Source organism: Salmo trutta, unplaced genomic scaffold, assembly GCF_901001165.1.
Source record: "Salmo trutta unplaced genomic scaffold, fSalTru1.1, whole genome shotgun sequence".
NCBI lineage: Eukaryota > Metazoa > Chordata > Actinopteri > Salmoniformes > Salmonidae > Salmo > Salmo trutta.
This window is the reverse complement of record NW_021822962.1, coordinates 3,760,457-3,903,836: the sequence shown is the minus strand read 5'-3', so window position 1 is coordinate 3,903,836 and position 143,380 is coordinate 3,760,457. Positions and strand designations below refer to the sequence as shown.

The window sequence follows — 143,380 nt, the reverse complement described above, 5'->3', positions numbered from 1 at the left end:
TTACATCCACTCAATTAGTATTTGGTAGCATTGCCTTTAAATTGTTTAACTTGGGTCAAACGTTTCAGGTAGCCTTCCACAAGCTTCCCACAATAAGTTGGGTGATTTTTGGCCCATTCCTCCTGACAGAGCTGGTGTAACTGAGTCAGGTTTGTAAGCCTCCTTGCTCACACACACTTTTTCTGTTCTGCCCACAAAATTTTCTACAGGATTGAGGTCAGGGCTTTGTGATGGCCACTCCAATTGCTTGACTTTGTTGTCCTTAAAGCCATTTTGCCACTACTTTGGAAGTATGCTTGGGGTCATTGTCGATTCTAAAGACCCATTTGCAACCAAGCTTTAACTTCCTGACTGATGTCTTGAGATGTTGCTTCAATATATCCACACAATTTTCCTGCCTCATGATGCCATCTATCCTGCAGCAAAGCACACCCACAACATGATGCTGCCACCCCCGTGCTTCACGGTTGGGATGGTATTCTTCGGTTTGCAAGCCTCCCCCTTTTTCCTCCAAACATAATGATAGTCATTATGGCCAAACAGTTCTATTTTTCTTTCATCAGATCAGAGGACATTTCTCCAAAAAAGTATAATCTTTGTCCCCATGTGCAGTTGCAAACCGTAGTCTGGATTTTTTTATGGTGGTTTTGGAGCAGTGGCTTCTTCCTTGCTGAGCGGCCTTTCAGGTTATGTCGATATAGGACTCGTTTTACTGTGGATACAGATACTTTTGTACCTGTTTCCTCCAGCATCTTCACAAGGTCCTTTGCTGTTGTTCTGGGATTGATTTGCACTTTTCGCACCAAGGTACGTTAATCTCTAGGAGACCGAACATGTCTCCTTCCTGAGCGGTATGAAGGATGCGTGGTCCCATGGTGTTTATACTTGCTTACTATTGTTTGTACAGATGAACTTGGTACCTTCAGGCGTTTGGAAATTTCTCCCAAGGATCAACCAGACTTGTGGAGGTCTACAACTATTTTTTTTCTGAGGTCTTGGCTGATTTCTTTTGATTTTCCCATGATGTCAAGCAATGAGGCACTGAGTTTGAAGGTAGGCCTTGAAATACATCCACAGGTACACCTCCAATTGACTCAAATTATGTAATTTAGCATATCAGAAGCTTCTAAAACCATGACATAATTTTCTGGAATTTTCCAAGCTATTTAAAGGCACAGTCAACTTAGTGTATGTAAACTTCTGACCCACTGGAATTGTGATACAGTGAATTATAAGTGAAATAATCTGTCTGTAAACAATTGTTGGAAAAATGACTTGTCATGCACAAAGTAGATGTCCTAAACGACTTGTCAAAACTATAGTTTGTTAACAAGAAATTTGTGGAGTGGTTGAAAAACGAGTTTTAATGACCCCAACCTAAGTGTATGTAAACTTCCGACTTCAACTGTAGATCAGCGACACAATCTAAATTGAATCCATTTTAAATTCCGGCTATAGCACAGTTTCTGAAGTATTCAGTACATGCTATCTGGATTCAGACTTGAATCTGGGTACATCCATATTCCAGAGAGCCTTTCAATGGAAGCTCATTATTGAGACATGGACTTCCACTGGCATTGCTTATCATAACATAAATTGCAGTTGTCAGAGGTCGATGGCATGGTTGAGCAAAGTTTTTAGTGACTCATTGCAAATATTTAGTTTCCTATGGATGTGATGCTCTTAACAAGTTTACGTCTCTTCAAAGAGGATTCTACTCAGCCTACAGTTGACAAATGATTGATTTGGTATGCGACATTATTCAGATGTCCGTCCAGACATTTGATTACATACCCAAATAAAAGCTGTCGATGACAATAACACATTTCCTTACTTTAAATCTCAACATGAAATCAGTATTTTCATGTCAAACACTGATGACTAGTTAAGTAGGCATATATATATATATATATCCTGGTTTAACGTTTGTCAGAGTGCTATTACCCATCCCTGAATTATTTTCCTTGCAGTCTGAGGTGAACATTACTTATGTGTTCTTTTGGGCACCCTCCCCTCTCCTCCTCCAAATGCGCTCCATGCCACAGATATAAAACTCCCAGGATGCTTGCTGCCAAAGACAGTTGTGAGCACAGAACAGTCATTCAACGAAACCATCTCCAGTCTTCACAAAATAAAGTGAGTAAAAAGCACTTTTCTGTCGCTGACTATTTGCCTTTGTATCGACTTCCAGGGTTTTGTAAAGTTGTTCTTGATTCAATTACTAAAGAAAATATTTGTTCTCATGGAAAACCTTGTTTTCTGCACATTTATATTTTCAGAGTTGGTTCATATTTTTTCAGTTGGTTATTAAAGATGATGGAATATTGTTTTGGATAACAAGGTGTCGTTGGCTTTATGGTTTTACAAGTTATTACGCACAGTAGCAAATAAAAATGATTGCATTTTATTGGCTACATTATGAACTAAGGACAGGAGCACAGTCACAGTGCATTTTATTGGCTACATTATGAACTAAGGACAGGAGCACAGTCACAGTGCATTTTATTGGCTACATTATGAACTAAGGACAGGAGCACAGTCACAGTGCATTTGTTTTCTAGTTTGATTCTCTGCGCTTTTGTGTGGTTTAGATGCGCCCTAACGCAGCGATGTCTCTGGGATTGCTGGCGGTGTACTCGCTGGTATGCATGTCCACTCTGATGGACGCGTATCCATCCAAACCTGTCATTCCCGCAGAAGATGCACCTGTCGAGGACTTCGCCAAGTACTTCTCTGCACTCAGACACTACATCAACCAAATCACTCGACAGCGGTGAGTTCTTCATCTGGTGATGGGAAGATACAGCATATGATGAAGATTATTATTATTCTTTTGGGTAAACCATTAAATGCATACATTAAACAAGATGTGCATTTGATCCCAGAAGATAACACTTGAAAAACACTTATTTCCAAAGTGGTTCTGATGATGATGCTTCTGTTTTGTTACCTTTCACAAAATATCTGTATTTCATATAAGGTTTAACTTTGAAGGAAATAAAGGGTTGCAATAAAACATGTTTTCCTGTTTTCTTTGACTTTTTCTTTACCTCTCTCAGGTATGGGAAAAGATCTAGCCCTGATACAGTGTTCTCTGACCTGCTACAGAGGGAGAGCACAGAGAGCGTCCCACTAGCAAGCTATGGAAGGTGGGTGTAAAAACATACCAAGGATACCGATATACCTGTCCTCAGAATGATCAGCTTTAGCCATCATCTTTTTGGGGGTGGGGATTAGTAGCCTACATCTAATCCATTATTTTTGTTTTAAGTAGTTTTATACCGTCAGAGATGCGTTTCCTCATTGTTTATTGATCCACTATAACCTATAGGCTATAGTATATTGTGCATTTGAGAGTAACAGACACAGCAGTAGTCAATTAGTTATTAGTCAATGCCAACATAATAATGGCCCAACATAAATGAACACTTTGCTTGTTTCTCCTGACAGATATGAAGACGTACCGTTGTGGTGGTGAAGCCAGTGTATTACGGACTTCCATACCAGTCCCTTTCAACAAACCCACTGCCTGTTTGTCACAACACCACAACAACACCACACTGCCTGTTGGTCACCGACTCGACCTGGACTTTAATAGATATCTGCAGCCTGCATGCAACCACCTCTCTCTCTGTCTGTCTGTCATAGTAGAAGTGTCCTGTACATATATTACTTTCTTCTTTTGTGCATCACACTGTGTACTGTAAACCAAAATAAACATTTACTGGTTGGATTAAATACATCATATAAAGTACCTTGGAATTTGGTTTATAATGTGACTCTGTTTTTAAGAATATAAACAAGAAAATCCTAGGACTCCAGAATCAGAAAGTAAGCAACGTGGTCTTAAAGAAAAACATTTCTAGTGTGGTTTTTACACTTATTGGATACTAGTTGTTCCTGCCACAACCAGGACCAGGATCTACACCTAGAACCACTGCTGCACAGGGTTCTCTTTGTTCCCACTGGTTTTACTAAGATATACTGCCCTCTTCTGGACTGGCCTTAGTACTCTGATACCGTTATACTCCTGCTTGGAATGTAGCCTTCAAACAGCTGTCTGGGGTGAGAGGCGAGAATAACAATCTATTCATTCTGTCCATTATTTCAATGTGTAACATTGTTAACCTTTCACTGGTCTGAGTAGATTTTGATTGTCTACAATCGTTCTATATAACAGCACCTTGCCTAACGTGAAAACAAATGTAAGGTGTAGAATCATATTAAATGGCCTGGGATCCCTGGTCAAAAGTAGTTCACTATGGAATAGGGTACGATTTGGGACACTAACCTAGTTACCTCCAAAGGGACATGTAATAATGAGATCTGGTGCATGAACCCAGTTACCTAATTTGTGTCCCAAATGGCACCCTCTGTAGTGCACTATTTATTGCCTGGTGGTGTGCCACTTGGGACTAAGTCCCGTTTTAGACAGAAGATAGAACAGTCCCTGCATACTAATGGGGTCATTGTTCTAGAATGCTCAAATGTAAAACAAGATTCTGTCCCAAATTGGCACCCCATTCTCTATATTGTGGACTACTTTTGACCAGGGCTCTGGTCTAAAGTAGTGCACTATGTAGGGAATAGGGTGCCAATTTGAGATTAGACATACAGTAGGATTCTTTATGTTGACAGCCAGAGAATCATGTCAGGTCTATATGTAATGTCTTTGGCGGTACTGAACACATAGGCTACTGCTGTCTGGTGTTTAATGCTTGTTATTTATTTCACAAGGAGTATGAATGTGTAACAGTGCCTAGTTGTGTAACTAACATAGGGCATTCCGTCCCAAATGGCACCCTATTCCCTATATAGTGCTCTACTTATAGTGGGCTTTACTATATAGGGTGCCATTTGAGGTGTTTATGTGTGGGTTAAAACGGTTTGTGGAGCTCAGGAGACCCAGATGGTCATAGTCGATGTCAAATACAGAATCTATAATTTATGAAATAATTACTGCTATTAAACTATATGAACAGAAAAGAGCATGTCTGAAGTTTTCACACACTATCTGTAGTACGTTAAGGAGTGGGTGGGAACTACATTAGCTAGCTGCTCGTCTCTAAAGGGGACTTCGAGATCAAACGTCACCCGGCGGCATGTCTCGGTGACAGGAGAGCTGCGTGCTAGACAAACTAGCCTCGTCTGGGGTGCAACGAGTCTATGGAGACTTGAAATTCTGACACGGAGAACGTCAGGTAAAGTCATACATTTTTTTATGACCATCTTCTTCGTAGCGCATTGGACTTCGAAACAGCGTGAGGGGCTCAGCGCCACGAAAATGGGTTCAAATAGCGAAACGCAAGTCAGGTTAGGCTAGTAATCCACTCACCATTCTTTCAACACTCGCTAGCCAACTACGTTAGCTAGCTGACACTAGCTGGATCCAGTCAGGCTGGGACTCAGTTGATTGCTAGCAAGCTAATAATAACATGCTAGCTACCATTGCTAACCTAACATCGAGCTTGTTAGCTGTATTTCTAGACTAGGTTTTAACTAGTTTGCTTGTTGGCTAGCTAAGCCATATATCCAGTTAGATTGTTTGCCACAAGTTATGACGTGGAATTGGACCAATGCTCCGCTGTCATTTTGATTAGCGTCAAATTGTGCTCTAAATAGCTCAAATACCAATTAGTTAATTGACCAGAAAAGTGGTATTTGCTTTATCTAACGGGACAGTTTACTAATAAAGTTAGTAAACCACTAGGAATGGGTTCAATGCGACCTCTCATCTGCTCGGTCTCAGCGGAATGGGAAACCAAAAATGTCTACACGTGTTCCGCACTCCGCACAGGAAGCTAGCTAATAATGTGTGTGCCTTTAACAAGTTGTGAGTCCCAAATGTGTTATGTGGAGTGTAACTAGGGTGTTTGTGAGATTTGTGTTGGCTTTCTGGAAGGTTCCACGTGTTGAGCTGTAAGAGTCAGACATAGCTATGTTAGACACGTTGAGAAAGAACACTTTAGTGTCAACAATGGAGAAGGTAGACACATGTTTTACTTTGCATGGATCGGCCCTTTTTTTGTTGTTGGCTATGTGTAGTTAGTTACCCTATACATTATTCTGTCAGTGCCGGCTTGCTCACATAATGAGCCCATCGTTTCACCATGACTTTGACGTGTCCATTGCCACAATGAATGATAAAACAGATTGTCCCATCTAACCAGTGTCCCAAATGATACCCAATTCACTACATAGTACACTAGGTGGCCTGGTCAAACGTGGCGTCACTATACAGAGAAAGGGTCCGAGGTGGGACGGAAGTCTTTTTAATGCCTTTATTTGGGAGACGTGATCTGTTTTGGATCAACAGTAAAACACAGACCAGAAATTAACGTCGTGCCAAATTTGGACTTGTTCCTGTAATTAGTGTATTTTTTGTTCATTCCTGTGGTAGTGTTCAAATCCTTGTTTGCGTCTGAGATTGAGCTTTAAACATCTTTCATCTTTAAAAAGCCGTTAATGAAATAAAAGCAAAGCTCAGGGGACAGACAGGTAGGTGTCTTATTCAATGGAGTACAGTAGTACGATGCTTCAGATAGGAAAGTATACTTTTCTATTTAAATGGTCTGTAACATTACACTGAAGCACTCTCCTGAATAAGCCTCTGGTCTGACAGTGAAACCCATTCATCCCTGTAGCCTGCTGCTTATTATATACCCTGGCCCCTTCCCCATGGTCCCTTGTTGGGTCCCTTCCCAGCTCCTTTCCCCCTGGTCTCTTGTCTCTGGCTGGGTCCCTTGTCCCTCCCCCATGGTTCCTGGCTGGCTTCCTTCACCCGAGTACTTAGCTTGGTCCCTTTCCCCCTGGTCCTTAGTTGGGTCCCTGGTCTGGTCCCTTTCTCCCTGGTCCCTGGCTGGGACTCTGGCTGGCATCAGGGTTTAATTGAGGTGTTGGAGAATCCAGAGAATTTCAGCCTCTGTGGGAATGCTGCTGGCAAGAGCAGCAGTGGGGAACATACCCTGGTTGTCTCCAAAATGGCACCCTATTCCCTTTTATAGTGCACTGCTTTTGACCATGGCCCATAGGGTAGTGTACTGTATAGAGAAAGGGTGCTATTTGGGAGAGAACCAGGGTGTGAATTCTGATTCCCTCTGAAGTGTGCAGTCAGTGTGTACTGCACTCATTCACTCCCCCTCACATACAGTATTTGTAAAGGAATGGACTGGTGTGAACCTCAGTTGAAACAATAACAAAGTGACCCACCCCGTTTCAGGTTTGTTTAGAAGCTGAGGGAAGAGCCTGGAGAAATGTAACCACTCTCAAATGCATAGACAGAGCTATGGATGCAAGGACTGACCATCCATGATATCAGAATTATAGGTTTAACCATGTTTTGAGGCTATACAGTGTTTGTTTACATTTACATTGTTTCCAAACATTGGAGTTTATATTTTGTGTTCTGATGGGGTACAACAGTTGAACTAAGCTCATGAGACATAAGTTAGCCTATATTCTTCAACAATCAATGGGTATATAGCATTCATATTGAAGTCCAAAAATGAATGTAGCAACTAAGGATTGTAGCTTTAAGGAATATGGTGGATATAATCCCCTCTCAAATTCATGCTTAAACCGATCTAGTGCTCTAATTTAAACCCACATAATAAAAATACTACAGTTTACTATAGTACTTACAGTTTACTACAGAATTCTATAGTATAATACTATACTACACTGTAGTATCCCTCGATCATGTGTAGTACTTAGTATAGAATTGTGTAGTATAGTGTACAATGCTATAATAAATATTGTTATTATCCACACACAAAACACTAGTAAATACTTCTATTTAATTTGCATATACCCTGCCCATTCCCCCTCCCCCATATCCCAATTTGTGCCACCTGTAAGTGAGAAACCTACATGACAAGTACAGACCATATAATGTGTTACCTATTGTTATAGAAAAGAGTAGAAGCTCTGAACTCCCCGTTCAGAACCCAGTCCTACCTATCTACAGGTTATCTGATCTTTTAGTCTTTCTCAGAACCCAGTCCTACCTATCTACAGGTTATCTGATCTTTTAGTCTTTCTCAGAACCCAGTCCTACCTATCTACAGGTTATCTGATCTTTTAGTATTTCTCCAGTAGGTTTCCTCAAGGAGAAAGCTCCCCGCTTCTATCTCAAAGATAAACAAAAACACTTCAGTAAATACTACATACAGTAATGTCCCCAAAAACACTTCAGTAAATACTACAGTCTGCAAAACACTACAGTAATTACTGTTTCTATATAAAAAAATACTACAGTATTTGTACTATAGTAAACTGTAAATACTACAGTCTGCAAAAACACTACAGTAATTACTTTTTCTCTACATAAAAATGTACTACAGTATTTATACTATAGTAAACTGTAAGCACTACAGTATATATTAGTGTTGGGCGATACCCTGATTTTCATACCGTCATATTGATTCTGTACCGTACTGTTTACTATAGTAAACAGGGATTTATTTGACACACAGATTTCTTGTAGTTAGTTATAAGCAGTGGCGTAGGCACTCACCCTCAGTCCAGCGTGCAGGGGTGCCCCCAACCCCAAAATAAGTCATATGTTTTTTTAAACGGTATTGAAAATCATACTGTCGGTATTTCGAAATACCCCGGTATATCGCCCAAGCCTAGTATTGTAGTGTTTTTGCAACAATACAGTGAACACTACAGTATTCCTACCATAGTATACACTATAACACTATAGTATTTCTTTCATGTGGGAACCCACAAGGTGTAGTGAGTTAAGTACACACACCTCAGGGAGAAGGCCTGGGTAGAGAATCTGGACGGTTTGAATGTTGAACACTTTAAATGCTACTGATCCCTGTGGTGATGCAAACCAACCTGACAGATATAGGCCTTTTAATGATACCCGGGACTTGGCAGCTCTGGAGTTGACTACTTGCACTCTTGACCTCTAGGGTAATCAACATAATGCCATTAATGCTTTTCAGTCTCCCCCCCAGACCGGTATGACCACATGACTTTCTTTGTCCAATCACAAAGCACACACTAAGAGTGAGGAATGAAAGCCCTCTGGAGTGGCAGTGATCTGACCAAATAGAAACTGTTGAACATTACAGCATGTTGTCAACAGCAAGACTAAAATGGTTGGACTATTGTCCTTTAAAGGTCGACGTGGCTATTTCAGATGAGTCACTCTGAAGGTATTTAAGTTGGAAAGCAAGCATTTCAGGTTAGCTAGCAATCCCTTATTATTGGGCATTGGGTAATAACAAGGTGTTGTCTCCCTGTGTTCCCTTCAGGTTCTTCTGTGTTGCCACAGGCAGGCAGGGCACCAGATGACTGGTGTGTACTGGGAGTAGGGCTTTGAGCCGCTGCGCTGCATTGGAGCACAATTCATAGGTGGGTGTCAGAGATTCACTTCCTACTTTACTACTACCATTCTTCTGTCACGTACGGCCCCCATTTTTTTAACACTGATTGGTTAAGCATGAATCTCTATTTGAAACAATGCTCCATTCATGATGATGTCTGAGTAACTAAGGTGTGAAGAGGGACAACAATGTGTCTTGTGGAAATGTCTTTTCTGGTGTGTGTGTGTGTGTGTGTGCGTCCGTCCGTCCGGATGACACAGCCACAGCGTGTTTGGTTAGGGCAGTATGTACTCTCCTCTGTCTGGACGGCGGGGTTGGTTAGGGCAGTATGTACTCTTTTCCCTTCATAAGGAACTACTTCTGACCAGGGCCCATAGGGTGCTATTTGGGGCACAACCTTTATCCAGGAGGAGTGGGGAAAAAAACCCATCCTCTCCACCAAGGCTTTGAAACTTTGTGAAAGAGAGTGATCAATGTTGTTGTTAACATCCTGGTTGGTAGCTGATGAAGTGGAAACCTTTTGATGTGGGTCCCTACCCTCTCCAGCCTTCCAGGTGCTGTGTTGTCTGCCTGAGGTAGGGCCGACAGACTGGTTTTGATGTAGGGTGAAGTTGCCCTTAGACACTGATCTTGGAACAGCTTTTAGCATTTTCCCCCACTAATGGTTAGGATTGGAGGCGCAGAAGCCTATCCTAGATCTGTACCTAGGGGTAAGTTCATCCTGTAGTGTTATTGTTCCATTCAAATGTCTCTCAAAAACACATTATTTACAAGGTGTTATAATTTGGACGCTGTTGTTTGCATTGTGGCTACATGGGGTTTGTTTACAGGTTGTATTGTTGTATAATACACCTGAGTATACCACACCTTAGGAACACCTGCCCTAATAGTGAGTCTCAAAGGATCATAGGGGTTTAAAGGGTGTGTCTGTCACCAGATCTCAACCCAATTTCAACACTTATGGGAGATTCTGGAGCGGCGCCTGAGACTGTGTTTTCTATCAACAAAACACCAAAAGATGGAATTTCTCATGGAAGAATAGTGTCACATCCCTCCAATAGAGTTCCACACACTTGTAGAATCTTTGCCAAGGTGCATTGAAGCGGTTCTGTTGGTTCCTGGTGCCCAATGCCCTATGTTGGGGTTTCCTTTATATTGTTACCTGTATGTTAGTGTGTGGCTAGCCTAGGGTTGGTTAGCCTAGGGTTGGTTAGCCTAGGGTTGGTTAGCCTAGGGTTGGTTAGCCTAGGGTTGGTTAGCCTAGGGTTGGTTAGTGCATTGAAGCGGTTCTGTTGGTTCCTGGTGCCCAATACCCTATGTTGGGGTTTCCTTTATATTGTTACCTGTATGTTAGTGTGTGGCTAGCCTAGGGTTGGTTAGCCTAGGGTTGGTTAGCCTAGGGTTGGTTAGCCTAGGGTTGGTTAGTGCATTGAAGCGGTTCTGTTGGTTCCTGGTGCCCAACACCCTATGTTGGGGTTTCCTTTATATTGTTACATGTATGTTAGTGTGTGGCTAGCCTAGGGTTGGTTAGCCTAGGGTTGGTTAGCCTAGGGTTGGTTAGCCTAGGGTTGGTTAGCCTAGGGTTGGTTAGCCTAGGGTTGGTTAGCCTAGGGTTGGTTAGTGCATTGAAGCGGTTCTGTTGGTTCGTGGTGCCCAACACCCTATGTTGGGGTTTCCTTTATATTGTTACCTGTATGTTAGTGTGTGGTTAGCCTAGGGTTGGTTAGCCTAGGGTTGGTTAGCCTAGGGTTGGTTAGCCTAGGGTTGGTTAGCCTAGGGTTGGTTAGTGCATTGAAGCGGTTCTGTTGGTTCCTGGTGGCCCAACACCCTATGTTGGGGTTTCCTTTATATTGTTACCTGTATGTTAGTGTGTGGCTAGCCTAGGGTTGGTTAGCCTAGGGTTGGTTAGCCTAGGGTTGGTTAGCCTAGGGTTGGTTAGCCTAGGGTTGGTTAGCCTAGGGTTGGTTAGTGCATTGAAGCGGTTCTGTTGGTTCCTGGTGGCCAACACCCTATGTTGGGGTTTCCTTTATATTGTTACCTGTATGTTAGTGTGTGGCTAGCCTAGGGTTGGTTAGCCTAGGGTTGGTTAGCCTAGGGTTGGTTAGCCTAGGGTTGGTTAGTGCATTGAAGCGGTTCTGTTGGTTCCTGGTGGCCCAACACCCTATGTTGGGGTTTCCTTTATATTGTTACCTGTATGTTAGTGTGTGGCTAGCCTAGGGTTGGTTAGCCTAGGGTTGGTTAGCCTAGGGTTGGTTAGCCTAGGGTTGGTTAGCCTAGGGTTGGTTAGCCTAGGGTTGGTTAGCCTAGGGTTGGTTAGTGCATTGAAGCGGTTCTGTTGGTTCCTGGTGCCCAACACCCTATGTTGGGGATTCCTTTATATTGTTACCTGTATGTTAGTGTGTGCAAGTCAACGTCCTTTATGCTTTTCTCCTGTTTTATTTATTTTCTTCTGAAGATTAGAACTTAGACCAGAGAAAGCTGTAAGTAGGCTGTGTCAAGCCTTGGTTTGAGAGTTTCACCAGTAACCACTTACAGGTTTGAATTGGGAAACGGTTCTGTTCCCTTATATAGTTAATGTTGGAGACATCTACCAGTGGGACCCATCCATGTCTGTCCCAAATGGCACCCTATTCCCTATATAGTGCACTATGATGGGCCCTGGTCAAAAGTAGTGCACTATAAAGGGAATAGGATGCCATTTGGAACTTCTCCATTGTTTTAGCGAGTTGCTTGTTATGGAAATGAAGGCTTTTCATACTGAATCACTCCATTGATGGTAGCTTACTGCTCCAGTTGTTTCACGCCTTGTTATGCCGGGTATTTTACATCAAGGCCCTACATTTGTGTTTGATCTTGATTTTTGGAATTTGTCACTGTGCACTCATTAATATCCAAATCAAATGTCGTTACCATAGAAGTTAAAATAGACAGTTTAAAGGGGCGTGACGTGTTTCATCAACATCCATCTTGAATTATACAAAGGGTGGGTCTAATCCTGAATGCTGGTTGGTTAAAACTGCATTCCACCCGGTGTCTATTCCATAAGTTACAACCGGCTAAATCTATGACTTTTTAAATGTAATCTGTTCTTTCTGACTGCGCAATCCACTGTCTCATCAGCCCAGCCAGGCAATTTATAAAGTTGATCTCCACTATAAAAAGTATCTAGACATTACCTCACGTTTCTTTTAGGCTAACATTTACAGCAGTGGGGATATGTATAAACCTTTCACTCCGACATTTGCAACATTTGAATATTGAAACAGTGTAATATCCAGCTGTCCCATGGTAATGAAGGATTCAGGACGAGACAGGAGACAGCTTTTCTCAGCATTCCATATCAGGAATCAGCTGGCATCATTTTTCTGGTTTGTTTGTTCTAAATGTTCTATTGCCATACTGGCTGGTAACGTTCTTATCCCTTGCTTGCTAGCTAGCCAACTACAGATAACTTACAGTCACATCAAACAGCAAAGGAGCTGCATTTTCATTTGTTTAACCTGTTTTCTAGTGACATTTATTTGGATACATCCAATGCGCTAATGAGGCGTGATTTCACCTGGCATAGAAAATGTGTTCTCTCGTCAGGACTCTGTTGTTCATAGGAGCTAGCCAACAACACAGCCAACACAATCACATCAAACTGAAGCTGGAAAGACTGGAAACTAGCTGCACTTCGTTTGACCTTTTTTCAATTGACATTTCTTTGTGTATGTGTGTATATATGTAAAAATGATGCCAGCTGATTCATGATTAAACTGGCTGAGAAACGCTGCCTGCCTGCCTCCCTGTCTGTGGCTGAGAAACGCTGCCTGCCTGCCTGCCTCCCTGTCTGTGGCTGAGAAACGCTGCCTGCCTGCCTGCCTCTCTGTCTGTGGCTGAGAAACGCTGCCTGCCTGCCTGCCTCTCTGTCTGTGGCTGAGAAACGCTGCCTGCCTGCCTGCCTCTCTGTCTGTGGCTGAGAAACGCTGCCTGCCTGCCTCCCTGTCTGTGGCTGAGAAACGCTGCCTGCCTGCCTCCCTGTCTGTGGCTGAGAAACGCTGTCTGTCTGTCTGTGGCTGAGAAACGCTGCCTGCCTGCCTGCCTCCCTGTCTGTGGCTGAGAAACGCTGTCTGTCTGTCTGTCTCGTCCCGACTCGTTTATTACTATGGGACAGCTGGAGATCGAATTTGAATATTGAAAACATTTTGCAAATGTCAGAGACAGACAGCAAGGTTTATACAAATCTCCGCTGTTGAAAATGAAATGTTAGTCTAAAAGAAATGGTAGATAATGTCTACATACTTTTTATAGTGGAGATGAAGTTCATAAATGACCTGGCAGGGTAGATGAGACAGTGGATTGCGCAGTCAGATGGAACAGAGTAAATAGGCATTTTAACTTAATAAATTTAGCTGCTGGTAACTTGTGGAATAGACACAGGCTGGAATGCGGTTCAGGATTAGACCGACCCGTTGTATAAAACTAGACCTGACCGCCTGGTCTTCCCGATATTTACTGAGGTGTGAGACATGCCGTTCATACAAGGACCTGTACATGCAGTGTAGAGGTCGACCGATTAATCGGAATGGCCGATTTTAATTAGGGCCGATTTCAAGTTTTCAGAACAATCGGTATTTTTGGCCACCGATTTGCCAGATTTTTTTTGATAGGCTTGAAGTCATAAACAGCGCAATGCTTGAAGAATTGCGAAGAGCTGCTGGCAAAACGCACGAAGGTGCTGTTTGAATGAATGCTTACGAGCCTGCTGCTGTCTACCATCGCTCAGTCAAACTGCTCTATCAAATCAGACTTAATTATAACATAATAACACACAGAAATACGATCCTTTGGTCATTAATATGGTCGAATCCGGAAACTATCATTTCGAAAACGAAACGTTTATTATTTCAGTGAAATACGGAACCGTATTTATCTAAGTCTAAATATTCCTGTTACATTGCACAACCTTCAATGTTATGTCATAATTATGAACAATTCTGGTAAATTAATTATGGCCTTTATTAGGAATAAATGGACTCCACACAGTTCGCAATGAGCCAGGCGGCCCAAACTGCTTTATATACCCTGACTGCTTGCACGGAACGCAAGAGAAGTGACACAAATTCATGTTAGCAGGCAATATTAACAAAATATGCAGGTTTAAAAATATTTTAAAGAAAGGCATTGATGTTTATGGTTAGGTACATTGGTGCAACGACAGTGCTTTTTTCGCAAATGCGCTTGTTAAATCATCACCCGTTTGTCGAAGTAGGCTGTGATTCGATGAGAAATTAAACAGGCACCGCATCGATTATATGCAACGCAGGACATGTTAGATGAGAAATTAACAGGCACCGCATCGATTATATGCAACGCAGGACAAGTTAGATAAACTAGTAATATCATCAACCATGTGTAGTTAACTAGTGATTGTTAAGATTGATAGTTTATAAGATAAGTTTAATACTAGCTAGCAACTTACCTTGGCTTCCTGCTGCCCTCGCGTAACAGGTAGTCAGCCTGCCATGCAGGCTCCTTGTGGAGTGCAATGTAAGGCAGGTGGTTAGAGCGTTGGACTAGTAACCGGAAGGTTGCAGAAATGAATCCCGCCTGAACAGGGCAGTTAACCCCTGTTCCGAGGCCGTCATTGAAAATAAGAATGTTCTTAAATCTGACTTGCCTAGTTAAATAAAGCTTCAAATAAATAATGAAACATGTTCAATTTGGTTTAAATAATGCAAAAACAAAGTGTTGGAGAAGAAAGTAAAAGTGCAATATGTGCCATGTAAAAAAGCTAACGTTTAAGTTCCTTGCTCAGAACATGAGAACATATGAAAGCTGGTGGTTCCTTTTAACATGAGTCTTCAATATTCCCAGGTAAGATGTTTTAGGTTGTAGATATTATAGGACTATTTCTCTCTAAACGATTTGTATTTCATATACCTTTGACTATTGGATGTTCTTATAGGCACTTTAGTATTGCCAGTGTAACAGTATAGCTTCTGTCCCTCTCCTCGCTCAAACCAGGAACACATCGACAACAGCCACCCTCGAAGCAGCGTTACCCATGCAGAGCAAGGGGAACAACTACTCCAAGTCTCAGAGCGAGTGACGTTTGAAACGCTATTAGTGCGCACTAGCTAGCCATTTCACATCGGTTACACCAGCCTAATCTCGGGAGTTGACAGGCTTGAAGTCATAAACATCACAATGCTTGAAGCATTGCTTAGAGCTGCTGGCAAAACGCACGAAAGTGCTATTTTGAATGAATGCTTACGAGCCTGCTGCTGCCTACCACCGCTCAGTCAGACTGCTCTATCAAATCATAGACTTAATTATAACATAATAACACACAGAAATACAAGCCTTAGGTCATTAATATGGTCGAATCTGGAAACTATCATCTCGAAAACAAAACGTTATTCCTGTTACATTGCACAATCTTCAATGTTATGTCATAATTACGTAAAATTCTGGCAAATTAGTTCGTAACGAGCCAGGCGGCCCAAACTGTTGCATATACACTGACTCTGCGTGCAATGAACGCAAAATGACACAATTTCACCTGGTTAATATTGCCTGCTAACCTGGATTTCTTTTAGCTAAATATGCAGGTTTAAAAATATATACTTGTGTATTGATTTTAAGAAAGGCATTGATGTTTATGGTTGGAGCAACGTGTACCTAAGCGATTATATGCAACGCAGGACAGGCTAGATAAACTAGTAATATCATCAACCATGTGTAGTTAACTAGTGATTATGATTGATTGTTTTTTATAAGATAAGCTTAATGCTAGCTAGCAACTTACCTTAGCTTCTTACTGCATTCGCGTAACCTCGTGGAGTGCAATGTAAAGCAGGTGGTTAGAGCGTTGGACTAGTTAACCGTAAGGTTGCAAGATTGAATCCCTGAGCTGACAAGGTAAAAATCTGTCATTCTGCCCCTGAACAAGGCAGTTTACCCACCGTTCCTAGGCCGTCATTGAAAATCGGCCAAATCGGCGGCCAAAAATACAGACTTACGATTGTTATGAAAACTTGAAATCGGCCCTAATTAATCGGCCATTCCGATTAATCGGTCGACCTCTAGTATTCACCCCTTTGCTATGAAGCCCCTAAATAAGATCTGGTGAAACCAATTACTTTCAGAAGTCACATAATTAGTTAAAGTCCACCTGTGTGCAATCTGTGTCACATGATCTCAGTGGCCTGGTCAAAGTCCAGACCTCAATCCAATTTAGAATCTGTGGTATGACTTAAAGATTGCTGTACACCAGTGTAACCCATCCAACTTGAAGGAGCTGGAGCAGTTTTGCCTTGAAGAATGAGCCAAAATCCCAGTGGCTAGATGTGTCTAGCAAGTTGAGACATACCCCAAGAGACTTGCAGCTGTAATTGCTGCAAAAGGTGGCTCTACAAAGTATTGACTTTGGGGGGGTGAATAGTTATGCACGCTCAAGTTTTAGTTGTTTTTCGTCTTAATTCTTCTTTGTTTCATGATAAAAAATATTTTGCATCTTCAAAGTGGTAGGCATGTTGTGTAAATCAAGTGATAACCACCCCCCCCCAAAAAAAAAAAATGTAATTGAAATTACCACTGGTAGAATCCAATGAAGTTTGTAGAAACCATCTCAAGGATGATCAATGGAAACAGGATGTACCTGAGCTCAATTTCGACTCTCCTAGCAAAGGGTTTGAATACTTATGTAAAGAAGGTATTTCTATTTTTTTATTTGTAATAAATTGGCAAACATTTCTCAGCCTGTTTATGGGGCATTGTGTGTAGATTGATGAGGAAAGAAAATAAATATAATATAATCAATTTTAGAATAAGTCTGTAACGTAACAATGTGGAAAAAGTCAAGGGTTCTGAATACTTTCTGAATGCACTGTAGCTGGGCATGAGTCCCACCATCAGTACACATTTACAAATATTCTCTTGTCAGAACATCCTGGTTTGATGTTGATGATGTGTGTTCTTATGTACCGAATATGCCAGGTGTTGTTGTGGGGGAAGACCAGAGGGAGGTGTTCATTTTGGGAGTGTTTTTCTTTTTTTTATCCCTACATGGAGCAGACCTTTGCTACCAAGTTTCTGAAATACCAGGCCGTTTTGTGTTTGTCCTCCAGCCATGCAGCAGGTGCTGGATAACCTGAGAGACCTGCCTCCCACCACGGGGGCCAAAGACATCGACCTCCTCTTCCTCAGGGGAATCATAGAGAGCCCTATAGTCCGCTCCCTCGCCAAGGTAACATACACACTCCATCATATCATCAGTTAAGAGAGTAGAGAAGGAGGGGAGAGGAAGAGGCACTCAGTGCCACCATATAAATGTCTCCTCCATCTTGTCAGAATGGACTGTGCCAATAACGGCCATAAGTCAAACAGCAGCAGTCTGGAACGTTTTGGCCACGAGTGTTTGAATGTAGGGTATGGCCCATTAGCCAGCCAGTCTGCCAGGACAAGGCACAACTTGCCAGCAATTTTAGTTGCTTGCAACCGAGTTGTTTATTGATTGCTTGGGGAAACACCCCCCTGCAACCAATAAGCATCTCATCTTCAACTTGGTTGAATCCAGTTGAAACTTTGCAACTAGTTGCAAGCAACAGCCAATCAAAACAAACACTTTTGTCACATGATCCATTTGAAGGTTCGGAATTCCGACCCAACTGTCATGTCAACACACCGCGCTGCGCAGAACAACACAGCTATCATGTCAACACAGCTATCCGCGCTGCGCAGAACAACACAGCTATCATGTCAACACAGCTATCCGCGCTGCGCAGAACAACACAGCTATCCGCGCTGCGCAGAACAACACAGCTATCCGCGCTGCGCAGAACAACACAGCTATCCGCGCTGCGCAGAACAACACAGCTATCCGCGCTGCGCAGAACAACCCGCGTTCAGGGTTGACAGAACAGAGACTAACACAACAGGAATTGTATACTCATTATTTGTACATGGTTTAGCAGTCAATAAATGTAATTTCGAAGAGAAGCCAAACCTCTCTTTGACCAGTTTCAACTGAAATTGTCCACCATGAACTGTGCTAACTTGGTTAGCTCGTTGTTAACTAGCTAGGTGTTGGTGTTTGCAATGTCCTTTAGGCTAACTAGCTAAATTGTACAGGCTGCGTTTCTACTGTGTCCTTGCTGTTACAATAACCAAACAGTTGGGTCAACACATTAGTGAAACCACAACGTAATGCAGCAGATCACATGGGTTGAGTTTAGAATTCTCAAACCATCAGCTTCAATTTGATTGGCTGTTGCATGCAATTTTAATCACATTTGAGTTGCTTCATGTAACAGCAAAGTTGCTTGAGATTACGTCTCGGTAGTTACTGCCGGGTGCATGGGGTTAACAGCTGCACATCTATGTTTAACACTGCAGTGAAATGTCATCTACAACGTGTTTCAGAGGGCCAGCCATGTCACAGAGTCTGTAGAGGCCAGGGGCCTGACTAATTTATAAACTGCAGTGGTGTAAAGTACTTAAGTAAAAATACTTTAAAGTACTACTTAAGCAGTTTTTGGGGGTATCTGTACTTTACTTTAAAACTTGTTTCTGCATCTGGGCTGTATGGGTGAGAGGGAGTGTGTACAGTACACTGTGCAGTTGTCCCTTGGTCGTATTTGATTAAATCTTTTTTCCTTTTGCAGTGGTGTAAAGTACTTTACTACTTTTAAAGTATTTTTACTAAAGTATTTTTTGGGGTGAATCTGTACTATAGTAATCATATTTTTGACTACTTTTACTTCACTACATTCCTAAAGAAAATGTACTTATTACTCCATACATTTTCCATGACACCCAAAAGTACTCGTTATGTTTTGAATGCTTAGCAGGACAGGAAAATTGTCTAATTGACACACTAAACAGAGAACATTCCTGGTCATCCCTACTGCCTCTGATCTGGCGGACTCACTAAACAGAGAACATTCCTGGTCATCCCTACTGCCTCTGATCTGGCGGACTCACTAAACACAAAGAAAAAAAAAAATTGTTTAATGTTTAGTATTTTTTTTGTACCATCTTTGAAATGCAAGAGAAAGGCCATAAGGAGTAGTGTTTGTTTGCTTGTTGTGACATGCTGACATCTGGTGGACATTTACACTTTTCACAGGAAGAAAACTGACCAGGGCACGCATAAATCAAATCAGGCTTTATTTCTACAGCATGGAATGCAACACAATGTGCTTCATAGGAAAAAACAAATAAAAACTGAAATATTTCATATTTACTACACAACAAATGAAAGAATAAGAATAAAAACTGAACGACTAAAAAGCACCCAAAGGAAAAGCTCAACTTAAAAGATGTTTTAAGATCTCTTTTAAATATGTCCACAGTTTCAGCCCTCCTCAGGTTGTCTGGCAGGCTGTTCCAGAGGCTGGGGGCAGAATTAAACGTTGTCTCTCCATGCCTCTTGGTCCTAGGCGTTGGGATAGTTAAAAGGCCAGTACCAGTGTATTAATGTGTGTCTCTGCAGGCCCATGAGAGGCTGGCGGATGTGAAGCTGGAGGCTGTGAGAGACAACAACCAGCAGCTGGTCTCAGAGATCCTAGACTCCCTCACAGGACTGAGTAGTAGAGACGCCTCCGCTGAGGAACTAGCCAACATCCTCCAGGAACCACACTTCAAGGTACACACACACACCCATGTATACACCCACACCCCTATGTGTACACACTCACACACCCATGTATACACCCACACCCCTATGTGTACACACTCACACACCCATGTATACACCCACACCCCTATGTGTACACACTCACACACCCATGTATACACCCACACCCCTATGTGTACACACTCACACACCCATGTATACACCCACACCCCTATGTGTACACACTCACACACCATGTATACACCCACACCCCTATGTGTACACACTCACACACCCATGTATACACCCACACCCCTATGTGTACACACTCACACACCCATGTATACACCCACACCCCTATGTGTACACACTCACACACCCATGTATACACCCACACCCCTATGTGTACACACTCACACACCCATGTATACACCCACACCCCTATGTGTACACACTCACACACCCATGTATACACCCACACCCCTATGTGTACACACTCACACACCCATGTATACACCCACACCCCTATGTGTACACACTCACACACCCATGTATACACCCACACCCCTATGTGTACACACTCGCACACCCATGTATACACCCACACCCCTATGTGTACACACTCGCACACCCATGTATACACCCACACCCCTATGTGTAACAACTCACACCCCTATGTGTACACACACACACACCCATGTATACACTCACACCCCTATGTGTACACACTCACACACCCATGTATACACCCACACCCCTATGTGTACACACACACACCCATGTATACACCCACACCCCTATGTGTACACACTCACACACCCATGTATACACCCACACCCCTATGTGTACACACTCACACACCCATGTATACACCCACACCCCTATGTGTACACACTCACACACCCATGTATACACCCACACCCCTATGTGTACACACTCACACACCCATGTATACACCCACACCCCTATGTGTACACACACACACACACCCATGTATACACTCACACCCCTATGTGTACACACTCACACACCCATGTATACACCCACACCCCTATGTGTACACACTCACACACCCATGTATACACCCACACCCCTATGTGTACACACTCACACACCCATGTATACACCCACACCCCTATGTGTACACACTCACACACCCATGTATACACCCACACCCCTATGTGTACACACTCACACACCCATGTATACACCCACACCCCTATGTGTACACACACACACCCATGTATACACCCACACCCCTATGTGTACACACTCACACACCCATGTATACACCCACACCCCTATGTGTACACACACACACAAGTACCGTTGAGTTGTTAGAGCTAGTCTGAGAGTAGACTAGAGAATGACTCTCCTGTCAGAGCTGTTTACAGCAACAATCACCATATTACTCCTGAAGTCTCTGCCTCTCTGCCTCACTGTCTCTGCCTCTCGCTCTCTCTCATTTCAATTTGCTTTATTAGCATGATGTAACAATGTACATGTTGCCAAAGTTTACTTTGGAGATGAACATTATTAAAATAAAAATCATAATCTCTTTCTCTCTGCCTCTCTCTCGCTCTCTTTCTCTCTGGTTGGAACTACACTACATGGTCAAAAGTATGTGGACACCTGCTCGTCGAACATCTCATTCCAAAATCACAGGCATTAATATGGAGTTGGTCCCTCTTTGCTGCTATATCAGCCTTCACTGTTCTGGGAAGGATTTCCACTAAATGTTGGAACATTACTGCAGGGACTTGCTTCTATTCAGCCACAAGACCATTAGTGAGGTCAGCACTGATGTTGGGTGTTTAGGCCTGGCTCGCAGTCGCGGTTCCAATTCAACCCAAAGGTGTTCTATGGGGTTGAGGTCAGGGCTCTGTGCAGGCCAGTCAAGTTCTTCCACACCGATCTTGACAAACGATTTCTGTATGGACCTCGCTTTGTGCACTGGGGCATTGTCATGCTGAAATAGGAAAGGGCCTTCCCCAAACTGTTGCCACAAAGTTGGAAGCACAGAATCATCTAGAATGTAATTTTATGCTGTAGCGTTAAGATTTCCCTTCATTGGAACTCAGGAGCCTGAACCATGAAAAACAGCCCCAGACCATTATTCCTCCTCCACCAAACTTTACAGTTGGCACTATGTAGTGTTCTCCTGGCATCTGCCAAATCCAGATTCGTCTGTCAGACTGCTAGATGGTGAAGTGTAATTCATCTTTCAAGAGTGATTTTCCACTGCTCCAGAGTCTAATGGCGGTGAGCTTTACACCACTCCAGCCGACGCTTGGCATTGCGCATGGTGATCTTAGGCTTGTGTGCGGCTGCTCGGCCATGGAAACCCATTTCCTGAAGCTCCCGATGAACAGTTCTTGTGCTGACGTTGTTTCCAGAGGTAGTTTGGAACTCGGTAGTGAGTGTTTCAACCGAGGACAGACGATTTTTACAGCCTTCAGCACTCGGCGGTCTCGTTCTGTGAGCTTGTGGCCTACCACTTCACGGCTGAGACGTTGTTGCTCCTAGACGTTTCCACTTCACAATAACAGCACTTAAAGTTGACCGGGGCAGGTCTAGCAGGGCAGACATTTGACGAACTGACTTCCTATGACAGTGCCACGTTTAAAGTCAGTGAGCTTTTCAGTGAGGCCATTCTACTGCCAATGTTTGTCTATGGAGTTTGCATGGCTGTGTGCTCGATTTTTATAGACCTGTCAGCAACGGGTGTGGCTGAAATAGCCGAATCCACTAATTTGAAGGGGTGTCCACATACTTTTGTGTACAGTATCCATCAGACAGGACACAATGTGTGCTTTCTGATGGTGTCAAGTTACCTCAATATTACTAAAGGTGGCCTGTAGTGGTCGATTTTGGGGACCTGTCCTCTTTACTATTTATATACGGTCTATCTGCAAAAACCTGTAACTTTCATCTGTATGCAGATGACACTGTTATGTACGCTATTGCCCCTACGGCTGACCAGGCTGTTGGAGCTGCAGTCTGATTTTGTCACCTAGCAGAAAGTCCTTGCTGACTTAAAATTGGTTCTTCATGCGGTAAAAACTAAATATATGATGTTTTCTAATTCTCGTAGAAATACTTCAGATGGCTTACACATTTATGCAGTGGATGGTTCTTTCATCGAGCAGGTTCCTGCCTATAAATATCTGGGCTTTTGGATGAACAATAATTTGACCTAGATGAGCTAGTTTAAAGGAAAAATTCCACCACAAAACTATATTTTAGTATTTGTTTCATTAGTCCATTGTTGACATAGTCCCAAAAGGTTTTCAAGATATGTAACTTTGAAAATACATAAACCATCCCTGTATGATGCATTTGACATGATATGGGGATGAATTCTGTATGTCAACACTGGACTAATGAAACAAATACCAAAAGAGTTTTCCTTTAAGAAGCGGATATTTGAATGTAGGCTTCTTTTTATGTAAATAGATGATGCCTCTCCCTAAACAGCAGGAAGGAGATTTATACAGTCAACTCCTCCTGCCACTTCTTGACTATGGTGACACCATCCATGGGAGTGTAGCAGCCACTAATCTTAAACCATTGGATGCCGTCTGTCTACCGTAGCTTCCTTCACTTTATCACAGGTGACCGTTTTAATACGCATCACTGCATCCTGTATCAAAAGGTTGGCTGGTCCTAATTAAAGTCCTGTATATCACTTCATTACTATCTTTCTGTTGGCAAAGCTTTACTGTACAAGCTTCTGATCTACCTCACTTCACTGTTAAAACCCATTCACAGGGATGGTGAACTGTCCAGGTTCCACTAGTACGTACCGATGTAGGTGACCTCCATTTTTGTAAAAGCCTGCAGAATGTCAGACATATTGACTCTCTGATGCCTCTACGGCAATTAGAGCTGTAATACTGAATGTGTTTAAGGAGAACTGCAACTGTTTGAATTGAATAATTGTTTTTGTGGTGTTGGAAGCCGTTGTGTTAAGTTTGTCATTTATAATATGATTATTATTATTAATAAATTGTTGTCCTCAGGGCACCATTGTAAAGGAGACCCTGGTCTCAATTGGTTATTAATAATCTGTCTTTGACTCTCACTCTCTCTGCCTCTGCTACTTGCCCCTCCTAGAGAGAAAAAAAATAGCCTTTTCTGTCTAGACCAATGAGAAACTGCGGCCTGAGGGGGGCTATGTCCCTGGTCCAATGGGAGTGGAGGGGTCTAGTGGGGAGGTAGACACAGATTTCTGGGTTAGGGAGTTCTATCATGTGTGAACCAGATCTGTACCGATGCATGTTGCTGCTCTCTCTCATTGTCTTTCTGTGTTTCTCTCTCTCTCTGTCTTTCTGTCTCTGTGTCTTTCTGTGTTTTTCTCTCTCTCTCTCTCTGTCTCTCTCTCTGCGTCTTTCTCTCTTTCTGTTTTTCTCTCTGTGTCTCTGTGTGTGTGAGTCAGTCAGACATCCTGTGATATGGCTGCTCTGCAGGTGAGAACTTAACAGTCTTGTTCCTCCTTTCCTTCCTTTGGGACTGATTCATGATTGTATTTCCTGCATGCTGCTTTTGGTCTTAAACATGCACTGGTTGTGTTGGAAGAAGTCTAGTCTATTTGTGAAGAAGAGCTGTGATTGGTTCATATACCTGGAGGAGCAGTTACCCAGTAGGCTGTGTGTTTCTCTTGTCAGTTGGTAGTAAATAAGTGAGTGCTGCTTGACTATGACATGATAAATAGTGTTGTTGAGGAGGAGGGTGTGGATACAGGTCTGTGTGATATGTTGGTGTGTCTTGGGATGTTGTAACAGGTGTGTACTTGATTAACAGTGTCACGTCCTTCCTTGTCCCTTACTGGGCTGCAACCAGGGATCCTCTGCCTCACAAACAAACATGACTACACACTAGACAACGTCTTAGCAGAACTGCTCTATAGAAATGTGAGCCATTGTTTTCATTTTTTTTCTAGTGTGAGTGGAGACATGTTCAGCTGAGGAGTGAGGTTACGAATCCAACTCTTTACTCTGTTTCCTTTCTGTGTGGTGATGTTTTTAGTTCCCCTGTTGGCTTAGTGTTCTACTGGAATAATACAGTCACTCTTTAATAATCATTTCTCTGTCTCTCTCCTCCAGTCTCTGTCTCTCTCCTCCAGTCTCTGTCTCTCTCCTCCAGTCTCTGTCTCTCTCCTCCAGTCTCTGTCTCTCTCCTCCAGTCTCTGTCTCTCTCCTCCAGTCTCTGTCTCTCTCCTCCAGTCTCTGTCTCTCTCTCCTCCAGTCTCTGTCTCTCTCTCCTCCAGTCTCTGTCTCTCTCTCCTCCAGTCTCTGTCTCTCTCTCCTCCAGTCTCTGTCTCTCTCTCCTCCAGTCTCTGTCTCTCTCCTCCAGTCTCTGTCTTTCTCCTCCAGTCTCTGTCTCTCTCTCCTCCAGTCTCTGTCTCTCTCTCCTCCAGTCTCTGTCTCTCTCTCCTCCAGTCTCTCTCTCCTCCAGTCTCTGTCTCTCTCCTCCAGTCTCTGTCTCTCTCCTCCACTCTCTCTCTCCTCCACTCTCTCTCTCTCCTCCAGTCTCTGTCTTTCTCCTCCAGTCTCTGTCTCTCTCTCCTCCAGTCTCTGTCCCTCTCCTCCAGTCTCGGTCTCTCTCCTCCACTCTCTGTCCCTCTCCTCCAGTCTGTCCCTCTCCTCCAGTCTCTCTCTCTCCTCCAGTCTCTCTCTCTCTCCTCCAGTCTCTGTCTCTCTCCTCCAGTCTCTGTCTCTCTCCTCCAGTCTCTCTCTCTCTCCTCCAGTCTCTCTCTCTCTCCTCCAGTCTCTCTCTCTCTCCTCCAGTCTCTGTCTTTCTCCTCCAGTCTCTGTCTCTCTCCTCCAGTCTCTGTCCCTCTCCTCCAGTCTCTGTCTCTCTCCTCCAGTCTCTGTCTCTCTCCTCCAGTCTCTGTCTCTCTCCTCCAGTCTCTGTCTCTCTCCTCCACTCTCTCTCTCTCCTCCAGTCTCTGTCTCTCTCCTCCAGTCTCTGTCTCTCTCCTCCAGTCTGTCTCTCTCCTCCAGTCTCTGTCCCCTCTCCTCCAGTCTCTGTCCCTCTCCTCCAATCTCTGTCTCTCTCTCCTCCAGTCTCTGTCTCTCTCTCCTCCAGTCTGTCTCTCTCCTCCAGTCTCTGTCCCTCTCCTCCAGTCTCTGTCTCTCTCCTCCAGTCTCTGTCTCTCTCCTCCAGTCTGTGTCTTTCTCCTCCAGTCTGTGTCTCTCTCCTCCAGTCTGTGTCTCTCTCCTCCAGTCTCTGTCTCTCTCCTCCAGTCTCTGTCTCTCTCCTCCAGTCTCTGTCTCTCTCCTCCAGTCTCTGTCTCTCTCCTCCAGTCTCTGTCTCTCTCCTCCAGTCTCTGTCCCTCTCCTCCAGTCTCTGTCCCTCTCCTCCAGTCTCTGTCCCTCTCCTCCAGTCTCTGTCCCTCTCCTCCAGTCTCTGTCCCTCTCCTCCAGTCTCTGTCCCTCTCCTCCAGTCTCTGTCCCTCTCCTCCAGTCTCTGTCTCTCTCCTCCAGTCTCTGTCCCTCTCCTCCAGTCTCTGTCTCTCTCCTCCAGTCTGTCCCTCTCCTCCAGTCTCTGTCCCTCTCCTCCAGTCTCTGTCCCTCTCCTCCAGTCTCTGTCTCTCTCTCCTCCAGTCTCTGTCTCTCTCTCCTCCAGTCTCTGTCTCTCTCTCCTCAAGTCTCTGTCTCTCTCTCCTCCAGTCTCTGTCTCTCTCCTCCAGTCTCTGTCCCTCTCCTCCAGTCTCTGTCTCTCTCTCCTCCAGTCTCTGTCTCTCTCTCCTCCAGTCTCTCTCTCTCCTCCAATCTCTCTCTCTCCTCCAGTCTCTGTCCCTCTCGTCCAGTCTCTGTCCCTCTCCTCCAGTCTCTGTCTCTCTCCTCCAGTCTCTGTCTCTCTCCTCCAGTCTCTGTCTCTCTCCTCCAGTCTCTGTCTCTCTCCTCCAGTCTCTGTCTCTCCTCCAGTCTCTGTCTCTCTCTCCTCCAGTCTCTGTCTCTCTCTCCTCCAGTCTCTGTCTCTCTCTCCTCCAGTCTCTGTCTCTCTCTCCTCCAGTCTCTGTCTCTCTCTCCTCCAGTCTCTGTCTCTCTCCTCCACTCTCTGTCTCTCTCTCCTCCACTCTCTGTCTCTCTCTCCTCCAGTCTCTGTCTCTCTCTCCTCCAGTCTCTGTCTCTCTCTCCTCCAGTCTCTGTCTCTCTCTCCTCCAGTCTCTGTCTCTCTCTCCTCCAGTCTCTGTCTCTCTCTCCTCCAGTCTCTGTCTCTCTCTCCTCCAGTCTCTGTCTCTCTCTCCTCCAGTCTCTGTCTCTCTCTCCTCCAGTCTCTGTCTCTCTCCTCCAGTCTCTGTCTCTCTCCTCCAGTCTCTGTCTCTCTCCTCCAGTCTCTGTCTCTCTCCTCCAGTCTCTGTCCCTCTCCTCCACTCTCTGTCCCTCTCCTCCACTCTCTGTCCCTCTCCTCCACTCTCTGTCTTTCTCCTCCACTCTCTGTCTTTCTCCTCCACTCTCTGTCTCTCTCCTCCACTCTCTGTCTTTCTCCTCCACTCTCTGTCTCTCTCCTCCAGTCTCTCTCTCTCTCTCCAGTCTCTTCCTCCTCCAGTCTCTGTCCCTCTCCTCCAGTCTCTGTCCCTCTCCTCCAGTCTCTGTCCCTCTCCTCCAGTCTCTGTCCCCTCTCCTCCACTCTCTGTCCCTCTCCTCCACTCTCTGTCCCTCTCCTCCACTCTCTGTCCCTCTCCTCCACTCTCTGTCCCTCTCCTCCACTCTCTGTCCCTCTCCTCCACTCTCTGTCTCTCTCCTCCAGTCTCTCTCTCCTCCAGTCTCTCTCTCTCTCTCCTCCAGTCTCTCTCTCTCTCTCCTCCAGTCTCTGTCTCTCTCCTCCAGTCTCTCTCTCTCCTCCAGTCTCTGTCTCTCTCCTCCAGTCTCTGTCTCTCTCCTCCAGTCTCTGTCTCTCTCCTCCAGTCTCTGTCTCTCTCCTCCAGTCTCTGTCTCTCTCTCCTCCAGTCTCTCTCTCCTCCAGTCTCTGTCTCTCTCCTCCAGTCTCTGTCTCTCTCTCCTCCAGTCTCTGTCTCTCTCTCCTCCAGTCTGTCTCTCTCTCCTCCAGTCTGTCTCTCTCCTCCAGTCTGTCTCTCTCCTCCAGTCTCTGTCTCTCTCCTCCAGTTTCTCTCTCCTCCAGTCTCTGTCTCTCTCCTCCAGTCTCTGTCTCTCTCCTCCAGTCTCTGTCTCTCCTCCAGTTTCTCTCTCTCCTCCAGTTTCTCTCTCTCCTCCAGTCTCTGTCGCTCTCCCTCCAGTCTCTGTCTCTCTCCTCCAGTCTCTGTCTCTCTCCTCCAGTCTACCTCTCCTCTCCTCCAGTCTACCTCTCTCCCTCCAGTCTCTCTCTCTCCTCCAGCTCTCTCTCTCCTCCAGTCTCTGTCTCTCTCCTCCAGTCTCTCTCTCTCCTCCAGTCTCTCTCTCTCCTCCAGTCTCTGTCCCTCTCCTCCAGTCTCTGTCCCTCTCCTCCACTCTCTGTCTCTCTCCTCCACTCTCTGTCTCTCTCCTCCACTCTCTGTCTCTCTCCTCCACTCTGTGTCTCTCTCTCCTCCAGTCTCTGTCTCTCTCCTCCTCCCAAGTCTCTGTCTCTCTGGTCTCCTCTCTGTCTCTCTCTCCTCCAGTCTCTGTCTCTCTCTCCTCCAGTCTCTGTCTCTCTCCTCCTCCAGTCTCTGTCTCTCTCTCCTCCAGTCTCTGTCTCTCTCTCCTCCAGTCTCTGTCTCTCTCTCCTCCAGTCTCTGTCTCTCTCTCCTCCAGTCTCTGTCTCTCTCTCCTCCAGTCTCTGTCTCTCTCTCCTCCAGTCTCTGTCTCTCTCTCCTCCAGTCTCCGTCTCTCTCTCCTCCAGTCTCCGTCTCTCTCTCCTCCAGTCTCCGTCTCTCTCTCCTCCAGTCTCCGTCTCTCTCTCCTCCAGTCTCTGTCCCTCTCCTCCACTCTCTGTCCCTCTCCTCCACTCTCTGTCCCTCTCCTCCACTCTCTGTCCTTCTCCTCCACTCTCTGTCCCTCTCCTCCACTCTCTGTCCCTCTCCTTCACTCTCTGTCTCTCTCCTCCACTCTCTGTCCCTCTCCTCCAGTCTCTGTCTCTCTCCTCCAGTCTCTGTCTCTCTCCTCCAGTCTCTGTCTCTCTCCTCCACTCTCTGTCTCTCTCCTCCACTCTCTGTCTCTCTCCTCCACTCTCTGTCTCTCTCCTCCACTCTCTGTCTCTCTCCTCCACTCTCTGTCTCTCTCCCTCCACTCTCTGTCTCTCTCCTCCACTCTCTGTCTCTCTCTCCTCCACTCTCTGTCTCTCTCTCCTCCACTCTCTGTCTCTCTCTCCTCCACTCTCTGTCTCTCTCTCCTCCACTCTCTGTCTCTCTCTCCTCCACTCTCTGTCCCTCTCCTCCACTCTCTGTCTCTCTCTCCACTCCTGTCTCTCTCCTCCACTCTCTGTCTCTCTCTCTCCTCCACGCTCTGTCTCTCTCTCCTCCACTCTCTGTCTCTCTCTCCTCCACTCTCTGTCTCTCTCTCCTCCACTCTCTGTCTCTCTCTCCTCCACTCTCTGTCTCTCTCTCCTCCACTCTCTGTCTCTCTCTCCTCCACTCTCTGTCTCTCTCTCCTCCACTCTCTGTCTCTCTCTCCTCCACTCTCTGTCTCTCCTCCTCACTCTCTGTCTCTCTCTCCTCCACTCTCTGTCTCTCTCTCCTCCACTCTCTGTCTCTCTCTCCTCCACTCTCTGTCTCTCTCTCCTCCACTCTCTGTCTCTCTCTCCCTCCACTCTCTGTCTCTCTCTCCTCCACTCTCTGTCTCTCTCTCCTCCACTCTCTGTCTCTCTCTCCTCCACTCTCTGTCTCTCTCTCCTCCACTCTCTGTCTCTCTCTCCTCCACTCTCTGTCCTCTCTCTCCTCCACTCTCTGTCCCTCTCCTCCACTCTCTGTCTCTCTCCTCTACTCTCTGTCTCTCTCCTCCACTCTCTGTCCCTCTCCTCCAGTCTCTGTCCCTCTCCTCCAGTCTCTGTCCCTCTCCTCCAGTCTCTGTCCCTCTCCTCCAGTCTCTGTCCCTCTCCTCCATCTCTCTCTCTCTCCTCCAGTCTCTCTCTCTCCTCCAGTCTCTGTCTCTCTCCTCCAGTCTCTGTCCCTCTCCTCCAGTCTCTGTCTCTCTCCTCCAGTCTGTCCCTCTCCTCCAGTCTCTGTCCCTCTCCTCCAGTCTCTGTCTCTCTCTCCTCCAGTCTCTGTCTCTCTCTCCTCCAGTCTCTGTCTCTCTCTCCTCAAGTCTCTGTCTCTCTCTCCTCCAGTCTCTGTCTCTCTCTTCCAGTCTCTGTCCCTCTCCTCCAGTCTCTGTCTCTCTCTCCTCCAGTCTCTCTCTCCTCCAGTCTCTGTCTCTCTCCTCCAGTCTCTGTCTCTCTCCTCCAGTCTCTGTCTCTCTCCTCCAGTCTCTGTCTCTCTCCTCCAGTCTCTGTCTCTCCTCCAGTCTCTCTCTCTCCTCCAGTTTCTCTCTCTCTCCCAGTTCTCTCTCTCTCCAGTTCTTCTCTCTCCTCCAGTCTCTGTCTCTCGTCCTCCAGTCTCTTCTCATCCTCCAGTCTCTCTCTCTCTCCTCCAGTCTCTCTCTCTCCTCCAGTCTCTTCTCTCTCCTCCAGTCTCTGTCTCTCTTCCTCCAGTCTCTGTCCTCTCTCCTCCAGTCTCTGTCTCTCTCCTCCAGTCTCTGTCTCTCTCCTCCAGTCTCTTGTCCTCTCCTCAGTCTCTGTCTCTCTCTCCAGTCTCTGTCTCTCTCTCCTCCAGTCTCTCTCTCCTCCAGTCTCTCTCTCTCCTCCAGTCTCTGTCTCTCTCCTCCAGTCTCTGTCTCTCTCTCCTCCAGTCTGTCTCTCTCCTCCAGTCTGTCTCTCTCCTCCAGTCTCTCTCTCCTCCAGTCTCTCTCTCCTCCAGTCTCTGTCTCTCTCCTCCAGTCTCTGTCTCTCTCCTCCAGTCTCTGTCTCTCTCCTCCAGTCTGTCTCTCTCCTCCAGTTTCTCTCTCTCCTCCAGTCTCTGTCTCTCTCCTCCAGTCTCTGTCTCTCTCCTCCAGTCTCTGTCTCTCTCTCCTCCAGTCTCTGTCTCTCTCCTCCAGTCTCTGTCTCTCCTCCAGTCTCTCTCTCTCCTCCAGTCTCTCTCTCTCCTCCTCCAGGTCTCTCTCTCCTCTCCTCCAGTCCTCTGTCTCTCTCCTCCAGTCCTCTGTCTCTCCCTCCAGTCTCTGTCTCTCTCCTCCAGTCTCTGTCTCTCTCCTCCAGTCTCTGTCTCTCTCCTCCAGTCTCTGTCTCTCTCTCCTCCAGTCTCTCTCTCTCTCCTCCACTCTCTGTCCCTCTCCTCCACTCTCTGTCCCTCTCCTCCACTCTCTGTCTCTCTCCTCCACTCTCTGTCTCTCTCCTCCACTCTCTGTCTCTCTCCTCCACTCTCTGTCTCTCTCCTCCACCTCTCTGTCTCTCTCCTCCACTCTCTGTCTCTCTCCTCCACTCTCTGTCTCTCTCCCTCTCTCTGTCTCTCCTCCACTCTCTGTCTCTCCTCCCTCTCCTCCACCACCTCCTCTCTGTCTCTCTCTCTCCTCCACTCTCTGTCTCTCTCCTCCTCCACTCTCTGTCTCTCTCTCTCCTCCACTCTCTGTCTCTCTCTCTCCTCCACTCTCTCTCTCTCTCTCCTCCACTCTCTGTCTCTCTCTCTCCTCCACTCTGTCTCTCTCTCCTCCACTCTCTGGCTCTCTCTCCTCCACTCTCGTCTCTCTCTCTCTCGCCTCCACTCTCTGTCTCTCTCTCCTCCACTCTCTGTCTCTCTCTCCTCCACTCTCTGTCTCTCTCTCCTCCACTCTCTGTCTCTCTCTCCTCCACTCTCTGTCTCTCTCTCCTCCACTCTCTGTCTCTCTCTCCTCCACTCTCTGTCTCTCTCTCCTCCACTCTCTGTCTCTCTCTCCTCCACTCTCTGTCTCTCTCTCCTCCACTCTCTGTCTCTCTCTCCTCCACTCGCTGTCTCTCTCTCCTCCACTCTCTGTCTCTCTCTCCTCCACTCTCTGTCTCTCTCTCCTCCACTCTCTCTCTCTCTCTCCTCCACTCTCTGTCTCTCTCTCCTCCACTCTCTGTCTCTCTCTCCTCCACTCTCTGTCTCTCTCTCCTCCACTCTCTGTCTCTCTCTCCTCCAGTCTCTGTCTCTCTCTCCTCCAGTCTCTCTCTCTCTCCTCCAGTCTCTCTCTCTCCCTCCATCTCTCTCTCTCCTCCAGTCTCTGTCTCTCTCCTCCAGTCTCTGTCTCTCTCCTCCAGTCTCTGTCTCTCTCCTCCAGTCTCTGTCTCTCTCTCTCCTCCACTCTCTGTCTCTCTCTCTCTCCACTCTCTGTCTCTCTCTCCTCCAGTCCTGTCTCTCTCTCCTCCAGTCTCTCTCTCCTCTCCGTCTCTCCCTCTCTCTCTCTCCAGCTCTCTCTCCTCCAGTCTCTCTCTCCTCCAGTCTCTGTCTCTCTCCTCCAGTCTCTGTCTCTCTCTCCAGTCTCTGTCTCTCCTCCAGTCTCTCTCTCTCCTCCAGTTTCTCTCTCTCCTCCAGTTTCTCTCTCTCCTCCAGTCTCTGTCTCTCTCTCCTCCAGTCTCTGTCTCTCTCTCCTCCAGTCTCTGTCTCTCTCCTCCAGTCTCTGTCTCTCCTCCAGTCTCTCTCTCTCCTCCAGTCTCTCTCTCTCCTCCAGTCTCTCTCTCTCCTCCAGTCTCTGTCTCTCTCCTCCAGTCTCTCTCTCTCCTCCAGTCTCCGTCTCTCTCTCCTCCAGTCTCTGTCTCTCTCTCCTCCAGTCTCTGTCTCTCTCTCCTCTAGTCTCTGTCTCTCTCTCCTCCAGTCTCTGTCCCTCTCCTCCACTCTCTGTCCCTCTCCTCCACTCTCTGTCCCTCTCCTCCACTCTCTGTCCCTCTCCTCCACTCTGTCTCTCTCTCCTCCACTCTCTGTCTCTCTCCTCCACTCTCTGTCTCTCTCCTCCAGTCTCTCTCTCTCTCTCCTCCAGTCTCTCTCTCTCTCTCCTCCAGTCTCTCTCTCTCTCTCCTCCAGTCTCTGTCCCTCTCCTCCAGTCTCTGTCCCTCTCCTCCACTCTCTGTCCCTCTCCTCCACTCTCTGTCCCTCTCCTCCACTCTCTGTCCCTCTCCTCCACTCTCTGTCCCTCTCCTCCACTCTCTGTCCCTCTCCTCCAGTCTCTCTCTCTCCTCCAGTCTCTCTCTCTCCTCCAGTCTCTCTCTCTCTCCTCCAGTCTCTGTCTCTCTCCTCCAGTCTCTGTCTCTCTCCTCCTTTCTCTCTCTCTCCTCCAGTCTCTGTCTCTCTCCTCCAGTCTCTGTCTCTCTCCTCCAGTCTCTGTCTCTCTCCTCCAGTCTCTGTCTCTCTCCTCCAGTCTCTGTCTCTCTCCTCCAGTCTCTGTCTCTCTCCTCCAGTCTCTGTCTCTCTCCTCCAGTCTCTGTCTCTCTCCTCCAGTCTCTGTCTCTCTCCTCCAGTCTCTGTCTCTCTCTCCTCCAGTCTCTCTCTCCTCCAGTCTCTGTCTCTCTCCTCCAGTCTCTGTCTCTCTCTCCTCCAGTCTGTCTCTCTCCTCCAGTCTCTGTCTCTCTCCTCCAGTCTCTGTTTATTTCCCTCCTCCTCCAGTCTCTGTCTCTCTCCTCCAGTCTCTGTCTCCTCCAGTCTCTCTCTCCTCCAGTCTCTGTCTCTCTCCTCCAGTCTCTGTCTCTCTCCTCCAGTCTCTGTCTCTCCTCCAGTCTCTCTCTCTCCTCCAGTTTCTCTCTCTCCTCCAGTTTCTCTCTCTCCTCCAGTCTCTGTCTCTCTCCTCCAGTCTCTGTCTCTCTCCTCCAGTCTCTGTCTCTCTCCTCCAGTCTCTGTCTCTCTCCTCCAGTCTCTCTCTCTCCTCCAGTCTCTCTCTCTCCTCCAGTCTCTCTCTCTCCTCCAGTCTCTCTCTCTCCTCCAGTCTCTGTCTCTCTCCTCCAGTCTCTCTCTCTCCTCCAGTCTCTGTCTCTCTCCTCCAGTCTCTGTCTCTCTCCTCCAGTCTCTGTCCCTCTCCTCCACTCTCTGTCCCTCTCCTCCACTCTCTGTCTCTCTCCTCCACTCTCTGTCTCTCTCCTCCACTCTCTGTCTCTCTCCTCCACTCTCTGTCTCTCTCCTCCACTCTCTGTCTCTCTCCTCCACTCTCTGTCTCTCTCCTCCACTCTCTGTCTCTCTCCTCCACTCTCTGTCTCTCTCCTCCACTCTCTGTCTCTCTCTCCTCCACTCTCTGTCTCTCTCTCCTCCACTCTCTGTCTCTCTCTCCTCCACTCTCTGTCTCTCTCTCCTCCACTCTCTGTCTCTCTCTCCTCCACTCTCTGTCTCTCTCTCCTCCACTCTCTGTCTCTCTCTCTTCCACTCTCTGTCTCTCTCTCTCCTCCACTCTCTGTCTCTCTCTCTCCTCCACTCTCTGTCTCTCTCTCTCCTCCACTCTCTGTCTCTCTCTCCTCCACTCTCTGTCTCTCTCTCCTCCACTCTCTGTCTCTCTCTCCTCCACTCTCTGTCTCTCTCTCCTCCACTCTCTGTCTCTCTCTCCTCCACTCTCTGTCTCTCTCTCCTCCACTCTCTGTCTCTCTCTCTCCTCCAGTCTCTGTCTCTCTCTCCTCCAGTCTCTGTCTCTCTCTCCTCCAGTCTCTGTCTCTCTCTCCTCCAGTCTCTGTCTCTCTCTCCTCCAGTCTCTGTCTCTCTCTCCTCCAGTCTCTGTCTCTCTCTCCTCCAGTCTGTCTCTCTCCTCCTCCAGTCTCTGTCTCTCTCTCCTCCAGTCTCTGTCTCTCTCTCCTCCAGTCTCTGTCCCTCTCCTCCACTCTCTGTCCCTCTCCTCCACTCTCTGTCCCTCTCCTCCACTCTCTGTCCCTCTCCTCCACTCTCTGTCCCTCTCCTCCACTCTGTCTCTCTCCTCCACTCTCTGTCTCTCTCCTCCACTCTCTGTCTCTCTCCTCCAGTCTCTCTCTCCTCTCTCCTCCCAGTCTCTCTCTCTCTCTCCTCCAGTCTCTCTCTCTCTCCTCCAGTCTCTGTCCCTCTCCTCCAGTCTCTGTCCCTCTCCTCCACTCTCTGTCCCTCTCCTCCACTCTCTGTCCCTCTCCTCCACTCTCTGTCCCTCTCCTCCACTCTCTGTCCCTCTCCTCCAGTCTCTCTCTCTCCTCCAGTCTCTCTCTCTCTCCTCCAGTCTCTCTCTCTCTCCTCCCAGTCCTCTCTCTCTCTCCTCCAGTTCTCTCTCTCTCCTCCTGTCTCTCTCTCTCCTCCAGTCTCTGTCTCTCTCCTCCAGTCTCTGTCTCTCTCCTCCAGTCTCTGTCTCTCTCCTCCAGTCTCTGTCTCTCTCCTCCAGTCTCTGTCTCTCTCCTCCAGTCTCTGTCTCTCTCCTCCAGTCTCTGTCTCTCTCCTCCAGTCTCTGTCTCTCTCCTCCAGTCTCTGTCTCTCTCTCCTCCAGTCTCTCTCTCCTCCAGTCTCTGTCTCTCTCCTCCAGTCTCTGTCTCTCTCCTCCAGTCTCTGTCTCTCTCCTCCAGTCTCTGTCTCTCTCCTCCAGTCTCTGTCTCTCTCCTCCAGTCTCTGTCTCCTCCAGTCTCTCTCTCCTCCAGTCTCTGTCTCTCTCCTCCAGTCTCTGTCTCTCTCCTCCAGTCTCTGTCTCTCCTCCAGTCTCTCTCTCTCCTCCAGTTTCTCTCTCTCCTCCAGTTTCTCTCTCTCCTCCAGTCTCTGTCTCTCTCCTCCAGTCTCTGTCTCTCTCCTCCAGTCTCTGTCTCTCTCCTCCAGTCTCTCTCTCTCCTCCAGTCTCTGTCTCTCTCCTCCAGTCTCTCTCTCTCCTCCAGTCTCTCTCTCTCTCCTCCAGTCTCTCTCTCTCCTCCAGTCTCTCTCTCTCTCCTCCAGTCTCTGTCTCTCTCCTCCAGTCTCTGTCTCTCTCCTCCAGTCTCTGTCTCTCTCCGCCACTCTCTGTCCCTCTCCTCCACTCTCTGTCCCTCTCCTCCACTCTCTGTCTCTCTCCTCCACTCTCTGTCTCTCTCTCCTCCACTCTCTGTCTCTCTCCTCCACTCTCTGTCTCTCTCCTCCACTCTCTGTCTCTCTCCTCCACTCTCTGTCTCTCTCCTCCACTCTCTGTCTCTCTCCTCCACTCTCTGTCTCTCTCTCCTCCACTCTCTGTCTCTCTCTCCTCCACTCTCTGTCTCTCTCTCCTCCACTCTCTGTCTCTCTCTCCCCACTCTCTGTCTCTCTCTCCTCCACTCTCTGTCTCTCTCTCCTCCACTCTCTGTCTCTCTCTCTCCTCCACTCTCTGTCTCTCTCTCCTCCACTCTCTGTCTCTCTCTCCTCCACTCTCTGTCTCTCTCTCTCCTCCACTCTCTGTCTCTCTCTCTCTCCACTCTCTGTCTCTCTCTCCTCCACTCTCTGTCTCTCTCCTCACTCTGTCCTCTCTCCACTCTCTGTCTCTCTCTCCTCCACTCTCTGTCTCTCTCCTCCACTCTCTGTCTCTCTCCTCCAGTCTCTGTCTCTCTCTCCTCCAGTCTCTGTCTCTCTCTCCTCCAGTCTCTGTCTCTCTCTCCTCCAGTCTCTGTCTCTCTCTCCTCCAGTCTCTGTCTCTCTCTCCTCCAGTCTCTGTCTCTCTCTCCTCCAGTCTCTGTCTCTCTCTCTCCTCCAGTCTCCGTCTCTCTCTCTCCTCCAGTCTCCGTCTCTCTCTCTCCTCCAGTCTCCGTCTCTCTCTCTCCTCCAGTCTCCGTCTCTCTCTCTCCTCCAGTCTCCGTCTCTCTCTCCTCCAGTCTCCGTCTCTCTCTCCTCCAGCTCTCCGTCTCTCTCTCCTCCACTCTCTGTCCCTCTCCTCCACTCTCTGTCCCTCTCCTCCACTCTCTGTCCCTCTCCTCCACTCTCTGTCCCTCTCCTCCACTCTCTGTCTCTCTCCTCCACTCTCTGTCTCTCTCCTCCACTCTCTGTCTCTCTCTCCTCCACTCTCTGTCTCTCTCTCCTCCACTCTCTGTCTCTCTCTCCTCCACTCTCTGTCTCTCTCTCCTCCACTCTCTGTCTCTCTCCTCCACTCTCTGTCCTCTCTCTCCTCCACTCTCTGTCTCTCTCTCCTCCACTCTCTGTCTCTCTCTCCTCCACTCTCTGTCTCTCTCTCCTCCACTCTCTGTCTCTCTCTCCTCCACTCTCTGTCTCTCTCTCCTCCACTCTCTGTCTCTCTCTCCTCCACTCTCTGTCTCTCTCTCCTCCACTCTCTGTCTCTCTCTCCTCCACTCTCTGTCTCTCTCTCCTCCACTCTCTGTCTCTCTCTCCTCCACTCTCTGTCTCTCTCTCCTCCACTCTCTGTCTCTCTCTCCTCCACTCTCTGTCTCTCTCTCCTCCACTCTCTGTCTCTCTCCTCCACTCTCTGTCTCTCTCTCCTCCAGTCTCTGTCTCTCTCGCCTCCAGTCTCTGTCTCTCTCGCCTCCAGTCTCTGTCTCTCTCGCCTCCAGTCTCTGTCTCTCTCGCCTCCAGTCTCTGTCTCTCTCGCCTCCAGTCTCTGTCTCTCTCCTCCACTCTCTGTCTCTCTCCTCCACTCTCTGTCTCTCTCCTCCAGTCTCTCTCTGTCTCGTCTCTGATCGAGGCCCATGACAAAATGGCAGCTAACTATCTCGATCTCTCTTTCTCGCTCTCTCTCTCTCCAGTCTCTGATTGAGGCCCATGACAAGGTGGCAGCTAAATGTTATGAGATGCTGCCGTCGGAGGTGAACAGTAATGCCATGGCGACCGGCCAGCTTGTGCCCGCTGACGCTGTCAGGATGATTGGCATTCAGAAGAAGGCTGGCGAACCACTGGTGAGTTAATGACTGAGTCCCAAATGGCACCCTATTCCTTATATAGTGCACTACTTCTGACCAGGGACCAATAGCCGGGCTCTGGTCAATAGTGGTGCACTATGTAGGGAACAGGGTACCATTTAGGACGTTGTCTCAGACATTACCAATCAATCTGCAAGATCTGGATGACTGTTCATAGTTTGTAGTTAGCAGGTTAGTTACATGGAATATTTAGATCCCTTATCTGATGCATTAACCACTCTCTCTCTCTCTCTCTCTCTCTCTCTCTGTCTCTCTGTCTCTCTCTCTGTCTCTCTCTCTCTCTCCATTTTCTCAACCCCCTCTTTCTCTCTCTCTCTCAATCCCCCTCTGTCTTTCTCTCCTCTCTTTTCCTCAGGGCGTGACGTTCAGGGTGGCACGTGGGGAGCTGGTGATCGCCAGGATCCTGCACGGCAGTATGATTGACCGGCAGGGCATGCTGCACGCGGGAGACGTCATCAGGGAGGTGAACGGGCGTGAGGTGGGCAGCGATCCCAAGGAGCTGTTGGAGCTGCTGAGGGACTGCCAGGGGGGCATCACCCTCAAGATCCTGCCCAGCTACCGCGACACTCCAGCACCCCCACAGGTGAGAACAGGGTCCTATTTATTAGCGAACCGTAGCAAAATGTTTTGCAACAGAAAACAAAATTAACAGTTTGTTATTGACCATATTTCAGGTAGGTCCCTCAGTTTCAGTTAGCTTCCATTCACATCCTAATGACTCCAACACGGGTGGCTAACCATCCTCCTCTTGGAGTGACATTGGGAATGTAGACTTTTTACACCAACACACCTGATTCACTTCATTGAGGTGATTAGTAGAGTCAGATGTGTTAAAGCAGGGCTGGAACAAGAAAATGTTGCCGTCTGGTTTTCTACAGTAAAAAAATATTTGAAATTATTTATACTTTTACCTTTTGATACTTAAGTATATTTTAGCAATTACATTTACTTTTGATACACATTTAAAACCAAACACTTTGACTCAAGTAGTATTTTACTGGGTGACTTTAACTTCATAGAAAATGACTCAAGTAATCTTTGCCTTTTAACATCCCTCTGTTTTTGTACCTGTCAGGGTGGTTGAGGGGGAGACAGTTGACCTGGTCCTAACCCAGAATGACAGGGCATGGGGCTGGAACTGTTACCCTGCCTGGGACACACTGGTCCTATTAATACACTTCATGGGATAACTGGGGCACTGAGGAGGAGGGAGGGAAGAGGAGGGAGGGAAGAGGAGGGAGGGAAGAGGAAGGAGGGAAGAGGAAGGAAGGAAGGAGGGAAGAGGAAGGAAGGAGGGAGGGAAGAGGAAGGAAGGAGGGAGGGAAGAGGAAGGAAGGAGGGAGGGAGGGAGGGAAGAGGAAGGAAGGAGGGAGGGAAGAGGAAGGAAGGAGGGAGGGAAGAGGAAGGAAGGAAGGAGGGAGGGAGGGAAGAGGAAGGAGGGAGGGAGGGAGGGAGGGAGGGAGGGAGAAAGGAAGGGAGGGAGGGAGGGAGGGAGGGAGGGAGAAAGGAAGGAAGGAAGGAGGGAGGGAGGGAGGGAAGAGGAAGGAGAGAGGGAGGGGAGGGAGGGCTGAAGATCGAGGAGGAGGGAGAGAGTGTATGAAAGAGAAGGAAAGCCTATCTGGGGCATGGGGAGGAGTAAAGGAAAGGACAGCTGATCTGGGGCATGGGGAGGAGTAAAGGAAAGGACAGCTGATCTGGGGCATGGGGAGGAGTAAAGGAAAGGACAGCTGATCTGGGGCATGGGGAGGAGGAAAGGAAAGGACAGCTGATCTGGGGCATGGGGAGGAGGAAAGGAAAGGAAAGGACAGCTGATCTGGGGCATGGGGAGGAGTAAAGGAAAGGACAGCTGATCTGGGGCATGGGGAGGAGGAAAGGAAAGGACAGCTGATCTGGGGCATGGGGAGGAGGAAAGGAAAGGACAGCTGATCTGGGGCATGGGGAGGAGTAAAGGAAAGGACAGCTGATCTGGGGCATGGAGAGGAGTAAAGGAAAGGACAGCTGATCTGGGGCATGGGGAGGAGTAAAGGAAAGGACAGCTGATCTGGGGCATGGGGAGGAGTAAAGGAAAGGACAGCTGATCTGGGGCATGGGGAGGAGGAAAGGAAAGGACAGCTGATCTGGGGCATGGGGAGGAGTAAAGGAAAGGACAGCTGATCTGGGGCATGGGGAGGAGTAAAGGAAAGGAAAGGACAGCTGATCTGGGGCATGGGGAGGAGGAAAGGAAAGGACAGGACAGCTGATCTGGGGCATGGGGAGGAGTAAAGGAAAGGACAGCTGATCTGGGGCATGGGGAGGAGGAAAGGAAAGGACAGCTGATCTGGGGCATGGGGAGGAGGAAAGGAAAGGACAGCTGATCTGGGGCATGGGGAGGAGTAGGGAACTGTATACATATACACACCAACCAGAGCACATTCTGCTGTGAGGCCTTATGTAGGGCAGGGCTCTCTAACCCTGTTCCTGGAGAGATACAGTCCTGTAGGACAGGGCTCTCCAACCCTGTTCCTGGAGAGATACAGTCCTGTAGGACAGGGCTCTCCAACCCTGTTCCTGGAGAGATACAGTCCTGTAGGACAGGGCTCTCCAACCCTGTTCCTGGAGAGATACAGTCCTGTAGGACAGGGCTCTCCAACCCTGTTCCTGGAGAGATACAGTCCTGTAGGACAGGGCTCTCCAACCCTGTTCCTGGAGAGATACAGTCCTGTAGGACAGGGCTCTCCAACCCTGTTCCTGGAGAGATACAGTCCTGTAGGACAGGGCTCTCCAACCCTGTTCCTGGAGAGATACAGTCCTGTAGGACAGGGCTCTCCAACCCTGTTCCTGGAGAGATACAGTCCTGTAGGACAGGGCTCTCCAACCCTGTTCCTGGAGAGATACAGTCCTGTAGGACAGGGCTCTCTAACCCTGTTCCTGGAGAGATACAGTCCTGTAGGACAGGGCTCTCCAACCCTGTTCCTGGAGAGATGCAGTCCTGTAGATTGTTTCTCTCTGTAGATTCTCACAGTACAGACTGTAGAGCATTGGGCTGTTGGTGATTTACAATCTGAAGAGGATGTCATTGTTGTTAAACACCCCTCCTATTTCCTTTTTCTACCTGAAGCCGTATCTATGGTAACACAGACCTTGTTTTCCAGGTGCATCTGAAAACCCACTTTAATTACAGCCCAGCCACAGACAACTTGATCCCCTGTAAGGAGGCTGGCCTGGCCTTCTCTAAAGGAGATGTATTGCACATTGTCAACAGAGAGGACCCTAACTGGTGGCAGGTAGGTACTGCTGACCCCAGAACAGCCCTTAGCTGTGTGTTATTCATCTGTAATCCACAGGTCCTCATGCCTTATTGATCAAATATATGGCTCTGCTACTACTTTCAGAGGAACGTTCTCTTAGACTCAGGGTTGAATGACTTTCCCACATCCACCCTTAGGATGGACAACAACTGGATGGATAGATGCAGTGTAAGCAATATGGTAATAGCTCCATGCTCCATCTTGTCTTCTGATTGGCTAGGTGGAACTTTTAATTAGGGATGCACGATATATCGGAATCGAACGATATTAGCTAAAAATGTTGAACATCGGCCCAATGTCTAGTTTAACGCCGATGTTAAAAACAGATGTCAAAGCTGACGTGCATACCTATATGACGTAATGACGCCACGTAAAATGTGGTGCTACACGTGCATTCCTAACCTAGCCCACAATGTCTGCTGTGTGGATCGAGCAGTCATTTGAAAGAGTAAGAACATTTCAGCGAGACAACTCAAAGGCGAAATCCATTAACGCCAAGATAATGGAATTCATTGCTCTTGACAATCAACCGTTCTCTGTCGTGGGTGATGTTGGCTTTCGCAACTGGTCGAGCACCGGCACACTAACGCCACCAAGTGCGCTATTGTTCAGATGTTGCCCTACCGGAGTTACACAGTATTAGCTTCACGACATACTATGGAACGCCGTTTGGGTCTTTGCGTGTCAAAAAAGATACACGTCAAATAACACTATTTCACAATAACACTATTTGATGCGTTAAATAAGCTTTTAATTTGACACGTAAAATAACACAGTTCTGTTGTAGAAAGTTGTGTGTTGTGAATTTGCACGTGCAAGCCAAGCACCACCTCTACTATCAGTAGCACTGTCAAAATTGTACAAAAAAGTCTGCAAACACCGGCCACGAACGATGTGTTTACAATACCGCGTTGGTAATAAAGCATTATTTGTTCAACTGCAACTTCTGGGGTAGCTAGCTTTAGCTTGGTACCTAGCTAGCACCAATACAACCAGCCTGAAAATAATGACCAGTAGAAACTGCAGTCATTTTCACTATTCTTAGCAATGATTTAGGAATCCTTGTGAGTGAGTAAGTATTAGCTAGGTAGCCACTTGTTGTTTGCCTATTGAAATTGAAATTGAACTTCAGTTCATGAAGATAAATAGCTAGCCAGCTAATTAACCTTGTTGCCCAAAGCTAATGTTATAAGCAGCCAGCTAGCTTCATCTGGCTAGTGAGTCTCAATGGGACTGGGTTATGTGTTGTGAAGCTAGCCGCAAAAAGGATTAAGCACAATAGAGGAATTTGCGGTTTGCCTTCAAAATAAAAGTACCCGTTTGAAAGTGATGCAGAAGGTTACAATTGGTGGAATCATGCCATATTTAGACTAGATAAAGTTAAACAAGGTTGGAATGTGAAGCAATGAAATGGGGTATCAGTCTACTCGGTGACACCCACAGAACACAACTGAAGAGTTTACGCAAATATTAGCGTTGTAGCTCTTATCGCGGGACTGTGACTGTGTGAAATCACCTCCACAGTCAGCCTATTGTGCGTGTTGACATTCATATTGCACTGTACAGTTTTACATAAGGATTGGAGATCAATGAAATGGGGTATCAGTCTACTCAATACCCAATATATTTTTTCCCAACGTCCTCCTCAGTTATCAGACTCCAAAACATCCACGTAGTATAGGTTGACAATAAATGTGGCTCAATTCACAGTTGTTTCAGAGTCCTGCAATAAGAACTATAATGCTAATGTTCTCTGGGTGTCACTGAGTAGACTGATACCCCATGTCATTGATCCACAATCCATAGGTAAGGCTGTACAGTGAAATAAGTATGCCCACAATGCAATTCTAAAGTATAATACACTGCTCAAAAAAATAAAGGGAACACTTAAACAACACAATGTAACTCCAATTCAATCACACTTATGTGAAATCAAACTGTCCACTTAGGAAGCAACACTGATTGACAATAAATTTCACATGCTGTTGTGCAAATGGAATAGACAACAGGTGGAAATTATAGGCAATTAGCAAGACACCCCCAATAAAGGAGTGGTTCTGCAGGTGGGGACCAGACCACTTCTCAGTTCCTATGCTTCCTGGCTGATGTTTTGGTCACGTTTGAATGCTGGCGGTGCTTTCACTCTAGTGGTAGCATGAGACGGAGTCTACAACCCACACAAGTGGCTCAGGTAGTGCAGCTCATCCAGGATGGCACATCAATGCGAGCTGTGGCAAGAAGGTTTGCTGTGTCTGTCAGCGTAGTGTCCAGAGCATGGAGGCGCTACCAGGAGACAGGCCAGTACATCAGGGGACGTGGAGGAGGCCGTAGGAGGGCAACAACCCAGCAGCAGGACCGCTACCTCCGCCTTTGTGCAAGGAAGAGCAGGAGAAGCACTGCCAGAGCCCTGCAAAATGACCTCCAGCAGGCCACAAATGTGCATGTGTCTGCTCAAACGGTCAGAAACAGACTCCATGAGGGTGGTATGAGGGCCCGACGTCCACAGGTGGGGGTTGTGCTTACAGCCCAACACCGTGCAGGACGTTTGGCATTTGCCAGAGAACACCAAGATTGGCAAATTCGCCACTGGCGCCCTGTGCTCTTCACAGATGAAAGCAGGTGACAGACGTGACAGAGTCTGGAGACGCCGTGGAGAACGTTCTGCTGCCTGCAACATCCTCCAGCATGACCGGTTTGGCGGTGGGTCAGTCATGGTGTGGGGTGGCATTTCTTTGGGGGGCCGCACAGCCCTCCATGTGCTCGCCAGAGGTAGCCTGACTGCCATTAGGTACCGAGATGAGATCCTCAGACCCCTTGTGAGACCATATGCTGGTGCGGTTGGCCCTGGGTTCCTCCTAATGCAAGACAATGCTAGACCTTATGTGGCTGGAGTGTGTCAGCAGTTCCTGCAAGAGGAAGGCATTGATGCTATGGACTGGCCCGCCCGTTCCCCAGACCTGAATCCAATTAAGCACATCTGGGACATCATGTCTCGCTCCATCCACCAACGCCACGTTGCACCACAGACTGTCCAGGAGTTGGCGGATGCTTTAGTCCAGGTCTGGGAGGAGATCCCTCAGGAGATCATCCGCCACCTCATCAGGAGCATGCCCAGGCGTTGTAGGGAGGTCATACAGGCACGTGGAGGCCACACACACTACTGAGCCTCATTTTGACTTGTTTTAAGGACATTACATCAAAGTTGGATCAGCCTGTAGTGTGGTTTTCCACTTTAATTTTGAGTGTGACTCCAAATCCAGACCTCCATGGGTTGATAAATTGGATTTCCATTGATTTATTTTTGTGTGATTTTGTTGTCAGCACATTCAACTATGTAAAAAAAGTATTTAATAAGATTATTTATTTCATTCAGATCTAGGATGTGTTGTTTAAGTGTTCCCTTTATTTTTTTGAGCAGTATACATCCAGTGTGTTTTCAAAAGCTTTTGTCAAATTAACAAATTGTCTTTTGTTGATTTTATATAACATTCCAACCTCGTTTAGCATGATCAATTAAACTATGCCATAATTATACTATTTGTATTCATTTGCATCACTGTCAATGGCATACCTTTTATTTTGAAGGCTAACCGCAAAGTCCACTATTTTGGCTAATCCTTATTGTGGCTATCTTCACATGTGTCCGACCACCATTAATCAAATAAGAACTGTCTTATAAATGAGGGTTATTTTAGATGAGACACCTAGCTATAGCTACTGAAACAGATGATGTCGTTTTGCTATGTTTTTGGGGGAGAACATTGTTTGCATCTATGAGCTAGCTAGCTTTTTTTTTATGACCAGCACTGTAGGTACACGAGACGACTTTATCAGCATCATAGCATACGTATCGATGAATCGTTGTGACATGAAATACGAGTGCTAGTGTAATAACTACGTAAAAAAAACTTGTTAAATTATTATGTGACGTGCAGTCATATCCTGATTGGTCAACAAGCTTATTTGACACATTTGAGGTGTAACTTTTTTGACACGCAAAGACCCAAACGGCGTTCCATGGAAATCCTGGTTGAGAATGAAACGACTGAACAAATGAACAACGAAACAGCACAGCAAGTAAGTGAAATAAATATGTTTTGATTATGTTTTACTGGTAATGGGGACATGCGTAAATGCCAACAAAAGAACTTGTTGGTGTGTGTAACCTTTATTTAACTGGGGAAGTCAGTTAAGAACAAATTGTTATTTACAATGACGGCCTACCCCGGCCAAACCCGGACAACGCTGGGACAATTGTGCGCCGCCCTATGGGACTCCCAATCATGGCCGAATGTGATACAGCCTGGATTCACGCCTCTTGCACTGAGATGCAGTACCTTAGACCGCTGCGTCCATGTGTGTGTGTTAACTATTTAACTGTACTAGAATGCTTAAAAGGCCCATTTTTTTTTCTGGGGGGGATATCGGTATTTTTTTTGGGGGCAAGGAAGATATCGGTATCGGCCAAAAATGTAATATCGGTGCGTCACTACTTTAAATCGTATTGCTTCCAACTGTCCTACCCGGCCCTGAGCGCCCCTAATGGGATAGGGACTAGTATTCCATTTGTGACTTTTAATTTACACAAAATGAACTGATCCTTAAGAGTAGAGCAAGAGAAGCAGGAAGTAGCACGTCTCTGACCTCACATCCTGTCCCTCAGGCAGTCAACATTGTGGGAGGAGCCACAGGACTGATCCCCAGTCAGTTCTTAGAGGAAAAGAGGAAGGCCTTTGTGAGGAGAGAATGGAATGGATCAGGTACATTTCTGACTATGTAAAGTGACTTTGGGTGTTTGAAAAGTGCTTAAAATGTCATTATTATTAGGTAGTTAGACTTTTTTACACCCGCCTATATAACTCAGTTGAACCAGGCAGTATTCTAAGGTGAAATGGAATTGTAACACACATCTCTATACTCAACAAAGTACTGACATCTACCCCAAAGTCGTATCTTCTTCCCACCTGTTTGTGTCCTCGGTTGTGTCCCAAATGGATCCCTTTACCCTATATAGTGAAAGTAGTGTACTATATACACACAGCCTCTATACATGACAGTTTATTTCTCAAATGATCACATTTGGCAGCAAACTGCCATGAAAGTATAGGCTGAATCCACACTCTAATGAATAACCCCCCCTCTACTTCCCCTCTACTTGTGTCCACAACTCAGACGTACTTAGGAAATATGTTTACTCTGGTGTCCTCTTGTGGTTCAGTGAACTTTTAATGTGTTTTGTTCCTCCTAGGTGTTCTCTGTGGAACACTAACAGGAAAGAAGAAGAAGAAGAAGATGATGTACCTGATGTCCAAGAATGCAGGTGAGTTCAGCACCGTTAGACCTCTCTGATCCTGCTCTAAAGGGCTTCAGTTCACCATGTGGGTGTTGTTATACTGATAACAGTAGCTCCAGCCGTTAGACCTCTCTGATCCTGCTCTAAAGGGCTTCAGTTCACCATGTGGGTGGTGTTATACTGATAACAGTAGCTCCAGCCGTTAGACCTCTCTGATCCTGCTCTAAAGGGCTTCAGTTCACCATGTGGGTGTTGTTATACTGATAACAGTAGCTCCAGCCGTTAGACCTCTCTGATCCTGCTCTAAAGGGCTTCAGTTCACCATGTGGGTGGTGTTATACTGATAACAGTAGCTCCAGCCGTTAGACCTCTCTGATCCTGCTCTAAAGGGCTTCAGTTCACCATGTGGGTGTTGTTATACTGATAACAGTAGCTCCAGCCGTTAGACCTCTCTGATCCTGCTCTAAAGGGCTTCAGTTCACAATGTGGGTGTTGTTATACTGATAACAGTAGCTCCAGCCGTTAGACCTCTCTGATCCTGCTCTAAAGGGCTTCAGTTCACCATGTGGGTGTTGTTATACTGATAACAGTAGCTCCAGCCGTTAGACCTCTCTGATCCTGCTCTAAAGGGCTTCAGTTCACCATGTGGGTGTTGTTATACTGATAACAGTAGCTCCAGCCGTTAGACCTCTCTGATCCTGCTCTAAAGGGCTTCAGTTCACCATGTGGGTGTTGTTATCAGTAACATGTTGTTGGCCAGAGCCATCTCCTAATGCATATCAAAGCAAAAAACAGCTGGATTATACCTCTATCTCTCGTTATTGGCAGCCATTCATTTAATATTTCAGTGATATAAAAGTGTACTACAGTATAGCCTAACTAATACGTATGTGTGGAGTAGGTTCATTTTCCATCTATTGTGGGCTCTACACTGAGTGTACAAAACATTAGGAACACCTGCTCTTTCCATGACAGACTGACCAGGTGTCACTTGTTAAATCCATTTTAATCAGTATAGATGAAGGGAAAGCAACTCAACAGTAGGAAGGTGTTCTTAATGTTTTGTACACCCAGTGTATATATCTAGTATAAATGACTGTATATTATACTGAACAAAAATATAAACGCAACATGTAAAGTGTTGGTTTCATGAGCTGAAAGAAAATATCTCAAATGTTCCATACGCACAAAAAGCTTATTTCTCTCAAATGTTATGCAGAAATTAGTTTACATCCCTGTTAGTGAGCATACCTCCCTTGCCAAGATAATCCATCCACCTGACAGTTGTGGCATATCAAGAAGCTGATTAAACAGCATGATCATTACACAGGTGCACCTTGTGCTGGGGACAAAAGACCACTCTAAAATATGCGGTTTTGTCACACAACACAATGCCACAGATGTCTCCAGTTTTGAGGGAGTGTGCATTTGGTATGCTGACTGCAGGACTGTCCACCAGAGAATTGAATGTACATTTTTCTACCATACGCCGCCTTCAATGTCGTTTTAGAGAATTTGTCAGTACGTTGAACTGGCCTAACAAACGCGGACCACGTGACACCACGCCATCCTAAGACCTCCACATCCGGCTTCTTGACCTGCAGGATCGTCTGAGACCAGCTACCAGGACAGCTGATGAAACTGAGGATTATTTATGTCAGTAATAAAGCCCTTTTTGTGGGGAAAAATTCTGATTGGCTGGGCCTGGCTCCCAGTGGGTGGACCTATGCCGAACCATGGCTATGCCCCTGCACAGTCATGTGAAATCCATAAATTAGGGTCTAATGAATTTATTTCAATTGACATATTTTCTTTTGTTAACTAACTCAGTAAAATCGTTAATTGTTGTATGTTGTGTTTTTATATTTTTGTTCAGTAGTTATGTGTTAGTATTGTTACTGAGCAAACTAAGCTGATGGTGGTAGTGTGTCTGTTGTCGTGACGACCAGAATTTGACCGCCACGAGCTGCAGATCTACGAAGAGGTGGCCAAGATGCCTCCGTTCCAGAGGAAGACCCTGGTTCTGATTGGTGCTCAGGGAGTGGGCCGGCGCAGCCTGAAGAACAGACTGATCATCATCAACCCCCTGCTCTATGGAACCACCGTCCCCTGTGAGTCCCAGTCCTCCCCCCCGTGTGTGTGTATATCAACCCCCTGCTCTATGGAACCACCGTCCCCTGTGAGTCCCAGTCCTCCCCCCCGTGTGTGTGTATATCAACCCCCTGCTCTATGGAACCACCGTCCCCTGTGAGTCCCAGTCCTCCCCCCGTGTGTGTTTATATCAACCCCCTGCTCTATGGAACCACCGTCCCCTGTGAGTCCCAGTCCTCCCCCCGTGTGTGTGTATATCAACCCCCTGCTCTATGGAACCACCGTCCCCTGTGAGTCCCAGTCCCCCCCCCCCGTGTGTGTGTATATCAACCCCCTGCTCTATGGAACCACCGTCCCCTGTGAGTCCCAGTCCTCCCCCCGTGTGTGTGTGTATATCAACCCCCTGCTCTATGGAACCACCGTCCCCTGTGAGTCCCAGTCCACCCCCCCCGTGTGTGTGTATATCAACCCCCTGCTCTATGGAACCACCGTCCCCTGTGAGTCCCAGTCCACCCCCCCCCCCCCCCGTGTGTGTGTATATCAACCCCCTGCTCTATGGAACCACTGTCCCCTGTGAGTCCCAGTCCACCCCCCCGTGTGTGTATATCAACCCCCTGCTCTATGGAACCACCGTCCCCTGTGAGTCCCAGTCCTCCCCCCCGTGTGTGTGTATATCAACCCCCTGCTCTATGGAACCACCGTCCCTTGTGAGTCTCAGTCCACCCCCCCGTGTGTGTGTATATCAACCCCCTGCTCTATGGAACCACCGTCCCCTGTGAGTCCCAGTCCTCCCCCCGTGTGTGTGTGTATATCAACCCCCTGCTCTATGGAACCACCGTCCCCTGTGAGTCCCAGTCCTCCCCCCCGTGTGTGTGTGTATATCAACCCCCTGCTCTATGGAACCACCGTCCCCTGTGAGTCCCAGTCCTCCCCCCGTGTGTGTGTGTATATCAACCCCCTGCTCTATGGAACCACCGTCCCTTGTGAGTCTCAGTCCACCCCCCCGTGTGTGTGTATATCAACCCCCTGCTCTATGGAACCACCGTCCCCTGTGAGTCCCAGTCCACCCCCCCCCGTGTGTGTGTGTATATCAACCCCCTGCTCTATGGAACCACCGTCCCCTGTGAGTCTCAGTCCTCCCCCCCGTGTGTGTGTATATCAACCCCCTGCTCTATGGAACCACCGTTGTGTGTGTGTGTGTGTGTGTGTGTGTGTGTATCAGGGGTACAGCAGAAGACAAACTTCAGTCTCCTATGGATTAATTAGATTTTTCCTCACCCCCCCTCTTTCTCTCCTCACCCCCCCTCTTTCTCTCACTCTCTCCTCCTTACCTCCCACCATTTCCTCACCTCCCTCCCTCCAGTCACGTCTCGGCCTGCTCGGGAGGAGGAGAGAGACGGCCAGTCATACTGCTTTGTGTCTCGGTCCCAGATGGAGGCAGACATCAAGGCCAGTCGCTACCTGGAGCATGGAGAGTACGATGGAAACCTCTACGGAACCAAGATGAACTCCATCCACGAGGTGGTGGCTGCAGGACGTACCTGCATCCTGGATGTTAACCCACAGGTAGGGCTGACACACATTTCACAAGGCCCAGTGCTGTCAAAAATGGGATTCTCCTGGGTCTTTATATATATTTCCGTACTCAGGTTGGAATAATACTGTAATGTGAACATTATGATCATGCCTTTCAGTGTAAGAGCTGATTGAAAAGACCGCCTGAAATTTCAGATTGTTTTTGTGGGATGGAGTTTTGGGTCTGCCTGGTGACATCACCATGTGGAAAATGAGTTAATAGACCAATAAGAAACAGAGTTCCAAACCTCTCTACCAATAACAGCTAGTTTTTAGTTTTCCCCTCCCCATTCAGACCACTCCCAGACAGTCTTGGCTAAATTCTTTCTTGAGAAATTGCTTTTGCTAAGAAGCAATTTTTGTTTCTTTTTGACTATTTTGATTGAAAATAATGACAGTAAGGGACCTAATTTGTTACCCAGAAATGATTTGATATTGAGATAAATACAGATGCATGGGTCTTAAGCAAAACCTGAATAAGCATAATTACGTGATGAGTCGTGTGTGTTGATGGGTTGTGTGTGTGTGTGTGTGTGTGTGTGTGTATGTGTGTGTCGTCAGGCGCTGAAGCAGCTGAAGACGGCAGAGTTCATGCCGTTTGTAGTGTTTGTTGCTGCTCCAGAACTGGACACACTAAGAGCTATGCACAAAGCCGTGGTGGACGCTGGACTCACCACCAAACTGCTCACGGTCAGTCTCTGGATGTTGGTGGATCTGTGCACAATTCTGAGTGTTGTACTTATTCAGAAGATAATCACTGATGGAAACCTCTCTCTCCCCTGCTCCCTCTCTCTCCCCCCCTCTCTCTCCCCCCTTCTCTTCTGCTCCCTCTCTCTCTCTCTCCCCCCTTCTCTTCTGCTCTTTCTCTCCCTCTCTCTCTCCCCCCTTCTCTTCTGCTCCCTCTCTCTCTCCCCCTTCTCTTCTGCTCTTTCTCTCCCTCTCTCTCTCCCCCCTTCTCTTCTGCTCCCTCTCTCTCTCCCCCCTTCTCTTCTGCTCCCTCTCTCTCCCCCCTTCTCTTCTGCTCCCTCTCTCTCCCCCCTTCTCCCCTGCTCCCTCTCTCTCCCCCCCTTCTCCCCTGCTCCCTCTCTCTCCCCTGCTCCCTCTTTCTCCCCCCTTCTCTTCTGCTCTCTCTCTCTCTCTCTCTCTCTCTCCCCCCCCCCCCCCAGGAGACAGATCTGAAGAAGACTGTGGATGAGAGCGCCAGGATTCGCCGGGCCTACAGCCACTACTTTGACCTGACCATCGTTAACGACAACCTGGACAAGGCCTTTGAGCAGCTGCAGGCGGCCGTGGAGCAGCTGTGTTCTGAGCCCCAGTGGGTCCCCGTCAGCTGGGTGTACTGAGAGACACCGGTCCTCTCCTGCTGCCCTGCCTGGTTAGGCTGCTCCCTACTGGGCTGGAGGACACGCCGCCTGCTGCTGGGCCCAGGTTGTCCCTAACCACCACGGTTGGGGTCAATTCCATTTCAATTCAGTTCATTCAGGAAGTAGACTGAAACTACAATTCCACATTTTTCCCATTGAGGAAAAGTGGAATATCAGTGAACTTCCTAAATTGACAGAATTTAAATGGAATTGACCCCTACAGGGATGTGAGAGCTGAGGACCCATTGAGACTTATGTATGTATGGGACTTTACCATGCAGCCCCACCCCACCTAGCCTAGCCCCACCCCACCAGGCTGTCTGCTCTGCACCACAGGCCCCATCTGTACACTATGCAACACCCTGGATATGTCCCAAATAGCACCCTATTCCCTATGTAGTGCACTACTTCTGACCAGCACTACATGGGGAGTAGGGAGCTATTCGGAATAGAACCAATGTTCACAATATACAAGAAGTACTTTATTTATTGAACATAGTTTTCTAACTTTAACTTAACTACCTTTCTGTCCATATGGAACGAGAAACAAAATCATGGAGTTGAGGATATTTAAAAAATATTTAATGTTTTATTTTATCACTGTTGGTTGCTCACAACTACTACAATATTTATCATAAGGTTAAGAACAATAATACGAGTATTTATTCTGAAAGAAGATGTGAGGAGGGCTTGCTTTGTGACGATACCTCAGTGTGTTAAACCTCTTCTCAGTTTACATCGCATACAGTACTTCATCTCCTGTTCCTTATATAGTGCACTACTTTCACCGGAGCCCTATCAGCCCTGGTCAAAAGTAGTGCACTACATAGGGAATAGGCTGCCATTTGGGACGCTACACTACGTAGGGAATAGGGTGCCATTTGGGACTCACACCTGGTCTCACGTCATCTCTGAACCCTCCATGTAGAATAACAGCCATGTTCTCTCTTTAAGGCAGACTAAGGGCTGAGAGAGAGAGATGGTAATATCACACCACATCTGTGAGATAAAGGTCTTTGTTGCTGTTTCTAATACTATTTCCCCCCTTGTTACGTCGCTTTCTGTGTTAGGAGATGGAGAATGGTTTCATTAAAGGTTGACTCAGCCAGATGACGTTGTGTGCACACAGTTAACACGTAGTGGATCCATTTCCTCGACAACTAGGGAGCGTTGAAGCGCGAGGTTAAACTACTCCGCTGTTTTGGTCCCGTAGCTACCACGTTGTAGCAGTGTGAAGTGCACATGCGCAGATACTTTGTGTGACTGTATGAGAGCATAGTCTTGCATCTTGCTCATCTCTACATCTTCGTTGCAACGCCATCTCGAGGAGTCTACTTTTAATTCCATTGTATTGTCAGCGGACGGTCTACCAGTTGGGTCAGTACTCTGTCAGTAAATGTCTGCCTGTTAGCCCGGTCTGTACGGTGCTGTGTTTTATGTTGGAATAATATTTCCAGGATACTCGTCTGGACCTTGACAGTGTACTGCATCTCAGAGAACCATCCCTTTTTCATGTGATATTACTGAAACTTAACCGTTTTCTTAACCAATTGCCATATCTACTTAAAAGTTATATATTTTACAATTTCAACAGAGCAAAACATTGTATTTTCAGATGTCAAATTAACTTTTTTTTTTATTTTATTTTACAACTTGCACTTATCTCAGGTAATATCTTCATCATATCCGGAGTGTGTAAAAAATGTGACTTAATTAGTTTCACAGAAGGGTAAATTTGTTTATTAAAAAAAGAACAAATAATATTTCAAAATGTCTCTGTTAGTCAATAGAAACAACCATTTGGCTTAGTTCACTAAATGTCAGTAGTTAGTGCCTTCAGGAAGATTCACAACCCTCAACTTTTCACCCATTTTGTTGTTACAGCCTGAATTGTTTTTATTGATTTACATTTACATTTTTTATCACTGGCCTGCACACGACACCCCATAATGTCAAAGTGGAATTCTTTATTTTTACAAATTAACTATAAATGAAAAGCTGAAATGTCTTGAGTCAATAAGAATTAAACCCCTTTATGGCAAGCCTTAAATCTGTGGCAATACCTGAAAATGGTGGTCTGATGATTAACAGCCAATTTGACAGAGCTTGAAGAATTTAGAAAGGAATGTGCAGATGTTGCATTATCCAGGAGTGGAAAGTGCTTAGACTTACCCAGAAAGACTCACACCTGTAATCACTGTCAAAGGTGCTTCTACAAAATAGTGACTCGGGTGTGAAAACTCATGTAAATTATATTTTTGTATTTCATTTTCAGTAAATTTGAAAACATTTTTTAACATGCATGTTTTCACTTTTATTATGGGGTATTTGTGTCTAGATGGGTGAGGAGATTCAGGCTATAACAAAAAATATGGAATAAGTCAATGGGTATAAAAACTTACTGAAGACAATCTCTGTACTGAACAAAACATGTAACGTTTTGGTCCCATGTTTCATGAGCTGAAATAAAAGATCCCAGAAATGTTCCATACGCACAAAAAGTTTCTCAAATTATGTGCTCACAATTGTTAACATCCTTGTTAGTGAGCATTTCTCCTTTTGCCAATTTAATCCATCCATCTGACAGGAGTGGCATATCAAGAAGCTCATTAAACAGCATGATCATTACACAGGTGCACCTTGAGTGCAATTGGCATGCTGACTGCAGGAATGTCCACCAGAGCTTTCGCCAGAGAATTCAATGTTTATTTCTCTACCATACGCTGCTTTCAAAGTCGTTTTAGAGAATTTGGCAGTATGTTCAACTGGCCTCACAACTGTGGACCACTTGTAACCACGCCATCCCAGGACCTACACATCAGGCTTCTTCACCTGCGGGATCGTCTGAGACCCGAACAGCTGATGAAACTGTAGGTTTGCACAACTGATTCATTTCTGCACAAACTGTCAGAAACCGTCTCAGGGAAGCTCATCTGCGTGCTCGTCATCCTCACCAGTCTTAACCTCACTGCAGTTTGGTGTCGTGACTGACTTCAGTGGGCAAATTCTCACCTTCGATGACCACTGGCACGCTGGGGAAGTGTGCTCTTCACGGATGAATCCCAGTTTCAACTGTACCGGGCAGATGGCAGACAGCGTGTATGGCGTCGTGTGGGCGAGCAGTTTTCTGATGTCAACGTTGTGAACAGAGTGCCCCGTGGTGGTGGGGTTATGGTATGGGCAGGCATATGATACGGACAACTAACACAATTGCATTTTATCGATGGCAATTTGAATGCACAGAGATACAGTGACGAGATCCTGAGGCCCATTGTTGTGCCATTCATCTGCCGCAAGATAATGCACGGCCCCATATCCCAAGGATTTGTACACAATTCCTGGAAGCTGAAAATGTCCCTGTGGCCAGACATGTCACCCATTGTGCATGTTTGGAATGCTCTGGGTCGACGTAAGACAGCCTGTTCCAGTTCCCGCCAATTTCCAGCAACTTCACACAGCCATTGAAGAGAAGTGGGACAACATTCCACAATCAACAGCCTGATCAACTATTTTTAAAGGTATCTGTGACCAACTGATGCATATCTGTATTCCCAGTTGTGAAATTCATAGATTAGGTCCTAATGAATTTATTTAAATTTAACGATTTCCTTATATGAACTAACTCGGTAAAATCTTTGAAATTGTTGTTTATATTTTTGTTCAGTGTAGCTTTGCTGGAGGCCATTTTCCCTGAAAAGCCTCATAATTGATGATTGGTCCATACAGTACCATGTTACCAGACCCCCTGTTTTCCTCCAAACTACTCTTTACTTTTCTAAAGCCAGTAGAGTCGACCAACTGTCCGATCATTGCCATTTTTACATTTAAAATGTACTGTAGGTCATTTAGCCAACACTTATCTAGAGTGACCTGAATATATGGCGTGGTAAACACCAGTAAAATGGAAAGGAAAATCCTCACACTGCTGCTCATGCTCCCAGGTGATTTTCTAACGTTTCGACCCTGGGAGCGTGAGCAGTGTTTTCCATGAGTTTTGCCTACAACTCCAGCACCTGCGGAAAGTACCTGGATGTCCATATGTTCTCCAGCTGTTATAAATGGTGTAAAGTTTTAGCATCCTGACAAAGAGCATAATGAAATGAGGACCGTCCTTGTAACTTGCCATGCAGGAGAAAAGATCCATGGAAAAAGGTAAACAAAGAACTTCTCAGTCTGTATCACTGAAGAGTTAGATTGCACAGTAGAAATTAAGAACATTTTCCTGATTTTTAAGCCGACATTCAGCGATTACCGTGAATGAGTTCTCTGCTAAAGCAGGAACATTGCCTTTAAATGTAACACACTGGAACGCTGAACTTTTGCGGTACGGATTTAATAAATCCCTTAATGCTCCCAATTCTGAGGAGTAGTTTTAGGCCAGGATCCAAGACACGTGTAATGCACTGCTCTATAATAACGACTTTTAAAGGTCATTTACGCTTTATGCACCTTTTGCCGTGAATGCAAATCTCCACAAACCAAAAAATGCCTTTAAAAGGATCATTGTCAGCTGTCCAGTGCACTACTCCATAACGTGCCTTGGATTGAATACCGGCTTTTAAAACACTCAACAGTTCTTGGGTGTAGTCTTAATACTGATCCTGTAAGGTTATACCACTCCTATTGGCCATGACAACGTCATCCGGTAATAGTGCCTTCAGAAAGTCTTCACACCCCTTGACTTTTTTTCACATTTTGTTGTTACAACCGGGTTTTAAAATGGATTACATTGAGATTTTGTGTCACTGATCTACATACAATACCCCATAATGTCACAGTGGAATTGTTTTTCGAAATGTTTACAAAGGAATTAAAAATGAAAACCTGGTTATGGCAAGCCTAAAGTTCAGGAGTAAAATCACAAGTTGCATGGACTGTGTGTGCAATAATAGTGTTTAATATGATTTTTGAATGACTACCCCACACATACAGTTAACTAAGGTCCCTCAGTCGAGCAGTGAATTTCAAGAACAGGTTCAACAAAGACCAAGGAGGTTTTCCAATGGTTCGCAAAGGACACGTATTGGTAGATGGGTAAAAAAAAGCAGACGTTGAATATCCCTTTGAGCATGGTGAAGTTATTCATTACACTTTGAGCATGGTGAAGTTATTCATTACACTTTGAGCAGGGTGAAGTTATTCATTACACTTTGAGCAGGGTGAAGTTATTCATTACACTTTGAGCAGGGTGAAGTTATTCATTACACTTTGAGCAGGGTGAAGTTATTCATTACACTTTGAGCAGGGTGAAGTTATTCATTACACTTTGAGCAGGGTGAAGTTATTCATTACACTTTGAGCAGGGTGAAGTTATTCATTACACTTTGGATGGTGTGTCAATACATCCAGTCACTACAAAGATACAGGCGCCCTTCCTAACTCAGTTGCCGGAGAGGAAGGAAACCGCTCCTCAGTCTCTCTCCTTACACTAAAGAGGCCAGGCCTTTCACAGTGATACTCATGACTAGAGGAAGGTATCCAGGCTGGTCCTTCATCTCTGTCCTCAGTGTGTCCTCCTCTCTCTTCAGTGTAACTTTAGAGTGACCAAAGAGACTCTCTGTCCTCCCAAACACCACCACCTCAGTCAGAACAGCCAGACCTGCATCTCTCAGAGAGAGGGTCTCCCCAATCCCTGCTGCCACATGCTGCACCTGGAGGACAAGCAGCACAGGAATATGATTATATACTGCGATGTCATGTCTGTAAGATGCAATGACAATTTCAAAATGGAGAATGAAGTATTGTAATAATAATTTGGGGGTGTTTATATTTGTCCTGTTACACACAAGTGTGTAATGGAAAGGTGTTTGTTGCATATCCCGACACCCACAGGGAGTGGGGTCACGGCTAGGGTTACTGGCCCAACGCTCTAACTGCAAGGCTACCTGCCACCCTTAATCTATTCCAAACAACTATTGGAGGAATTGAACCTTTATTTAGCTTAGCCAAGTGGTGAACAGGTCACACAGTACAATATTTTTGAAGAAGTATACAGACTTTTTTTTACCAGGCTAAGTGTAACAAAGGGGAAGTGTGAACTCACCAGGATCTGCAGGGCCTGTAAGACTGGAGGACTGCAACAGGATCCCAACACAGAGAGACCCTCATCTGTCATTCCTGAGAAATAAAGATTCACAGATGGCGTGAAACAGGAAGTGGTTTTCAGAGCATTGTGGGGACTGAGAAAATAAAATGTTCATTAAGTGAGATGACAGTTTTCCTGATAAATGCAATTGCTAGAGACTGTTGTGAACTGAACTGGCACGTAATATTCAACAAGTCAACTAATATTCACTGCTCAGTGTCTCACCATCCATGGCACTGATAATGAGATGAGTGGCCCAGAGGAGGGAGGGTGTCTGGCTGGAATCACTGAGGAGGGAGGGTGTCTGGCTGGAATCACTGAGGAGGGAGGGTGTCGGGCTGGAGTCGGAATGCTCTAGAAGGTCCAGTATGGCCTGGACTGTCTGCATCTGATTCGCTTCCTTAACCTCACCCAGGTCAGCTGTCTTACCTGTGCACATCTGGTCCAGCTGCGAGAAGAAGAGACATTAGAAAGAATAGGTGAGATGTGTGGTTTGTTTTTTCCTGCTAAACTTAGTTGAATGTACTGACTAAGTCACTCTGGATAAGAGTGTCTGGTAAATGAGTCATATGTACATGTAAACACAAGAGTGAAGGTTAGAGACAGAAGATATTTAGGATACTATGGTAGACTATAATGATGACAGACAGGATGTAATGAGAAGTTAGTATGTTCAGAAAGCTGCTGATTCATGTCCAGTAATCCGCTCATAATAAAGTGTGTCTAACTGTAAGACTGTGTGTGTGTTTGGGCCCTGTTTCTGTACATCCCACTCACCACACTCTCCAGCACACTGACTGCCTCTCTGTCCTCCATGGTTGTCTTGAGGAGCTGGAGCAGAGAGGATCGTGTGGCTGCTGGCAGGACTGACAGCAGCTGGAAATGACCACTCAGTTTCTCCAGTTCTGTCAACACACAAACACTTTGCATCCAGTGGAAGTTTGACTCAGCTGCCACCGTATCACAGAGATTTCACAACCAGAAAACTATCATATGTACGATTTATTCTGCAACCACGATGGGACATAAATAATGTATGAATTTATTTAAAAAAATGAATTGTCAGAGAAAAGATAATGATCTCTCCAAGGCAGTGCTATCCTTTAACATGAAGACACACAATCATGCTTATGAGCTCTTTTGTTGATATTACCCATTTATTTATCTATCTAGGCAAGAAAGTTCAGAATAAATTCTTATTTACAACAACAACCTAGGAACAGTGGGTTAACTGCCTTGTTCAGGGGCAGAATGACAGATTGTTACCTTGTCAGCTCAGGATTCAATCTAGCAACCTTTCGGTTACTGGCCCAACACTCTAAACCACTAGGCTACCTGCTGGTTACTGGCCCAACGCTCTAAACCACTAGGCTACCTGCTGGTTACTGGCCCAACGCTCTAAACCACTAGGCTACCTGCTGGTTACTGGCCCAACGCTCTAAACCACTAGGCTACCTGCTGGTTACTGGCCCAACGCTCTAAACCACTAGGCTACCTGCTGGTTACTGGCCCAACGCTCTAAACCACTAGGCTACCTGCTGGTTACTGGCCCAACGCTCTAAACCACTAGGCTACCTGCTGGTTACTGGCCCAACGCTCTAAACCACTAGTCTACCTGCTGGTTACTGGCCCAACGCTCTAAACCACTAGTCTACCTGCTGGTTACTGGCCCAACGCTCTAAACCACTAGTCTACCTGCTGGTTACTGGCCCAACGCTCTAAACCACTAGTCTACCTGCTGGTTACTGGCCCAACGCTCTAAACCACTAGGCTACCTGCTGGTTACTGGCCCAACGCTCTAAACCACTAGGCTACCTGCTGGTTACTGGCCCAGCGCTCTAAACCACTAGTCTACCTGCTGGTTACTGGCCCAACGCTCTAAACCACTAGTCTACCTGCTGGTTACTGGCCCAACGCTCTAAACCACTAGGCTACCTGCTGGTTACTGGCCCAACGCTCTAAACCACTAGGCTACCTGCTGGTTACTGGCCCAGCGCTCTAAACCACTAGGCTACCTGCTGGTTACTGGCCCAACGCTCTAAACCACTAGGCTACCTGCTGGTTACTGGCCCAGCGCTCTAAACCACTAGGCTACCTGCTGGTTACTGGCCCAGCGCTCTAAACCACTAGGCTACCTGCTGGTTACTGGCCCAACGCTCTAACCACTAGGCTACCTGCTGGTTACTGGCCCAACGCTCTAAACCACTAGGCTACCTGCTGGTTACTGGCCCAGCGCTCTAAACCACTAGGCTACCCTGCCGGCCCTACATAAACAACCTCTGGACCTTCATGGTCCTACGGTAGGATACGCTAGACATTGGCCCTGTACACACTCATGTCGTATGTACAACGCATTTGGCACAACAAGCTTTTCTGGACAAAAATAATTACACAAGCGTTGTGGACTGTGGAGCCACGGCACAATGATTGAGTAAACATTTCTGTGGGGACAATTTATCACAAAAATAACAGTTGTATCACAACAACCATTGTGTTAAATGTGTTGTAAATCAGTTGTACAACCCGAGTGTGACAGGGTCATTAAGAGTTTCACATAAAGAACAACATAACATTCCATTCAGTATACGTCCACCACTAGACCAGGGACGGGAACTTTGATGGGGGTTGGGGCCACAAAAAATATGAACTCATCCTGAGGGGCCGCAGTGGCTCGCGGGTCTGCCTACCCACATCCATTCCCACACATGCAGTCAGATTTTGCCCTAAGCAACAATGTTTGCAGTTTTTAATATGATATGAGTGAGAGTGACTAACCAAATCAACGGGGGTGCTTCTACACCTGCATTGCTTGCTGTTTGGGGTTTTAGGCTGGGTTTCTGTACAGCACTTTGAGATATCAGCTGATGTCACAAAGTTTAGACAGCTGGTTAGACTAACTTAGCAATCTAAAACATGTTGATCCACAACCAAATGTTGAAACTGCACCTTGTGAATTCTACTATTCTAACTCTCAACAGGAAGTTGAGACCCTGACTGAGTTCCCCTGCCAGAAATCTAATGATAATAATAATAATAATAACAACAACTATTTAAATTGGTACATGGGCCTACAAAAGGAGGGGAACTTCCATTAGTCTCGTTACCTCTCTGAAAGCAGCTCTTCTTTGGGGTGTCGTCGTGAGCGCCAGACACCCCCACTAAGCTCTTCTTAACAGGCCCATCCACCTCAAACCCCCCAAGAGTGTCGGACATTAGGCACAGCTCTGAGGACAAGAGTGTCGGACATTAGGCACAGCTCTGCGGACAAGAGTGGCGGACATTAGGCACAGCTCTGCGGACAAGAGTGGCGGACATTAGGCACAGCTCTGAGGACAAGAGTGGCGGACATTAGGCACAGCTCTGAGGACAAGAGTGGCGGACATTAGGCACAGCTCTGAGGACAAGAGTGGCGGACATTAGGCACAGCTCTGAGGACAAGAGTGGCGGACATTAGGCACAGCTCTGAGGACAAGAGTGGCGGACATTAGGCACAGCTCTGCGGACAAGAGTGGCGGACATTAGGCACAGCTCTGCGTACAAGAGTGGCGGACATTAGGCACAGCTCTGCGGACAAGAGTGGCGGACATTAGGCACAGCTCTGCGGACAAGAGTGGCGGACATTAGGCACAGCTCTGAGGACAAGAGTGGCGGACATTAGGCACAGCTCTGAGGACAAGAGTGTGGGACATTAGGCACAGCTCTGAGGACAAGAGTGTGGGACATTAGGCACAGCTCTGAGGACAAGACAAGGAGACAGTAGTATGAACCTATTAATACAGACACATTCAAATACAATGGACAAACTGAACATGAACAGAGACCATGTGCTTAATAAGGCTTTGTAATATACAACCTACAGTCTGATTATGGGTCCAGGTGAGAGTTGTTCATTCCCACTACAGTTTAAAACATTTATTTTCACCTGAGAAAGTGGAAAATAAATTGGAAAATAAAGGCTCCGTCACCATAGTGTCCGTTGAGCTTGATCTCCAGCTCAATAATGCAGTAAGCGATGACGGTGTGGGCAGGAATCTCCAGAGACACGTTGCTGTCTTTGTGCAGACTGCTGTTCTCCTTCACAGACACCTGTGGACAGTGGTGTAAAGTACTACTTAAGTCGTTTTTGGGGGTATCTGTATTTTACTATTCATATTTTGACAACTTTTACTTCACTACATTCCTAAAGAAAATAATGTACTTTTTACTCCATACATTTTCCTCTGACACTCAAAAGTACTCGCTACATTTTGAATGGTCCAATTCACACACTTATCAAGAGATCGTCCCTGGTCATCCTACTGCCTCTGATCTGACGGACTCACTAAACAGAGAACATCCCTGGTCATCCCTACTGCCTCTGATCTGGAGGACTCACTAAAGAGAGAACATCCCTGGTCATCCTACTGCCTCTGATCTGGAGGACTCACTAAACAGAGAACATCCCTGGTCATCCTTACTGCCTCTGATCTGACGGACTCACTAAACAGAGAACATCCCTGGTCATCCCTACTGCCTCTGATCTGACGGACTCACTAAACAGAGAACATCCCTGGTCATCCCTACTGCCTCTGATCTGGAGGACTCACTAAACAGAGAACATCCCTGGTCATCCTACTGCCTCTGATCTGGAGGACTCACTAAACAGAGAACATCCCTGGTCATCCTTACTGCCTCTGATCTGACAGACTCACTAAACACAAGCGCTCATTGGTAAATTATTTCTGAGTGTTGGAGTGCCCCTGGTCATTGGTAAATGATGTCTGAGTGTGGGAGCCCCTGGCTATCCGTAAATTAAATAAAACAAGAAAATGGAACCACCTGGTTTGCTTAATATAAGAAATTTAAAATGATTTATACTTTTACTACTGAAGTATATTTTAGCAATTACATTTACTTTTGATACTTAAGTATATTTAAAACCAAATACTTCTAGACTTTTACTCAAGTAGTATTTTACTGGGTGACTTTCACTTTACTTGAGTCATTTTCTTTCAAACCAGTCAAGGGAAATGAACAAGTGCACATGAGGGATAACTGGGATATAGAATAAGAGCCTAACATGACAAGGCAGTGTTAATAAATCCTGATTAGTCATTCACATGACTAGTATATCCACGCTTCACTACTCATTTCACTCCACATACATTCAAAACCATTCATCTGTGGCCTTGCTGGTCCAGCAGTAATGACGCAGCCTCCAGCACACATAGGCCTATCTGCGGTGTTGGCATAGGTCCAATCCAGCCTCCAGCACACATAGGCCTATCTGCGGTGTTGGCATAGGTCCAATCCAGCCTCCAGCACACATAGGCCTATCTGCGGTGTTGGCATAGGTCCAATCCAGCCTCCAGCACACATAGGCCTATCTGCGGTGTTGGCATAGGTCCAATCCAGCCTCCAGCACACATAGGCCTATCTGCGGTGTTGGCATAGGTCCAATCCAGCCTCCAGCACACATAGGCCTATCTGCGGTGTTGGCATAGGTCCAATCCAGCCTCCAGCACACATAGGCCTATCTGCGGTGTTGGCATAGGTCCAATCCAGCCTCCAGCACACATAGGCCTATCTGCGGTGTTGGCATAGGTCCAATCCAGCCTCCAGCACACATAGGCCTATCTGCGGTGTTGGCATAGGTCCAATCCAGCCTCCAGCACACATAGGCCTATCTGCGGTGTTGGCATAGGTCCAATCCAGCCTCCAGCACACATAGGCCTATCTGCGGTGTTGGCATAGGTCCAATCCAGCCTCCAGCACACATAGGCCTATCTGCGGTGTTGGCATAGGTCCAATCCAGCCTCCAGCACACATAGGCCTATCTGCGGTGTTGGCATAGGTCCAATCCAGCCTCCAGCACACATAGGCCTATCTGCGGTGTTGGCATAGGTCCAATCCAGCCTCCAGCACACATAGGCCTATCTGCGGTGTTGGCATAGGTCCAATCCAGCCTCCAGCACACATAGGCCTATCTGCGGTGTTGGCATAGGTCCAATCCAGCCTCCAGCACACATAGGCCTATCTGCGGTGTTGGCATAGGTCCAATCCAGCCTCCAGCACACATAGGCCTATCTGCGGTGTTGGCATAGGTCCAATCCAGCCCGCTGCCCTTTGAGGCAACCTCTTTTTTCCCTGCTGTTATCCTCTCTCTCTCTGTTTAATAAAGTCAGAAAATACCTCGTATATATGTTTATATATTAAAGATTCATCTATACAGGGTAAACTACATGGTTAACTTCAACATTAGTAAAATACATTATCCAAGCCTAACAATAGTTAAATAAAGGTTCAATCATTATTATTATTTATTTTTTATATATAAATCCTACAACTCTCTCCATCTACCTGGGTGCTCTTGGGCCCACAGAAGATCAGCAGCTCCTCTAACTGCCCTCCCTGCTGGACCTCCTCTATGACCCAACACGGCTGGGTCGTCACAATCCTCTCCTTCACCACCCCAAACACCTCCCTGGTCTTCTCACGGGTCTGCTGGATCAGACAGTGGGACATGTCCAAAAGCCTGCAGGAGAGACAAATCAGAAAGTTGTCCTTTGATGAGGGCAAAGATGATTCAAGTTATGTTTCTTGGATGATTATAAAGTAGCTTGGAGAAATCCAGTCTGTTTGTGACAACATTCCACTTCTCATTGTGCCAAACATGACAAGCAGTGGAATGTTAGCACAGACAGAGTGGATTTCTCCAGGCTACGCATAAAGCTGTGTTCAGCTTCATTAATACATTTACTGGTATTATAAATCTATTTTCCTTTTTCAACTATAGCATACATATGGTGTTGGGCAGTCAGAATACAGTCAGCTCATATGGTGTTGGGTAGTTAGAATACAGTCAGCCCATTTGGTGTTGGGCCATTAGAATACAGTCAGCCATTATGGTGTTGGGCAGTTAGAATACAGTCAGCCCACATGGGTAGTTTGAATACAGTCAGCCCATTTGGTGTTGGACAGTTATAATACAGTCAGCCCTTATGGTGTTGGGTAGTTGGAATACAGTCAGCCCATATGGGTAGTTGGAATACAGTCAGTGCATACAGTTAGCAAAGAAGAAAACACTGATCATGAGGAAAGATGCTGTGATATACAGTGCATTCGGAAAGTATTCAGACCCCTTGACTTTTTCCACATTTCGTTACGTTACAGCCTTATTCTAAAATGTATTAAATTGTTTTTTCCCCTCGTAAATCTACACATAATACCCCAGAATGACAAAGCAAAAACAGTTGTTTTTTTTAAATAGCAAATTTATAAAACATTAAAAACTGAAAAATGCAGTTATAAAAGGTAATCGGACCCTTTACTCAGTACTTTGTTGAAGCACTTTTGGCAGCGATTACAGCCTAGAGTCTTCTTGGTTATGACGCTACAAGCCTGGCACACATGTATCTGTTGAGTTTCTCCCATTCTTCTCTGCAGATCCTCTCAAGCTCTGTCAGGTTGGATGGGGAGCGTCGCTGTACAGCTATTTTCAGGTCTCCCCAGAGATGTTAGATTGGGTTCAAGTCCGGGCTCTGGCAGGGCCACTCAAGGACATTTAGAGACTTGTCCCGAAGCCACACCTGCGTTGTCTTGGCTGTGTGCCTATGGTTGTTGTCCTGTTGGAAGGTGAACCTTCGCCCCAATCTGAGGTCCTGAGCGCTCTGGAACAGGTTTCCATCAAGGATCTCTCTGGAATTTGCTCCGTTCATCTTTCCTCGATCCTGACTAGTCTCCCAGTCCCTGCCACTGAAAAACATCCCCAAAGCATGACGCTGCCACCTCCATGCTTCACTGTAGGGATGGTGCCTGGTTTATTCCAGACGTGACGCTTGGCATTCAGGCCAAAGAGTTAAATCTTGGTTGTAGCATCATACCCAAGACTCTAGGCTGTAATCACTGCCAAAGGTGCTTCAACAAAGTACTGAGTAAAGGGTCTGAATACTTATGTAAATATAATATTTCAGTGTTTAATTTTTTAAACATTTATTAGCAAACAAAATTAAAAACCTGATTTTGATTTGCCATTATGGGGTATTGTGTGTAGATTGATGAGAGAAAAAAAACTATTGAATCAATTTTAGAATAAGGCTGTAACGTTACATTTTTGGGGGAAAAAGTCAAGGGGTCTGAATACTTTCCAAATGCACTGTACAGTCGTAGCCAAAAGTTGTGAGAATGACACAAATATTAATTTCCACAAAGTTTGCTGCTTCAGTGTCTTCAGATATTTTTGTCAGATGTTACTATGGAATACTGAAGTATAATTACAAGCATTTCATAAGTGTCAAAGGCTTTTATTGACAATTACATGAAGTTGATGCAAAGAGTCAATATTTGCTGTGTTGACCCTTCTTTTTCAAGACCTCTGCAATCCGCCCTGGCATGCTGTCAATTAACTTCTGGGCCACATCCTGACTGATGGCAGCCCATTCTTGCATAATCAATGCTTGGAGTTTGTGGGTTGTTTGTTTGTCCACCCACCTCTTGAGGATTGACCACAAGTTTTCAATGGGATTAAGGTCTGGGGAGTTTCCTGGCCATGGACCCAAAATATCGATGTTTTGTTCCCCGAGCCACTTAGTTATCAGGTTTGCCTTATGGCAAGGTGCTCCATCATGCTGGAAAAGGCATTGTTCGTCACCAAACTGTCCTGGATGGTTGGGAGAAGTTGCTCTCGGAGGATGTGTTGGTACCATTCTTTATTCATGGCAGTGTTCTTGGGCAAAATTGTGAGTGAGCCCACTCCCTTGGCTGAGATGCAACCCCACACATGAATGGTCTCAGGATGCTTTACTGTTGGCATGACACAGGACTGATGGTAGCGCTCACCTTGTCTTCTCCAGACAAGCTTTTTTTCCGGATGCCACAAACAATCGGAAAGGGGATTCATCAGAGAAAATGACTTTACCCCAGTCCTCAGCAGTCCAATCCCTGTACCTTTTGCAGAATATCAGTCTGTCCCTGATGTTTTTCCTGGAAAGAAGTGGCTTCATTGCTGCCCTTCTTGACACAAGGCCATCCTCCAAAAGTCTTCGCCTCACTGTGCATGCAGATGCACTCACACCTGCCTGCTGCCATTCCTGAGCAAGCTCTTTGCTGGTGGTGCCCCGATCCCGCAGCTGAATCCACTTTAAGAGACAGTCCTGGCGCTTGCTGGAATTTCTTGAGCACCCTGAAGCCTTCCTCACAACAATTGAACCGCTCTCCTTGAAGTTCTTGATGATCCGATAAATGGTTGATTTAGGTGCAATCTTACTGGCAGTAATATCCTTGCCTGTGAAGCCTTTTTTCTGCAAAGCAATGATGACAGCACGTGTCTCCTTGCAGGTAACCATGGCTGACAGAGAAAGAACAATGATTCCAAGCACCACCCTCCTTTTGAAGCTTCCAGTCTGTTAATCGAACTCAATCAGCATGACAGAGTGATCACCAGCCTTGTCCTCGTCAACACTCACACCTGTGTTAATGAGAGAATCACTGACATGATGTCAGCTGGTCCTTTTGTGGCAGAGCTGAAATGCAGTGGAAATGTTTTTTGGGGATTCAGTTCATTTGCATGGCAAAGAGGGACTTTGCAATTAATTGCAATTCATCTGATCACTCTTCATAACATTCTGGAGTATATACAAATTGCCATCATACAAACTGAGGCAGCAAACTTTGTGAAAATTAATATTTTTGTCATTCTCAAAACTTTTGGCCACGACTGTATATAAGGAATAGGGTGCAATTTGGGATTCAGCCTGTGTGTTTTCCTTTCACTAACCACTGACTCTACTGTAGGAAGAGGTGAACTGAGTGTACCCTAGGCCTACTGTAAGAACAGGTGAACTGAGTATAACCTGGGGTTACTGTAGGAACAGGTGATCCGAGTGTAACCTGGGGTTACTGTACGTACAGGTGAACTGAGTGTAACCTGGGGTTACTATAGGTACAGCTGAACTGAGTGTAACCTGGGGTTACTGTAGGTACAGCTGAACTGAGTGTAACCTGGGATTACTGTAGGAACAGGTGATCTGAGTGTAACCTGGGGTTACTGTACGTACAGGTGAACTGAGTGTAACCTGGGGTTACTATAGGTACAGGTGAACTGAGTGTAACCTGGGGTTACTGTAGAAACAGGTGAACTGAGTGTAACCTGGGGTTACTGTAGAAACAGGTGAACTGAGTGTAACCTTGGGTTACTGTATGTACAGGTGAACTGAGTGTAACCTGGGGTTACTGTAGGAACAGGTGAACTGAGTGTAACCTGGGGTTACTGTAGGAACAGGTGAACTGAGTGTAACCTGGGGTTACTGTAGGTACAGGTGAACTGAGTGTAACCTGGGGTTACTGTAGGTACAGGTGAACTGAGTGTAACCTGGGGTTACTGTAGGAACAGGTGAACTGAGTGTAACCTGGGGTTACTGTAGGAACAGGTGAACTGAGTGTAACCTGGGGTTACTGTAGGAACAGGTGAACTGAGTGTAACCTGGGGTTACTGTAGGAACAGGTGAACTGAGTGTAACCTGGGGTTACTGTAGGAACAGGTGAACTGAGTGTAACCTGGGGTTACTGTATGTACAGGTGAACTGAGTGTAACCTGGGGTTACTGTAGGTACAGGTGAACTGAGTGTAACCTGGGGTTACTGTATGTACAGGTGAACTGAGTGTAACCTGGGGTTACTGTAGGAACAGGTGAACTGAGTGTAACCTGGGGTTACTGTATGTACAGGTGAACTGAGTGTAACCTGGGGTTACTGTAGGAACAGGTGAACTGAGTGTAACCTGGGGTTACTGTATGTACAGGTGAACTGAGTGTAACCTAGACCTACTGTAGGTACATATTAGAGAGAGAGGAACTCACTTGTCTTTGGAGTCACGCAGCAACTTCTGTACATCCACCTCCTCTTTCTTCAGGCTGCCGAAGGACGACTGGAGTTTAGATGTGTCTTTCCCCTCCACTTTAAGGTTTACAGCAACCAAATTTGACTCAAAGTTTCCTGATTTGTTGTCACCAAATGTCCCTTGGTACTTTAGGAAATCAGTCTTGACCACAACTGTAGGAGGCAAGCAAAAATGTTTTTCAAAATTCTTCTAGCTCTGTCAAATTGTTTTTTGATCATAGATTTTCAAGTAGATTTAAGATAAAACTGTAACTCAGCCACTCAGTGACATTCACTGTCTTTTTGGAGCAACTCCAGTGTAAATTTGGCCTTGTGTTTTAGGTTAGTGTCCTGCTAAAAGGTGAATCTGCCTGTGCTTAGCTCCATTCCGTGTATTTTTTATCCTGAAAAACTCGCCAGTCCTTAACGATTACAAACATACCCATAACATGATGCAGCCACCACTATGCTGGAAAATATGGAGAGTGGTATTCAGTAATGTGTTGGATTGGATTTGCCCCAAACATAACACTTTGTATTCAGGACAAAAAGTGAATTGCTGTTAAATGTTTTGCAGTATTACTTTAGTGCCATGTTGCAAACAAGATGCATATTCTGTGCAAGCTTCCTTCTTTTCACTCTGTCAATTAGGCTAGTATTGTGGAGTAACTACAATGTTGTTGAACCATCCTCAGCTTTCTCCTATCACAGCCATTAAACTCTTAACTGTTTTAAAGTAATCATTGGCTTCATGGTGAAATCCCTGAGCAGTTTTCTTCCTCTCTGGCAACTGAGTTAGGAAGGACGCATGTATCTTTGTAGCGACTGGGTGTATTGATACACCATCCAAAGTGTAATGAATAACTTCACCATGTTCAAAGGGACATTCCATGACTGCTTTTTTTTTACCCATCTACCAATAGGTGCAAAACCTCCCTGGTCTTTGTGGTTGAATCTGTGTTTGAAATGCACTACTCGACTGAGGGAACTAACAGATAAACATAATTCCACTGTGACATTATGGGGTATTGTGTTTAGGCCATTGACAAAAAAAAATCTAAATGTAATCCATTTTAAATTCCGTCTGTAACGCAACAAAATGTTGAAAGTCAGGGGGTGTGAATACTTTCTGAAGTCACTGTATGTATCATTATGTATCATGATAGGATCCTCTTCATAATCTTTCCAGTAGCATGGATAACAGAATCGACGCTCAGATCTTTCACAAGGAACACATTCACACAGTGTCACACTGAGGGAGAGAGGAGCCTATACCTGCAAACAAACAGGTAGCAAGTACAGGTGTGCAGCCTATCATTTCAACTGAAGGGCTGCTCTTGTGTTTACCTGGGGTTAAGGGTGTGTCTCCAGTCAGTACATCACTGAGGGTAAAATCAGTGGGCAGGTACTTGGGTTTCTGCCAAATCCAAAAACGCTTGCGTTTCACAACCAGTGAGAGAGGGACCAGTTTGTCTGAGTCAATCAGACTGGACACAGGGATCAAGCTGCCATCATCTATCTCCTCCACAAAGTTTCTTGTGGCCGTGGAAAACATCTTCAATGGGAGACAGACACAGAAATGGTCGAGGATGATGTCTCTGTTTGCAACTGATAACAAACACGACAAGAACACAAGATTAATAATACGATAATATTCACATTGAAAAGTTCTCATTCATTTACTATCTAAAAAAATAAAACGTTAAGCCATGACCTATGAACCATATGAGTAGCAGACTGGATACGCTCAGAAATCAGACATTACACAGAGTCAAAATACTGTGGTTGTTATTCCTAAACGTTCATGGACGTCTATCTATGCGTTCATAATTCACGACTCAATATGTTCAAAATTGAAACTACTGCTACCTACAGGAGCAATATATTTGACCGTTTATCCTGGCTATGTCCTATCCGAACGCGAAAGCCCGTTCCAAGTTAGAGTTACCGGTTTAGATAGAGGTAGATATTCTGTCGCAACAGCAGAAGAAACAGCGTAATAACAAGAGGTTCGCCCCAGCCCTTTCTCCAGCCACGTTCACGGGGTGTGGTTTGGTTCTGTCTCTCTGTGCTTCCATCTCCACCTCCTGTCCAGGGCACACCAGCTTCACAGTCAAACCAGAGGTTCTCATTGTTCTTGCTGTGGTAAAACATTGCAAAATAATGTAGCCATGATGATAAGATTTTATTACATGTAACGGAACTTTCAATTCATAGATAGACAAGCTTGGTTCCACGAAGACACATATGATACATATTAAAGTATAAGTAAATACATAAACTACAGTAGGCCTACATGCAAAAAAATAAAACAAATTAATGTACAGTAATGGGCATTTGTTTTGATTTATTCGTATATTGTTTTATAAATGTTTCTTCACACGTGTCTATTTACTTATTCTTACATTTTTTTCACCGCTCCAAGTTTCTTTGCATCATCAACAATATGTTAGCATGAGCAGCGCCAGCCTGTGCACAGACCTATTGGGGGGTAAAGTATTTTGCGAAACTATTTTGAACTGGAATAGCCTAAATGCTGCACCTGTTAATAATGATCAACACAATTCTAGTCAAAATAGAACATTGTAAGAAATACTGTAGACTGCCATTACTATATACAACTCAACTCTATTTGTTTCCACTGTCAAATATATCACAGTGGGTATAACGTTTTTGACCCCGGACTCCCAAAAAGGAGTGGTACAAAACTTGTGATGAACGTGTGCACACGCGAACATGCGCGCATAATTGCTCCTCAAATGTAGCCTGTCATTACAGCCATAAGCAAAAAGAGTATCTGTTTTGCTAACAATAGCTAGCCAGTTAGCGCTAGCTACTTGGCTGGCTAGTGGTTAACTAGCCTAGCAGCACACTTGTGCAGGGAAAACAAGCCAACCAACTAAACTAAAGATCTTTACAACTTTTGAACAAACATAATTTAGTAATAGAAAGTAAATCATAAGCTTCCTACATTGGTAACACCAAAGTTAAAGTTTGGTAGCAAGGTCCAGCTAGTCAAAATGTTGCAAACATTTGAGCAGAGTTAAGTACCTAGGCCCGGCCTACTCTACTCAAACGTTTGTAACATTATATAGTCTATTAGTATATAGTCTCGGTTAATGATATTTGATGTTCATTAATGTTTTGGATATGTTACTAAATAGCCCTCTACTTTTTTTATTTTCAAGGCACAAACACCAGTGAATGGAGACAGCATCTGGTGTTGATCTCTGAGCCCCAGCGCTGCCCGTTCACCGGCCCTAAACACTACCTTTGCCCCCAGTACTGACTGGTGATCGGCCCCCAGCGCATCTCCCGCACTGAGTTGCAGTGCAGAATTAGAAACAATCTCCTCAGCGATGCCACAGAGCAGCAGCAGTAGTAGCAGGGCTGTGATCTCCTCAGCGATGCCACAGAGCAGCAGCAGTAGTAGCAGGGCTGTGATCTCCTCAGCGATGCCACAGAGCAGCAGCAGTAGTAGCAGGGCTGTGATCTCCTCAGCGATGCCACAGAGCAGCAGCAGTAGTAGCAGGGCTGTGATCTCCTCAGCGATGCCACAGAGCAGCAGCAGTAGTAGCAGGGCTGTGATCTCCTCAGCGATACCACAGAGCAGCAGCAGTAGTAGTAGCAGGGGTGTGATCTCCTCAGCGATGCCACAGAGCAGCAGCAGTAGTAGCAGGGGTGTGATCTCCTCAGCGATGCCACAGAGCAGCAGCAGTAGTAGCAGGGGTGTGATCTCCTCAGCGATGCCACAGAGCAGCAGCAGTAGTAGCAGGGGTGTGATCTCCTCAGCGATGCCACAGAGCAGTAGCAGCAGTAGTAGCAGGGGTGTGATCTCCTCAGCGATGCCACAGAGCAGCAGTAGTAGCAGGGGTGTGATCTCCTCAGCGATGCCACAGAGCAGTAGCAGCAGTAGTAGCAGGGGTGTGATCTCCTCAGCGATGCCTCAGAGCAGTAGCAGCAGTAGTAGCAGGGGTGTGATCTCCTCAGCGATGCCACAGAGCAGTAGCAGCAGTAGTAGCAGGGGTGTGATCTCCTCAGCGATGCCACAGAGCAGTAGCAGCAGTAGTAGCAGGGGTGTGATCTCCTCAGCGATGCCACAGAGCAGCAGCAGTAGCAGGGGTGTGATCTCCTCAGCGATGCCACAGAGCAGCAGTAGTAGCAGGGGTGTGATCTCCTCAGCGATGCCACAGAGCAGTAGCAGCAGTAGTAGCAGGGGTGTGATCTCCTCAGCGATGCCACAGAGCAGCAGCAGTAGTAGCAGGGCTGTGATCTCCTCAGCGATGCCACAGAGCAGCAGCAGTAGTAGCAGGGCTGTGATCTCCTCAGCGATGCCACAGAGCAGCAGCAGTAGTAGCAGGGCTGTGATCTCCTCAGCGATGCCACAGAGCAGCAGCAGTAGTAGCAGGGCTGTGATCTCAGCGATACCACAGAGCAGCAGCAGTAGTAGTAGCAGGGGTGTGATCTCCTCAGCGATGCCACAGAGCAGCAGCAGTAGTAGCAGGGGTGTGATCTCCTCAGCGATGCCACAGAGCAGCAGCAGTAGTAGCAGGGGTGTGATCTCCTCAGCGATGCCACAGAGCAGCAGCAGTAGTAGCAGGGGTGTGATCTCCTCAGCGATGCCACAGAGCAGCAGTAGTAGCAGGGGTGTGATCTCCTCAGCGATGCCACAGAGCAGTAGCAGCAGTAGTAGCAGGGGTGTGATCTCCTCAGCGATGCCACAGAGCAGTAGCAGCAGTAGTAGCAGGGGTGTGATCTCCTCAGCGATGCCACAGAGCAGTAGCAGCAGTAGTAGCAGGGGTGTGATCTCCTCAGCGATGCCTCAGAGCAGTAGCAGCAGTAGTAGCAGGGGTGTGATCTCCTCAGCGATGCCACAGAGCAGTAGCAGCAGTAGTAGCAGGGGTGTGATCTCCTCAGCGATGCCACAGAGCAGTAGCAGTAGCAGGGGTGTGATCTCCTCAGCGATGCCACAGAGCAGCAGTAGTAGCAGGGGTGTGATCTCCTCAGCGATGCCACAGAGCAGTAGCAGCAGTAGTAGCAGGGGTGTGATCTCCTCAGCGATGCCACAGAGCAGTAGCAGCAGTAGTAGCAGGGGTGTGATCTCCTCAGCGATGCCACAGAGCAGTAGCAGCAGTAGTAGCAGGGGTGTGATCTCCTCAGCGATGCCACAGAGCAGTAGCAGCAGTAGTAGCAGGGGTGTGATCTCCTCAGCGATGCCACAGAGCAGTAGCAGCAGTAGTAGCAGGGGTGTGATCTCCTCAGCGATGCCTCAGAGCAGTAGCAGCAGTAGTAGCAGGGGTGTGATCTCCTCAGCGATGCCTCAGAGCAGCAGCAGTAGTAGCAGGGGTGTGATCTCCTCAGCGATGCCACAGAGCAGCAGCAGTAGTAGCAGGGGTGTGATCTCCTCAGCGATGCCACAGAGCAGCAGCAGTAGTAGCAGGGGTGTGATCTCCTCAGCGATGCCACAGAGCAGCAGCAGTAGTAGCAGGGGTGTGATCTCCTCAGCGGTGCCATTGACTTGTTTATTGTGTTATTGGCTTGTTTATTGTTTACTCCATGTGTAACTCTGTGTTGTTGTCTGTGTCACACTGCTTTGCTTTAGACTCTGACAGAGCTCCAGAGTTCCTCTGTGGAGATGTGAGAATCTTCCAGAAGGACAACCAATATCTGCAGCAGTCCCCCAATCATGCCTTTATGGTAGAGTGGCCAGATGGAAGCCACTCCTCAGTAAAAGGTACATGACAGCCTGCTTGGAGTTTGCCAAAAGGCTCCTAAAGGACTCTCAGACCATGAGAAACAAGAAACCAAGATTGAACTCTTTGGCCTGGATGCCAAGCGTCACTTCTGTAGGAAACTTGGCACCATACCTACGGAGAAGCATGGTGGTGGCAGCATCATGATGTGGGGATGTTTTTCAGTGGCAGGGACTGGGAGACTAGTCAGGATTGAGGGAAAGATGAATGGAGCAAAGTACAGAGAGATCCTTGATGAAAACCTGCTCCAGAGCGCTTGGGACCTCAGACTGGGGCGAAGGCTCACTTTCCAACAGGACAACAACCCTAAGCACACAGCCAAGACAACACATGAGTGGCTTCGGGACAAGTCTCTGAATGTCCTTGAGTGGCCCTGCCAGAGCCTAGACTTGAACCCGATCAAACAACTCTGGAGAGACCTAAAAATAGCTGTGCAGCGACGCTCCCCATCCAACCTGACAGAGCTTGAGAGGATCTGCAGAGAACAACGGGAGAAACTCCTCAAATACAGGTGTGCCAGGCTTGTACCATCATACCCAAGAAGACTCAAGACTGTAATCGCTGCCAAAGGTGCTTCCTCAAAGTACTGAGTAAAGGGTCTGAATACTTACAGTTGAAGTCGGAAGTTTACATACACCTAGGTTGACAGTCATTAAAGCTCGTTTTTCAACAACTCCACAAATTTCTTGTTAACAAACTATAGTTTTGGCAAGTCGATTAGGACATCTACCTTGTGCATGACACAATACATTTTTCCAACAATTGTTTACAGACAGATTATTTCACTGTATCACAATTCCAGTGGGTGAGAAGTTTACACACACTAAGTTGACTGTGCCTTTAAACAGCTCGGAAAATTCCAGAAAATGATGTCATGGCTTTAGAAGCTTCTGATAGGCTAATTGACATCATTTGAATATATTTGAGGTGTACCTGTGGATGTATTTCAAGGCCTACCTTCAAACCCAGTGCCTCTTTGCTTGACATCATGGGAAAATCAAAAGAAATCAGCCAAGACCTCAGGAAAAAATTGTAGACCTCCATAAGTCTGGTTCATCCTTGGGAGCAATTTCCAAACACCTGAAGGTACCACGTTCATCTGTACCAAAAATAGTACGCAAGTATAAACGCCATGGGACCACTCAGCCGACATACCGCTCAGGAAGGAGACGCGTTCTGTCTCCTAGAGATGAACGTACTTTGGTGCGAAAAGTGCAGATCGATCCCAGAACAGCAGCAAAGGACCTTGTGAAGATGCTGGAGGAAACAGGTACAAAAGTATCTATTTCCACAGTAAAACGAGTCCTATGTCGACATAACTTGAAAGGCCGCTCAGCAAGGAAGAAGCCACTGCTCCAAAACCCCCATAAAAAAAGCCAGACTACGGTTTGCAACTGCACATTGGGACAAAGATTGTACTTTTTGGAGAAATGTCCTCTGGTCTGATGAAACACAAATAGAACTGTTTGGCCATAATGACCATCATTATGTTTGGAGGAAAAAGGGGGAGGCTTGCAAGCCAAAAAACACCATCCCAACCGTGAAGCACGGGGCTGGCAGCATCATGTTGTGGGGGTGCTTTGCTGCAAGAGGGACTGGTGTACTTCACAAAATAGATGGCATCATGAGGAAAGAAAATTAGGTGGATATATTGAAGCAACATCAAGACATCAGTCAGGAAGTTAAAGCTTGGTTGCAAATGGGTCTTCCAAATGGACAATGACCCCAAGCATACTTCCAAAGTTGTGGCAAAATGGCTTAAGGACAACAAACTCAAGGTATTGGAGTGGCCATCACAAAGCCCTGACCTCAATCCTATAGAAATGTGTGGGCAGAACTGAAAAAGCATGTGCGAGCAAGGAGGCCTACAAACCTGACTCAGTTACACCAGCTCTGTCAGGAGGAATGGGCCAAAATTCAGCCAACTTATTATGGGAAGCTTGTGGAAGGCTACCCGAAACGTTTGACCCAAGTTAAACAATTTAAAAGCAATGCTACCAAATACTAATTGAGTGTATGTAAACTTCTGACCCACTGGGAATGTGATGAAAGAAATAAAAGCTGAAATAAATAATTCTCTCTACTAAGATTCTGACCTTTCACATTCTTAAAATTAAGTGGTGATCCTAACTGACCTAAGACGGGGACTTTTTAATAGGATTAAATGTCAGGAATTGTGAAAAACTGAGTTTAAATGTATTTGGCTAAGGTGTATGTAAACTTCCAACTTCAACTGTATGTAAATGTAATATCTGTTTTTTTATTTTATCAATTTGCTAAAATATTGTCTAAAAACTGTTTTTGCTTTGTCATACTGGAGTATTGTTTGTAGATTGATGAGGGGAAAAAAACTTTAATAAATGTTAGAATAAGGCAGTAACATAACAAAAAGTGGAATGCATTGTATACACAATTCATGCCTCAGTTGCCTCAAGGGTTGAAAATCTATTTTATCCTGTCTCCTCCCTTTCATCTACACTGATTCAAGTGGATTTAACTAGTCACATCAATAATTTATCATAGCTTTCACCTGGATTCACCTGGTCATGAAAGAGCAGGTGTTCTTAATGTTTTGTACACTCAGTGTTTGTTGGATTTATTCTTCTGGGGAGTGCCAATATGGATGATCGGGGGCTTCAAAGCCTTTTATTGGCCAATACATAGCATCAGCAATCCAAGGTTTATATACATCATTGGTTGTCACAGCCTAAAGCTAACCAACATCCTGATACAGCCGTGCTAGTCTAGGAGATAAACCAAAGGCTATAATTATGCTATTTGTAGCATATACCCAATGTTGCTAGTCTAGGAGATAAACCAAAAGCTAGAACTATGCTATTTGTAGCCTGACTGCATGTGTGTAATTTAATGTGAAAGGGACATATGAAAGTCTATATCTGCTGTATGACAGTCAGCTCACCTCTCAATATTTTGATCTCTTAGAATTAGAAAACCAGACATTAAACACCATTAGGAGCACATCATCCTCGACATCATGAAGTAAACTTTACAAAGTACACAAGTGCTAGTGTGCAAGTGTAGATTCAAGTTCACAGGTTACAGTACATCATTGGTCTAAAACCGTAATCTAACCCTTCTGTGTTCACTGGTTACAGTACATCACTGGTCTAATACCATAATCTAACCCTGCTGTGTTCACTGGTTACAGTACATCATTGGGCTAAGACCGTAATCTAACCCTGCTGTGTTCACTAGTTACAGTACATCACTGGTCTAAGACCGTAATCTAACCCTGCTGTGTTCACTGGTTACAGTACATCATTGGTCTAAAACCATAATCTAACCCTGCTGTGTTCACTGGTTACAGTACATCATTGGGCTAAGACCGTAATCTAACCCTGCTGTGTTCACTAGTTACAGTACATCACTGGTCTAATACCATAATCTAACCCTGCTGTGTTCACTAGTTACAGTACATCACTGGTCTAATACCATAATCTAACCCTGCTGTGTTCACTGGTTACAGTACATCATTGGTCTAAAACCATAATCTAACAATGCTGTGTTCACTGGTTACACTACATCATTGGTCTAAAACCAGATTCTAACCTTGCTGTGTTCTCTTGGCTATAGAGGTGCGTCACTTTGGAAAAGGTGGGTTTGAAAAAGCCCAGAGTCCAGAAAAGCGTGGGCAAAGGTCGGCCATCCTACAGGTCCTCTGTCGTGCCGTTCCAAGAGGAATGCTCCCCTCACTGAGGTAATGATCTCTCTCTCCCCCTCTCCCTCTCTCCCTCCTCCTCCTCCTCCGTCAGAACAGCCAGACCTGAGAGATTATAATACCCATAAAAACACAAAAATGGTTACAATGGTTTTTCCACCATTCATTTGATTAAAAAAATCTAATTAATAACTTTTGATGTTGGCTTACCTTGGCTGTGGCGGGTTTAGGCATAGGTGACATGGGCAGCCGCCCATGGCGTCATTTTGCCGTGGGAACGCCCGATGAAAAAATAAAAAAATGTAATAAAAAATTAAATAAAACGAAGAAAAATAATATTCTGAATTTGCACGATCGGTTTTCTATTGCTCATTTGCACATCACATCAATGATATCACCGTGTGGGATTGTGTGTCAATTAACCTTGTCGGAGTGGGCACCCTGATTCTAGTTTGTGAGCTTGGCAGGCTACTGCCTGGGAAGGTCTCCCACTCAGAAGTACGAGATGGAGAGGGGGTAGATTGACTCCTTTTTAATATTTATGAGTCTTATTATTTCGCCCAGGGAGCCATACAAGCGAGAACCGCCACTGCCTTGGCGTAACATTTTGATAACCGTATAATTATCACGTCCTGACCATAGAGAGCTCTTATTTTCTATGGTAGAGTAGGTCAGGGCGTGACTGGGGGGGGTTTATTCTAGTTTTATTTTTCTATGTTGTTTGGTTCTAGTTTTCTATGTTGGGTTTTTTGGATGATCCCCAATTAGAGGCAGCTGGTCATCGTTGTCTCTAATTGGGGATCATATTTAAGTAGTTGTTTTTCCCACCTTTGTTTGTGGGAGATTATTTTGAGTTAGTGCATGTAGCACCTCTTCGTCACAGTTTGTTGTTTTGTTTATGGTTTATTGTATGTCTTGCATAGTTTCACATTAAAATAAAATATGTGGAACGATATTCACGCTGCGCCTTGGTCCGTTCCTACACAGTCGTGACAATAACTCTCGCTTGGACAAGGTGAGTTTTATCAATATATGCAATGCTAATTATTGATCAAAGTTACCTTGTCCGTGAGAGATTTGAGCAGTTATCAAAACGTTATGCCAGGGTAAGCCTACACCAAACACAGACCTTATATGAAGAAGTTCTAAAATCCCAGATGGAAGAATCAATGGGTTTTATGACTTATACTATGGTACTCAATTGCCAACCTTTTACTTAGGCATCTTAAAACACTTTACAAGATATTCTTAACTGACTTGCCTAGTTAAATAAAAAATAATAATAAATGACGAGTATCATCCGATCCGACTATCACCTATCAATTCCGGATACCGCACCCTTACTCCCACCTCTCACTGCAGCTGGCTACACACAGGGATGTACAGACCAACAAAACTCACATGTGTACAACTTTGTGGCAAAACAGATGGTTGGCTTACAATCAAAGGATAGTTGACAACATGTAAACTGTATCCAAATGTTTATTAAAAACAAATACATTTACAAAAGGGCACTTGTCTCAAATACATCATTAGAGTAGTTGGTTGGTTAGCTAGCTAGCAATTTTTTTGCCATATTAGCATAGAGGTGACATAAGTCAAAACACCTCAAGACAAGATACAAGCTGAAACAAGCCATCTACGATTCCCCACACGTGACATCTTGTCATTGTTGCTAGCTATCTGACCGCTCAGGGTGGTTTGGTTTTGGGGTTGGTTTGGCACGGGGGTAAGCTGGGGTTGAATTCAATTCACCGTTGTCGTATTATGTTCTATGGTGTTCTACTTGCATCGTTCAAACAGGGAGAGGCCCTGCTGGTGTGTCTATGACCCTAGTGGGATGAGCCAAGTTGTAGTTCCTCACCTGGAAAAGAGGCCTTTGCTTATCTAAAAGGGCGAGAAACCAGAAAACAAAGTGCTTGGGGAAGGTCCTGCATTTTTGCATTGTCACGTCTCAGGTGACCCACATGAGAAGAACAGAAACAGAATCCTGTTTAAAAGAACTGTTAACACCAGAATCATGTTTAAAAAAATGATTGTTCAAAATAGAATCCCGTTGAAGATCTTGTATATGGGTCTTTCTATAAATAATGTGGCCAATGTGTGACATTGGGATCAACATTTCAAAATGTTTAAAAACAAATAAAAATGATTTTTATGCAGTTCCACCTTTAGAGGAATAAAAGTGAATGCATGCTAACTGACCCTTAACTCCACCTATACAACAACATAGTCCTAGGACTATACATCCTTTAAGCAGGCTTCATACAGACATTCACAAGTCAAATTCAAGGACTTTCATCATTGTAATTTAAGGACCTTAATGTTATATAATTGTACGTATAGGGCCTAAAAAGTAGCCCATTACCACTTTAAGAATAATGCATTTTTTAGGCCTTGCCAATGCATTGATATTCAAATGATTATTACATTCTAAAATATGTGAGAATAATGTGGACTTGCCTGCTAAATAGATTGGACGCATGGCGATGTTTCTGTAGCATATGTGGAGGACGCAGGTACACATAATGGAGGTAGCATTAATCTCACCATTTCAATTTCACCATTTCTGAGATCTCTATACAGAAAACTGTCCGATAGGTGCAGTGAAATGTGTTGTTTTACAAGGTCAGCCATAGTAGTACGGAGCCCCTGAAGCAAATTAGGGTTGAGTGCTTAGCTCAAGAGCACAGACAGATGCTTTACCTTGTTGGCTTGGGGATTCAACGCTCTAACCTGCTGCCCCAGTCTTTGTATTAATAGATAATTCAATTCCTCTCAATTCCACGTTTGGGTACATTCCAATAATGGAATTCCCAATTCAATATTATCCCCCAGAATTCCACAAATTCAAATTCAATTCCCTCAGACTTTCAGGATGATCATGTCACTGTTCAGACATCCTAGTTATACTGGAAATATAGAAATACAAGTTGAAATGATTTAAAACTAATTTGGCAGTAAAATGTTGCTACTAAGTGCATTAATTCCATTAACTGGAAACATGTGCATTCAATTTCCTTTGATCATCCTTGAGACATCACTCCAATTCAATTCCATAATAACATATTTTTAGAATTCCAATTCAATTCCAATTCAAAGTCTTTGTCTAAACATTCTAATTCTAAATAAATTCCTTAACTTGAAGATTGTTGAAATTAGAATTGAATTTAGTGTAAATTCTCCATTTCATTAGTGGATTAAATAATTGATTTGGAATTTGAAATGAAATTGTAATTGACCCCAACCATGCTATGTATCTTATACTATGTAACAGATAAGATAGTACTTCATTAATTGCACCAGTCAATACACACAGTGCCTTCAGAAAGTATTCATACCCCTTGACTTATTCCACATTTTGTTGTTACAGCCTGAAATAAAAATTTATTAAAAATTGATTGTTTTCATTCAGCCGTGTACACACAATACCCTATAATGACCAATTTACATAAGCAGCTCAGCTGCATCCAATATCCTTTGATCATGCTTGAGTTATCACCACAACTTGATTGGAGTCCACCTATTGCCAATTCAGTTGCTTGGACATGATTTAGAAAGAAACACACCTGACTATATAAGGTCCCACAGTTGACATTGCATTTCAGAGCAGAAACTATACCAAGTCCAAGTAACTGTCTGTAGCTCTCTGAGATAAGGCATATATCTGGGGAAGGGTATAAAACAATTTCTAGAGTGTTGAAAGTTTCCAAGAGCACAGTGGTCTCCGTCACTGGAATATGGAACTACATAGGCTCTGCCTAGAGCTGGTCGTCCGACCAAACTGAGAAACCGGGCAAGAAAGACCTTGGTCAGAGAGGTGACCAAGAACTCAGTGACCACTCTGACAGAACTACAGAGTTCCTTAGCGGAAATGGGAGAACCTTCCAGAAAGACAACAGTCTCGACAGCACTTCACCAATCTCTGCTTTATGGGAGAGTAGCCAGAAAGATGCCATTCCAGAGAAAGGCACATGACGGCATGCCTGGAGTTCACAAAAAGGCATGTGAAAGACTCAGAGCATAAGGCAAAATATTCAGTGATCTGATGAGACAAAAATTTCTCTCTTTGCCCTGAATGCAAAGCTCTATGTCTGGAGAAAACCAGGCACAACTCATTACCCGTCTAACACCATCCCCGCAGGGAAGCATGGTGGTGGCAGCCTCATGCTATGGGGATGCTTTTCAGCGGCAGGGACTGGGAGACTGGTAAGGATAGAAGGAACAATGAATAGAGCCAAATACAGGCAAATCCTCGATGATAACCTACTTCAGAGTGCAACAGACCTTCGACTGGGGCGGAGATTTACGTTCTAACAGGACAGTGACCTGAAGCATACAGCTAAAGCAACGCTGGAAGGGCTTCAGAACAAGAATGTGAAAGTCCTTGAGTGGCCCCGCCAAAGCCCAGACTTGAATCCCATTGAAAATCTGTGGAAAGACTTGAAGATTGCTGTTCTCTGCTAATCCCCATCTGACTTAACAGAGCATGAGAAAATCCGCAAGGAACAATGGGAGAAAAATCCTCAAATCCAGATGTGCAAAGCTGATACAGACATCCCCATGACGACTCAAAGCTGTAATCGCCGCCAAAGGTGATTCTACAAAGTATTGACTCAGGTGTGAATACGTACAATATTTTCCACACTGTGTTATGCTACAGCCTTATTCTAAAATGTATTAAAAATATAATTAATCCATTTTAGATACCCCATGATGACAAAGCGAAAACAGGTTTAGAAATGTTTGAAAATGTATTAAATAAAATCAGAAATATCTTATTTACATAATAAGTATTCAGACCCTTTGCTATGAGACTCAAAAATGAGCTCAGGTGCATCCTGTTTCCATTGATCATGCTTGAGATGTTTCTACAACTTGATTTTAGTAAATTCAATTGATTGGACATGATTTGGAAAGGCACACACCTATCTATATGAGGTCCCACAGTTCACAGTGCATGTCAGTGTAAAAAAATAAGCAATGAGGTCGAAGGAATTTTCCGGAGAGCTCCAAGGACAGGATTGTGTTGAGGCACAATGGGTGTAGAAACTCAAACTATGGGGGCATTTGGAATGCATCTCCTGTGTCGTTGTTGTGATAGATATTTTATTATTTATGTTAGTCTATGTCTGAATAGATTATGAAAATGATCATGTCATGGACGTAGCCATCACAGATGTGTTTTGTGGCATAATAGAGTCCATGGTCATGTTGAACTTTCCCTCAGCTGTCAAGGAGAGTGACATTGTGGACTACAGTGGGACATTTTGTGACAGCGGAGAAGCCAGCGTAGACATGGGGACACAATTGGCAGCAGATGCAGTGGATTTAAACTTTAATTCTTGGACTGAACACGTCTCCACACTCGAGTCGTCCTTTGAAGAAAGAGGAAGTGAGACTGAAGAGAGAGGAAGTAAAAGTAAAAGGGTTACTTAACAACTCAAAAGACAAGTAAGTTACCCTCTTATATATGTGGAAGAGGACGTTTAAAAAGAAAAGTAACATCTTTAGAAACATACACACACTATGATCGGTGAAAGCTGCTGTGCTGGTTTAAAGTACCAAAAGAGCGTGCATTTTTTTCAACTGAAAGCCGATGCCCAGAGTTACCCATGATGTTACACAGTGATTGAAGTCAATAATTGTCAGACTCAATAGGACCTGAAGGAAGAAACTGAAAAACTGTAAGTATTGAAGCTCTTGCAGATTATGAAATACTACAATGAAATACAGGTTGTTTTGGATACATATATGTATCATTGATATTAGAATGTTGGAAGTTTAGCCACACACAGAAAAAGGTGCTATGGAGAACCTAAAAGGGTTCTTTGGCTGTCCCCATAGGATAACCCTTTGAAGAACCCTTTTTGGTTTCAGGTAGAACCCTTTTGGCGTTCCATGTAGAACCCTTTCTACAGAAGGTTCGACATGGTACCCAAAATGGTTCTACCTGGAACTTAAAAGGGTTCTATGGTGACAGCCTGAAGAACCCTTTTGGAAAAATGGTTCTAAGAGTGTAGATTTATGTGACTTGGTTAAGTCGCACATGCATAACCACAGATGTAGGCTGTCTAAAGTGGTAAGCTATACTTCTGTGGTTAACACAAAGCCTTGGTGTCAAGTCTGAATTTGCTAGTAACGGAAGTTGGACTGATATTTTCTACCACTCATTTGGTAGATAAGCCAAATTCAAAGGCATTATCTTGCAACTTATCTAATAGTACAGTATCTGTTCATTGCTTATTTGAATCAAGATCAAACTATTTTAAACTCTCAAAGTAAAGGTTAAGAAGTGTGGTTATTTTAGTTTCCTCTGCTTGTTTATTTTATACCCTTTGTTGTAAGAGCAAGGGATACACACACAACTTTTATTAGAAGTGAACATTAGGTTGTTTGCTAACTGTTGAATGTTAATAAAAAAAACTTGAAATCCTAATTTAGGTGTCAGGTATTCAGCAAATGATCTATTAAGAACATTTGATTATGAATATGAGGTTAAAAAGTGGTGGCATTCTCCTTTAAGTTTGTACAGGGCTAATGTCAGGGCTCAGATTATAATGGGTCCCTCCTGCAGAATTCTGGACATGTCCCATCCTGTGATCAAGCAGAATCCCAGGGTAGTGTTAGGCATCTTGACGGAGAGGATTATAACATCACTACCTTGCTTTGTCACAAACATCCAGAATCAGTAACTTGGCATGTACCAAGGACCTAAACATGGATGACAGCCAATTCCCTGCACTTTAGACATTCTAGAATGTCATTCTTAATAACAAACTGTATCTTTACAATTTATCAGTGTCATAAGGACCCAGAGGAAGAAGCAGTGAGAACCTAGTATTGAAACTCTGGCTGATTTTTGCGATATAAAAATGAAGAAAAATCTACAGCATGCTATGAATAGCCTTGAATGATACACAACCAATGGTTTTGACTGAAATTATATCCTGTTTGTGTTTATATCCTGTTTCCTGTCTTGTCAAAAGCAATGCCACTCTGTTCTGATCCACTCTTTTCCCAGCAAAAGGGAACCTTTCTAAGAGATTGTGTTTGCATTATTGAGTGTCTTGCCAACTGTGAAATGTATTTAGAATGCTCTTCAGAAGCTGTTATGTATTGAGTGTCGATGTGTTCATCCTAGTTTTGTTTCTTAGATGTCTTTGTCATTTGTGTCTTTGCCATCTGCTGCAGGCAGAAACACGATCCACCACCATCTCTCAGATGTTTGCCAAAGCCACAAAAGCCTTCGTGAAGGACACAGATCATGAGGGATGCCTGATCCCTGTGTCCAGTCTGAATGACACAGACAAACTGAATCTCCGATCACTCATTGTCAAGACCAGGCACAGATGCTTCTGGCAGGAACCCAAATACCAGTCCCCTGGCTTTACCCTCGGTGATGTCCTGAAGCCTGGAGAGCCTGGAAACACACCTTTAAGCCCAAGTAAGTACCAGAGTATCCAGCTAGTGACAAATAACTATTGTGTTACGAATCCCTTTTGGCCCGGCAGTCTAGGGGGGGGGATGGATACGAGACCCGTAACATAACTCATGCAAATTATAGTGACGAGTAACAGTGAGAACCAAAAACCACAGACAACTTAAGTTTACCGTCAAACTCTAAAGGTTTATTGCTAAACACACGGTAATGGGGTGTGAGAAAAGGGGCTAAGCTGGACCCAAGCAAAGAAACAATAATCCAAAACACCCCTAAGTTAGACTAGCCTACCTCAAGAACAGCTAGCCAACTAACCAAAAATACAGTGGGTGGTCCGCCCAGTTCTAACTTGGGTACTTAGACAAAGTATTCCTACGGGTAATGTATGCCCATGGGCGACTTGTCTTGGTACCCCCTTTTCCCACCAAACTAACAAACAGTCAAACAACAAAACAATACTCACAGGATTACCGGACAAATGTGACATGTCGTTGCAAGAACAAAATAGAGCGAGAGGGACACAGAGCGAGATTGAGAAAATGAACACAAAGATTGATCTGGGGAGAAAACAACTGACTGGGTTTTTAAACCAAGGGAAAGGGGCTGTGATTGGTTGAGGGAAAAGGAGCAGGTGTCTTCTGATTGGGGACTGATTGATGACTGATTGGGGAGTGATGATTGTCACCTGTGAGGGGAGAAGGAGAGAAAAGAAACACACATACAGGATACACACACAGGATACCTGTATCCGTAACATATGGGTTGTTGTTCTAAAATATCTGACCATTGATTTACTTACTTATTCTACTCTTGTTTTTCTGAGCAGAATAGGACAATGATAATGTCATGGATGTGGCTGTTATAGATATGTGCTGTGGTATAATAGCATAGAGTCCATTCAAATGTTGAACATTCCCTCAGCTGTCAAGGAGTCTGACTTTGTGGACTACAGTGGGATATTTGGTGACAAGAAAGAAATGAACGCAGACGAAAACGTGGAGGCAAAGTTGGCTGATTTCAACATTACCGTGGGAGGGAAATGGTCCACCAAACAGAAGCTGTCCCTTGGCAGCCTGAACAAAGAGAAGGTTGATGTGAAGGAGTTACATAACTACTCAAAAGACAGGTGAGTTACCCTATACTGTACGTATGTTCAATACAGTCATAATACAGTCACAATACAGTCACAATACAGTCAGAATACATCATAATACAGTCACAATACAGTCACAATACAGTCACAATACATCATAATACAGTCACAATACAGTCAGAATAAAGTCAGAATACGTCATAATACAGTCATAATACATCAGAATACATCAGAATACAGTCAGAATACGTCTGAATACAGTCAGAATACAGTCAGAATACATCAGAATACAGTCAGAATACATCGGAATACAGTCAGAATACAGTCAGAATACATCAGAATACAGTCAGAATACAGTCAGACTACAGTCAGAATACATCAGAATACAGTCAGAATACAGTCAGAATACATCGGAATACATCAGAATACAGTCAGAATACAGTCAGAATACAGTCATAACAGTCAGAATACAGTCAGAATACATCAGAATACAGTCAGAATACAGTCAGAATACATCAGAATACAGTCAGAATACAGTCAGAATACATCAGAATACAGTCAGAGTACAGTCAGAATACATCAGAATACAGTCAGAATACAGTCAGAATACATCAGAATACAGTCATAATACAGTCAGAATACATTGGAATACAGTCAGAATACAGTCAGAATACAGTCAGAATACATCAGAATACAGTCAGAATACAGTCAGAATACATCAGAATACATCAGAATACAGTCAGAATACAGTCAGAATACATCAGAATACAGTCAGAATACAGTCAGAATACAGTCAGAATACATCAGAATACAGTCAGAATACATCAGAATACAGTCATAACAGTCAGAATACAGTCAGAATACAGTCAGAATACAGTCATAACTGTAATGCGATGCTACTGGTGGCAGAGAAGTCAGGCGCAGGAGAGCGGAAACTGATTTACAACGGTTGTGTTTAATAACCATAAACCACCGTCAACAGAACAATACAATAAATGGATCAAACAAAACCCAGTAAATACCAGCATACCGTGCACAAGCACTACAACAAACAATTACGGACAAGGACAACATGTAATTGATGGAATTGGAACCAGGTGTGATGGAAGACAAGACAAAACCAATGGAAAATGAAAAGTGGATCGGCGATGGCTAGAAGGTCGGTGACGTCGACCGCCGAACGCCGCCCGAACAAGGAGAGGAACCAACTTCGGTGGAAGTCGTGACAATAACAGTCATAATACAGTCAACACACAGTCAACATACAGTCAACATACAGTCAACATACAGTCATATACAGTCATATACAATCATTATACAGTCATTATACAGTCATTACAGTCATTATACAGTCATTATACAGTCATTACAGTCATTATACAGTCATTACAGTCATTATACAGTCATTATACAGTCATTACAGTCATTATACAGTCATTATACAGTCATTACAGTCATTATACAGTCATTATACAGTCATTATACAGTCATATACAGTCATTACAATCATTATACAGTCATTATACAGTCATTACAGTCATTATACAGTCATTATACAGTCATTACAGTCATTATACAGTCATTACAGTCATTATACAGTCATTATACAGTCATTACAGTCATTATACAGTCATTATACAGTCATTATACAGTCATATACAGTCATTATACAGTCATTATACAGTCATTATACAGTCATTACAGTCATTATACAGTCATTATACAGTCATTACAGTCATTATACAGTCATATACAGTCATTACAGTCATTATACAGTCATTATACAGTCATATACAGTCATTATACAGTCATATACAGTCATTATACAGTCATTATACAGTCATATACAGTCATATACAGTCATTATACAGTCATATACAGTCATTACAGTCATTATACAGTCTTTACAGTCATTACAGTCATTATACAGTCATTACAGTCATAATACAGTCATTACAGTCATTATACAGTCTTTACAGTCATAATACAGTCATTACAGTCATATACAGTCATATACAGTCACGATACAGTCACAATACAGTCATAATACAGTCATAATACAGTCATTACAGTCATTATACAGTCTTTACAGTCATAATACAGTCATTACAGTCATATACAGTCATATACAGTCACGATACAGTCACAATACAGTCATTATACAGTCATATACAGTCATTACAGTCATTATACAGTCTTTACAGTCATTACAGTCATTATACAGTCATTACAGTCATTATACAGTCATTATACAGTCATTATACAGTCATATACAGTCATTATACAGTCATTATACAGTCATTATACAGTCATTACAGTCATTATACAGTCATTATACAGTCATTACAGTCATTATACAGTCATATACAGTCATTACAGTCATTATACAGTCATTATACAGTCATATACAGTCATTATACAGTCATATACAGTCATTATACAGTCATTATACAGTCATATACAGTCATATACAGTCATTATACAGTCATATACAGTCATTACAGTCATTATACAGTCTTTACAGTCATTACAGTCATTATACAGTCATTACAGTCATAATACAGTCATTACAGTCATTATACAGTCTTTACAGTCATAATACAGTCATTACAGTCATATACAGTCATATACAGTCACGATACAGTCACAATACAGTCATAATACAGTCATAATACATCATACAGTTCACCTTCCCAAGGAGTCAATATTCAGACCCAAGACCAGCGAGCAAAACTGTTTGCAATGACATCAGGCTGGCATCTTTTGTGTAAAAATGTCATTTTCAGGTTGAAGTGCTTTCAGATAACAAAGAAGTGGAACTGTACTGGTTTAGCAACTTCCTTAAACTTAAACAACATCCTCACTGTTTTCACTACTAGCTTAGTTTAAAGGGACAATCTGTGATTGGTACATCCATTTTCTTTACTTTTAAAGTAGCTTTCCAGTGTTTCCAGATTTCTATGTAATATTACCTAAAATGTGTCCCTCCTGCAGAGTTCTGGACATGTCCCATCCTGTGATCAAGCAGACCCGTGTGAATCCCAGGGCAGTGTTAGGCGTCTTGACGGAGAGGATTATGACGTCACTACCTTGCCCGGTCACAAACAATGTCCAGAAGCGTGGCAATGTAGGAGCCAACGTGAGTGCCTGTGTGTTCCTGAGCGGGAAGGTAGGAGGAAAGATTACCAAGTGTTCTGTTGAAGTGAATGATATTTTCCTCATATTTTACTGGTAACTCAGATTTAGTTGTAAAATAGATTTTTAATCTCAATAATCTAACTTTATGATAGCTAGGCTTTCATAAATAAAGTAAATGTCAGGACCATATTGACAGATCACAGATGTCTGTTCCGTAGTGGTAACAGTCACAGATGTCTGTTCAGTAGTCGTAATACTCACATATGTCTGTCTGTTCAGTAGTCGTAATACTCACAGATGTTTGTTCAGTAGTCGTAATACTCACAGATGTCTGTTCAGTAGTGGTGACAGTCACAGATGTCTGTTCAGTAGTCGTAATACTCACAGATGTCTGTTCAGTAATGGTAATACTCACAGATGTCTGTTCAGTAGTGGTAATAGTCACAGATGTCTGTTCAGTAGTCGTAATACTCACAGATGTCTGTTCAGTAATGGTAATACTCACAGATGTCTGTCTGTTCAGTAATTGTAATACTCACAGATGTCTGTTCAGTAGTGGTAATACTCACAGATGTCTGTTCCGTAGTGGTAATACTCACAGATGTCTGTTCAGTAGTGGTGACAGTCACAGATGTCTGTTCAGTAGTGGTAATAGTCACAGATGTCTGTTCAGTGGTCGTAATACTCACAAATGTATGTTCCGTAGTCGTAATACTCACAGATGTCTGTCTGTTCAGTAGTCGTAATACTCACAGATGTCTGTTCAGTAGTCGTAATACTCACAGATGTCTGTCTGTTCAGTAGTCGTAATACTCACAGATGTCTGTCTGTTCAGTAGTCGTAATACTCACAGATGTCTGTCTGTTCAGTAGTCGTAATACTCACAGATGTCTGTCTGTTCAGTAGTCGTAATACTCACAGATGTATGTCTGTTCAGTAGTTGTAATACTCACAGATGTCTGTCTGTTCAGTAGTCGTAATACTCACAGATGTCTGTCTGTTCAGTAGTCGTAATACTCACAGATGTCTGTTCAGTAGTGGTGACAGTCACAGATGTCTGTTCAGTAGTCGTAATAGTCACAGATGTCTGTCTGTTCAGTAGTCGTAATGGTGATGGAAATTTCACAATTCTTTACCTAGGCAGTTTTACATATTTTAAGAGGCCATTCTACACAACGGAGATTAAAAGTTGGGTTCACAGAAATTGAACAGTTCCCAAGTACAGTAAATTGACATGAACTAAAAACTGCTGTTCAGTAGTGGTAATAATCACAGATGTCTGTTCAGTAGTGGTAATAATCACAGATGTCTGTTCAGTAGTGGTAATACTCACAGATGTCTGTCTGTTCAGTAGTGGTAATACTCACAGATGTCTGTTCAGTAGTGGTAATAGTCACAGATGTCTGTTCAGTGGTCGTAATACTCACAAATGTATGTTCCGTAGTGGTAATAGTCACAGATGTCTGTCTGTTCAGTAGTGGTAATACTCACAGATGTCTGTTCCGTAGTGGTAATACTCACAGATGTCTGTCTGTTCAGTAGTGGTAATACTCACAGATGTCTGTTCAGTAGTGGTAATAGTCACAGATGTCTGTTCAGTAATGGTAATAGTCACAGATGTCTGTTCAGTAATGGTAATACTCACAGATGTCTGTTCCGTAGTGGTAATACTCACAGATGTCTGTTCCGTAGTGGTAATAGTCACAGATGTCTGTTCAGTAATGGTAATAGTCACAGATGTCCGTTCAGTAATGGTAATACTCACAGATGTCTGTCTGTTCAGTAGTGGTAATACTCACAGATGTCTGTTCCGTAGTGGTAATACTCACAGATGTCTGTTCCGTAGTGGTAATACTCACAGATGTCTGTTCAGTAATGGTAATACTCACAGATGTCTGTTCAGTAATGGTAATACTCACAGATGTCTGTTCCGTAGTGGTAATACTCACAGATGTCTGTTCCGTAGTGGTAATACTCACAGATGTCTGTTCCGTAGTGGTAATACTCACAGATGTCTGTTCCGTAGTGGTAATAGTCACAGATGTCTGTTCAGTAGTCGTAATACTCACAGATGTCTGTTCAGTAATGGTAATACTCAGATGTCTGTTCCGTAGTGGAAATAGTCACAGATGTCTGTTCAGTTATGGTAATAGTCACAGATGTTTGTTCAGTAATGGTAATACTCACAGATGTCTGTTCAGTAGTGGTAATACTCACAGATGTCTGTCTGTTCAGTAGTGGTAATACTCACAGATGTCTGTTCAGTAGTGGTAATAGTCACAGATGTCTGTTCAGTGGTCGTAATACTCACAAATGTATGTTCCGTTGTGGTAATAGTCACAGATGTCTGTCTGTTCAGTAGTGGTAATACTCACAGATGTCTGTTCCGTAGTGGTAATACTCACAGATGTCTGTCTGTTCAGTAGTGGTAATACTCACAGATGTCTGTTCAGTAGTGGTAATAGTCACAGATGTCTGTTCAGTGGTCGTAATCCTCACAAATGTATGTTCCGTAAGGGTAATACTCACAGATGTCTGTTCAGTAATGGTAATAGTCACAGATGTCTGTTCAGTAATGGTAATACTCACAGATGTCTGTTCCGTAGTGGTAATACTCACAGATGTCTGTTCCGTAGTGGTAATAGTCACAGATGTCTGTTCAGTAATGGTAATAGTCACAGATGTCCGTTCAGTAATGGTAATACTCACAGATGTCTGTCTGTTCAGTAGTGGTAATACTCACAGATGTCTGTTCCGTAGTGGTAATACTCACAGATGTCTGTTCCGTAGTGGTAATACTCACAGATGTCTGTTCAGTAATGGTAATAGTCACAGATGTCTGTTCAGTAATGGTAATACTCACAGATGTCTGTTCCGTAGTGGTAATACTCACAGATGTCTGTTCCGTAGTGGTAATACTCACAGATGTCTGTTCCGTAGTGGTAATACTCACAGATGTCTGTTCCGTAGTGGTAATAGTCACAGATGTCTGTTCAGTAGTCGTAATACTCACAGATGTCTGTTCAGTAATGGTAATACTCAAATGTCTGTTCCGTAGTGGAAATAGTCACAGATGTCTGTTCAGTAATGGTAATAGTCACAGATGTCTGTTCAGTAGTGGTAATAGTCACAGATGTTTGTTCAGTAATGGTAATACTCACAGATGTCTGTTCAGTAGTGGTAATACTCACAGATGTCTGTTCCGTAGTGGTAATAGTCACAGATGTCTGTTCAGTAGTCGTAATACTCACAGATGTCTGTTCAGTAGTCGTAATACTCACAGGGTACCTTTGATATTTTCAGTACCATTTTTTTATTTGAATAAAGACTTTCTAAAACGCCACAATTCAGCATTTTGACTGTGACTTCTGGAAAATGTTTAACCCACTTATCCCAACATTTCTCCACGTTTTCACCATCATTGTAAAAACCCTAGTTCTTTTGTTGTTTTGACAAAGTCATATCTGAAGATTTGTATTTATTTACTGTGATTAATTTACGTCTGTCCATCTTTTTAAGGTCAACCCTGTTACGTGAACTGAACTCTTGTTTTAATATGGTGAAACTGTTTTCTAAAGAAATACTGAACATCTAATAGTCAAATGAAAGTGTAAAAGCAGGTAAACTGCTTCTACTCTTTTAGTCAATATTCTGGTGTTTTGTGGTGGAAAACTGAGTGGGTCGAGCATAACACTTCAAACCTGTTATCCATAGATGTAAACAAATACATGGGGAAGCTTTCTTTCCACTGCCACTCCCTGAGAACAACAGGCTTCCATTCCCCCTGTCACAAGGATATTTATGGCTGATTTAAAATGGTCAACCCTGTTACTTAATAGGCACTTATTATAATCATTAAAAAAATACCTCTTGAGATGGGAAAACATGTTTTTTTACGAAGTTGAACCTATGCTCTTTATGAGAGACTGTTCAAATTAGGTGAAATCCCCAAATACATTTGAGCAAGTTACACTTCTCAAAAGGCAGCAAATCGTGTTTTTATCATTAGAACCACTTCCTGAAAATGTAATGGTGTAGTATATGTGACTGTCTGGGTTAGAATCTGGGTCATCTGTGCACCAAACGTCTCTGACTAATTTTAAATGTTTTCCACAGGCCTCTATGAAGCAGAGCGGTAGTACACAGACAGAAAGTGATGTGTCGCTGGGTATTCCTGCAAATACTGTCATGGCCTACAGTCTGATTGAACTCTACGTCAAATGCAATGGAACGTTTGGTGAGGAAGTGTATGGTTTATCAATGTCCCAGGTATAGCTGCATGGTTAAGTACCATGATAAAGTACACAGCCAGAGTCTATGTTCCTCAGTGTATTTAGTACAGCCACTGTATCTGTCTGTGTGTGACTGGTTATGTCTGGTTATGTGACTGGTTGTCTGCTCTTGTCCACAGAGCTGTGCCTCATCCGCAACAATGGGGGCTTTGAAAAGGTTTGGTCAAAGGATGAGATTGAAGAGGATGGAATTGTGGACCTGAGAGGCGACTTTGTTCCCAACAGCCCCCTAAATCTGAACGAAGGTAATAATGCCAGTGGAGGGTAATGTATCCTGTCTAGTGGTCAACATGTAGTCTACTGAATGGAACGTCTGGTCAACATGTAGTCTACTGGATGGAACGTCTGGTCAACATGTAGTCTACTGGATGGAACGTCTGGTCAACATGTAGTCTACTGAATGGAACGTCTGGTCAACATGTAGTCTACTGGATGGAACGTCTGGTCAACATGTAGTCTACTGAATGGAACGTCTGGTCAACATGTAGTCTACTGAATGGAACGTCTGGTCAACATGTAGTCTACTGAATGGAACGTCTGGTCAACATGTATGGAACTGAATGGAACGTCTGGTCAACATGTAATGTAGTCTACTGAATGGAACGTCTGGTCAACATGAAGTCTACTGAATGGAACGTCTGGTCAACATGTAATGTAGTCTACTGGATGGAACGTCTGGTCAACATGTAGTCTACTGAATGGAACGTCTGGTCAACATGTAATGTAGTCTACTGAATGGAACGTCTGGTCAACATGTAGTCTACTGAATGGAACGTCTGGTCAACATGTAATGTAGTCTACTGAATGGAATGTCTGGTCAACATGTAATGTAGTCTACTGAATGGAACGTCTGGTCAACATGTAGTCTACTGAATGGAACGTCTGGTCAACATGTAATGTAGTCTACTGAATGGAACGTCTGGTCAACATGTAGTCTACTGAATGGAACGTCTGGTCAACATGTAATGTAGTCTACTGAATGGAACGTCTGGTCAACATGTAATGTAGTCTACTGAATGGAACATCTGGTCAACATGTAGTCTACTGAATGGAACGTCAGGTCAACATGTAATGTAGTCTACTGAATGGAACATCTGGTCAACATGTAGTCTACTGAATGGAACATCTGGTCAACATGTAATGTAGTCTACTGAATGGAATGTCTGGTCAACATGTAATGTAGTCTACTGAATGGAACATCTGGTCAACATGTAATGTAGTCTACTGAATGGAATGTCTGGTCAACATGTAGTCTACTGAATGGAACGTCTGGTCAACATGTAATGTAGTCTACTGAATGGAATGTCTGGTCAACATGTAATGTAGTCTACTGAATGGAACGTCTGGTCAACATGTAGTCTACTGAATGGAACGTCTGGTCTGAATGGAACGTCTGGTCAACATGTAGTCTACTGAATGGAACGTCTGGTCAACATGTAGTCTACTGAATGGAACGTCTGGTCAACATGTAATGTAGTCTACTGAATGGAACGTCTGGTCAACATGTAGTCTACTGAATGGAACGTCTGGTCAACATGTAGTCTACTGAATGGAACGTCTGGTCAACATGTAATGTAGTCTACTGAATGGAACGTCTGGTCAACATGTAATGTAGTCTACTGAATGGAACATCTGGTCAACATGTAGTCTACTGAATGGAACGTCAGGTCAACATGTAATGTAGTCTACTGAATGGAACATCTGGTCAACATGTAGTCTACTGAATGGAACATCTGGTCAACATGTAATGTAGTCTACTGAATGGAATGGCTGGTCAACATGTAATGTAGTCTACTGAATGGAACATCTGGTCAACATGTAATGTAGTCTACTGAATGGAAGTCTGGTCAACATGTAGTCTACTGAATGGAACGTCTGGTCAACATGTAATGTAGTCTACTGAATGGAATGTCTGGTCAACATGTAATGTAGTCTACTGAATGGAACGTCTGGTCAACATGTAATGTAGTCTACTGAATGGAACGTCTGGTCAACATGTAGTCTACTGAATGGAACGTCTGGTCTGAATGGAACGTCTGGTCAACATGTAGTCTACTGAATGGAACGTCTGGTCAACATGTAATGTAGTCTACTGAATGGAACATCTGGTCAACATGTAATGTAGTCTACTGAATGGAATGTCTGGTCAACATGTGATGTAGTCTACTGAATGGAACGTCTGGTCAACATGTAATGTAGTCTACTGAATGGAATGTCTCGTCAACATGTAGTCTACTGAATGGAACGTCTGGTAAACATGTAATGTAGTCTACTGAATGGAACGTCTGGTCAACATGTAGTCTACTGAATGGAACGTCTGGTCTGAATGGAACGTCTGGTCAACATGTAATGTAGTCTACTGAATGGAATGTCTGGTCAACATGTAATGTAGTCTACTGAATGGAATGTCTGGTCAACATGTAGTCTACTGAATGGAACGTCTGGTCAACATGTAGTCTACTGAATGGAACGTCTGGTCAACATGTAACGTAGTCTACTGAATGGAACGTCTGGTCAACATGTAATGTAGTCTACTCAATGGAACGTCTGGTCAACATGTAATGTAGTCTACTGAATGGAATGTCTGGTCAACATGTTGTCTACTTAATGGAATGTTCCATATTTAAATCTTTCTCTTTGATTGGTAATTACAATGTTTCCACACTTTTGGAATATAAAAATAAATGATTTGCTACATAAAAATATGACACTTTGACAAAATGGTCTCTGTGTTGTTTGTGTGTTGACAGAACTGGACAAACTGAGTGGTCATTTCCAGCTCCTGTTAACCCTTCCGGTGGCCAAACGCTCCTCTCTGCTCCAGCTCCTCAAGACAACCATGGAGGACAGAGAGGCAGTCAGTGTGCTGGAGAGTGTGGTGAGTGGTAGAGGTCTTCACGGGTCCAACAGATCTGAAATCCTAAATTCTGACTTTTGTCTCGGCTCTGGGTCGGGTCTGATCTAATTGCCACGGGTTTTGGGTATGTGCAATTACAATTGATTAACCGAATGGACCTGATTGGACCCGTCCTCTTAATGTCTGTTTCAGCCAATTGCAACTCAATAAAATGTATAGCTTATGTCCAACTGAAACTGATTCCGGCCGCTCACCTGACGTGCCCCTGCTGCTGAGGAGAGGGAGAGAGAGAGCGAGTGAGTAAAAGGAGCCTTTGTCTAGGCTACTGTTATTCCTGAAGATTGAGGCCTTTTTCAATGAAGTAAAGCCAAGGTTAGAGGAAAAAGAGTATTATCAGGATAAGGTAAGACCCAGATGCAGACCGAGTCGAAGTAACAATGTTTATTTCAGCAACAGAGGCAAAGGTACAGGACGGCAGGCAGGCTCAGGGTCAGGTCAGGCAGAGGTCGGAAATCTAGATAGGGGCAGAGGTACAGGACGGCAGGCAGTCTCAGGGTCAGGACAGGCAAGGGTCAAATACCAGGAGGGCGAGAAAAATAGAAGCTGGGAAAAGACAGGAGCTGACAGGACAAACGCTGGTAAGCTTGACAAACAAGACAAACTGGCAACAGACAAACAGAGAACACAGGTATAATAAGTACACAGGGGATAACGGGGAAGATGGGCGACACCTGGAGGGGGTTGGAGACAAGCACAGAGACAGGTGAAACAGATCAGGGCATGACAGTACCCCGCCCTCTAGGAGCGAAACCTGGCGTCCTACATGGGCGCATACCTGCTTGACCGGGGTGCCAGCGGTGGAAGTCGGTGATGAGGGCTGGGTCCAGGATGTCTCTAGCGGGGACCCAGCACTTCTCCTCCGGGCCATAACCCTCCCAGTCAACCAGGTACTGGAAACCCCTGCCCCGTGGTCGAACCCTCAGGAGGCGTCTCACCGTGTACGCCGGATGGCCATCGACGACCCGGGGAGGAGGGGTGGGCCTGGAAATGGAAGACAAGGGACTGTGAGACACGGGCTTGATACAGGATACATGAAAGGTGGGGTGTATACGAAGGGTAAGGGGGGCAACAGAAGACGAACAGCAGAGGGGCTAATGACCTTGGAGATGGGGAAGGGGTCGATAAACCGTGGGGACAGTTTGCGAGACTCCACCCGGAGGGGCAGATCCCGGGTGGAGAGCCATACATTCTGCCCGAGACGATGCCGGGGTCCGATGGCAATCCGCTTGCCGTAAAGGACTACTACTATAGGACTACTAGCCCTATAGTAGTAGTCCTATAGTAGTCCTATAGTAACCCTATAGTAGTAGCCCTATAGTAGTAGCCCTATAGTAGTAGTCCTATAGTAGTAGCCCTATAGTAGTAGTCCTATAGTAGTAGCCCTATAGTAGTAGCCCTATAGTAGCCCTATAGTAGTAGTCCTATAGTAGTAGCCCTATAGTAGTAGCCCTATAGTAGTAGCCCTATAGTAGTAGCCCTATAGTAGTAGTCCTATAGTAGTAGCCCTATAGTAGTAGTCCTATAGTAGTCCTATAGTAGTAGCCCTATAGTAGTAGCCCTATAGTAGTAGCCTATAGTAGTAACCCTATAGTAGTAGTCCTATAGTAGTAGCCCTATAGTAACCCTATAGTAGTAGCCCTATAGTAGTAGCCTATAGTAGTAGCCCTATAGTAGTAGCCCTATAGTAGTAGTCCTATAGTAGTAGTCCTATAGTAGTAGCCCTATAGTAGTAGCCCTATAGTAGTAGTCCTATAGTAGTAGCCCTATAGTAGTAGTCCTATAGTAGCAGCCCTATAGTAGTAGTCCTATAGTAGTAGCCTATAGTAGTAGCCCTATAGTAGTAACCCTATAGTAGTAGGCCTATAGTAGTCTATAGTAGTAGCCCTATAGTAGTAGCCCTATAGTAGTCGTAAATTAGTATACTACTATAGGACAACTACTATAAGACTACTACTATAGGGTTACTACTATAGGACTATTACCGTAATTCCCGGACTATTAAGCGCACCTGAATATAAGCCGCACCCACTGAATTTAAAAAAATATATTATTTTGAACATAAATAAGCCGCACATGTCTATAAGCCGCAGGTGCCTACCGGTACATTGAAACAAATTCACTTTACACAGGCTTTAATGAAACATGGCTTGTAACAAAAATAAATAGGCTTTAACGAAACACGGCTTGTAACAAAAATAAATATGCTTTAACGAAACACGGCATGTAACAAAAAATAAAAAATTTGCAGTGAGCTTTAGTTGTCTTTTTGCACTGAGTCAATTCCTCACGCTGCTGTTTCCAACGTCTTATCATCGACTCATTAAGACCAAGCTCCCGTGCAGCAGCTCTATTTCCTTTTCCAACAGCCAGATCAATCGCCTTCAACATGAAAGCTGCATCATATGCATTTCTCTGTGTCTTTGCCATGATGAGGGTGACAAAATGACTACCGTAATCAGAATGATGGGAAGTTTGAGAGTGCTCGATTTAATCTAAACAGTAAACAAAAAAGTTGTTTGACCTTAACCCGTTCGGCAATTTCATTGGTCTAATGAAAGCTTCATGCCGCCAAACAACTGAGCACGTCACAGAATGTTTTTTTGGAAGAAAAAAAATTGAAAGCGGGAAAAATCCATATATTAGCCGCGTCATTGTTTAAGCCGCGAGGTTCAAAGCTGGGAAAAAAGTTGCGGCTTATAGTCCGGAATTTATGGTACTATAGGGCTACTACTATAGGACTACTACTATAGGGCTACTACTATAGGACTACTACTATAGGGCTACTACTATAGGGCTACTACTATAGGGCTACTACTATAGGGCTACTACTATAGGGCTACTACTATAGGACTACTACTATAGGACTACTACTATAGGGCTACTACTATAGGGCTACTACTATAGGGCTACTACTATAGGACTACTACTATAGGACTACTACTATAGGGTTACTACTATAGGACTACTACTATAGGGCTACTACTATAGGGCTACTACTATAGGGCTACTACTATAGGGCTACTACTATAGGGCTACTACTATAGGGCTACTACTATAGGACTACTACTATAGGGTTACTACTATAGGACTACTACTATAGGACTACTACTATAGGGCTACTACTATAGGACTACTACTATAGGCCTACTACTATAGGACTACTACTATAGGACTACTACTATAGGGCTACTACTATAGGACTACTACTATAGGGCTACTACTATAGGGCTACTACTATGGGGCTACTATAGGACTACTACTATAGGGCTACTACTATAGGACTACTACTATAGGGCTACTACTATAGGGCTACTACTATAGGGCTACTACTATAGGACTACTACTATAGGGCTACTACTATAGGGCTACTACTATAGGGCTACTACTATAGGGCTACTACTATAGGACTACTACTATAGGGCTACTACTATAGGGCTACTACTATAGGGCTACTATAGGACTACTACTATAGGGTTACTATATGACTACTAGTATAGGGCTGCTATAGGGCTACTATAGGACTACTATAGGGCTACTATAGGACTACTAGTATAGGGCTACTACAGGACTACTAGTATAGGGCTACTATAGGACTACTAGTATAGGGCTACTATAGGACTACTACTATAGGACTACTACTATGGGCCTACTATAGGACTACTACTATAGGACTACTACACAACTACTACTATAGGGTTACTATAGGACTACTAGTATAGGGCTACTATAGGGCTACTATAGGAAGACTATAGGGCTATTATAGGACTACTATAGGGCTACTATTGGACTACTACTATAGGGTTACAATAGGACTACTACTATAGGGCTACTACTATAGGGCTACTACTATAGGGCTACTACTATAGGACTACTACTATAGGGCTACTATTGGACTACTACTATAGGGTTACTATAGGGCTACTACTATGGGGCTACTACTATAGGGCTACTATAGGACTACTAGTATAGGGCTACTATAGGACTACTAGTATAGGGATACTATAGGGCTACTGCTATAGGGCTACTATAGGACTACTACTATAGGGCTACTATAGGACTACTACTATAGGACTACTAGTATAGGGCTACTATAGGACTACTAGTATAGGGCTACTATAGGACTACTAGTATAGAGCTACTATAGGACTACTAGTATAGGGCTACTATCTTACTACTAGTATAGGGCTACTATAGGACTACTAGTATAGGGCTACTATAGGACTACTAGTATAGGGCTACTATCTTACTACTAGTATAGGGCTACTATAGGACTACTTGTATAGGGCTACTATAGGACTGCTATTATAGGGCTACTATAGGGCTACTCTAGGACTACTACTATAGGGTTACTACTGTAGGGTTTCTATAGGGCTACTATAGGGCTACTATAGGACTGCTACTATAGGGCTACTATAGGACTACTACTATAGGGTTACTACTGTAGGGTTTCTATAGGGCTACTACTATTGGGCTACTATAGGGCTACTACTATAGGGCTACTATAGGGCTACTACTATAGGGCTTCTATAGGACTACTATTGAGGGCTACTACTATAGGTTTACTATAGGGCTACTATAGGGCTACTATAGGGCTACTACTATAGGGCTACTATTATAGGGCTTCTATAGGACTACTACTATAGGTTTACTATAGGGCTAATATAGGGCTACTACTATAGGGCTACTATAGGGCTACTACTATAGGGCTACTATAGGGCTACTACTATAGGGCTTCTATAGGACTACTATTAAGGGCTACTACTATAGGTTTACTATAGGGCTACTATAGGGCTACTATAGGGCTACTACTATAGGGCTACTATTATAGGGCTTCTATAGGACTACTACTATAGGTTTACTATAGGGCTACTACTATAGGGCTACTACTATAGGACTACTACTATAGGTTTACTATAGGGCTACTACTATAGGGCTACTTCTATAGGACTACTACTATAGGTTTACTATAGGGCTACTATAGGGCTACTACTATAGGGCTACTACTATAGGGCTACTACTATAGGACTACTACTATAGGTTTACTATAGGGCTACTACTATAGGGCTACTACTATAGGGCTACTACTATAGGGATACTACCATAGGGCTACTATAGGGCTACTATAGGGCTACTACAGGCCTACTTACACTCAAACCATGACAAAGAAAAAACAGAGGGCCAGACATCATTCTAAATGTAATGCCACAATATAGTAACCTGATCCTGTTGTCCCTATTAACAATGACTTGACTGACTGTTGACGTTACCCTGATAAAGTTAAGAAACTGTTGACGTTACCCTGATAAAGTTAAGAAACGGTTGACGTTACCCTGATAAAGTTAAGAAACTGTTGACGTTACCCTGATAAAGTTAAGAAACTGTTGACATTACCCTGATAAAGTTAAGAAACTGTTGACATTACCCTGATAAAGTTAAGAAACTGTTGACGTTACCCTGATAAAGTTAAGAAACTGTTGACGTTACCCTGATAAAGTTAAGAAACTGTTGACATTACCCTGATAAAGTTAAGAAACTGTTGACATTACCCTGATAAAGTTAAGAAACGGTTGACATTACCCTGATAAAGTTAAGAAACTGTTGACGTTACCCTGATAAAGTTAAGAAATTGTTGACATTACCCTGATAAAGTTAAGAAATTGTTGACATTACCCTGATAAATTTAAGAAACTGTTGACGTTACCCTGATAAAGTTAAGAAACTTTTGTGATGGTGTGGCTATTAGTAGGCTATAGTCCTACTGCAGGCCTATGAATGCAGTGCGCCGACAGTTGAACTTGAGGTGAGGAACAATGTTTTAGGTCTACCGGATTTACTCCTTTATTCTACTAATATAATGGTTATCTTTATAAACAAATATTCTGCTCGAAAATGTACGAATTTTAGTAAAGGGCTGTTTTATAGTTTTTAATGGCGTTAAGAATGTGTCAAACTCATTCCACCCATTCTGTATAGCAGTAGTATCTGTCAAGGATAAAGACATTCTGTATAGCAGTAGTATCTGTCAAGGATAAAGACATTCTGTATAGCAGTAGTATCTGTCAAGGATAAAGACATTCTGTATAGCAGTAGTATCTGTCAAGGATAAAGACATTCTGTATAGCAGTAGTATCTGTAAAGGATAAAGACATTCTGTATAGCAGTAGTATCTGTCAAGGATAAAGACATTCTGTATAGCAGTAGTATCTGTCAAGGATAAAGACATTCTGTATAGCAGTAGTATCTGTCAAGGATAAAGACATTCTGTATAGCAGTAGTATCTGTAAAGGATAAAGACATTCTGTATAGCAGTAGTATCTGTAAAGGATAAAGACATTCTGTATAGCAGTAGTATCTGTCAAGGATAAAGACATTCTGTATAGCAGTAGTATCTGTCAAGGATAAAGACATTCTGTATAGCAGTAGTATCTGTAAAGGATAAAGACATTCTGTATAGCAGTAGTATCTGTCAAGGATAAAGACATTCTGTATAGCAGTAGTATCTGTAAAGGATAAAGACATTCTGTATAGCAGTAGTATCTGTCAAGGATAAAGACATTCTGTATAGCAGTAGTATCTGTCAAGGATAAAGAAATGTTGGTGTGGTGAACATGGCACCGCTATATCTCTATCTTCCTCTCGGTCTCCCTAGAGTGGGCCTAAGCTTCCATATATTTATTTTCTATTCATATAATACAGTATACCTACAGGAATGTATGCATGCAATGCCCTGATGCATTTGCGCTCAAATCTCTGACAGCTGAACTGAGAGATGAACAATTATTGTTTTAGGCAAGTAAAAACCAATACTTCACATCGAAACAACGATTAATTTATTTTGTCTTTTGTTAAAGGCAGTTTTTAAGGATACATAAATGTGAACCAGTTGGCTAATATCGCTCGTTTATTGAAGACACTAGCTGCGCCAAGTCGGAGGTTTATTTCTCTCGCTCTTTCTGCTCTTACATCTGAATGGCTCTCAGATCCGAGCCGGCGTGGGTCTGTTTAGGTCTGTTTTTCCACAAGCCTTTCTTGGAACGGGTCTGACTGGCCTCGGGTCCATTCGGAATGGGTACTTTATGCATATTGGGTCCTGTGGAAAAGTCCCGGATCCATTTCGGAACGGGACCACCTTCTTGGGCATGTACAGAAACAGGGCCAAAACACACACACACACACACACACACACACACACACACACACACACACACACACACACACACACACACACACACACCTAATGGCAGGAATGAATATATTCCTTTGAGTCTAAGACGTTGGGGGGGGGGGGGGGGATGGGAGGGCACAAAATTACCTTCATACTTCCATTTGTTTTTTTATTCCGGTAATGTTTACCTTCAGACGAGTCCCGTGACACTTGTGGTCGTAGAGAAACACGGAGAACACCATCGTGTTCGGGAGAATCTCCCCTTTGGGGTCCCCTTACTATGTATCCCAAACGTTTGGATGCTACCAATCAGTAGTTGACACATCGACAGTACCGACTTCAGACTAGTCTCCTGACACTTGTGGGGATCGTAGAGCAAAACAGAGAACACCTTCGTGGGATTCTCCCTTTTCCATGGAGTAGTTTGTAGGTCAAACCGTTCGGAAGATACCAGATATCTCTAGCTTTAACTAACAGATTTCGATGGGGATTTTTTTGTTATGTAACTTAGATTGACGCACCAGTGGATCAATCAACTCTAGGGGGTTAATATATCAACCAGAAAATCTGTAACATGCTCTTGTCTTAAATATATTCTCTCTCTCTCTCTCTTATCACAGCTGGATCAGACGTGTGATGGTGAGACTCCTGACCTGGGTGATCTGGAAGAGTCTGAGAGGGAAACAGTCCAGGCCATACTGGATCTTGTAGACCAATGTGTTGGGAAGGATGAGGATGAGTTCAGATCCTCACTTCTCAGTGCCGTCCACCTCATTGTCAGTGCCATGGACGGTGAGATGGCGAGCAGTTTTCAGTTATTCTCCAGTTATTATTTGATCAGTTCCTGGGAAACTAGCTTCACTACTGTGGTTTTATGTGTGCATAATAATTTCTTCAGGAATGACAGATGAGGGTCTCTCTGTGTTGGGATCCTGTTGCAGTCCTCCAGTCTTACAGGCCCTGCAGATCCTGGTGAGTTCACACCTGCTTGATTGAGCCTCCAGTCCTGTATGACCTGGAGTTCATTTTTCTAGCTTTTTGTTCATGTAAATGTATTGGGGCATATCTTCCCATGTTAAATAAACTAATATTTATACCATTATGATAACATTGTACCACCACTAGCAGTAGTAACACCAATGACGGGAACCAGTGGTGATTTTTAACATAAAAATATTGGTGGGGAAACTCAATGAAAAAAGTGAATATGCATCGATAAATTACTACACTACACATTGAATGCACCATCCTAAATAATAACCAATCCCAGCAGTGAGTTTGAGCCACACACACAAACGTTATAACATAAGGGTTATGACCAGTGTATAAAGCTACTGCCCAGATCTTTGGCTCCTATTGCAAGGAAGACCACGGTAGTCCAGCATACTTTATAGAGTAAAGTCTATTTTACTTCAGAAATATATCACCATCGGTCTGCAATATTGATAATCATTGTTAGAGTATTGGGACGCAGCAGAACACCATTCTGAGTGCAGTTGCCTGTCTGTTAACAAGATGCTCAGGTTATGAATAAAGCAACAACGTTTATAAAGCTACTCCCTTCAACCATTGTATAGATACAGTTCCCTGGGTTATTACATTCTGACATCAATCATTAACAACATGTAGTAGCTAGCTAGCTAGCTAGCCTCCTCAAACAGCTGTTAGCCACCGCAAGTTCCATCCAAACCACTCAGGTTTAATTATTTTCTACCTTGCTCTAATTTAACTGAGGCCTGTTCAGTGGTTGATGAGCACAAAGATGTTTTAGCTCTACACGTTTTAAAATTATTTGCTGGGTGATTGTTGACATGATTCATGATGACTTTTCAGCTAGCTAACTAGAAGACGATAAACAACTATGAAATTGCTACAGGAGATAAGATGTATATTTATCTGTGGCAAATGACATCAAGCCTTCTTGGGCGGACACTACTAATGAATCTCTATAGCAGCACCGGGCTACAGCTGACTGAGTTCCCTGGCTAGCCTCTCCACACCAGATCACTGAGGGAGGCTGAAACAGCTACATTAGGGAGCTGCCTTTCCTCAAATAAAATGTACCAAAATAACAATACAACAGGGAAGCGAGGACGTCCTGTATGCTTTATTAGCTCAAGCAATTACAAATCAAATGTGTTTTCTTACTGATATAATGTTGTGACATGAATGAAAACCAGAATTACATGCAGAACAGCACCATCTACTGGATAGTGGTGGGGCTGCCCTGAATGATGAGTTGCATCAAAGTACAGGTCACACCAATGACACATTTGTTAGTAATTTAGGCCACCGATCTCAAATCTAAGGTAATTTAACCTTTAAAAGTAATTTGATTAATAATTTTCCTCAGTGTAATTTCCCTTCATTTAAATTGAGTTACACCAATTACATGTTTTATTTAAACACCAAATGATCACTGGAATGATACCATGTATGACATACTAAAAGGGTGTGATTAGCTGATCATCTGATTTAATATAGACCCCTACCCTGATAACAGTTTGCCACTGGAAAGAATGCTCACGGTCCTTGTATATCTTTGTAATGAGTGATTTACAAGGCAGTAACACTAATGATATTAAAAACATTTGTTTATTTTATAGCATTCAAAATAATAGATAGACGTCTCTAAATCCCTGAAACAACTCTACTCATCACTACTGGGACAAGACTATTTGCTTTCCCTAAGTACTTTAAACAATGCATAAAAATCAAGTTTTGTAGTATACAGGACTTCCATTATGTTTCACATTGATAAACAGTTAAATATCAATTAAAACATGTATAATCTCTAACTATTTGTCATTTTAAAGTGTTTGTCATTATTGCAAAGTCGAGGGATACAAATGCAACCTTAATTCAAGAATGACCCAGAAAATAAAGCATATCAATGTATTCCTGTGCTGCTTGTCCTCCAGGTGCAGCATGTGGCAGCAGGGAGTGGGGAGACCCTCTCTCTGAGAGATGCAGGTCTGGCTGTTCTGACTGAGGAGGTGGTGTTTGGGAGGACAGAGAGTCTCTTTGGTCACTCTAAAGTTACACTGAAGAGAGAGGAGGACACACTGAGGACAGAGATGAAGGACCAGCCTGGATACCTTCCTCTAGTCATGAGTATCACTGTGAAAGGCCTGGTCTCTTTACTGTAAGGAGGGAGAGGGAGAGGGAGAGAGAGAGAGAGAGAGAGAGAGAGAGAGAGAGAGAGAGAGAGAGAGAGAGAGAGAGAGAGAGAGAGAGAGAGAGAGAGAGAGTCCATGCAACTTGTAAATCCAGTTTGAATGGATACACTCAGTACTCCATTCCAGTATTTTACTCCTGCGCTAGTTGAGCTAAAGAACTAGTGAACAACAGTGTATGTATACTTGTAATGTTTTCAATAAAGTTCAACAAACGATCAGACGTCCCGACCTCCATTCTTCTAATCATTAGATAATACAACATAAAGGCACATTACAGAGGGAGGGGGGGTCCTAGATTTGAGCATTGTCAAGTGATCCACATGACAAGAACAGAAACAGAATCCTGTTCAAAATACTGTTCACCAGAATCATGTCCAAAGAATATTCAAAAACATTTCTGTGAAGTCTGTTATTATTGTATACTCATTTGAAAGTGTAAACTTTCTCACATTACTGTGCTACCAGGTTAAAAAATTATACTTATTCAAACAAAGAGGAAGTCCAGCACCCTGGTAATCTTAATGCCTAGAATACCAGTGTGATTAAGTTGTTATTCTTTTTAATAATGATTCTTTACTCAAAGATCACATCCCCAATGCTCAATATGTGGAGTCAGTATGATGGTCCATCTCTGTGATATCTGTGAGAATCAGTGTTTGAACAACAAAGACATTTTGTCATCAGAAACCCTATGCGGTGAGTGTGTGTGTGTGTGAGAGGGTATATGTGTGGGTGTGTGTGTGTGTGAGAGGGTATATGTGTGTGTGTGTGTGTGTGTGAGAGGGTATATGTGTGGGTGTGTGTGTGTGTGTGTGAGAGGGTATATGTGTGAGTGTGTGTGTGTGTGTGTGAGAGGGTATATGTGGGTGTGTGTGTGTGTGTGTGTGTGTGTGTGTGAGAGGGTATATGTGTGTGTGTGGGTGTGTGTGGGTGAGAGGGTATATGTGTGGGTGTGTGTGTGTGTGTGTGAGAGGGTATATGTGTGAGTGTGTGTGTGTGTGTGTGTGAGAGGGTATATGTGTGGGTGTGTGTGTGTGTGAGAGGGTATATGTGTGGGTGTGTGTGTGTGTGTGTGTGAGAGGGTATATGTGTGGGTGTGTGTGTGTGGGTGAGAGGGTATATGTGTGGGTGTGTGTGTGTGTGTGTGTGAGAGGGTATATGTGTGGGTGTGTGTGTGTGTGTGTGTGAGAGGGTATATGTGTGGGTGTGTGTGTGTGTGGGTGAGAGGGTATATGTGTGGGTGTGTGTGTGTGTGGGTGAGAGGGTATATGTGTGGGTGTGTGTGTGTGTGTGTGTGTGTGTGAGAGGGTATATGTGTGGGTGTGTGTGTGGGTGAGAGGGTATATGTGTGGGTGTGTGTGTGGGTGAGAGGGTATATGTGTGGGTGTGTGTGGGTGTGTGTGAGAGGGTATATGTGTGGGTGTGTGTGTGTGTGTGTGAGAGGGTATATGTGTGGGTGTGTGTGTGTGTGTGTGTGAGAGGGTATATGTGTGGGTGTGTGTGTGTGGGTGAGAGGGTATATGTGTGGGTGTGTGTGGGTGTGTGAGAGGGTATATGTGTGGGTGGGTGTGTGTGTGTGTGGGTGAGAGGTGTCATGACTGTCCTGATCAGGTCAGGGTACAGGAGACCACCACCCTACAGATTATCTCCCAAATCCCCAACAGAGGAGGAGAGATCTAGGGGTCTGAAGATGTGCGGGTTTATGACACCTCATGCCCATAATAAACCTTAGGCCACAGAGAAATTCCTTTGTCCTAACAATGGAGAACTGGCCTCAGAACATTAAACATGCAATAAAGGGACTTTGGAACAATGGTTTCCGTCAGCCACAATGGTGGTCATGACGAGAGGTGGAATATTAAAATGTATGTAACTTTTGTATTGTTTTTAAAGGTTAAGAGATGACGTTATTATGAAAACATTGTACCTTTAAGAGTTTTCCCAGTATATGCCTGATGTTTATACATTGTACGCTGTTTGGAAAATATCCAAATCAAACAGAATGTTTTGGTAAAGATGATATGTGAAGTTAGTGTCTAAAATCGGATTTTTAGCCAAATCTAAGCCTTGCCCCCTTTTACTTGGTCCGCCCAGAGAATTGCCCTAAAGGCGGTTACACCCACTTCTGACCCGAGGGTATAAGACAGGAGAGTGAAGAATTAACAAGGGAGACTAATTGACCCCAAGCTGCAGCTAAGGTCTAACAAAGTCGACGAACCCCAAAACGAAACACAAGGTTGAAGACAAAGAAATATTTTTCTACACGAGCTACGGACGAGTAGCTGTGTCTAAGCGGGTGAATTCAAGCCGAACCACCCAGCCTCCACTCTCCATTGAATCGTGGTATCGACCCCGTTCGGGCCGAAGTTGTGAGCTCTGAGCTACAGAGCTGTCTGTCCTCAGAAGACCCCTTTCAGATCAAGGGCAAGGGATCAGACCATTTAGCCAAGAAGGACACTGACATCGTGAGGACAACCAGAGAGTTGCGCCGGAGAACTGCGTCATTTAGAAGCCTAAACGACCCACGCGGAGCTTCCCACCTGAGACCTGCAACACGTAATTACATCATTATATTCTGACCCATAAGAGCGGCAGTTCGGGGCAAGGCTAATTTTAAATAAGCATGGCTGACAAATGAACCCAAATGTATATTTCTCTCGTGTACTTCCTTTATTTCTCTCTCTTTAAAATCCCCATTTTGGGTAACAAGCGCCATAGTGTGTTGGCCCGTTATACTAAGTCCTAATCAATAGCTAGACTGTGTTTTGTGTATGTGTATTTTTATCATCATTTTAGCTTGCTAGTAAATAAATAATCAACTAAGATTGGTGTGGTAAATTCAGTGGTAAAGCCCGGGTCCGTGCAGATTCCCGGATTATGCGACGTTCAGATTATGAGACTGTAGAGGAAATTGATTAATTTAGCGACTGTTGGAAAATCGATATTCTGATATCCTTTGAGTTAATTTGGGAAATAGAAACGCAATCAAAACAATGTTCCCATGGTGCCCCAGGTTAATGAGTTAATAATTGCTTGATTCATTGCTTAATTCATTTAATCACGCAATTATAAACCGCTAATCATTCGATGAGCAACAGTCGTCACTAATACAACGTCACGACAGAGGGTATATGTGTGGGTGTGTCTATACATATGAATGGGAGAGTGAAGGAGGGTGAATGTGAATATGTGTAGGAGGGTGGGAGAGAATGGGTGTGTGGAGGACTATATGTTGTGTGTGAATGAAGGAGAATGGATGAGGAAGTAGAGGGGAGGTGGTGACAAACTGGGTCTGGTGGGTAAGAGGGGAAGGATGGAAGGGTGGGACAAGCTTGGCTTGGGGAGGCAAGGGGGAGTAAAGATGGGAGGGGGGGTTAAGCGTGGATTTGGTGGGGTTAAGGGGGAGAACAGGGAGGGGGGAGAGGGATGGATTTTGTTAGAGAGAGAGAAGGAACAACTTAATTATGCTACGATGTCATTGTATTTCTTTCTTTATGACTTGTAAAACCATTACAAAATTAGTAAGAGTTCAGGACAGATTAGGAAAGGATGTCGAATCATTATTATTCCTTGTTTGTCATTACAACTAAGATGTAATGGTGGTTATTGGTGAGAATGAAAAGGGGCTATATCCAGGGGATTGGGATGAGGTGACTGGGAGGGCATTAGACACTTCTCTGAGGTGAGAGGGGCTATATCCAGGGGATTGGGATGAGGTGACTGGGAGAGCATTAGACACTTCTCTGAGGTGAGAGGGGCTATATCCAGGGGATTGGGATGGGGTGACTGGGAGGGCATTAGACACTTCTCTGAGGTGAGAGGGGCTATATCCAGGGGATTGGGATGAGGTGACTGGGAGAGCATTAGACACTTCTCTGAGGTGAGAGGGGCTATATCCAGGGGATTGGGATGGGGTGACTGGGAGAGCATTAGACACTTCTCTGAGGTGAGAGGGGCTATATCCAGGGGATTGGGATGGGGTGACTGGGAGGGCATTAGACACTTCTCTGAGGTGAGAGGGGCTATATCCAGGGGATTGGGATGAGGTGACTGGGAGGGCATTAGACACTTCTCTGAGGTGAGAGGGGCTATATCCAGGGGATTGGGATGAGGTGACTGGGAGGGCGTTAGACACTTCTCTGAGGTATGTGTGGGGCCCCCACTCATCCCATTTCAGTCTCTCAGAGGACCCACTCACCCCAAGCAGTCCCACACCAGCCACTATACTTTAATTTACATTTATAAGGTAATACAAGCTGATAACAATACTTAAGTGGAAGACTTTATTTAAATGTATGTTCAATGTATTCACTGTTTTTTGTTGTTGGTACATTAGCAGAGGCATAAAAAGGCATAGTGCTTCAAGTACAAAGAGATACTTTGGTTTGTTATGTATTATTTAGATGTATGTATGTATAGATGCTCTTCAGTGCATTCTGAAAGTATTCAGACCCCTTGACTTTTTCCTCATTTTTTTACGTTACAGCCTTATTCTAAATTGGATGAAATAAAAAAATGTCCTCATCAATCTAAACACAATATGCCATAATGAGAAAGAAAAACAGTTATTTTAGCAAATGTATAAAAAATAAAAAACAGAAATACCTTGTTTACATGAGTATTCAGAACCTTTGCTATGAGGCTCAAAAATTGAGCTCAGGTGTATCCTGTTTACATTGATCATCCTTCAAATGTTTCTACAACTTGATTGGAGTCCACCTGTGGTAAATTCAATTGATTGGACAGGATTTGGAAAGGCACACACCTGTCTATATAAGGTCCCACAGTTCAAAAGTGAATGTCAGAGCAAAAACCAAGCCATGAGGTCAAAGGAATTGTCCGTAGAGCTTCGAGACAGGATTGTGTAGAGGCATAGATCTGGGGAAGGGTACCAAAACATTTCTGCAGCATTGAAGGTCTCCAAGAACACAGTGGCCTCCATCATTCTTAAATGGAAGAAGTTTGGAACCACCTAGACTTCCTAGAGCTGGCCACCCGGCCAAACTGAGCAATCAGAGGAGAGGGGCCTTGGTCAGGGAGGTGACCAAGAACCCGATGGTCACTCTGACAGAGCTCCAGAATTCCTCTGTGGAGATGGGAGAACCTTTCAGAAGGACAACCATCTCTGCAGCACTCCACCAATCAGGCCTTTATGGTAGAGTGGCCAGACGGAAGCCACTCGTCAGTAAAAGGCACACGACAGCACACTTGGAGTTTGCTAAAAGGCACCTAAAGGACTCTGACCATGAGAAACAAGGTTCTTTGGTCTGATGAAACCAAGATTGAACTCTTTGGCCTGAATGCCAAGCTTCACATTTGGAGAAAACCTGGCACCATCCCTACGGTGAAGCATTGGGGTGGTAGCATCATGCTGTTGGGATGTCTTTCAGCGGCAGGGACTGGGAGACTAGTCCAGATCGAGGGAAAGATGAACGGAGCAAAGTACAGAGAGATCCTTGATGAAAACCTGCTCCAGAGTGCTCAGGACCTCAGACTGGGGTGAAGATTCACCTTCCAAGAGGACAATGACCCTAAGCACACAGTCAAGCCAATGCAGGAGTGTCTTTGGGACAAGTCTCTGAATGTCCTTGAGTGTGGCACAGCCAGAGCCTGGACTTGAACCCGATTGAACAACCCTGGACAGAGCTTGAGAGGATCTGCAGAGAATGGGAGAAACTCCTCAAATACAGGTGTGCCAAGCTTGTAGGGTCATACCCAAGAGGACTTGAGGCTGTAATCACAACCAAAGGTGCTTCAATAAAGTACTGAGTAAAGGGTCTGAATACTTATGTAAATGTCTTATTTTGAATACATTTGCATTTAGAATATATGTGAAACTTCATGCACAGTTAAGAGTTTGTTGTTTGACTGAGAAGGGTGCAATTGCGGTCTGCAATTCCGGGCGTTCCTGCATGTGAGCATTCCTGCATCTGCAGGAACCCCTCTTTATACTTCTGTTGGTCCCTATTTAAACTAGGACAGGCAGGAGATGGGGGCGCTCCAGTACAGTAGGTACCATAACTTTGGATGTCAACCACCGTCAAACCCCACAGATGAAGGAACCAATGGGATGCTTGAGGGGGGGCGTGCCCAAATGGGATGCCCACATGCAGGAACGCCTCAAATTGCGGGCAACAATCACACGCTATTGGAGAGACGATCCATGTGCAACATGCAATCCCAGTTACAAGGCTGCTAGAGTTTGCGGCAGGCGGACGACCAATATCCACTGTCGTAGTACGGATAAAGTCTGAGCTGGAATGTGAAGCTAACTGAAGCTGGTTAGCTTTAGAAGACCCTGAGTAGAACTAGCTTGCTTCGTAGGATACCCCCCTGGTGTGCAGCCTGCAGCAGCCTATCATTTTAACTGAGGGGCAGCTCTGGGGTTAAGGGTCGGTATGTCTCCAGTCAGAACATCACTGAGGATAAAGTCAGTGGGCAGGTACTTGGGTTTCTGCCAGATCCAGAAACGCTTGCGTTTGACAACCAATGAGAGAGGGACCAGTTTGTCTGAGTCAATCAGACTGGACACAGGGATCAGGCTGCATTCATCAACAGCAAACATCATCATAACAAACACCTTCAATGGAAGACAGACACAGAAATGGTCGAGGATGATGTCTCGGTTTGCAACTGATAACACAAATACGACAAGAACATCAAATAAAAAATACAATAACATATACAGTGAGGGAAAAAAGTATTTGATCCCCTGCTGATTTTGTACGTTTGCCCACTGACAAAGAAATGATCAGTCTATAATTTTAATGGTAGGTTTATTTGAACAGTGAGAGACAGAATAACAACCAAAAAATCCAGAAAAACGCATGTCAAAAATGTTATAAATTGATTTGCATTTTAATGAGGGAAATAAGTATTTGACCCCCTCTCAATCAGAAAGATTTCTGGTTCCCAGGTGTCTTTTATACAGGTAACGAGCTGAGATTAGGAACACACTATTAAAGGGAGTGCTCCTAATCTCAGTTTGTTACCTGTATATAAGACATCTGTCCACAGAAGCAATCAATCAATCAGATTCCAAACTTTCCACCATGGCCAAGACCAAAGAGCTCTCCAAGGATGTCAGGGACAAGACTGTAGACCTACACAAGGCTGGAATGGGCTACAAGACCATCGCCAAGCAGCTTGGTGAGAAGGTGACAACAGTTGGTGCGATTATTCGCAAATGGAAGAAACACAAAAGAACTGTCAATCTCCCTCGGCCTGGGGCTCCATGCAAGATCTCACCTCGTGGAGTTGCAATGATCATGAGAACGGTGAGGAATTAGCCCAGAACTACACGGGAGGATCTTGTCAATGATCTCAAGGCAGCTGGGAACATAGTCACCAAGAAAACAATTGGTAACCCACTACGCCGTGAAGGACTGAAATCCCTCAGCGTCCACAAGGTCCCCCTGCTCAAGAAAGCACATATACATGCCCCGTCTGAAGTTTGCCAATGAACATCTGAATGATTCAGAGGACAACTGGGTGAAAGTGTTGTGGTCAGATGAGACCAAAATGGAGCTCTTTGGCATCAACTCAACTCGCCGTGTTTGGAGGAGGAGGAATGCTGCCTATGACCCCAAGAATCTCATCCCCACCGTCAAACATGGAGGTGGAAACATTATGCTTTGGGGGGTATTTCTGCTAAGGGGACAGGACAACTTCACCACATCAAAGGGACGATGGACGGGGCCATGTACCGTCAAATCTTGGGTGAGAAACTCCTTCTCTCAGCCAGGGCATTGAAAATGTGTATTCCAGCATGACAAGGACCCAAAATACACGGCCAAGGCAACAAAGGAGTGGCTCAAGAAGAAGCACATTAAGGTCCTGGAGTGGCCTAGCCAGTCTCCAGACCTTAATCCCATAGAAAATCTGTGGAGGGAGCTGAAGGTTCGAGTTACCAAACGTCAGCCTGGAAACCTTAATGACTTGGTGAAGACCTGCAAAGAGGAGTGGGACAAAATCCCTCCTGAGATGTGTGCAAACCTGGTGGCCAACTACAAGAAACGTCTGACCTCTGTGATTGCCAGCAATGGTTTTGCCACCAAGTACTAAGTCATGTTTTGCAGAGGGGTCAAATACTTATTTCCCTCATTAAAATGCAAATCAATTTATAACATTTTTGACATGTGTTTTTCTGGATTTTTTTGTTGTTTTTCTGTCTCTCACTGTTCAAATAAACCTACCATTAAAATTATAGACTGATCATTTCTTTGTCAGTGGGCAAATGTACAAAATCGGCAGGGGATCAAATACTTTTTTCCCTCACTGTATACAGTTGAAGTCGGAAGCTTACATACACTTAGGTTGGAGTCATTAAAACTCATGTTATTAGACCAATGATGTACTGTAACCAGTGAACACAGCAGGGTTAGATTATGGTATTAGACCAGTGATGTACTGTAACCAGTGAACACAGCAGGGTTAGATTATGGTTTTAGACCAATGATGTACTGTAACCAGTGAACACAGCAGGGTTAGATTATGGTTTTAGACCAATGATGTTCTGTAACCAGTGAACACAGCAGGGTTAGATTATGGTTTTAGACCAATGATGTACTGTAACCAGTGAACACAGCAGGGTTAGATTATGGTATTAGGCCAATGATGTACTGTAACCAGTGAACACAGCAGGGTTAGATTATGGTATTAGACCAATTATGTAGTGTAACCAGTGAACACAGAAGGGTTAGATTACGGTTTTAGACCAATGATGTACAGTAACCAGTGAACTCAAATCTACACTTGCACACTAGCACTTGTGTACTTTGTAAAGTTTATTTCATGATGTCGAGGATGATGTGCTCCTAATGGAGTTTAATGTCTGGTTTTCTAATTCTAATTCTGAGTAACCCATTGGAGATCAAAAGATTGAGAGGTGAGCTGACTGTCATTATACAGCAGATATACAGTTGAAGTCGGAAGTTTACATACACAGGTTGGAGTCATTAAAACTTGTTTTTCAACCTTTCCACAAATTTCTTGTTAACAAACTATAGTTTTGGCAAGTCGGTTAGGACATCTACTTTGTGCATGACACAAGTCATTTTTCCAACAATTGTTTACAGACAGATTATTTCACTTATAATTCACTGTATCACAATTCCAGTGGGTCAGAAGTTTACATACACTAAGTTGACTGTGCCTTTAAACAGCTTGGAAAATTCCAGAAAATGATGTCATGGCTTTAGAAGCTTCTGGTGGGCTAATTGACATCATTTGAAGCAATTGGAGGTATACCTGTGGATGTATTTCAAGGCCTTCCTTCAAACTCAGTGCCTCTTTGCTTGACATCATGGGAAAATCAAAAGAAATCAACCAAGACCTCAGAAAAAAAATTGTAGACCTCCATAACTCTGGTTCATCCTTGGGAGCAATTTCCAAACGCCTGAAGGTACCACGTTCATCTGTACAAACAATAGTACGCAAGTATCAACACCATGGGACCACGCAGCCGTCATACCGCTCAGGAAGGAGACGCGTTCTGTCTCCTAGAGATGAACGTACTCTGGTGCGAAAAGTGCAAATCAATCCCAGAACAACAGCAAAGCATCTTGTGAAGGTACTGGTAGAAACAAGTACAAAAGTATGTATATCCACAGTAAAACGAGTACTATATCGACATAACCTGAAAGGCCGCTCAGCAAGGAAGAAGCCACTGCTCCAAAACCACCATAAAAAAGCCAGACTACGGTTTGCAACTGCACATGGGGACAAAGATCATACTTTTTGGAGAAATGTCCTCTGGTCTGATGAAACACAAATAGAACTGTTTGGCCATAATGACCATCGTTATGTTTGGAGGAAAAAGGGGAATGCTTGCAAGCCGAAGAACACCATTTCAACCGTGAAGCACGGGGGAGGCAGCATCATGTTGTGGGAGTGCTTTGCTGCAGGAGGGTCTGGTGCACTTCACAAAATAGATGGCATCATGTGGAAGGAAAATTATGTGGATATATTGAAGCAGCATCTCAAGACATCAGTCAGGAAGTTAAGGGTTGGTCGAAAATGGGTCTTCCAAATGGACAATGACTCCAAGCATACTTCCAAAGTTGTGGTAAAATGGCTTAAGGACAACAAACTCAAGGTATTGGAGTGGCCATCACAAAGCCCTGACCTCAATCCTATAGAAAATGTGTGGGCAGAACTGAAAAAGCGTGTGCGAGCAAGGAGGCCTACAAACCTGACTCAGTTACACCAGCTCTGTCAGGAGGAATGGGCCAAAATTCACCCAACTTATTGTGGGAAGCTTGTGGAGGGCAACCTGAAACGTTTGACCCAAGTTAAACAATTTAAAGGCAATGCTACCAAATACTAATTGAGTGTATGTAAACTTCTGACCCACTGGGAATGTGATGAAAGAAATAAAAGCTGAAATAGATCATTCTCTCTACTATTATTCACCCTCTTAAAATAAAGTGGTGATCCTAACTGACTTAAAACAGGGCATTTTTACTCTGATTAAATGTCAGGAATTGTGAAAAACTGAATTTGGTGCATGTAAACTTCAGACTTCAACTGGATAAACAAGTACACGTTAAAGCCTCAGCTAATGACCTGAGTAGCAGACTGGATAGTCTCAGAAATCAGGGCTAGGAGGCTAGCTACACAGACTTCTGTTCGCAAACGGAAAAGCAAAAAGTACACAAAGAAGTTAGTTCCACCCATGTCTCTAGCCAAGTGCACAGGGATTGGTTTGGGGGAACTCCCTAGCGCACATGCTTATTTCTATACACCTCCTGGACTTTATCTCTGCCTCCTGGCCTGTCTGTCGACTGCACCACATAACTTTGCACCAACCAAAATTGCATGATGATGATAATATTTTATTACATCTCCCTGGAACCTTCAATGCACAGACGAGCTTGGCTCCACGAAGACATTTATCAAGGACCTCAGCCACCCGAGCCACTGCAGGTGGGGTCAGTACAGGTGCATCAAAGCTGGGACCGAGAAACTGTTTGTCCTAATATTTTGTTAATTCCATTATTTTACTTTTTAGATTTGTGTGTATTGTTTTGTGTTGTTAGATACTACTGCACGTTGGTGCTAGGAACATAAGCATTTCGCTACACCCCCAATAACATCTGCTAAATATGTGTATGTGACCAATACAATTGGATTTGATTTTATGATACATATTAATGTATAAGTAAATACAAAAACTACAGTACATAGTCTACTGTTATGATATGGGGGGGGGGGGGTAGTGTTAGGACATAGACAAACACACTATCCAGGTTCCACTTCCACACTCCATCCTCCAGGGGGCAGCAGCAACCTTGTTGAATTGCTGAGCCTGGTTGATAAGCACATCACGTTGTTGCCAATTAAGGTGATTGTGAGTCAGTGTCCCAGGTGGCAAGCAGTGAGGCTGCTGGGTTTGTTTGGTGGCCATATTTATGTTTCATCACCATATGAAAAAATAATTATGCGTTTGGACTGGCAGATCAAGAGGTCAAGACGGAGATGGCCCTGAACTCGGTAAGTGTCTGTCTCCTGGAGACATGTGCATCCAACATAGTCCTCAAACGCTAATTTCTCAAATAAATGCACACATTCATTCAGGTTACAGACCATGTAACTAGGCCTAGGACCCCTAGACATAACGAGTCAGGTTACAGACCATGTAACTAGACCTAGGACCCCTAGACGTAACTAGTCAGGTTACAGACCATGTAACTAGACCTAGGACCCCTAGACGTAACGAGTCAGGTTACAGACCATGTAACTAGACCTAGGACCCCTAGACGTAACGAGTCAGGTTACAGACCATGTAACTAGACCTAAGACCCCTAGACATAACGAGTCAGGTTACAGACCATGTAACTAGACCTAGGACTCCTAGACGTAACGAGTCAGGTTACAGATCATGTAACTAGGCCTAGGACCCCTAGACGTAACGAGTCAGGTTACAGACCATGTAACTAGACCTAAGACCCCTAGACGTAACGAGTCAGGTTACAGACCATGTAACTAGACCTAGGACCCCTAGACGTAACGAGTCAGGTTACAGACCATGTAACTAGACCTAGGACCACTAGACGTAACGAGTCAGGTTACAGACCATGTAACTAGACCTAGGACCCCTAGACGTAACGAGTCAGGTTACAGACCATGTAACTAGACCTAGGACCCCTAGACGTAACGAGTCAGGTTACAGACCATGTAACTAGACCTAGGACCCCTAGACGTAACGAGTCAGGTTACAGACCATGTAACTAGACCTAGGACCACTAGACGTAACGAGTCAGGTTACAGACCATGTAACAAGACCTAGGACCCCTAGACGTAACGAGTCAGGTTACAGACCATGTAACTAGACCTTGGACCCCTAGACGTAACGAGTCAGGTTACAGACCATGTAACTAGACCTAGGACCCCTAGACGTAACGAGTCAGGTTACAGACCATGTAACTAGACCTAGGACCCCTAGACGTAACGAGTCAGGTTACAGACCATGTAACTAGACCTAGGACCCCTAGACGTAACGAGTCAGGTTACAGACCATGTAACTAGACCTAAGACCCCTAGACGTAACGAGTCAGGTTACAGACCATGTAACTAGACCTAGGACCCCTAGACGTAACGAGTCAGGTTACAGACCATGTAACTAGACCTAAGACCCCTAGACATAACGAGTCAGGTTACAGACCATGTAACTAGACCTAGGACCACTAGACGTAACGAGTCAGGTTACAGACCATGTAACTACACCTTGGACCCCTAGACGTAACGAGTCAGGTTACAGACCATGTAACTAGACCTAGGACCCCTAGACGTAACGAGTCAGGTTACAGACCATGTAACTAGACCTAGGACCCCTAGACGTAACGAGTCAGGTTACAGACCATGTAACTAGACCTAGGACCCCTAGACGTAACCAGTCAGGTTACAGACCATGTAACTAGACCTAGGACCACTAGACGTAACGAGTCAGGTTACAGACCATGTAACTAGACCTAGGACCCCTAGACATAACGAGTCAGGTTACAGACCATGTAACTAGACCTAGGACCCCTAGACGTAACGAGTCAGGTTACAGACCATGTAACTAGACCTAGGACCCCTAGACGTAACGAGTCAGGTTACAGACCATGTAACTAGACCTAGGACCACTAGACGTAACGAGTCAGGTTACAGACCATGTAACTAGACCTAGGACCCCTAGACGTAACGAGTCAGGTTACAGACCATGTAACTAGACCTAGGACCCCTAGACGTAACGAGTCAGGTTACAGACCATGTAACTAGACATAGGACCCCTAGACGTAACGAGTCAGGTTACAGACCATGTAACTAGACCTAGGACCCCTAGACGTAACGAGTCAGGTTACAGACCATGTAACTAGACCTAGGACCCCTAGACGTAACCAGTCAGGTTACAGACCATGTAACTAGACCTTGGACCCCTAGACGTAACGAGTCAGGTTACAGACCATGTAACTAGACCTAGGACCCCTAGACGTAACGAGTCAGGTTACAGACCATGTAACTAGACCTAGGACCCCTAGACGTAACGAGTCAGGTTACAGACCATGTAACTAGACCTAGGACCCCTAGACGTAACGAGTCAGGTTACAGACCATGTAACTAGACCTAGGACCCCTAGACGTAACGAGTCAGGTTACAGACCATGTAACTAGACCTAGGACCCCTAGACGTAACCAGTCAGGTTACAGACCATGTAACAAGACCTAGGACCACTAGACGTAACGAGTCAGGTTACAGACCATGTAACTAGACCTAGGACCCCTAGACGTAACGAGTTCGGTTACACACCATGTAATTAGACCTAGGACCCCTAGACGTAACGAGTCAGGTTACAGACCATGTAACTAGACCTTGGACCCCTAGACATAACATTATGGGTTATGGGTTTCCTAACAATACATCAAAAAAGCATTATAACAACTTTAAACTATGCAAGTGACTCTGCAAATAGCCTTGTAGTTTTTGAATTTTGTAGGCTTTTTGAATGGTCTTCAATGAGCAAAAACTTAATGAAAGGCATCTGGCAGAAGTAAATACAACTGCGTTTTGATGAAAAGCCATTAACACGGAAGTATGACGTAGGAATGTGTCATTAATTAATGTACAGTAGTGGGAATATTGATTTATTCATATTGTTTAATACATTTTTCTTAACACATGTGCATTATCTTGTTTTTTTATATGTTTTACTCCTGTCTCTTTGCAATCATCAACAATATGTTATAAATTGTGACATTTCTGAAATTCATCCCGGGCGGTGCAGTTCATATATCCACTATGTAGCACAAGGAATGTTTCTATTCAGCTAAATCTTTCCTGAAGAGGCCAGGCCATTCACAGCGATACTCATGCCTAGAAGAAGGTGTCCAGGACAGATAACTGAAATCACTGTGAATTCTGAGTAAGACATGGAATGGAATACTGAGTGTATCCGTTCAAACTGGATTTACAAGTTGCATGGTCTCTCTCTCTCTCTCTCTCTCCCTCTCTCTCTCCCTCTGTCTCTCTCTCTCTCTCTCTCTCTCTCTCTCTCTCTCTCTCTCTCTCTCTCTCTCTCTCTCTCTCTCTCTCTCTCTCCCTCCTTACAGTAAAGAGGCCAGGCCTTTCACAGTGATACTCATGACCAGAGGAAGGTATCCAGGCTGGTCCTTCATCTCTGTCCTCAGTGTGTCCTCCTCTCTCTTCAGTGTAACTTTAGAGTGACCAAAGAGACTCTCTGTCCTCCCAAACACCTCCTCCTCAGTCAGAACAGCCAGACCTGCATCTCTCAGAGAGAGGGTCTCCCCACTCCCTGCTGCCACATGCTGCACCTGGAGGACAAGCAGCACAGGAATAAGCTTACATGCTCTCTTTTCTAAAAGGTCATACAGGACTGGAGGCTCAATCAAGCAGGTGTGAACTCACCAGGATCTGCAGGGCCTGTAAGACTGGAGGACTGCAACAGGATCCCAACACAGAGAGACCCTCATCTGTCATTCCTGAAGATATAAATATGGACACACATAAAACCACAGTGGTGAACCTAGTTTCCCAGGAACTGATCAAATAATAACTGGAGAATAACTGAAAACTGCTCGCCATCTCACCGTCCATGGCACTGACAATGAGGTGGATGGCACTGAGAAGTGAGGATCTGAACTCATCCTCATCCTTCCCAACACATTGGTCTACAAGATCCAGTATGGCCTGGACTGTTTCCCTCTCAGACTCTTCCAGATCACCCAGGTCAGGAGTCTCACCATCACACGTCTGATCCAGCTGTGGAGAGAGAGAGGGAGAGAGAGATAGAGAGAGAGAAAATATGTTACATATATTCGAGGTTAGATATTCATCCCTGCTATTAGGTGTGTGTGTGTGGGCCCTGTTTCTGTACGTCCCACTCACCACACTCTCCAGCACACTGACTGCCTCTCTGTCCTCCATGGTTGTCTTGAAGAGCTGGAGCAGAGAGGAACGTGTGGCTGCTGGCAGGACTGACAGCAGCTGGAAATGACCACTCAGTTTCTCCAGTTCTGTCAACACACAACAGACAGACCATGTTACTTGTCAAAGTGTGGGAACTTCATAATTACTAATCAAAAAGAACAACTTAAATACTGAACATTCCATTCAGTAGACTACATGTTGACCAGACGTTCCATTCAGTAGACTACATTACATGTTGACCAGACGTTCCATTCAGTAGACTACATTACATGTTGACCAGACGTTCCATTCAGTAGACTACATTACATGTTGACCAGACGTTCCATTCAGTAGACTACATGTTGACCAGACGTTCCATTCAGTAGACTACATGTTGACCAGACGTTCCATTCAGTAGACTACATTACATGTTGACCAGACGTTCCATTCAGTAGACTACATTACATGTTGACCAGACGTTCCATTCAGTAGACTACATGTTGACCAGACGTTCCATTCAGTAGACTACATTACATGTTGACCAGACGTTCCATTCAGTAGACTACATGTTGACCAGACGTTCCATTCAGTAGACTACATTACATGTTGACCAGACGTTCCATTCAGCAGACTACATTACATGTTGACCAGACGTTCCATTTAGTAGACTACATGTTGACCAGACATTCCATTCAGTAGACTACATTACATGTTGACCAGCAGTTCCATTCAGTAGACTACATTACATGTTGACCAGACGTTCCATTCAGTAGACTACATGTTGACCAGACGTTCCATTCAGTAGACTACATGTTGAGCAGACGTTCCATTCAGTAGACTACATTACATGTTGACCAGACGTTCCATTCAGTAGACTACATTACATGTTGACCAGACGTTCCATTTAGTAGACTACATGTTGACCAGACATTCCATTCAGTAGACTACATTACATGTTGACCAGCAGTTCCATTCAGTAGACTACATTACATGTTGACCAGACGTTCCATTCAGTAGACTACATTACATGTTGACCAGACGTTCCATTCAGTAGACTACATGTTGACCAGACGTTCCATTCAGTAGACTACATGTTGAGCAGACGTTCCATTCAGTAGACTACATTACATGTTGACCAGACGTTCCATTCAGTAGACTACATTACATGTTGACCAGACGTTCCATTTAGTAGACTACATGTTGACCAGACATTCCATTCAGTAGACTACATTACATGTTGACCAGCAGTTCCATTCAGTAGACTACATTACATGTTGACCAGACGTTCCATTCAGTAGACTACATTACATGTTGACCAGACGTTCCATTCAGTAGACTACATGTTGACCAGACGTTCCATTCAGTAGACTACATTACATGTTGACCAGATGTTCCATTCAGTAGACTACATGTTGACCAGACGTTCCATTCAGTAGACTACATGTTGACCAGACGTTCCATTCAGTAGACTACATGTTGACCAGACGTTCCATTCAGTAGACTACATGTTGACCAGACGTTCCATTCAGTAGACTACATGTTGACCAGATGTTCCATTCAGTAGACTACATGTTGACCAAACTTTCCATCCAGTAGACTACATGTTGACCAGACGTTCCATTCAGTAGACTACATGTTGACCAGACGTTCCATTCAGTAGACTACATTACATGTTGACCAAACGTTCCATTCAGTAGACTACATGTTGACCAGACGTTCCATTCAGTAGACTACATTACATGTTGACCAAACGTTCCATTCAGTAGACTACATTACATGTTGACCAGACGTTCCATTCAGTAGACTACATTACATGTTGACCAGACGTTCCATTCAGTAGACTACATGTTGACCAGACGTTCCATTCAGTAGACTACATGTTGACCAGACGTTCCATTCAGTAGACTACATGTTGACCAGACGTTCCATTCAGTAGACTACATTACATGTTGACCAGACGTTCCATTCAGTACACTACATGTTGACCAGACGTTCCATTCAGTAGACTACATGTTGACCAGACGTTCCATTCAGTAGACTACATGTTGACCAGACGTTCCATTCAGTAGACTACATGTTGACCAGATGTTCCATTCAGTAGACTACATGTTGACCAAACTTTCCATCCAGTAGACTACATGTTGACCAGACGTTCCATTCAGTAGACTACATGTTGACCAGACGTTCCATTCAGTAGACTACATTACATGTTGACCAAACGTTCCATTCAGTAGACTACATGTTGACCAGACGTTCCATTCAGTAGACTACATTACATGTTGACCAAACGTTCCATTCAGTAGACTACATGTTAACCACTAGACAGGAGACATTACCCTCCACTGGCATTATTACCTTTGTTCAGATTTAGGGGGCTGTTGGCAGCAAAGTCCTCTACCAGGTCCATAATTCCATCCTCTTCCATCTCGTAATTTGACCTAACTTTTTCAAAGCCCCCATTGTTGGAGAAGAGGCACAGATCTGTGGACAAGAGCAGACAACAGTTATAACCAGTCACACACAGACAGATACAGTGGCTGTTCTAAATACACTGAGGAACATAGACGCTGGCTGTGTACTTTATCATGGTACTTAACCATGCAGCTATACCTGGGACATTGATAAACCATACACTTCCTCACCAAACTTTCCATTGCATTTGACCTTGAGTTCAATCAGACTGAAGGCAATGACAGTATATTCAGGAATCTTCAGCGACACATCACTTTCTGTCTGAGTACTGCCACTCTGCTTCATAGAGGCCTGTGGAAAACATTTAAAATCAGTCAGAGACGTTTGGTACACAGACGACCCAGATTCTAACCCAGACAGTCACCTATACTACACCATTACATCTTCAGGAAGTGGTTCTAATGATAAAAACAGGAAATGATCTATGTGGGAATTCAGGGCTACAGCATTCATCACTACTGAACAGTCATCTGTGATCTGTCAATATGGTCCTGACATGTATTTTATTTATGTACTGTTGGCCTAGCTATCATAAAGTAAGATTATTGAGATTAAAATCTATTTTGCAACAGAGATAATGTAAATCTGTGTTGTCAGTTATACATTATGACGTTTTTCCAGTCAAGAAAATATGATGAAAACTTATTTCACTTCAGTAGAACGCCTGGTAATCTTTCCTCCTACCTTCATACTCAGGGCCACGCAGGCGCTCACGGTGGCTCCTACATTGCCACGCTTCTGGACTTTGTTTGTGACCGGGCAAGGTTGTGATGTCATAATCCTCTCCGTCAAGACGCCTAACACTGCCCTGGGATTCACACGGGTCTGCTTGATCACAGGGTGGGTCATGTCCAGACGTCTGCAGGAGAGGGACCCAAATAAATCATACAAAATATAGAGTGGGTGAGGAAATATTATTTAAAGGTACTAGTTATGCTTCTTACTAGAGTGTTATTCTTGAACTGCAATGTCTTTCACGTCCCTCGTCTTTACAAACATGAAAAACACTTTAAAGGCTCTCTTCAATCTGTAACACTGAGGCGTTACGGATTACGCAATAGACTTCTAAAGGTCATTTCTCTTTGAGCCGACATATGCAGCGTTTATCAGGGAAAATAAGGGTAAAAAAAAAAATAGCTTTTGCATTTCAATCACACTGTAAAGCTGAATTTCCGTGATACGGATTAAATACAGCCCTAAAATGACAAATAGTTGTATATCTCTTTATGTCATTAGTGTTACCACCTTATAATTCACTCATTAAAAAAATATAAAACATCATTAAGCATTCTCTCAATTGGCAAACTGTTGTTATACTAGCTAATCACACCCTTTAAGTACAGTATGTCATACATTTGAGGATTTTATTGATAATTTGTTGTGTGTCTAAATAAAAAGTGTAATTGCTGTTACTCAATTTAAATGAAGGGAAATTACATTGGGAGCAAAATACTTAATCATATTTTTAAAGGGTTAATGACCTTAGATTTGGACATAAATGCTGCATACTGTACATGTCGTCTCAAGTGTAAATGACCTTCCGTGGTCTGGATTGAATCTAGACCCTACGATTCTTTAGTGTTATGCTGATTGTGAAAGCAGCGAGTATTCTAAGCTGTATTCTCAGTATGAGGAAGTTGCTAAACCAATACAGTTCCACTTCTTTGTTATCTGACAGAACTTCAACCAGAAAACGTCCTTTTTACAACCAGTATACAACCTGACCATGATGTCAGAAAAGATGCCAGCATGACCGCATTGCAACCCATTTTGCCCGCTGGTCTTGGGTCTAAATATTGACTCTTTGGGCAGGTGAACTGTGTGATTGTAGTTAACATACCAACCTGGACTCAGGGATCGAAGTAAACGTAAATCTGTCTCTCTCCATTTAGTGTAATATGTTACGTTTCGTATGTATTCATTTGTGGATGTCCATCATTCATTTCGTATGATATGTTACTAATTGCAATTTGTACAATATGTTATGAATTTGCAATACGTATGATATGTTATGAATGTCACTTTGCTGTGGCTAACGTTAGCTAGGTGGCTAGATGGGCAATGTTAGCTAGGCGCTAGGGTTAGGGTCAGAGGTTAGGGTTAAGGTTAGGAGTTAGGGCTAGGAGAAGGGTTAGCTAACATGATGTGATTCGAACACACAACCTCCCTCTTTTTGTTTTTGGCTCATGTAACCATATGTATCATACTAATTTGAGTGTCACAGATTTACATTTACGATGTTACGTCTTTTAGGCCAGGCTGAATATACACTGAGTGTACAAAACATTTACACCTTACTAATATTGAGTTGCACAGCCCCCTTTTTACACTCAGAACAGCCTCAATTCGTCGGGGCATGGACGCTACAAGGTGTCGAAAGCGTTTCACAGGGAGGCTGGCCCATGTTTACTCCAATGCTTCCCACAGTTGTGTCAAGTTGGCTGGATGTCCTCTGGGTGGTGGTCCATTCTTGATACACAACTGTTGAGCGTGAAAAACCCAGCAGCGTTGCAGTTTTTGGCACAATCCGGAGCGCCTGGCACCTACTACCATAGCCCGTTCAAATGCACTTACATTTTTTTGTCTTGTCCATTCACCCTCTGAATGGCACAATTAATGTAGGAGAATATAACACATTAGATCTGGTGAAAGATAATACAAAGAAAAAAACATGCTTTTTCACATTTGTTTTTTGTTCCATCATCTTTGAAATGCAAGAGGAAGACCATTACATGACTTAGGAGTCTAGCCACAATTTAGATGTTGTCCACTAGATGGCAGCAGTGTATGTGCAAAGTTCTAGACTGATCCAATGAACCATTGCATTACTGTTCTGCCCAAATGTGCCTAATTGGTTTATTGATACATTTTCAAGCACATAACTGTGCACTCTCCTCAAACAATAGCATGGTATTCTTTCACTGTAATAGCTACTATAAATTGGACAGTGCAGTTAGATTAACAAGAATTTAAGCTTTATTCACATATAAGACATGTCTATGTCCTGGAAAGTTTGCTGTTACTTACAACTGTCATGCTAATCACATTAGCGCACGTTAGCTCAACCGTCCCGGTATAGGGATCCCGATCCCGATCCGATCGCCACCTTCCGGAGACACCTGAAACCCCACCTCTTTAAGGAATACCTGGGATAGGATAAAGTAATCCTTCTAACCCCCCCCCCCCCTTAAAAGATTTAGATGCACTATTGTAAAGTGGTTGTTCCACTGGATATCATAAGGTGAATGCACCAATTTGTAAGTCGCTCTGGATAAGAGCGTCTGCTAAATGACTTAAATGTAATGTAATGTAACCGGTCTCCTCCCCTTCATCTACACTGATTGAAGTGGATTTAACAAGTCACATTAATAAGGGATCATAGATTTCACCCAGATTCACCTGGTCAGTCTGTCATGGAAAGAGTTCTTAATGTTTTGTACACTCAGTGTATGTACAGTATAGGACAACTCACTTGTCTTTCGAGTAGTTAACCAACTCCTTCACTTCCACCTCCTCTTTCTTCAGTCTGCCAAAGGACGACTCTTGTTCGTTGGAGCATTTTAAGTCCAAGTTAAGTTTTAAATCAGCAGCCAATCCCTCCACATTTCCTTCTGAGTTGATTTCTTTCTTGTCACCAAATGTCCCACTGTGGTCCACGAAATCAGACTCCTTCACATCTGAGGGAACATTCAACATTAGAATAGACACATGATCATTTTCATCATTTTTCATGAAGGGGGAATTCAGACCTGAGTTATGAGCACATACATTTCATTTATTTCACTTCTGTGCACTTTTCTCTCTACACGCATTCTGACCTTGAACTTAAGCATGGAGAAACGCAGGTGCCAGACAGATATTCATTTGGGGTGGAGATCACAGACATGGAGGTGTGTCTACAGATACACCGTATTCTGACCTTGATTTAATTCCCTCATAATTCCACCACCTTCACACACAAAGAAACCATGAATAAGGTGGAGCAACCTGTGGGTTCCAAGTGGAAAACATGGACTCGGTCCTGCGTAGCTCAGTGGGAAGAGCATGGGGCTTTGGTGATATTTTACTCATGTTAGTCTGTCAACCATGTCCAATCACCCACCATCTCCATGTCTACCTTTCAAAAGCCAATCATGTATATAGCCATAGCTCACATTACCTACATGTATATATCTATGAGGGGCGGCAGGTAGCATAGCGTTTAAGAGTGTTGGGTCTGTATCCGAAAGGTTGCTGGTTCAAATCCCAGAGCCGTCAAGGTGAAAAATCTGTTGTTCTGGTCTTGAGCATGGCAAGTAATCCCCAACAACTGCTCCCCTTGTCCCAATGATGTTGATTAAGGCAGCCCCCCCACCTCTCTGATTCAGACACAGTTCAGTTGAATGCATTCAGTTGTGCAGCTGACTAGGTCATTTCTTTGTGAATTAAAATCAGTCAGGGCATGATATAGCCAAAGTTAACTAATTTGCCATGATGCTAGATTAGCATACTTGCTTGAATACTGACTAATTTCCCAAATACACCATTTATTCTTGTAGGCTAAATGTTTTAGCCTAGTTTACATTAGGTTTCCATTGTATTGCTAATTGTTCTTGTGGTAGTGTGTTACATTCATCCTGTTGGTTACAGCCCCATAAGGGAGTGGATGTCCCACTTCCAAACCACCACAGGGGTTTGGCCTGTCGATGCGGCAACATGCCAGCTCCGAGGAAGAAAAGGTGGCATGACCTCTTTCAGAAGGTACTGTATGTATTATGACAGGAGATAATGGCCATGCATAGGCATATGACATCTGAACTTTGTGTTCATCTAGAAAACAGACTGTATTACTAGAAATACCTGTCATTAAATGTAGGTCTTTAATACTAATGAACAGCAACTTTATTACAATATTAGGCCATCAAATTGTCATGGCATATTGTAACAAAGAGGCTACACACAGTGTCAAAGTCTCAAGCTGTGATCTTGTCAACCAATCACGACAGGTTAAGGAAAGTTCCAGAGAGAGCTAGAGTTCATCACCCCTTGACTCCCGGATTCGGGTTGTATTCCTGGTCGTAATGTTGGTAAGTTGGCGTTGCTCTTGTATCCAATAGTTCTTCCCTGCTGTATGTAATAAGACTTCAGATTTCCTGGGGAAACAATGTAAGAAATAATACATAAAAAAACTAAGTACTGCATAGTTTCCTAAGAACTCGAAGCGAGGCGACAGTCTATGTTGGCGCTATCTTGCTAGTCAAATATTAGTAAGAGAGGTTAGCATTTCTTGGGGGTATGATTTTTTACCATCTGTACCTTTCTCACTCATCATTATTCATAATTCATGCAGGATTGTCTGTAACCGTGGTAGCATCCACATTAATGTAGAAGTGTTTAGAAACATATTATATTCTTATTTACAATAAAAGTGACTCCAGAATGACATTATTTTTACCCAGAAAGTTTCCATATTCAAATGCTCAGGCCCAAAGTGAGGAGTAGCATGAGTAATGGAATTTATTGTCAGATATTTCACAACAAAAACATGCTAGCAACAACAACCTGATTTTCACTGTACCCTGCAATTACATATGTTACATGTTACTTATAAACTTGTTCTATCTAAGCCATTGTTATTGTGCCATAAAACGTCAATTGTTGACCTGGGCGTTTATTTTCTTATATCACTGCACACAACTTTTGCTAATTTGCATACTGATAGTTAATTGTTTAATTCCAGCATTCACTTCCAGCATTTTTATCAACTTCTACATTTTCTGCAAGAATGTCATTTACACACTGTTACATTCATTTTGTCTTAGTATGCCACTATTTCCGATGTATTATTATAATTTTCCTTGACAGAATCGTTATTATCCTCTTTGACGGTGGATTTTCGTCAGCATTTTCATCTGTTCCTACTTTCGCCAATGGAGGGCGATCAGCCGCTTTCTGGGGGTTTGTACTCCTATAGTTGTTTACTGTTTTTGTACTTGCCAGTTATCTAGCGGTTCTCACGCACCCCTGAGTTACCCCCGTGTTGACGATCAGTGTGGCGAATGTGTTGTTACTTACCCTTACCACCTGGGGGCGGCCCGTCAGGAAGTCCAGGATCCAGTTGCAGAGGGAGGTGTTTAGTCCCAGGATCCTTAGCTTAGTGATGAGCTTGGAGGGTACTATGGTGTTGAACACTGAGCTGTAGTCAATGAATAGCATTCTCACATAGCTGTTCCTTTTGTCCAGGTGGGAAAGGCAGTGTGGAGTCTGTGGATCTGTTGGCGCGGTATGCAAATTGGAGTGGGTCTAGAGTTTCTGGTTAATGGTGTTGATGTGAGCCATGACCAGCCTTTCAAAGCATTTCATGGCTACAGACGTGAGTGCTACGGGTCTGTAGTCATTTAGGCAGGTTATCTTAGTGTTCTTGGGCACAGGGACTATGGTGGTCTGCTTGAAACATGTTGGTATTACAGACTCAATCAGGGAGAGGTTGAAAATGTCAGTGAAGACGACGTTTACCTGGGTTTAAAGGATTTATCTATAGTTATGCACATGCACAAAAGGGATGTATTTACAATTATAAACCGGGTTCGAGCCCTGAATGCTGATTGGCTGAAAGCCATGCTATATCAGACCATATTCCAAATGTATCACAAAACATTTATTTTTACTGTTCTAATTACGTTGGTAACCAGTTAATAATAGCAATAAGGCACCCAGGGGGTTTGTGGTATATGGCCAATATACCACAGCCAGAGGCTGTATCCAGGCACTCCGCGTTGCATCATGTTAAGAACAGCCCTTAGCCATGGTATATTGGCCATATACCACACCCCCTCGGGCCTTATTGATTAATCAGAGGATCCCTGTCTTATAAGAGTTGATTGTTTATCTTGTCATTATTGTACTGCCGTGTTTTGTTTATATGGTCTGTCTTTGAGTTTAGTATCGACATCCATTGATGGAAAATTATCTGGTGAGTTTAATAATATATTTTCTCTTGCAACATATTCAAATTCCTTTATTACATCATGTTATAGTTCACAAATAAATCTAATTTGGATGAAAAAACGAATTTTGCTTCTAACGTCATTACAAGTTACGTCGATATTGCTTCTTAATTGGTTCGATAAAATTATGGAAAAAGGGTTTATTGTATAAATGTAGCAACTCCTCTCTTGCTGTAGGAAATAAAGGTTGGACTAGTCATCAGGCTTTTTGGGTGGGTTTTGAGTAGTCAACGTTCCGGGAATTTTTTTCTAGACCTGGCAACCCTGTCGGAGGAGCTGTTCTGGTGTTTACCTGGGTTTAAAGGTTTGTCTTCATGTTCTCCAGGCTTCAGCACATCACTCAGGGAAAAGCCTCTGGACTGGTATTTGGGTTCCTGCCAGAAGCATCCACATCTGGGCCTGGTCTTCACAATGAGTGAGAGGAGATTCAGTTTACCAGAGCTGTCGTTCAGACTGGACACAGGGATCAGGCTACCGTTAGAATCTACTTCCTTCAACATGGATTTTACGGCCTTGGAAATCATGATGGTGGTGGATCGTGTTTCTGGCTGCAGCAAATGACAAAGACATAAATGACAAAGACGTCTAAGATGAACTAAGATGAACACATAAACATTCAATCAATACAACAGCTTCCCGAAGTGCATTCTAAATACATTTCACACACATGAAAGATGGCAAGACAATCAATACAAACACAAGATTCACTTTCCCTGGGAAAAGAGTGGATCAGAACGGAGTAGCATTGCTTTTGACAAGACAGGAATACAAACAGGAAATCATTTCAGTCAAAAATGCTGGTCATTCAAGTCTATCCAAAGCATGCTGTATATTTTTCTGATCGCAACACTGCAAGAGCTTCAATACCAGGTTCTCGCTGCTTCTTCCTCTGGGTCCTTATGACTTAGAGATACGTTATTAAGAATGAGATATGAATATGTCTGAAATGCATTAGCTAAGAGTTAATTACATACTAGTAGGAGTCTCTTTAACTTAACCCCTTGCTGGGAAACTGTCCTGTTCCACTCTTATGTTCCTGCTCTTCACTTCTGTTTTATTTCATGAGAAAATCAGTTAGAACTACATGCCACATTACTGGGAAGTATATTCTGGTTTGATGTGTTGTCATCCTCATAGCAGTGAAGCAGTGTTGGAGAGTAGTCTCAAAATGCAATTCAACAAAGCAGACGTTAGTTCCTACAAGTACCTGGATGTTCATATGAACAATGTGCTTAGCTGGAAAGTCCAAGTAGAGTGTCTGCTCCAGTGTCCAACAACACCTCTATTTCTTACACAGACTCAGGGTTATTGGAGTTTACCAGAGAATAATGCTCCTGTTCTTACATGTAATAACTCAGTAACTCATCTAGTTTCACTTTCACTTTCTTCAGGCTACCGAAGCACAGCTTTGTTTTTATACTGCTGCTACTTCCTGTTTATTATCTATGCACAGTCACTTTACCCCTTCCTACATGTACAAATTACCTCAACTAACCTGTACCCCCTGTATATAGCCTCGTTATTGTTATTTTATTGTGTTACTTTTTATAACTTTTTACTTTAGTTTATTTGGTAAACATTTTCTTAATTCTTTCTTGAACTGCGTTGTTGGTTAAGGGCTTGTGAGTAAGCATTTCACTGTAAGGTCTACACCTGTTTTGTATTTGGCGCATGTGACAAATAAAGTTTGATTTGATGAGGAATGTTTCCTTTAAGGCCCTGTACACACTGAAGTTGTAGAACTAATAATGCACAACTCATTTGGTAAAACTGTTTTAATACAACAGAGTGTTTCTGCACAAACAGTGTTGTGGAGACATTGCACAATGGTTGTGTGAAATATTTTGTGTAGATGAACTCTGTTATAGCACAGGAATATCAGTATTAGCCTACGGTATTTTAAGGCTCCCGAGTGGCGCAGTGGTCTAAGGCACTGCATCTCAGTGCTAGAGGTGTCACTGCAGACCCTGGTTCAACCCTGGGGAGTTGAACCAGGAGTCCCATAGGGCAGTGCACAATGCATTGTCCGGGTTAGGGGAGAATGGGGTAGGCCGTCATTGTAAATAAAAAAGTCTTAACTGACTTGCCTAGTTAAATAATTGTTTGTTTTCATAAAGTATCATTCACAACCTTTGTGTCCAATGTGTGGTAAATCAGTTGTCCAACCTGAGTGTGTACGGGGCCTAACTGTTACTACAGGGTCAGAAAGTCACATCCATATACTTCACCACTGTACTGTAGGAGAGTCAAACACTAACACACAGTTATCAGTTCCAAAGTGCAATAACAGTTCTCAAGGTCAAGTTTTAGTTTCAATTTGAACAAATCCCAGGAGCCTTGCAGTAATAACATACTGTAGTATAGGGTTTCTGATGACAAAATGTCTACCGTAAATTCCGGACTATAAGCTGCAACTTTTTCCCAGTCCTTGAACCTCGCGGCTTAAACAATTACGCGGCTAATATATAGATTTTTCCCGTTTCAAATTTTTTTCTAAAAAAAAACACATTCTGTGACGTGCTCAGTTTTTTGGCGGCATGAAGCTTTCATTAGACCAATGAAATTGCCGAACGGGTTAAGGTCAAACAACTTTTTTGTTTACTGTTTAGATTAAATCGAGCGCTCTCAAACTTCCCATCATTCTGATTAAGGTAGTCATTTTGTCACCCTCATCATGGCAAAGACACGGAGAAATGCATAGAGCTGCTGCACGGGAGCTTGGTCTTAATGAGTCGATGACAGCTGGAGGCAGGGCTTTCTCCTATAGAGCTCCATTTTTATGGAATAGTCTGCCTACCCATGTGAGAGACGTAGACTCAGTCTCAACCTTTAAGTCTTTACTGAAGACACATCTCTTCAGTAGGTCCTATTATTAAGTGTAGTCTGGCCCAGGGGTGTGAAGGTGAACGGAAAGGCTGGAGCAACGAACCGCCCTTGCTGTCTCTGCCTAACCGGTTTCCCCTCTCTCCACTGGGATTCTCTGCCTCTACCCCTATTACAGGGGCTGAGTCACTGGCTTACTGGTGTTCTTCCATGCCGTCCCTGGGAGGGGTGCGTCACTTGAGTGAGTTCAGTCACTGAGGTGGTCTTCCTGTCTGGGTTGGCGCCCCCCCTTGGGTTGTGCCGTGGCGGAGATCTTTGTGGGCTATACTCGGCCTTGTCCCGGGATGGTATGTTGGTGGTTGGAGACATCCCTCCAGTGGTGTGTGGGCTGTGCTTTGGCAAAGTGGGTGGGGTTATATTCTACCTGTTTGGCCCTGTCCGGGGGTTTCATCGGATGGGGCCACAGTGTCTCCTGACCCCTCCTGTCTCAGCCTCCAGTATTTATGCTGCAGTAGTTTATGTGTCGGGGGGCTAGGGTCAGTCTGTCACATCTGGGGTATTTCTCTTGTCTTTTCCGGTGTTCTGTGTGAATTTAAATATGCTCTCTCTAATTCTCTCTTTCTCTCTTTCTTTCTTTCACTCTCTCGGAGGACCTGAGCCCTAGGACCATGCCTCAGGACTACCTGGCTTGATGACTCCTTGCTGTCCCCAGTTCACCTGGCCGTGCTGCTGCTCCAGTTCCAACTGTTCTGCCTGCAGCTATGGAACCCTGACCTGTTCACTGGACGTGCTACCTGTCCCAGACCTGCTGTCCCAGACCTGCTGGAACCCTGACCTGTTCACCGGACGTGCTACCTGTCCCAGACCTGCTGTTTTCAACTCTCTAGAGACAGCAGGAGCGGTAGAGATACTCTCAAAGATCGGCTATGAAAAAGCCAACTGACACTTACTCTTGTGTTACTGACTTGTTGCACCCTCGACAACCACTATGATTATTATTATTTGACCATGCTGGTCATTTATAAACATTTGAACATCTTGGCCATGTGCTGTTATAATCTCCACCCGGCACAGCCAGAAGAGGACTGGCCACCCCTCATAGCCTGGTTCCTCTCTAGGTTTCTTCCTAGGTTTTGGCCTTTCTAGGGAGTTTTTCCTAGCCACCGTGCTTCTACACCTGCATTGCTTGCTGTTTGGGGTTTTAGGCTGGGTTTCTGTACAACACTTTGAGATATCAGCTGATGTAAGAAGGGCTATATAAATAAACTTGATTTGATAAGACGTTGGAAACAGCAGCGTGAGGAATTGACTCAGTGAAAAAAGACAACTAAAGCTTACTGGAAATGTTTTATTTTTTGTTACAAGCCGTGTTTCGTTAAAGCCTATTTATTTTTGTTACAAGCCGTGTTTCGTTAAAGCCTGTGTAAAGTTCATTTGTTTCAATGTACCGGTAGGCACCTGCGACTTATAGACATGTGCAGCTTATTTATGTTCAAAATAATATATATTTTTAAATTCAGTGGGTGCGGCTTATATTCAGGCGCGCTTAATAGTCTGGAAATTACGGTATGTTGTTCAAACACTGTGAATCAGACGTCACAGAGATGGACCATCAAACTGACTCCACACATTGGGGATGTTATCTCTGTGTATAGAATCATTATTAAAAAGATGGAAAACTTCATCACCCTGGTATTCTAAACATCAAGATTACCAGGGTGATGGACTTCATCTTTGTTTTAATAAGTATACTTTTTACACACTGTAGCACAGTAATGTTAGAAAGTTTACACTTTCAAATGAGTATAGAATAATAACAGACTTCACAGACTTGTTTTTGGGACATGATTCTGGTGAACAGTATTTTGAACAGGATTCTGTTTCTGTTGTTGTCATAAGGGTCACTTGACAATGCAAAACATGTAGGACCCCCCTCACCCCCCCAAAATGTAGCTAATTTAACTGTACTGTCTATACAAATATGAATGTGTATATATGAACAGTGTGTAAATAGTATTTTTGTTGTCTCTTGGTGTCTTTCCAATAGACACTGAGTATAACAAACATTTGGAACACCTTCCTAATATTGAGTTGTACCCCTCAGAACAGTCTCAGTTCATCAGGACATGGACTCTACACGGTGTCTAAAGCATTCAACAGGGATGCTGGCCCATGTTGACTCCAATGCTTCCCACAGTTGTGTCAAGTTGGCTGGATGTCCTCTGGGTGGTGGAACATTCTTGATACACAACTGTTGAGAGTGAAAAACCCAGCAGTGTTGCAGTTCTTGACACAAACCAGTGCACCTGGCATCTACTACCATTCTCTGTTCAAAGGCACTTAAATATTTTGTCTTGCCCATTCACCCTCTGAATGGCACACATACACAATCCATGTCTTCATTGTCTCAAGGCTTGAAAATCGTTCTTTAACCTGTCTCCTCCCCTTCATCTACACTGACTGAAGTGGACTTAAAAAGTGGCATCAATAAGGGATTCACCTGGATTCACCTGGTCAGTCTATTTCATGTCTTAATGTTTTGTACACTCTGTGTATAACTATTATTTTAATGTAATATCTTATGTTGTTCTTGTCTATAACTGTTAGTTTAATGTAATGTAATGTAATATCTTATGTTGTTCTTGTCTATAACTATTATTTTAATGTAATGTCATGTAATATCTTGTGTTGTTCTTGTCTATAACTGTTCTGTAATTTGTCATGCATTTGTATGTTTCATGTGGACTCCAGGAAGAGTAGCTGCTGCATGTGCAGTATCTAATGGGGATCCTAATAAATTAACCCCCCCCCCACCCCCCCTCTGTAATGTCCCACTTTATGTTGTATTATCTAATGATTAGAAGAATGGAGGTCGGGACGTCTGATCGTTTGTTGAACTTTATTGAAAGCGTTACAAGGATACATACACTGTTGTTCACTAGTTCTTTAGCTCAACTAGTGCAGGAGTAAAATACTGGAATGGTTCAAATAGGATTTATAATTGACATAATATCTGCCATTTAGCAGACGCTTTTATCCAAAGCAACTTACAGTCATGTGTGTGTACCTGTTACGTATGGGTAGTCCTGGGAATCAAACCCACTACCATGTGGCTCTACCAACTGCACTACAGAGGACCATATTCTCTCTCTCTCTCAATTCAAATGGCTTTATTAGCATGGGAAACATATGTTTACATTGCTAAAGCAAGTGAAATAGATAATAAACAAAAATGAACAGTAAACATTAGGCTCACCAAATATGATGTAAGAATATTGGAAGACAAATACACAATGCAGTGAATTAACGATCAATGGAAATAGTTGTTTTTCAGTTCAACGTCTGTTTAGAATCTGCGTGTGGGATTCTAGTCCAGGACTCATAGCTACATAAGGCAAGTTCTCATTGGTCCAATTTGTCTATACATTAAGCCTGAAACGGGATACTTGGTATTTGGCCTTTGGCCCAATTTTACTGCAAGTAATTATATTTGGTCAACCACTGTCACAATGTCGACTGAAGGTGGCGCCTCTCCTCGTTAGGGTGGCGCTCGACGGTCGTCATCGCCGGCCTACTAGCTGCCACCGATCCTCTTTTCATTTTCTTTTGGTGAGGTCAGGTTTATGTGTGCACCTGTATTGTGTTAGATCGTTAGTGGGGGGGGGTTATTTAGTCTCTCTGTTTAGGTTTGGGTATTGTCCGTGATTGTTTTTGTCTGGTTTGGTTAGGTTGGGGTTGAGGCATTTTCCTCTGTATTTTGTGTATTTAAGGCAACGAGTTTTTGGGCTGCGCCCCTACTCTGTTTTCGGGCTCTTGCTGTATTTGGTATTTTTGCCCTGCCTTACATGTTGTTGGCAGTTTGGACTATTGCCTATTAAACGTGTGTTCACGGACCTTGGTCTCCTGCGCCTGACTTCACCCCTCCTGCTGCTTTGAGTTCCCTGACAACCACAAGCTAGGCTTGGGTATAAACTACATCCTGTCTCTTTGTTCAATAGAGAAACATTGAGGACAGGGAAGAATAACCATCTATCATCTACTTTCTAGCATAACCACTATGATTTGTTCTCTTTGAAAAACATTTTTTTTCTCCCCCTGATTTGCATTGGGCTCTGTGTTATTGAATAATAACATCAACTGCTAACAATGTCAATATACAGTGATGTAACGATGTGCAGATAGTTAAAGTACAAAAGGGAAAATAAATAAACATAAATATGAGTTCGTCACTGGTTGCCCTTTTCTTGTGGCAACAGGTCACATCTCTCTGTCTCCCTGTCTTTCTGTCTCTCTGTCTCTTTCTCTCAGCTTACACTAAAGAGGCCAGGCCTTTCACAGTGATACTCATGACTAGAGGAAGGTATCCAGGCTGGTCCTTCATCTCTGTCCTCAGTGTGTCCTCCTCTCTCTTCAGTGTAACTTTAGAGTGACCAAAGAGACTCTCTGTCCTCCCAAACACCTCCTCGTCAGTCAGAACAGCCAGACCTGCATCTCTCAGAGAGAGGGTCTCCCCACTCCCTGCTGCCACATGCTGCACCTGGAGGACAAGCAGCACAGGAATACATGCTTTATTTTCTGGGTCATTCTCGAGTTACTGTTGCATTTCCATCCCTCGACTTTGCAATTGTGACAAACACTTTAAAATGACAAATAATTAGAGATTGTACATGTTTAAATTGATATTGAACTGTTTATCAATGTGAAACATAATGGAAGTCCTTTATACTGCAAAACTTTCTTAGTGACATGTTTTTGGGATGTATTGTTTTGAATGTTATAAAATTAAACAAAAGTATTTGATATATTTTATAGATCAATAAAAACAAATATAATATGTTGTTACCCCTTGAACATCACTCATTACAAATACATGTAATGAGTAATATATATATATATATATATATATGGCCAGGACGCTCTTGAAAAAGAGATTTTAAATCTCAATGAGCCCTTCCTGGTTAAATAAAGGTTAAATAAATAAAAAAAATATATATATATACTACAAAGTAAACAAAATTAATGAATACACTGTATATAGATCAATAAAGCAAAGAAGGCCATTAATATATATATATATATTTACAATTATTATGTGTCCCTAAGTTTTATGTAATTAGTGTTACCGCCTTAAAAATCACTCATTACAAAGATATACAAGGACCTTGAGCATTCCTTGCAATGGCAAACTGTTATCAGGTTAGGGGTCAATATTAAAGAAGATTATTAGCTAATGACACCCTTTATTATGTCATCAATGTTATGATTCCATAGATCATTTGGTGTGTTTAAATAAAACATATCATTGGTGTAATACATTTAAATGAAGGGAAATTACACTCTGAGCAAAATGATTAATCAAATATCTTTTAGTAAATGATTTAGTCAATTCTTTTTAAAGGTTAAATGACCTTAGATTTGAGATCGGTGGCCTCCATTTAAGAAAATCCTAAAATACTTACAAAAAGTAATTGGTGTGACCTATACTTTGATGCAACTCGTCATTCAGGGCAGCCCCACCACTATCCAGTAGATGGTGCTGTTCTGCATGTAATTCTGGCTTTCATTCATGTCACAACATTATATCAGTATGCAAACACATTTGATTTGTAATTTCTTGAGCTAATAAGGCATATAGTACATGCTCGCTTCCCTGTTGAATTGTTATTTTGCCAAATTTTATTTGAGGAAAGGCAGCTCGCTAATGCAGCTGTTTCATTCTCACTCAGTGATCTGTTGTGGAGAGGCTAGCCAGGGGCCTCAGTCAGCTGTAGCCCGCTTGGGTGCTGCTATAGAGATTCATTAGTAGTGTCCGCCCAAGAAGGCTTGATGTCATTTGCCACAGATAAATAGACATCTTATCTCCGGTAGCAATTTCATAGTTGTTTATCGTCTTCTAGTTAGCTAGCTGAAAAGTCATCATGAATCATGTCAACAATCACCCAGCAAATTATTTTAAAACTTGTAGAGAAAAAACATCTTGGTGCTCATCAACCACTGAACAGACTTCCGTTAAAATAAAGCAAGTTAGAAAATAATTAAACCTGAGGGGTTTGGATGGAACTTGCGGTGGCTAACAGCTGTTTGAGGAGGTTAGCTAGCTAGCTAGCTACTACGTGTTGTTAATGATTGATGTCAGAATGTAATAACCCAGGGAACTGTATCTATACAATGGTTGAAGCGAGGCAGGGAGTAGCTTTATAAACGTTGTTGCTTTATTCATAACCTGAGCATCTTGTTAACAGACTGACAACTGCACTCAGAATGGTTCTTCTGCATCCCAATACTCTAACAATGATTATCAATATTGCAGACCGATGGTGATATATTTCTGAAGTAAAATAGACTTTACTCTATAAAGTATGCTGGACTACTGTGGTCTTCCTTGCAATAGGAGCCAAAGATCTGGGCAGTAGCTTTATACACTGGTCATAACCCTTATGTTACAACGTTTGTGTGTGTGGCTCAAACTCACTGCTGGGATTGGTTATTATTTAGGATGGTGCATTCAATGTGTAGTGTAGTAATTTATCGATGCATATTCACTTTTTTCATTGAGTTTCCCCACCAATATTTTTATGTTAAAAATCGCCACTGGTTACCATCATTGGTGTTACTACTGTTACTGGTAGTACAATGTTATCATAATGGTATAAATATTAGTTTATTTAACATGGGAAGATATGCCCCAATACATTTACATAAACAAAAAGCTAGAAAAATGAACTCCAGGTCATACAGGACTGGAGGCTCAATCAAGCAGGTGTGAACTCACCAGGATCTGCAGGGCCTGTAAGACTGGAGGACTGCAACAGGATCCCAACACAGAGAGACCCTCATCTGTCATTCCTGAAGAAATTATTATGCACACATAAAACCACAGTAGTGAACCTAGTTTCCCAGGAACTGATCAAATAATAACTGGAGAATAACTGAAAACTGCTCTCTATCTCACCGTCCATGGCACTGACAATGAGGTGGACGGCACTGAGAAGTGAGGATCTGAACTCATCCTCATCCTTCCCAACACATTGGTCTACAAGATCCAGTATGACCTGGACTGTTTCCCTCTCAGACTCTTCCAGATCACCCAGGTCAGGAGTCTCACCATCACACATCTGATCCAGCTGTGACAAGAGAGAAACAGAGAGAGAGAGACAGAGAGACAGACAGACAGACAGACAGACAGACAGACAGACAGACAGACAGACAGACAGGGAGAGACAGACAGGGAGAGACAGACAGGGAGAGACAGAGATAGAAAGAGAGACAGAAAGAATGGTAAAAAGAGACAAGGCAAGAAGGGCCTTTGCTCTTGGTTGCGACAGTTAGCCTAGTGGTTAGAGCATTGGGCCAGTAACCAAAAGGTTGCTAGATCAAATCTCTGAGTAGACAAGGTAAAAATCTGATGTTCTGCTCCTGAACAAGGCAGTTAACCCACTGTTCCTCAGATGTCATTGTAAATAAGAATTTGTTCTTAACTGACTTTCCTGGTTAAATAAAAAAATGGCATCAAAATGAACATAAAATTTGACATTCCAATTAGGATTTTGCTAAAAATACTTGAATCAGATATAGAACCTGTTGCTACTGGTAATGGTTGTGAGGTCTGGGGTCCGCTCACAAAATGGGACAAACACCAAATTGAGACTCTGCATGCAGAATTCTGCAAAAATATCCTCCGTGTACAACATAAAATACCAAATAATGCATGCAGAGCAGAATTGGGGCGATACCCACTAATTATCAAAATCCAGAAAAGAGCCATTAAAACTTCTTGGTGACAGGGGGCAGATATCAGAAATTCAGATGAATAACGTTTCCAAATTAAACTGCCTACTACTTGGGCCCAGAAGGTAGGATATGCATATCATGAGCAGATTTGGATAGAAAACACTCGGAAGTTTCTAAAACTGTTTGAATGATGTCTGTGAGTATAACAGAACTCATATGGCAGGCAAAAACCTGAGAAAAAATCCAACCAGGAAGTGGTTTGTAGTTTTTCTATCTAATCCCTATTCAAACTACAGTGTCTGTGGGGTCATTTTGCACTTCCTAAGGCTTCCACTAGATGTCAACAGTCTTTAGAACCTTGTTTTATGCTTCTACTGTTACTGGGCAGAGAATAGGAGCTGACTCAGAACAAAACATAAATATGGAGTTTATCGAACAAAACAAACATTTCTTGTGGGAGTCCTGGGAGTTTTTTCTGACGAAGATCAGCAAAGGTAAGTGAAGATTTATAATACTAATTCTGAGTTTAGTTCACTCCAGAACTTGGCAGGTAACTGTATAGCTTGCTTTGATGGCTGAGCTCTGTACTCAGAATATTGAAAAATGTGCTTTCGCCGTAAAGCTATTTTAAAATCTGACACAGTGGTTGCATTAAGGAGAAGTGTATCTATAATTCTTTCAATAACTGTTGTAAATTTGATCAACGTTTATGATGAGTATTTTTGTAAATTGATGTGCTCATTCACCGGATGTTTTGGAGGGAATACATTTTCTGAACATCACGCGCCAATGTAAAATGGGGTTTATGGATATAAATATGAACTTTATCGAACAAAACATACATGTATTGTGTAACATTGAGTGCTGGGAGTGCCATCTGATGAAGATCATCAAAGGTTAGTGATTCATTTTAGCTGTATTTCTGAGTTTTGTGACGCCTCTCCTTGCTTGGAAAATGGCTCTGTGGTTTTTCTTGTTTAGGCGCTGTCCTAACATAATCTAATGTTATGCTTTCGCAGTAAAGCCTTTTTGAAATCGGACACTGTGGTTGGAT

The 143,380-nt window shown here is 44.0% G+C and overlaps 7 protein-coding genes across 12 annotated transcripts in view; 3 read left to right on the top strand and 4 right to left on the bottom strand.

Moving 5' to 3' along the window:
- Positions 1-2,094: 2,094 nt before the first annotated feature.
- Positions 2,095-3,745, top strand: LOC115187753 (pro-neuropeptide Y). Its single transcript, XM_029746778.1, has 4 exons — positions 2,095-2,136; positions 2,592-2,773; positions 3,060-3,149; positions 3,451-3,745. Exons 2-4 carry the CDS (start codon positions 2,592-2,594, stop codon positions 3,476-3,478), a joined length of 300 nt encoding a protein of 99 aa, XP_029602638.1. The 5' UTR covers positions 2,095-2,136; the 3' UTR covers positions 3,479-3,745.
- A 1,365-nt stretch (positions 3,746-5,110) lies between these two features.
- On the top strand, positions 5,111-53,806 carry LOC115187743 (MAGUK p55 subfamily member 6). 4 transcript variants are annotated; one of them, XM_029746759.1, is made up of 13 exons: positions 5,111-5,201; positions 9,270-9,369; positions 17,456-17,574; positions 19,822-19,974; positions 37,528-37,677; positions 38,057-38,284; positions 40,833-40,964; positions 45,652-45,748; positions 46,237-46,308; positions 48,231-48,392; positions 49,736-49,938; positions 50,509-50,637; positions 51,114-53,806. In XM_029746759.1, exons 3-13 carry the CDS (start codon positions 17,458-17,460, stop codon positions 51,288-51,290), a joined length of 1,620 nt encoding a protein of 539 aa, XP_029602619.1. In that variant the 5' UTR covers positions 5,111-5,201; positions 9,270-9,369; positions 17,456-17,457; the 3' UTR covers positions 51,291-53,806. The 4 variants fall into 4 exon arrangements, with proteins under 4 accessions (XP_029602619.1, XP_029602621.1, XP_029602620.1 ...); XM_029746761.1 differs by lacking the exon at positions 48,231-48,392; XM_029746760.1 differs by lacking the exon at positions 9,270-9,369 and having other exon boundaries at positions 5,119-5,201.
- A 2,919-nt stretch (positions 53,807-56,725) lies between these two features.
- LOC115187751 (gasdermin-E-like) lies at positions 56,726-58,249 on the bottom strand. Its single transcript, XM_029746776.1, has 4 exons — positions 58,174-58,249; positions 57,622-57,844; positions 57,355-57,428; positions 56,726-56,962 (listed from the first exon to the last, which is right to left on the bottom strand). The coding sequence occupies exons 1-4, from the start codon at positions 58,210-58,212 to the stop codon at positions 56,735-56,737; spliced, it is 564 nt and encodes a 187-aa protein (XP_029602636.1). The 5' UTR covers positions 58,213-58,249; the 3' UTR covers positions 56,726-56,734.
- LOC115187655 (gasdermin-E-like) lies at positions 58,219-70,284 on the bottom strand (the record flags this gene model as incomplete). The annotated part of the gene is made up of 7 exons (XM_029746623.1): positions 70,198-70,284; positions 69,597-69,804; positions 68,231-68,423; positions 63,736-63,910; positions 61,362-61,482; positions 60,501-60,620; positions 58,219-58,301 (listed from the first exon to the last, which is right to left on the bottom strand). Coding segments are annotated over exons 2-7 (900 nt in total), but the record flags the coding sequence as incomplete, so codon positions are not given.
- A 12,791-nt stretch (positions 70,285-83,075) lies between these two features.
- Positions 83,076-107,124, top strand: LOC115187748 (gasdermin-E). Of its 2 annotated transcripts, none has more exons than XM_029746773.1 (11): positions 83,076-83,368; positions 84,876-85,128; positions 86,044-86,248; positions 89,210-89,384; positions 93,470-93,590; positions 93,765-93,890; positions 96,396-96,523; positions 104,348-104,519; positions 104,626-104,699; positions 106,649-106,892; positions 106,967-107,124. In XM_029746773.1, exons 2-10 carry the CDS (start codon positions 84,906-84,908, stop codon positions 106,874-106,876), a joined length of 1,452 nt encoding a protein of 483 aa, XP_029602633.1. In that variant the 5' UTR covers positions 83,076-83,368; positions 84,876-84,905; the 3' UTR covers positions 106,877-106,892; positions 106,967-107,124. The 2 variants fall into 2 exon arrangements, with proteins under 2 accessions (XP_029602633.1, XP_029602632.1); XM_029746772.1 differs by having other exon boundaries at positions 106,963-107,124.
- Positions 107,125-121,016: 13,892 nt separating this feature from the next.
- LOC115187746 (gasdermin-E-like) lies at positions 121,017-133,155 on the bottom strand. Of its 2 annotated transcripts, none has more exons than XM_029746767.1 (10): positions 132,980-133,155; positions 132,065-132,320; positions 128,259-128,463; positions 125,471-125,645; positions 124,957-125,077; positions 124,670-124,795; positions 122,294-122,421; positions 121,996-122,167; positions 121,814-121,887; positions 121,017-121,719 (listed from the first exon to the last, which is right to left on the bottom strand). In XM_029746767.1, exons 1-10 carry the CDS (start codon positions 132,989-132,991, stop codon positions 121,492-121,494), a joined length of 1,497 nt encoding a protein of 498 aa, XP_029602627.1. In that variant the 5' UTR covers positions 132,992-133,155; the 3' UTR covers positions 121,017-121,491. The 2 variants fall into 2 exon arrangements, with proteins under 2 accessions (XP_029602627.1, XP_029602628.1); XM_029746768.1 differs by lacking the exon at positions 132,980-133,155 and adding an exon at positions 132,640-132,740.
- Positions 133,156-137,479: 4,324 nt separating this feature from the next.
- LOC115187744 (gasdermin-E) overlaps positions 137,480-143,380 on the bottom strand; it is a 15,999-nt gene continuing 10,098 nt past the window's right edge. The window contains exons 8-10 of the mRNA XM_029746764.1: positions 141,548-141,719; positions 141,368-141,441; positions 137,480-139,132 (exon numbers count right to left, since the gene is read on the bottom strand). Coding sequence (XP_029602624.1) covers positions 138,905-139,132; positions 141,368-141,441; positions 141,548-141,719 — 474 coding nt within the window. The 3' untranslated portion in view covers positions 137,480-138,904. The remainder of the gene's footprint in view (positions 139,133-141,367; positions 141,442-141,547; positions 141,720-143,380) is intronic.

What these genes read in the sequence shown, in the direction of transcription:
- LOC115187753 (XM_029746778.1), top strand. Translation starts at nt 2,592, where the DNA reads ATGCGCCCTAACGCAGCGATGTCTCTGGGATTGCTGGCGGTGTACTCG. An exon ending in AACCAAATCACTCGACAGCG is followed by an intron (nt 2,774 to 3,059) that starts GTGAGTTCTTCA and finishes TACCTCTCTCAG; the next exon opens with GTATGGGAAAAGATCTAGCC. An exon ending in CCACTAGCAAGCTATGGAAG is followed by an intron (nt 3,150 to 3,450) that starts GTGGGTGTAAAA and finishes TTCTCCTGACAG; the next exon opens with ATATGAAGACGTACCGTTGT.
- LOC115187743 (XM_029746759.1), top strand. Translation starts at nt 17,458, where the DNA reads ATGCAGCAGGTGCTGGATAACCTGAGAGACCTGCCTCCCACCACGGGG. An exon ending in ACACTCCAGCACCCCCACAG is followed by an intron (nt 38,285 to 40,832) that starts GTGAGAACAGGG and finishes CTTGTTTTCCAG; the next exon opens with GTGCATCTGAAAACCCACTT. An exon ending in AGGACCCTAACTGGTGGCAG is followed by an intron (nt 40,965 to 45,651) that starts GTAGGTACTGCT and finishes CCTGTCCCTCAG; the next exon opens with GCAGTCAACATTGTGGGAGG.
- LOC115187751 (XM_029746776.1), bottom strand. Translation starts at nt 58,212, where the DNA reads ATGGAGGACAGAGAGGCAGTCAGTGTGCTGGAGAGTGTG. An exon ending in TCAGTGTGCTGGAGAGTGTG is followed by an intron (nt 57,845 to 58,173) that starts GTGAGTGGGATG and finishes TTCTTCTCGCAG; the next exon opens with CTGGACCAGATGTGCACAGG. An exon ending in CATTATCAGTGCCATGGATG is followed by an intron (nt 57,429 to 57,621) that starts GTGAGACACTGA and finishes TTTATTTCTCAG; the next exon opens with GAATGACAGATGAGGGTCTC.
- LOC115187748 (XM_029746773.1), top strand. Translation starts at nt 84,906, where the DNA reads ATGTTTGCCAAAGCCACAAAAGCCTTCGTGAAGGACACAGATCATGAG. An exon ending in GTGTGTTCCTGAGCGGGAAG is followed by an intron (nt 89,385 to 93,469) that starts GTAGGAGGAAAG and finishes TGTTTTCCACAG; the next exon opens with GCCTCTATGAAGCAGAGCGG. An exon ending in TACAGGCCCTGCAGATCCTG is followed by an intron (nt 104,700 to 106,648) that starts GTGAGTTCACAC and finishes CTTGTCCTCCAG; the next exon opens with GTGCAGCATGTGGCAGCAGG.
- LOC115187746 (XM_029746767.1), bottom strand. An exon ending in AGACAAACCTTTAAACCCAG is followed by an intron (nt 128,464 to 132,064) that starts GTAAACACCAGA and finishes ATGTTCCCTCAG; the next exon opens with ATGTGAAGGAGTCTGATTTC. An exon ending in TCAGTGTGCTGGAGAGTGTG is followed by an intron (nt 122,168 to 122,293) that starts GTGAGTGGGACG and finishes CTCTCTCCACAG; the next exon opens with CTGGATCAGACGTGTGATGG.